General features: G+C 37.7%; 13 protein-coding genes and 6 long non-coding RNA genes across 28 annotated transcripts; 13 read left to right on the top strand and 6 right to left on the bottom strand.

Moving 5' to 3' along the window:
- Positions 1 to 1144: 1144 nt before the first annotated feature.
- Positions 1145 to 2133, top strand: LOC112568542. The gene is made up of 3 exons (XR_003100118.1): positions 1145 to 1547; positions 1718 to 1785; positions 2069 to 2133. It is a non-coding gene; the product is annotated as an uncharacterized LOC112568542 (long non-coding RNA).
- Positions 2134 to 2526: 393 nt separating this feature from the next.
- On the top strand, positions 2527 to 7088 carry LOC112567809. The gene is made up of 6 exons (XM_025244658.1): positions 2527 to 4219; positions 4510 to 4662; positions 5298 to 5561; positions 5853 to 5974; positions 6231 to 6328; positions 6951 to 7088. The coding sequence occupies exons 1-5, from the start codon at positions 2566 to 2568 to the stop codon at positions 6249 to 6251; spliced, it is 2214 nt and encodes a 737-aa protein (XP_025100443.1). The 5' UTR covers positions 2527 to 2565; the 3' UTR covers positions 6252 to 6328; positions 6951 to 7088.
- A 1837-nt stretch (positions 7089 to 8925) lies between these two features.
- LOC112567816 lies at positions 8926 to 13445 on the top strand. Its single transcript, XR_003099887.1, has 4 exons — positions 8926 to 9452; positions 9780 to 10179; positions 10581 to 10719; positions 13214 to 13445. It is a non-coding gene; the product is annotated as an uncharacterized LOC112567816 (long non-coding RNA).
- LOC112567817 lies at positions 11460 to 15347 on the bottom strand. Its single transcript, XR_003099888.1, has 2 exons — positions 14501 to 15347; positions 11460 to 13285 (listed from the first exon to the last, which is right to left on the bottom strand). It is a non-coding gene; the product is annotated as an uncharacterized LOC112567817 (long non-coding RNA).
- A 211-nt stretch (positions 15348 to 15558) lies between these two features.
- On the top strand, positions 15559 to 17932 carry LOC112567815. 2 transcript variants are annotated; one of them, XM_025244667.1, is made up of 4 exons: positions 15559 to 15890; positions 16470 to 16871; positions 17233 to 17367; positions 17654 to 17932. In XM_025244667.1, the coding sequence occupies exons 1-4, from the start codon at positions 15815 to 15817 to the stop codon at positions 17713 to 17715; spliced, it is 675 nt and encodes a 224-aa protein (XP_025100452.1). In that variant the 5' UTR covers positions 15559 to 15814; the 3' UTR covers positions 17716 to 17932. The 2 variants fall into 2 exon arrangements, with proteins under 2 accessions (XP_025100452.1, XP_025100451.1); XM_025244666.1 differs by having other exon boundaries at positions 15569 to 15890; positions 17230 to 17367.
- Positions 17933 to 18964: 1032 nt separating this feature from the next.
- LOC112567811 (zinc finger protein 99-like) lies at positions 18965 to 24105 on the bottom strand. The gene is made up of 2 exons (XM_025244660.1): positions 23907 to 24105; positions 18965 to 21858 (listed from the first exon to the last, which is right to left on the bottom strand). Exon 2 carries the CDS (start codon positions 21329 to 21331, stop codon positions 19751 to 19753), a length of 1581 nt encoding a protein of 526 aa, XP_025100445.1. The 5' UTR covers positions 21332 to 21858; positions 23907 to 24105; the 3' UTR covers positions 18965 to 19750.
- A 202-nt stretch (positions 24106 to 24307) lies between these two features.
- Positions 24308 to 28159, top strand: LOC112567814. The gene is made up of 4 exons (XM_025244665.1): positions 24308 to 25039; positions 26238 to 26627; positions 26826 to 26978; positions 27232 to 28159. The coding sequence occupies exons 1-4, from the start codon at positions 24970 to 24972 to the stop codon at positions 27321 to 27323; spliced, it is 705 nt and encodes a 234-aa protein (XP_025100450.1). The 5' UTR covers positions 24308 to 24969; the 3' UTR covers positions 27324 to 28159.
- A 959-nt stretch (positions 28160 to 29118) lies between these two features.
- LOC112567813 lies at positions 29119 to 32648 on the top strand. The gene is made up of 4 exons (XM_025244664.1): positions 29119 to 29317; positions 29713 to 30111; positions 31467 to 31616; positions 32077 to 32648. Exons 1-4 carry the CDS (start codon positions 29242 to 29244, stop codon positions 32169 to 32171), a joined length of 720 nt encoding a protein of 239 aa, XP_025100449.1. The 5' UTR covers positions 29119 to 29241; the 3' UTR covers positions 32172 to 32648.
- Positions 32649 to 33142: 494 nt separating this feature from the next.
- On the top strand, positions 33143 to 35966 carry LOC112567812. Of its 2 annotated transcripts, none has more exons than XM_025244662.1 (3): positions 33143 to 33937; positions 34142 to 34189; positions 35565 to 35966. In XM_025244662.1, exons 1-3 carry the CDS (start codon positions 33535 to 33537, stop codon positions 35936 to 35938), a joined length of 825 nt encoding a protein of 274 aa, XP_025100447.1. In that variant the 5' UTR covers positions 33143 to 33534; the 3' UTR covers positions 35939 to 35966. The 2 variants fall into 2 exon arrangements, with proteins under 2 accessions (XP_025100447.1, XP_025100448.1); XM_025244663.1 differs by lacking the exon at positions 33143 to 33937 and adding an exon at positions 33951 to 34049.
- Positions 35967 to 35994: 28 nt separating this feature from the next.
- On the bottom strand, positions 35995 to 39029 carry LOC112567810 (zinc finger protein 883-like). The gene has a single exon (XM_025244659.1). The coding sequence runs from the start codon at positions 38801 to 38803 to the stop codon at positions 37151 to 37153; it is 1653 nt and encodes a 550-aa protein (XP_025100444.1). The 5' UTR covers positions 38804 to 39029; the 3' UTR covers positions 35995 to 37150.
- Positions 39030 to 46130: 7101 nt separating this feature from the next.
- LOC112568213 lies at positions 46131 to 75571 on the top strand. Of its 3 annotated transcripts, none has more exons than XR_003100034.1 (4): positions 46131 to 46245; positions 73907 to 74302; positions 74777 to 75026; positions 75244 to 75571. XR_003100034.1 is itself a non-coding variant. In XM_025245388.1 (4 exons), the coding sequence occupies exons 1-4, from the start codon at positions 46176 to 46178 to the stop codon at positions 75315 to 75317; spliced, it is 687 nt and encodes a 228-aa protein (XP_025101173.1). In that variant the 5' UTR covers positions 46132 to 46175; the 3' UTR covers positions 75318 to 75571. The 3 variants fall into 3 exon arrangements, 2 of the variants coding, with proteins under 2 accessions (XP_025101173.1, XP_025101174.1); XM_025245388.1 differs by having other exon boundaries at positions 46132 to 46245; positions 74777 to 74923; XM_025245389.1 differs by lacking the exon at positions 46131 to 46245 and adding an exon at positions 73212 to 73614 and having other exon boundaries at positions 74777 to 74923.
- Positions 49713 to 54604, top strand: LOC112568211. Of its 3 annotated transcripts, XR_003100033.1 has the most exons (7): positions 49714 to 50461; positions 50715 to 51098; positions 51338 to 51730; positions 51973 to 52119; positions 52493 to 52515; positions 52893 to 52962; positions 53501 to 54604. XR_003100033.1 is itself a non-coding variant. In XM_025245386.1 (6 exons), exons 1-6 carry the CDS (start codon positions 50392 to 50394, stop codon positions 52899 to 52901), a joined length of 1026 nt encoding a protein of 341 aa, XP_025101171.1. In that variant the 5' UTR covers positions 49713 to 50391; the 3' UTR covers positions 52902 to 52963. The 3 variants fall into 3 exon arrangements, 1 of the variants encoding a protein (XP_025101171.1); XR_003100032.1 differs by having other exon boundaries at positions 49713 to 50461; positions 52493 to 52962; positions 53501 to 54600; XM_025245386.1 differs by lacking the exon at positions 53501 to 54604 and having other exon boundaries at positions 49713 to 50461; positions 52893 to 52963.
- LOC112568210 lies at positions 56146 to 62355 on the top strand. 2 transcript variants are annotated; one of them, XM_025245383.1, is made up of 7 exons: positions 56146 to 56618; positions 56888 to 57286; positions 58285 to 58680; positions 58944 to 59072; positions 60802 to 61188; positions 61635 to 61784; positions 61974 to 62355. In XM_025245383.1, exons 1-7 carry the CDS (start codon positions 56543 to 56545, stop codon positions 62081 to 62083), a joined length of 1647 nt encoding a protein of 548 aa, XP_025101168.1. In that variant the 5' UTR covers positions 56146 to 56542; the 3' UTR covers positions 62084 to 62355. The 2 variants fall into 2 exon arrangements, with proteins under 2 accessions (XP_025101168.1, XP_025101170.1); XM_025245385.1 differs by having other exon boundaries at positions 56150 to 56618; positions 61638 to 61784.
- Positions 69603 to 73079, top strand: LOC112568212. Its single transcript, XM_025245387.1, has 4 exons — positions 69603 to 69756; positions 70234 to 70629; positions 71071 to 71202; positions 71980 to 73079. The coding sequence occupies exons 1-4, from the start codon at positions 69681 to 69683 to the stop codon at positions 72285 to 72287; spliced, it is 912 nt and encodes a 303-aa protein (XP_025101172.1). The 5' UTR covers positions 69603 to 69680; the 3' UTR covers positions 72288 to 73079.
- A 1186-nt stretch (positions 75572 to 76757) lies between the features above and the next one.
- LOC112568431 lies at positions 76758 to 81792 on the top strand. Its single transcript, XM_025245734.1, has 4 exons — positions 76758 to 76867; positions 77605 to 77711; positions 78694 to 79089; positions 79469 to 81792. Exons 2-4 carry the CDS (start codon positions 77624 to 77626, stop codon positions 79654 to 79656), a joined length of 672 nt encoding a protein of 223 aa, XP_025101519.1. The 5' UTR covers positions 76758 to 76867; positions 77605 to 77623; the 3' UTR covers positions 79657 to 81792.
- Positions 81793 to 82057: 265 nt separating this feature from the next.
- Positions 82058 to 86928, top strand: LOC112569567. 2 transcript variants are annotated; one of them, XM_025247381.1, is made up of 5 exons: positions 82058 to 83149; positions 83827 to 84222; positions 84585 to 84707; positions 85020 to 85261; positions 85304 to 86928. In XM_025247381.1, exons 1-5 carry the CDS (start codon positions 83065 to 83067, stop codon positions 85385 to 85387), a joined length of 930 nt encoding a protein of 309 aa, XP_025103166.1. In that variant the 5' UTR covers positions 82058 to 83064; the 3' UTR covers positions 85388 to 86928. The 2 variants fall into 2 exon arrangements, with proteins under 2 accessions (XP_025103166.1, XP_025103163.1); XM_025247378.1 differs by having other exon boundaries at positions 85020 to 86928.
- A 3878-nt stretch (positions 86929 to 90806) lies between these two features.
- On the bottom strand, positions 90807 to 104483 carry LOC112567822. Of its 2 annotated transcripts, none has more exons than XR_003099897.1 (4): positions 104457 to 104483; positions 103772 to 103869; positions 91511 to 91675; positions 90807 to 90926 (listed from the first exon to the last, which is right to left on the bottom strand). It is a non-coding gene; the product is annotated as an uncharacterized LOC112567822 (long non-coding RNA). The 2 variants fall into 2 exon arrangements; XR_003099896.1 differs by lacking the exons at positions 90807 to 90926; positions 91511 to 91675 and adding exons at positions 102013 to 102162; positions 102743 to 102925.
- A 1748-nt stretch (positions 104484 to 106231) lies between these two features.
- LOC112567837 lies at positions 106232 to 108131 on the bottom strand. Its single transcript, XR_003099914.1, has 3 exons — positions 108093 to 108131; positions 106878 to 107043; positions 106232 to 106309 (listed from the first exon to the last, which is right to left on the bottom strand). It is a non-coding gene; the product is annotated as an uncharacterized LOC112567837 (long non-coding RNA).
- Positions 108132 to 116732: 8601 nt separating this feature from the next.
- LOC112567835 lies at positions 116733 to 118197 on the bottom strand. Its single transcript, XR_003099911.1, has 3 exons — positions 118150 to 118197; positions 117595 to 117763; positions 116733 to 117021 (listed from the first exon to the last, which is right to left on the bottom strand). It is a non-coding gene; the product is annotated as an uncharacterized LOC112567835 (long non-coding RNA).
- Between the last annotated feature and the right edge of the window lie 3699 nt (positions 118198 to 121896).

Genomic DNA, 121896 nt, shown 5'->3' with positions numbered 1-121896 from the left:
ATTTTAGTCATTATACCACTTATACTTTGCTGGCATGTCAAATTATTTCAAGTACTCTTTAGAAGACTTTTCCGAACATTGACGACTGTTTCAGCGATCTAAAACTTACCCCCTGCGCAAAATGTTTTTCTGGCTAGTACATGATATTGAAAGTTTGATAAGAGCTGTTTTGCAAGATACAATGTGTGAAATACTTTATTATTCTGAAGTACTTACATAAAATTCAGTGAGTTTTTGCGTACATGCACGAGCGGAAGAATTCATTTGCATTCAACCGGATATTTGGGGAAAACAAGAGGGGGCGAAGTAACATGAAGTGCAAATAAATGCGCAGTGACCCGGATGTGTTATGTGTGCTACTGGAACAAAGAGATGTGTCAAGAATCTTGTTTAAATAGCAAAAAAATTGTTAAAACAGCAAAAAAAAAGCAAACAACAAAAAAAAAAACAGAAACACACACACATACACACATCTGAGTCCTAGACACGATCATAACATTGTGTTATCTGTCTGATAGTGACATTAGTGTTAGTATGTTAGCACGCACATTAGTGTTTGTTGGTGCTTGTTTTAGTGCTTGTTTGGGAAAATGTTTGTGTATGCTTAAGTTCTTTGTTAAGTTAGTGTGGTAGTGCGTGTGTTGATTTTAGTGCATGCATTTGGACGCGTGTTGACACATGTGTAGTATGTGAGTGTTTAATGTGTATATGTGTGTTTGTAGGAGAGTGATTTTCTATGTGTGTGCTGTGTGCAACGCGCCCGGCTGGGTACAGAGATCTGTTACACGAAAAGTGTCTTCTTGAGATTATGGTCCAGCTTAGTTTGATATGCTGACTATTCTTGCAAAAAAAGCTGAAATAAAGCGAACAATTTACACACAACTAGCAATCTACCCGTCGCGCCACTGTAGTGGCAGAAGTGATGACGTCAAGTTGTCTACAGTATCGCGCCAGCGCGCCTACGTGCTTTAAAATTACAAAATGAACCGGATGTTTTCCTCACCTTAAGATGAGATATAAAGTGTTTTTCAACATTGACCCGAGCACCAGGATGTATATGTTTACAACTATAACACATGGAATACAACTGAAAGGTCTTTTTGTAAGAGAACTATATAGCAGATCCTCATGTACATTATAAAATAGCCTTTGGTTGCGAACGGCAGAAAATTCGCTTGCTGAAGCGTTGTACCCGGAGTACTGTACAGGAACTGAAGCATGTCCCATGGTACACTGCGCTTTCCATAACGCAAACAACACAGATATTATTGTGTTCTTCACCGCTGAGAAGATTTACTGATAGTCACGCATAGTGATTTCAAAACATCTCGTGGATGGTAAACAGACAGCGACCACAGTTAAAAGCTCCACAGTCTTCACACTGACTAACAGTCCGGGAGATGCTGCGACAACAACTGTGTTGCTGACAGGCGGGTTACTAACATCTGTTGTCATCTTCTCTTCTGTGATACCATTCTTCCTTTGATTTGCCACTTCGTGGATGAGAGGAATACTCAAACCTTAACATGGACTGGGAGTCACGAATGGTAAGAAACCATTGAGCGTGAGGATCCTTATGGATTTTTGTTCTCTCTCCTCTCCCCCTTTTCGTTTTTTTTTTCCTTCCTTTGTTTTTTTAGTATTAGTGGGTTTTTTTTAAATTTTGTTTCCTCAACGTAAATACTTTTAATCCTTTTTAATCTTCTAAATTTTTCAGGTTTTGATCTTGATGCTAATGCTTGCTCAAGTGTTGAGATCGGAGGTTTTAGTGCAAGTATCACACAGGTATGTAACCTTCTCAGTGGTGTGTCTGTGAATACTGAAGACAAGTATCTTTAAGGGGTATTCTGTGATTAACTCAGTTTGGTAACTTCCTTTTCTACAATCTATGTATCTTCATAGTTATAATCTTTGAAATGATTATAATAACAACATGCAATGGATAGTACCAATATTATTTTAAAAACAATAAATTAAAAACATTTCATCACTTTGAAGCTTTCTATGCTAGCTAAAATTGTTTAAGTGAATGTATTTGTGTCATCATGTGAATAATATGTTGTGTCAGGATCAGCCCTCGAACAAGAATTTCTTCGACTGTGGAGTCTGAAGAATGTGCACAATTATAGAAAATAAAATCAATTCACATTCAATGCATACAAGAGCACAAGGATGCAATGGCATACCAACACAGATATTATACTACAGTCAAGATAATGATATGGCGACTGTGCAGTGACGAACATGATTCTAGCAAGATATGAACGAAATAATAACCTAATTGCAGCACATCTATAAACAAATATTCTGGTTCAGGATTGGACAGACACTTTGAGATATAAATTGCATGAAAGGACATTTACCTAAACATTTAGTTTGCTGAACTGCAGCCCGACATTAGAATGAATATCGACATTACTTTCTACTCAGTACAGCGCAGCACAGATAATTATGTTTTTAGTCTTTATTTTCCCATGTCAGGAGTTATAGCAAATATTGACATAAGCGCTTATTCCACCCGAAATCTGATACACTGCATGTCTAATTCATTCAACAGAAGACACGATGTCAGACCAGCCTCGTCAAGAATGTTTGAGCCAACGAGCAAAACTCGCCTGTCCGGGAGTTGACTTTGCGTTGTTTGGCTACAACAGTCTGAAAGGAAACCCTCTGAGGTCAGGTCGCGATCCCGGCTTTACCTACCCCATCTTTGATGCCAGTCACGTGACCACAGACTGTCAAAACAGCGCGTCGCGGGGCATTGTTGTTTTACCGGATGTGTCTTGTGTTACATCCTTCAAGTCGGAGGTGGTTCGCACCCCGTACGAGTTGACCAGGCTGCTGGCTGTCACCTCGAGACTCGATCCTGGTGGAGATGGATGGGGAGCCCTGTTCGCCGCCAACGAAGATTTCCAGAAACTCTCTTTAGAACTAGAACAGAGCGTCCTAGTCGTCTCCACGGCTACCTGCAGTTTGTACCAAGTGACACATTTGCAACGGAGACCACCTTTCCACCCGATGTTCTTAGAGTGGATCCTCAGGCTCAATAGCACCCATGATAAGGACGTGTACCTGGAGTTCGTCAACACCTACGGCACCCACTTTGTGTCACGTGCTCGTCTGGGAGCCTCGATAACACTCGTGCACAAAATGGATAACAACGTGTACTGGAGGCAAACAGAAGGTCATGTGACAGCGGCTGCTGACTACTCAGCTGCTGCTCTACTTGGACTTTCCTCAACTCTGACCTCTGCTCAGCAGCATGCAGCAGATGAGTTTCGAAATCAAGTGGAGACAAATATAATCGCTGTTGGAGTCACTCCCCTTTCTGATGATAAAAACATCGCCTGGATCACCGCAGCAAGGGAAAGCCCTATGGCCATTAGCTATGACTTTATTTCTGTAGAGAACCTCTTCTCTGAAGCTTTAATGGATAAAGAAAGTCCTCTCCAGCGCTATGCCATTGACCACGTCAACATCAAGTCCACCCTCATGACTGTCAAAAAGGAATATTGTCAGACGAAAAACCTGATAGATGACTGTAAAGATCTCTCTCCAGGATGGACATTATTTCAGACACGGCTTCTCGGTCCCTCAAAATACACATCCGTTGTATCTGTCGACCAGTGTGCGGAGGAATGTTATCAACTTTCGGGATGCCTTGCTGTCAGTCTCTGTAAGGGTTGTTACGGCAACGGCACTGAATGGAAGGACTGTCGACTGTTTAGTGCTGGCGACATTCACAGCGCTGTAAGCGACCCTCTGTGGCAGACGGTCATCTTGGTTAACAAACTGCAAACATTGTTGAAGCTGCCAAACACTACAGGTGTTGTTGATTCCAGATCTCAGCCTGTCAACCTTACTGTGACTTCCGCTCGTGACTGCTACAAATCTTGCTTTGAAGATAACTCATGCATGGCCTTTACCTTGCATGACAATCCAGTGAGTGGTTTCACGTGCACACGCTACGCAGACTCGCTTCTGTCCTTAAAACAGGAAATGGGGATCAACTTTTATTTCTTCTCTTCACCTTTAAAAAGTATTGTCAAAAGTGGACAGCCGGTAAGTTTGGGTGATTCTACCACGACAAGCGACTGGTACAAAGTATCCTGCGTCACAGACGCCGAATGTCCAGTGGAGAACGCGATGTGCTTTGTAGACAGGTGTCTCTGTCTTCCGGGCTTTTTCTTCTCAACACGTGACCACACGTGCTCTGCAAGTAAGTGTGCAAATATGCTGTACAATGCAAAACATCAAAAGATAATGAAGCTATTTACCCCACACTCAAAGTCAAAATACTATGTTTACCATTTGCTCTCTGCAATCAAGTTGTAAGTCATTAAATTATTGTATTTAAAATGTAAGAAAATTAAATCAATAAATAAATGAAAATACAAAGAAAATAATACACATTTATTGTCAAACATATAAAGAAAATTGTGAAATTGCTTAGTTAACATCATTATTGAGTAGGTATATGTGATAAGTGATCAAAATTAATTGTCACAGATTGTGGCACAGCCGACCTCCAAGATACTTTTGTGGAATACCCTGAGAGCGGATTGAGGGGGCACAACATGGCCATAGAGGATGGACTGACTTTGGAAGCATGCACAAAGCTGTGTGCCAGTTCTGGGAGGTGTAAAACATTTGACTTCAGAGGTGGGTGTGGCAAAGTGCAAAGACATGAGATCCCTGGGACTGTTTGAAATGCTGTCTGGGTATTCGTTCTTTTGTCTTATCTTCATCTGCGCCACTGTAGTTTCCTATTTTTACCTTTGACTTTATGTTAATAACACGTTTATGACATCAGACATTCATTAAATGTATTTATAGCTTAACCTAGCGTTACATCTTATTATTAACATTAACAAGCACAGAAGGAAGTAAGATAACAGGAGGATTATTGCTATTAAAATTAATTAAAGGATCTCAATTGGCTGCATTATACACCTATGCATTATACAATTTCTTCAATTAGATTTTTTTTACAAATACTGTTTATTTGATAAGCAGTCATTAGAAAACATGCTTTGGACGAGGTTGGCTGCATGTTGTTCCATTTTCATGCACAACTGTTAATACATTTTCTTACCAATCTTGGGAGGGTTCTTTAATCTTAAGCAAAATAATACTGATCTTTCCAAAAAGAAAACGATTGAAATATATTGCCTAAACTTTCAATGCCTATTTACCTGTATTTTTATTGATAGTAAGGTGTAATATTCAAGTCTTCTTATTGCCAAATTTCAGTATGAACTAGAGCTGTAGCTGTCGTTTATTTTCGTATTTGGCAGCCAAAGGAGGGCGCTGCTTACTTCATGACATCACCTCACGTGACGCCCCGTCAGCGTGGTTTCCTCAGAGCAGTAGAGGATGGACACACTACCAGAAGACCTGTCTGGAGTCTCCTTCCTCATACCCTGGTCCCACCTGGTACGACGCCCCGTGCAACGACAACATGGACTGTCCTGATCCAAACAGTCGGTGTTCGTCGGGCAGATGCTTGTGTGGTCCCGACTTCGTTTTCTCTGAAGCTGAAATCTTGTGTCGGGCTGCAGGTAATTTATAGCACAAATTTAAATCATGACCTGTACTACTCTGGAAAGTTTGGCAATAGACGCTTTTAATTAGCAGCTATCATACTGTGCAAGATTATTCGGGTAAATATTTCTGTCTCAGAAACACCTACACTACTTCACGAGATTATCTCTAGTACCTTTATTATCGTTACTTGACCCCGGCTGTTTATTCTCTCTTCTCTCTTTACTTGAAACTGTAGCACACCGCCCGAATAAATAATCAGACTCTTTCTATTATCGTTTGTTGTCTTAAATTTGGTTTTGAAACAGAGTCATGCCGAGACTGGCAGCAAACAGGAGGCAAGTCAGGTGTCTACTCCATTCGTCTGGCAAACTACAGCGAGAGTCTGACAGTCTGGTGCGACATGGACTCTGGTGATGGAGGCTGGCTGGTATGTCTACCGGAGATGTTTCGATCAGGAATTGAACTCTGTCCTTTCCAGACACTCCGTTAATCATCATCTGACCCTGTCTTTTATCACAGAGACTGAACGCCACGATAACCAGGGAATGTCATCTCCATCCATGATCAGTCATAATGTGTGAGGTGTTCAACAGGCATCCGATGTCATTATTTTAAAGTTTCGTTAACTAATTTATCAATAGCTACCATGGTAACAAACTTGCAGTCTTGTTTATCTGTGACAGGTTTTGCAGAGACGCCAGTAACGGCTCTGTTGACTTCTACAGGCAGTGGACAGAATATGAACAAGGGTTTGGTGACGTGTCTGGCGAGTTTTGGCTGGGTAAGAACCTTTTTTTAAAAAAAAACAAAAAAACTGAGAGAGTATAAGTTTGCGTACATACCTATTAACATTTTAGAAACGATATTCAATACTGAGTACACAAATCTTTTTTTTTTTTAAAAACACATTCTGTTACTTTTCTCTTTTTAACTGATTTGTACCAAATTATTTTTTTCCAAGACAACCCACTTTCCTGAAAATAATTCCTGAAGTAAATTTAAAACTATATATATATAAGACTACAACACTAAATTTAAATGAATTTTTTTAAAGTGGCATTTTTACATGAAAGATATCGTATAATAATATTTTATCTCATAAAACAGTAAACTCCAATGTATTTTTTCGGTTTCTGTAGGATCGCTACTAAAATCTTTCAATGAGCTATATATATCATATGCATGTGTACTACATTGTCATCACGACATTCTACGTTTATAATATGAAGTTAGCATTAAATATGGGTGAATGAATATCACCAAGCAAAAAGATGGCTAAGCAATACTACTTACTAGATAAAATGTTCTCACCTATGTGCAAGATGCGACAGGTAAGTAGTAAGACTGTAAGGTAATTTTTTTTCTTTAACACATTACTAATCTGTTTCGATGTTACACCTCAGGATTATTGCCAATTTACAAACTGACCAAAGCCACACCCCATAAACTGCGGGTTGACCTCGGAGAGGTGACTGGAGAACAACACTTCGCTGAGTACTTGTCATTCAGAGTCAACAGTCCGTACCAAAACTACTCACTACAAGTGTCTGGCTACTCCGGTAATGCAGGTACGCATATGAACACAGGCACCCATGTCTGTGACTGCCAGGGTGATAGATTGGACAAGTGTGACCAAACAGTTGTTCCTTCCTTGGTGACTGGTTGCATGGCTGACAAATTGACAAATTCACGTAGAAGTCATCTTAAATGGATGTCTAATGTGTGGATGTATGTTACAGGTGACAGCATGTCTTATCATGACAACCAAAGCTTCACGACATTTGACCTGGACAATGACCCGTACAGTTCCAACTGTGCCGTGATGTTTAAGGGAGCCTGGTGGTACAGGACATGTCACCAATCTAACCTCAATGGCCTCTACAAGCCTGAACGGTGTCGTAAATCCTGACGGCATCTGTTGGACTGCCACACATAACGACTACAGGAGCTTCACATTTAGTGAGATGAAGATAAAACCTGTCTAACACCGCACTGTCTTCCATGATATCACTGCCTTGATCCTCAGGTATATATGCTAAGTTGTCATATCGACGGAGCGATCGCTACAACCATCACAAACATTAACTAACTACTACTTACTTAAAATAGATATGTGTTCGATATAATTACCGCCTTTCTCCATGAATATCTTCGTTTTATATTTAAGTTTCAACAATTTACTTCGAAATTTTATGTACATAATGGCATGCCTGACATATTAGATATATATAGACATGCTTTACATTTTTACGCATAACAAGTTTAAAGGCACCAGCTTTAGACTCAAGAAAAGTAGTAATTTTTTTTATCAAGTGTAAAATGTGTTCTGTAAAAAAAATTTGAGACTAAAAAAAAATTTCTAATGGAGTGTAAAAATGGTGAGATAATTTATCTTTCTGATTGTCGGTAATAGGAAATAAGTGTTAAACAATGTTTGAGTGTTTGAAAGACAGAAAATAACCATACAGATTATGTATGTTGTGGATTGACCTCAGTGTCGCCGGATGCACGGTCACAATCGCTCACACAGACGCACGAACACACACCCACTCGCTCATCCAGAAGCGGGACACGACTAACCTGTCGAACCTTTGATGAAAGTTGACCACGACAAAGACGAAATGAACGGTACAAATAATCACAAGTAGATTATAAAAAAAAAGAAATAGGGGTAAACACACACATACAAAATGAAACAGAGGACTATAGTCACATCCCTAATTAAGAGATGTTAGTAAGGGAGATAATTAAGAAAAACAAACAGCCGCCCACACTGCGACACAGTAATGTCAGAGTTCTTGTCCTCGAGGCCTTCAGGCCTGGTGGTCCATCCGACGTACACAGGGACCCTTTGCAGGTCCACAGTCCGAGTTGCCTCGTTGACCACACGACGTAGGACCGGACGACGAAGGCGACTAAGGAAGAAAAAGGGACGACAAAAGAAAGAACAGTTGAAACTCCGCACACACAGAAGCCCCCGTGTCCTTTATTGGCAGAAGAGAAATCAACTTTATAACATTCACTTCTTCAGTTAACGTTGATAAATCCATCAGTTTTCTTCAATGTAGTTGTCAATAGCTTTCGAGATAACTGCCCTTCTAACATTTTGTTTATTTAACCTAAATATCTTAGAAACCATGAATTTACAGGGAGGTGGGTAAAGATTAAACTTCGTAAATGTTCACTGTGAATGATTGTTAAATGTTTGACTGGGGTCAAACCTCCTGGGACCAAATGTGTGACCTTTGAGAAATGTAAAACATCCTACAATTAAAACCACAAATTAATATACTCGCTGTTTGTTTTTAAAGCTTTGTCATCAAAATCTTCCATCGTTTCAAGCAATGGGGTCATGCCAGGACCTTTGGACTTGTGTAAGTGTTTACTTGCGCTCGTTACCGATCTCTAGATGCTGTGTATGTGTGAGCCGGATGTGGGGACCATGAATCCTCACTAAACCGCGTGTTGTGACAAAGGATGACTGGCTTTGGTGGTGTTTAGAAGTCTTGTACTACACAGCATGAATGAACGGATGTGTTAGCGATAACGTGCACATTCTTCAGTCAAACTTCCGCCTGCTAAGTGGTTGAAATAAGTTCTCCACAGTTAGCTTTACTGCAAGATGTCAAGAAGATGGCAGTTGTTTATGCTCTCGCTGCACCACTGACATAGTAAAGTCAGGTATTTCAAAATATTGAACCATCAATTTATCTCACTTCTTCAGTGGATTTTTCAAAGAAAGTAGACATCAGCTATCTGCTCACACCTCTCGATGGAAATTGTTCATGACATCAGTCTCGTCGTTCCTGTGTCTAACCTTCACTAAGTCATGAACGAAGTTTACAGAATCTGCTTCTTGCTTGTGACTTTATTGGATGTTTTTTGTCAGCCTTGTGTTCCTAATTGTAAGTATAGCTAATAATTACTTCTTGAGTAATCCTTGCAGCGTTTAACTGGTCATATTTGCTGTCAAAACGTAGCTTTAACACATTAAACTTTAATTCTGTTGTTAAACCCCTAGTTAGCTCAAACCTCCTAAATTAACTTCAATATATAGTTGACTGTTTGTATGTGAATATGCACATTTATGCTTGTCTATACATGATTTTATGGATGACTTTGTAGTGCTATAGACATGCGTGCATAGTCGTGTTTGCACGTCTGTTTAATGTGTCTGTACATGTGTTTCTCTTCTGTACGCAAATTTAAGTGTTTGTCAAACTTCTTTCTAGGTGTCAAAATGGATATTGTTGATAATCCATCCAAGGACGATGTTATCAAGTTGAAGAGAACGTTGCCGTCAATTTGACATTTTATGTCGACACCAAGGCTTGTATAGACAATACACAACAGTGGGTCTTGAAACTGTTCGACATTTGAAAAGGAATGACTGTCGACAAATGCAAGATTCCTTTTATTAACGGGAGGTGTCAAACAACGGCGCAAAAAAAATGTGTTCCTGCTTTAATAGTAATATGCTCCTTGTCCAGATCCAGGAAAACTTTAATGGATCGTATTATCAAGTATACTCCTGGACAGGGATAACAAACGATGCATCGACTCATGTAAAGCTTTTGAAAAGAATCTTTGTTGTCCTCAAATTCAATACAAACGGAAACCAAAGGAAAGCACGTGAGTAAGAGATGTGACTTGCGGTTGAATGAATTAGACAATAGGTATGATCGAATTTTATTGACAGCTACTTAAGTCTTCTTCCTAACTTTAAGACATTATTTTCTGGATTAATGTCGGTGAGATTTTGAAGTTTGTAATGGCTACGAGAAGTTTGCAACCTTAAGAAATGATACAATTATTGCTTTAGCTATTGATAACAGAGGATGGATTGAAACATTTTTACTATATAATCACAGCACAGACAATGTTTATCATTTGTACAACGCTGTTGCGTAGATGTCAAAACTTCCAAATAAATACGAAAATGCTTAATATGTTATTACCTAACAGCAACTCAAATTAATTTATTTATGTATTGTGAACATTGTCAAAGATCGATTTATTTTTTATATTTGCAGCAAGAGACAACCCTTGTGTACAAAATTTATGTCCTAGTCTTCCAGTCGTCATAGCGGTCTGTGCAAGTGCTGCCATTGTTGTCCGTTATCGCAATTATCTTCATCGTTAAAACCTGTAAAACAAAAAGCAAATCACCCAGTAAGTATAATGCTCAATTGTAGGTGTATAGCTTCATGGTGGTTATAGCTTCCGATTATGATTATAATGATAAAGACCTTGAGCAGGTCGAGCATTGAGTGACCGTTACAGAAAGGTATTGGTATAGTATACGTTCGGCACTATGGTTCATATTGCGATAAGTACAAATACTGCTCATCATCGTTTGCTTCTCTTTATAATACTATTCCCTTAAGGGAAGTGAGGCAAACAGGCTTGAGAAGTGTAATACGATACTAAACTGACGATGGCATATTCTCTGGGCGGTGGTATAGCTTTTACTCCGACAGCCCGCTACCGCAGGTCAATTCAAACGTGATCGTTCGCATTCCTACCCCCTCTGTTCACCCCCGCCTGTAGCTGCGACAAGTCAAAGTACATGGTAAGTTCAGTTCATTCTTCGCTGTGACCTTCGCACGGACTTAGAGGATTATTTCGTACTGTACGTCCATCGCCAAGTGCAACACCGCCGATCTCTAAAGTAAGTCTTAATAAAGTTGAGTGAAAGATGTCATTACTTCATAACAGTGGATGGTCATGAATAATAAATGTTCGTATATAGCTATTGTAGTGCTTTTTGTGAAATGTGGGTGTTGTAAGGATTTGTGAGTGTGTGGGTGTGGGTGTGTGTTTTTGTGAATATAGTTTTAGTGTTGTTTCTTATTTAGTTGGGTTATTTACATGGACTGTAGGTGTTTGTGTGAGATGATAGTTTGAGTGGAATTAAGTTTTTATTAAGTTTTTTTATTATAAGCCAGTTGTTTTACTGCGTCTTGTAATTTCTCCTCGTTGAGATAATAAAGTTAAATTGAATTTTGTGAAATGTTTAACTTGTAACCATCCGGTCGTATAGACTTGCACATTGCACTTCCGCTCGCAACATAACTCGCTTTTGCATGACGCTGACTCTGTCTCATGCTCTGTAAAAAATTAAGATACCCTTTTCTGTAAATAATTGAATTATTTAATCATATCTCATGTCTACTAATTGTACGTATTTACCAAGATCGAGTGTAACGAGCATGCATACGATTGGCGTAAGCAAGGTGGTAACCTAGTGCATGATAAATTCAAAATAACTAGTCAAGAAGTTTCAACCGTAAGGTTAAAGCAAAAAAAAAAAAAAAAAAACCACACACTCTCTCTCGTATTTGTTTATTATTAATAATTAAATTCGAACTTGAAATCGATGAAATGAACTTCCTAGACAGCATTCAAACATTTTATTAACGTATAAAAAATTTTATCGCAAAATGTTTGCATAATGTCAGCAGCAAATGTTTGTAAACGTTTATTATAACCATCAAAGTAATGTTTTAGTAATGCTTGCTTTTAAACTTTTTTCAAACCTTTTAAAATGTTTTTAAAAGTTTTATAAGCATTTTCTGCACAACTATCGTTAAGCATTGAATAGTTGTTCTGACGTAAACATTTATAGAATATTTAACAAATGTTTTTTTTAAACCTAATTCAAATGTTTAGAAATAACACATACTCTCTGCAGTTCCACATCAACATAGCAAGAAAAATTTATTTTTCTTTTCATTAAAACATATTTTATGTTATTGGGTTTAAGCCCACAAGACATTTACATCATGCTATCACAAAACATCTTATATGTACAACAATTAGAGACCATTTATGATAAAGATGAATAAATGATACTCAAAAAATAAAAGAAAAAGTATAGGAATTAAATAAACAGTGACAAACCAAAGCAAATGAAATTGACTTTTAAATATTTTAATTTCAAATGTTTAAAGGAGGAGTGTTGTGACCCTGTGCTCAATGGGGAGTCGCAGGGAGTAATTAAACTAAAACTAAATAGACCTTTAGATTTACTAAAACAAATAGTAGAGAAAAGGTTTTCGTGCCTTTCGTCCCATTATATCCTCCCAGCCTTTTTCACAAGCAGCCCCAACCTTTGTCATCTATTATTTCTTTTTCTTTCGGTCTGTTTTATTCCCTCATTTCTTTCTCCCTCCTTCACACACACACACGGACACTCCTTTATTAATTTACTCAAATAAAAACTTAACTATATCGATGTGCTCTGCTGACATCAAAACATACTTTTACTTTAACTTCTGTTTTATCTGACAACAAATATTCTAGATGTCTATTATTGGATATGCTTAACAATGATGTGTAAATATAAAACCCTAAATTTGTAAAAAACTGAGAACATTTTTCAATACTTAATGGCGGATATGCAAAAGTTGAGCGACCACTAAAAAGCTAACTAAAAATATTTAAAATCAATGATCAATAATCAATTGTCAACTAACTAATCAATTACTCAATGTCATCAATATGTTTAGGTGTTTTATGGTTGTTGTTTTTCCAGCTTATATTTATATATGGGACAAACAGATGTAATTACAAATATTAAAAGTGATAAAACCACACAGGAAAATATCACTATTATAATGTAGGTGTATTCTGTACTTACAGTTTCTTTTGGGTTCTGTCGCAGAATGAACTGCTACCGTCAGAAGCAAGGAGAGATGTGCGCACACCTTGACCATGACGTCAATGTTTAATTTATCTGTCACACAGACAAACCGATGATCATGATAATGATAATGATAATGAGGAGGAGGGGGAGGAGGAGGAGGATGTGTACCGTAAGAGTGCAGAGAAGATTTTGACATAATCTTTGAATATATTTCCGATGCATGAGCAAATGAAAACACTTTGGTAAAAATTTGTTTTTGTTTTGTTTTTATATCATCTGTCCATATGCAAGCACGTCTGTGTGTGAAGCATGTGTGTACACAACTTTGTAAGTGCCTTCAACTTCCCCATCAGGAGGAAGTGTGTGTTTCCTAAATAGTCACTATGAGGCTTGTGAGTGACCCGGATGCTTGCAGTCTGACGTCTGTCTGTTAAGGGTTTTTGTTCTAAATGATGGGGCCAAGCTCATGCTGAGTTGTGGTTATTGTGGCCATAGCCATTGTTTTTACCACTAGGCGGCGCTGCGAAACACAGGCCAGACCTGCAGTAAACATACAGCTGATGATCATAATAAGCATAACATACTTTATTATGGTACAGAGGATATAGTGTCAATACCCCTTCGTGTGAAAGAAGGCTTTTCTGTCTTCTTGTTCATTTAAAGAAACGGCATGTTTTGAGTTGGAAATACTTGCTCCACATTATGAAGTCAATGACAAGTCATCAAAGGGGAAGCTTAGCAGTTCTACTTAATCAAGAACACAAATACGATGACTACAACTGTGTCCATCTCCATCAACAACATCGATCTACATCGCACAGCTTCGTGATTCAAGGATAACTTGTTTGCAGCATAACATTTTCCAAAAACTTACGTGTGCGTACACACATACACACGCACGCATGCACGCAAGTAAGTCAGACCAGATATATCAGAGAGACAGATTACACTTCGCTGTGTAAGTAGGTTGTCTTTTTGGGAAAAGTATTATTCTGTACAAAACAGACGTGAGAACGTGGTCTGTGGAGTAGACTTCCTTACCCTCCTTCATAAACTGCTAACAACACATACGACACCTACACAAACAGCCAGCATTACCTTTCAGATGACAAACTACACGACAACCTCAACAGACGTTAAACGATTACATTTCTCTATGGCGGCGATTTATTTGGTCTGGAGGTTCATGACATCAGAAGGAAGTAAATGTCTGACAGAGACAGACTGTTTAGCTACTGACATTGGACTGTGAAAATTGAGCTAAGGAAGAAATAATCAAAGAAATAAAAATAAATGCAGCCACACCGTTTGTTGATTTCTGAGCTAAAACCGAAAGACGAAAACATGAAAAGGACGAAGGACACCTGGGTCGAGTGGAGCGCTAGACGGGTATCGAACTGCGCGCCTGTCAGTTTGGATGCCAGCATTCTAAGCGCTCGGCCATACGCTTCAACATGTACACGGTATGTACGCGGCATGGTACTGTCAGAGTTCTTGCCCCTGAGGCCTTCAGGCCTGACGTTAGATGTAGACACTGCATACTCTGTTGACACTCTCTCCTTCACTTTCTGTGGCCTTACGCGACTCTCTCGCGCTGACCACAACCACAGTCTGGCCGATGTGTGCCGGGACCATTTGCTGGTCCACAGTCCGAGTTGCCTCGTTGACCCCACGCCACACAAAGCAGGTCCCGAGAAAGAAGGCGACTGGAAGAAGAACAAAGAGAGGACAACATGTAGAACAGTCGAGACATCGCATAAAGGGGTGGAAAGGGCGCAGAAGAATGATAAAGTTGAAGAAATGCAGCTACGAAAACATAAGGACAAGGTAGACAAAATCATACAAAGATAAGAAGGATAAGATGAAGATCAAAAATGAAAATGATAATAGAAATCCTGTGTAGAAAAAAGGAACATCTGTCATTTCGACAAACACTTCATGGCTTCAACATGAAACAAAAGACTTCCCCCTCCAAGACCCACAAAGCTATGACCCGATAGAGTCCTATTGAGTTCTCCTTTTAAAATGTAACCAACAAAAAGGGTGCACTACTCAGTTGTGATGCTGTGTGTGTACTGCCTGTGACAATGCCCTCCTACAATTCAAACCACAAATCAATGTGCTAGCTGTTTGTTTTTAAAGCTATGTCATCAAGATCTTCCATCGCTACAAGCAATGTAGTCATGCCAGGACCTTTGGACCTGCGTAAGTGTTTAATCGTGCTCGTTACCGATCTCTAGATGCTGTGCAAGCGTGAGCCGGATGTGTGGACCATGAATCCTCACTAAACCGTGACTTCTTCTATCACACAGCATGCTTGAATTGATGTGTTAGCGAAAGCGTGCCAATGTTAAATTAAACTTCCGCGTGCGAAAGTGGTTGAGATAAGTTAACTTTACTGCAAGATGTCAAGAACACGGCGGTTGTTTTATTCTCTCACTGCACGACTGACATAGTTATTAAGTCAGGTATTTCAGAATATTGAACCATCGATTAACTCACTTCTACAGCAGTTTTTTTTTTCAGGGAAAGTAGACATCAGCTATCTGCTCACACCTCTCGATGGAAATTGTTCATGACATCCGTCTCGTCGTTCCTGTGTCTAACCTTCACTAAGTCATGAAAGAAGTTTACAGAATCTGCTTCTTGCTTGTGACTTTACTGAAAGTTCTTTGCCAGCCTTGTGTCCCTAATTGTAAGTATAGCTAATAATTACTTCTTGAGTAATCCTTGCAGAGTTTAACTTGCCATACTTGCTGTCATTTAGTATGAATACAAGGAAGTCTTACAAGCATGAGAAGCCTAAGTAGCTGAGCACTTTTATTACGAACAAGGACGAGTGTTAAATATACACATTCTACTTGTTATGGCACTTCAAGATGACATTTAGCCTTTCCCTGTAGGGACTGTAGCTGGTGTAGTTTTCTTCAAAATGGACTATAGATTATACGAGTGACAAAAGAAATGGTCGTTATAACTTTACAGTTACTACTTACTCGTTACTGCAGATGGACGTTGACACAAAACGTAGCTTTAACACATTAAACTTTAATTCTGTTGTTAAACCCCTAGTTAGCTCAAGCCTGTCAAATTAACTTCAATATATAGTTGACTGTTTGTATATGAATATGCACATTTATGATTGTCTATAAATGATTTTATGGATGACTTTGTAGTGCTACAGTCAGTCTCGTGTTTGCGCGTCTGTTTAATGTGTCTGTACATGTGTTTCTCTTCTGTGCGCTAACTGAAGTGTTTGTCAAACTTCTTTTAGGTGTCAAAATGGATATTGTTGATAATCCATCCAAGGACGATGTTATCCTAGTTGAAGAAAACCTTGTCGTCAATTTGACATTTCATGTTGACACAACGGCTTGCATAGACAATACACAACAGTGGGTCTTGAAACTGTCGACATTTGAAAAGGAAATGGCTATCGATAAATGCAAGATTCCTTTTAGTAACGGGATGTGTCAAAAAAAGGCGCAAAAAGAACCGTGTTCCTGCTTTGATAGTAATAAGCGCCTTGTCCAGATCCATGAAAACTTTAATGGGTCGTATTATCAAGTATACTCCTGGACAGGGATGACACATGATGCATCGACAGATGTAAAGCTTCTGAAAAGAATCTTTGTGGTCTTCAAATCAAAGACTAACGGAAACCAAATGAAAACACGTGAGTAAGAGAGGGAGCATGATTGGTATTTTATAACATAAACAGGAAAGTGGAGTCGGTGCAGATGAAGTTGTAACTGACGGTTGAATGGATTAGATAATTACAGGTATGATAGAATTTTAATGATAGCTACTTACCTCTTGTTACTAACTTTATTTTCTGCTTCAAGATTAATGTCTTATTTGTATTTAGTGGTGAGATTTTGGTCTGTGTTTGTAATGGTCTTTATTTCGCCTTCTACGAGAACCTTGGTTCCAGCAGCCTTAAAGAATGATACCGATCAAAAAAGTGTTAATTAATTACAACATTTATTTATTATGAACATAGTCAAAGATCAGTTTATTTCTTATATTTGCAGCAAGAGACAACCCTGGTGTACAATATTTATGTCTCAGTCTTCCAGTCGTCATAGCGGTCTGTGCAAGTGCTGCCATTGTTGTCGTTATCGCAATTATCTTCATCGTCAAAAGCTGTAAAACCAAAAACAAATCAACCAGTAAGTATAATTCACAATTGTAGGAAGTGTATAGTTTGAGATACTATAACGATAACGACTATAACGATAAAGACCTTGTGTAATTACACGAGCATGTCGAGAATCGGCCGACCGTCACAGAACAAACGGTATTGGTATAGTTCAGCACTGTGCATCATATTGCGATAAGTACACATATGGTTCATCATCATTTAGTCGGACACTAAGAGGACGCAAAGACTAATAGTGTCAGAAATTTTAGTTTTACAGACTGTGCTGTGAAAGTGTCTCATTTACTTTGTTTCAGGAACCACCATCGCCATCTATGACAACAGACAAACGTACGATCATCTCAGCAGACCACAGTAAACACCTATCTTCTTGACAATGAGTAAAGAGGTCTAAAGGTCATCCTGACATGAGAACAGATTATGTTGATACGTAGAGTGTTAGAAGCAAATAGAACTAGAAAATGAATGAATAAAAATGAAGACGTTAAAGCTACACCATAGCTCAAGTCAGGAGTTTAGGTCGAAGGAAAAATGAGTTTACGAACGAACAAATAAAAAAATCAATGAAAAAAAAACGCTTGATATATGAAAGAATAAATGATGTCAGAGTAAAATTAGGATCCAACCAACCGACCACTAAATAAAATAATAAAAAGAGGAATGCATGAGTAACCGACTCTCGTAACAAACTCCAAAAAATAAAAAATAGAAATAAGACAACGCATCTGAATAAAGTGTGTAGTTGTACACATCACAAATCCAAAAAAGCAAGCAAATCACACGATCTACTGCAACACTTCTAACAGTTTATAGGACACCTGCTGTGTAAATGGAATATATTATGATCGAAATTCATTTCAACCTCGAAACGTACAGATTGAAATTATCAGATTACTATCCTGTCTCTCTGTCATAAAGAGCTACAAAAGGGGAGATTATCGCCTACGGAAATGTAATGACAGACGTTGGTATGTAAGCATAACTAGAGAAAAGTGTTCCTGTAGTCTGTGCTGTCACGGAAACTCAGTTTTTTTACTATCTACTGTACGTCGTTATAGTGTGAAAGTGGAAATGAAGCGTGGTCAAAGGGAGTTCACTCTAGCGAATAATTAAATAAATGCAGACGACACTGGCTGACAACAACAGAATAGGACGTGTAATTTAACTGGCGCGTGAGATTGCGTCGCGCGAATGAGAAGGAAATAGTGTGTACAGAGAAATTAATACAGATTAATTTCTTAGGAATTATTGGGGGAGGGGGTAGGAAATAAAGAGTTGCTGCAACCCTGGTGTGCAGGACGTTGGCGAGAGGAACTGATACCGTATGAGCTGATCAACGGCGGATCTAGACATCATCTCATAACAAGGATTTTCTCCCAGTTAATCTGCCTTCAGCGGAGACTACGCAAGTAGTCAGTCGTGGCCTTATCGGAAGATTTGTGAGGAATCTCCAAGTATCATCACCTCAGCTAAATTATAACGACCTGTTTTCTTGACATCTAGTGGATCAGTCTCCAGATTGTTTAGTCCTGCTGACATGCTGCACTAATTCGTTTCACCGAAGTGGTCGGACGGATAACATCGTGAAAGACTGATAAAGGACCGAAAAACCCACATTCCTTATTTTAGACTTCAAAGTAGAAGAAAAATAACAATGAATCAAAAGAATGAGTTATACAAGGGCTCAAAAGGAACAGACACATAACAAACAAAAGAAATTCATTACTCCAGTACAAAATCACCTTTCCCATTACTTTTTATTACTTTCAATAAAAAAGGAATTATGCTGCAAATGTTAAATCGTATTGACCATAGCTGAAAAACAATATAAACATAACATTACTTAACAAGCAAAAAAGAGTAATATAATGGATTAATTATTATAGCTAATGACATCATTGGCCATGTGTGTGAAGAAAGAGGGCAAGCTGTAAAAGGTGCTGAGCTTAAGGTGCTCTTTCAAATTATTGATCTTCTAAGTAAACCCTGACCTACACTGCATTAATGAGGTTTCTCTTCACTTTGAATTATCAAGTATCTTTATAAAAGGGCTGGCAGCCTAAAGGTCAATGTACACACTTCATGCAATGTCAATGTGTTTTTTCAAATAACAACAACAAATGCAAAATTTGTAAAAAGCATACTCACATGCCAAAGAAACATGCTTTTAGCACCTAAGAACAAGAACGAAACATGGACAGAATATGAGGGACAAGAAAACAAATAACACATGAACTAAGAAGGAATAAACAACAGTATTAATGATGAATAAAAACAAGTACCAAAAAATGCAAAGAGGAACCAAAAAACAAGAACTGAGAGTAATCATTTAGAAAAAGACAACCTTACATAGCACGGCTGTTTTTAATGGGCTGGCAGCCTAAAAATCCGATTCATCTTGCATTAGCTACATCTCTCATCACTGGCTGATGGGTCAGCATGTGATCTTTTAAATTACATGACCGCCTAAAAGCTTTCTTACATAGGTTACACTGGTGCAGTTTCTCATCACTGTGAGTCAACATGTGCTTTTTCAGGATATCTAATCTTTTGAAAGCTCTCTGACATACAGTACACTGGTGAGGTCTATCATCGCTGTGGGTTAGCACGTGTGATTTCAAGTGATCTGAAAACTTAAATGAAGCTTCACACAAACTGCACTTGTAAGGTTTCATATCACTGTGGGTCAACATGTGCCTTTTTAGATAGAACAAGGTCTTAAAAACAGTTTTACAGATATTACACTGGGGAGACTTCATATCACTATGTGACAGCATGTGCCACTGTGGGTTATTTAAACTTTTAAAATCTGAAGGACTTGGAGTACAATGGTCAGTTCTCCTATAATTGTGGATCCGCATGTGTGATTTTAACTGATTTGGGAGCCTAAATGCAGCTTCACACAAAGTGCATTGGTATGGTTTTTCATCACTGTGAGTCAACATGTGCTTTTTTAGGATATCTAATCTTTTGAAAGCTATATGGCATTCAGTGCACTGGTAAGGTCTTTTATTACTGTGGGTTAGCATGTGTGATTTTAAGTGATTCGAGACCTTAAACGAAGCTTCACACAAACTGCATTGGTAAGGTTTCACATCACTGTGGGTCAGCATGTGCCTTTTTAAATAGAATGAGGTCTTAAAAGCAGCTTTACATACCCTACACTGATGAGGATTCATATCACTATGAGCAACCATGTGCTTCTTTAGGTTAGATAAACTGTTAAAAGCTAAATGACATTGAGTACAATGGTGAGGTCTCTTATCACTGTGGGTCAGAATGTGTGATTTTAACTGATTGAGGAGCCTAAATGCCGCTTCACACAAACTACACTGGTAAGGTTTCACATCAATGTGAGTATCCATATGATCTTTTAGGCAAGCTGATGTTTTCAAAGTTACATGACATATGCTGCACTGGTAAGGTTCCATATCATCAGATTCCATATAATCGTGGATCAACATGTGCCTTTTTAAATATAATGAGCTCTTAAAACATGCTTTACAGACATTACACTGGTGAAGTTTCTCATCACTGTGGGTCAGCATGTGCCGATTTAACTGATATGAATATATAAACTTAGCTTTACACAAACTGCACTGGTGAGATCTCTCTCTACTTTTGGTTACCTTGTGCTGTTTTAAAGTATCTAGTCTTTCTAACACAACTGTAGTGCACTGCTCAGCTTGAAAATCAGAGTGAATCATCACATGTTTCCTGAGCAGAGTTGGGCAACTGAAAGAAGACAAACACACTTGGCACTGATAAAGTTTAGCATCACTGTTAATTCCTGTCCCTGAATCGAAGGCAACTTCAGTGACAGTTGGATGTGTCTGATGCTGTTGAATGTTTGTTATAACATCTATCACCTCAGGAGTTTTACACCTATGGCCACTTGCTTCTTGAAATTTCTCATCACTGTCATGCTGCCCCAATGTGTGCTGACCAGGCCAGTCTGTCTCGGTCTTCATCATGTGACTATCATCTTCTTGTTTAAACACAAGTAACTCTTCTGTCTTTGTACAAAGCACAGGATCCTGCTCAGACTTAACTGAAGAAGTAAAGTCTTACAAGTGGCACTCCAGTTTCACATCTCTTTCATGCATCCTGTCTGACTGCTCAATGTGTGCAGCATGCTCTGGTTTTATGGAATAAAGTTCTTGACCAGGAACTTGCTCAGTTTTAATACAGTCAATGACATCTTGAGAGTTTAACTCCAGTTTTACAGCATCTACATGTTTCCAATTTGATTGATTATGTGTAGCAAGCTCATGTGTGAAGTGAGTTCCACCAGAGCTGTTCCATAGATCATGAAGATCAGCTATAGAGCTAGGTTCACTCTTTATTCTGTGCAAACATGGGACCTGGATTTGATTGTTGGTGGCAGACATAGCTTACTGTTCTTGTAACATTACCTATCTTGTCTGGTGGTTAAATTAGATGACACTGCACACAAGTTTTCTGCTCCTTTGTCTCTTGTCCCTTGTGCTATAATAAAGACCTGAAATATTACAATATAACAATACATTAATTTTATCTTACTTGTTTCATCCTTCCTTTTGATTTTTTTTTAGGCAAAGTCTACAATTATATAAGTTAGAAACATCAGAACAGCACATAGTTTTTTTGTTAAACCAGTTAAATACTAGTAACCTACTTAAAGCACCACAATTGCTTTTCATGACTGTAAGGATAGTTTGCTTTACAAGTAAAAAAAAAATAGTTATATAACACCTGGTGTTAGGGCATGGAGGGGAAGCGGACGGCCGAGTGGTTAGAGCGCTGGCGTCCGAACCGAGAGCGCGCTGGTTCAATTCCCGATAAGCGCAGCAAACTTCCCCCAGTCGACCCAGCTGAAGGGAATGGGTACCTGACTCCATAGAGGTTTGGGGAAGGTAAGGCAGCGAGGGAGAGGAGATGGGCACCACCCTCATGTAAAAAGCTGGCCCCGAGAAAAGTGGGGTCTCTAACACCTCACTCCCCAAACGACCTTAAAAGGTTATGGGACGACCTTTTGTTAGGGCATGACAAATACATCTACAACATAATAAAAGATCTCACAAAGGAATCAACACCATGTTTATTAAACTAAAACCAGACAGCAGAATTTGTAATTGCAGTAACTGAAGAAGCCTGAACAACATATCAGATGAAAGTTATATTTTTTATTCATAATCAACAATACACATAACTGGCCTTAATAATACTGCATAATAATTTCTAGCATGCAAATGTAAATGGTCCACTTAATGCAACGGGCTGGTAATTTCATCCCACCGCCTGAGTCAAATCATCCCACCTATGTCTATATCCTCCCAGGTGAAACCATATTGTCCCAACACAGAAAAGTCAGGCACCAGAGAAATCGTTCACCGATGGCATGACTAGCTATTAACATTATGTGTTCTGTAACTCCACATTATTATTGTATGCAGAGTGTCAATGTTCGTGTACTTAAAGCACATCTTGCTACTGTAGTGCACCACTGTCATCAATTGTGAAACCCATCTTAAAAGAATGTTGAAAATTGTGACATATAAATCCACACCCTTACTATTATTCATATAATATTCACAGTGATGACAGCAATTTTTTGCACAGTAAGGAGTACCAGGTAGTAATATATTTCATAATGAAGTGTTATTATGTCGTATTTATTGTACATGGTCCCTGGGCAATTGATGTGACAAATGTACTCTGGCTACTTGATGTTGTCTGCTAATTTAGCCTAGATTTTATTTTGATGGCCGTTAGTTATTCTTTAGTTGGCAAATCACATTTAATGATGTATATCATTCCAGGCTCAAAAGACATTTATCACCTCGATCGGCAAGACCAGTCTTTTGAGTGTGGGATGTGTTGCCAAATATGGTTGTGCTCTTAGTTTTGCTCAACATAGTTTTTAAAAAAATTGAAAGACAATTTGCTGTCAAGTTTCAGCATGTTATTTTAACTTTAATGAGATTGCATTTAAATTTATCTTTTGATTTGTTATCAGATTTGTTTTGTTTTGTTTTTTGTTTTTGTTTTTGATTTGTTTTTGTTTTTTTTGTTGTTGTTTTTTTGTGTTTCACGATGTACAGCAGCCAGAATATTTTACACTGTTCTTGGTGTTTATTTTTGCACTCAGCATTTTGTTTTTTGGTCTGACAGAGAATTAAAGCATTAAGAAAGACAATGCTGCAGCTTTCTAGAAAATTTTGAAAGAAAGGTGACTGTAATCATTGATTGCTTTGAGGTGAGTTTATAAGACACCATAGTTTTTGCTGAGTGAATTTCTTGTCTATACTGTCGAGAAAATAGCGCGAATACCGAGAACTATTTACGTTTCGGGCAACGGCTTGTTTGTCCGCCAGCTGAGTTACGCCCCTTCAATTGTGTACTTCGTCATACGCATCGTGCCGGAGCTAGTACACGTTTCTCCTTTCTACAAGTTATGCTTAGGTTTGGACTTCAATATGAACTTCGGCAAAAGCATTTTAGTAAAACAAGGAAAGAAAACGCCTGATTGACATCAAGGCCTAAATACAATAACAATATTTTACTGACCTCATAATTGAGTCGGCAGGGACAGTCCTTTCACGATTCGCCATCTCTGATAATGCACGATGTCTCCAGGGCACACGCACGGTCTGCTGAAGGCTTGAAGGCGAGTTAAACAGTCGAGCTTTAGGTTGCAACAGCCGAGTATCCTTCAAAGAAACCTATGCTTTATGACACAAGTTGGCGAGAAGTTTCTTCTTTACGGTAGTACGTCAGAGGTCAGTCGATTCTATTAAGCAGAGGGGAGTGAGGGTAGGGTACGATCCACTGTTCACAGGGGAGTTTAATTCGCAGTTGTCGGACCAAACTGAATGGTGCTGCGTCACGTTGGTACACCATTCACAACATTGCAGCTAACACCAGAGAAATAACAAAAAGGGAGAGCAGAATGTAGTCTTTGCCTACCTAAGCTCAGATCATGGCTATCGGCCGTGAGATAACATGGATTGGAAGAGTACTACAATCGAACAACAGTATTAATCCAAGGACGGAAAGAAAACTGCCTATTCCTCTAAAATGAAAATATGACTACTTGTGACATTCTAAGCTAAAAACATTCTTGTCGTAACCCTTAACCTAATTTTTTTTTCTCAACAAAAGTCTTACTACGAGATCTGAGAGCTCACAACATGAGCATGTGCTATGATCAAAAAGATTTCAGACAAGCAATCGATTAAGGTTAACAGTGCAGTGCCCTGAGCATCGAATTCAAAGTGTCTGATTGAATTTCCATATATATATATCAGAGATTAGTTTGCTTGTTGACAAACGTTCTATGCATCAAATGTTTGCCCCTAATCCACTGGTGATCTTTGCACACAACTTTGCTAAACTTGATCAACCGTTCTACATTTGAAGGCGTTTGGAAGTATTACATTTAATATATTTAGAAAATGCTTAGCGCCAGGAAAGTGAAAACTACTTAACATGGCCTAGTGGGGTTTAGGGTGTCCTGACTCGTTAAAGCAACAGTAGGTGGAAGGAATCATTTCAACAAACCTATTTCTCCCAGCATTTGTCTGTGTGGACTCTGTTCACGGTGCACACTGTCGGCCGATCTCCTCTCAAAATGAGCAACGACTTCATCTACATGATGGTGTGTATGTCACTGTGGTTATGTGTGACATCAACTGATGGCTGTAAGTAGCACCTTCTTTTATGATAAATCGCAGGTGTCACATGGTATTCCTGTGACGTAGTGGTAGACCCCTGTGACTAGTGATACAGCCTGCCATGTCAAACTATTATATCATCATCATCGTCTTCGTCATCGTCGTCATCGTCATCGTTATCATCATCATGGTCTCTTGTAATATTGCGAACATCTGTCAGAACAAAGAACTTAATTACCGACAGTAAAGAACCATTTTAATCGGACACACAGAAATTAGCACAAAAAAAGTCCCGCGCTTTTCAATTTTTTTTATATGAATTGTTAGTGAACATTTCTCAGTATATGTTCACACCTTTCCCCATAGAACAAAGTGGGTGGAAGAGTCAAGTTCTCAAGCACTTAATGACTTCCAGCGTCCAGCTAAAACCTACAGACTGAGTTATCTGCCATTTGCTAGTGTTATCATTGGTTTACGTTTGTTTAAATGATAACTAATCCTTTTTTATTGCAAGAAACCAGTAAGATAAGTAATACATACATTAAGGTATAAAGAAAACAACTCGTGAGAATAGAAAGCTATTTCAAAGATTGTAAAAAGTGATTAGACTATTCCCCTTGCAGCCCTCATTGTACCACTAAGACTAATTCTAGTACCCATTATGATCTGTTCCGGATAAATTAATGAAAGATTTCCTGTACAGCTCTGCTTCTTGCAGATGTTGATTAGTCGTTGGAATCCTTTAAGGAACTGAGGCACTAGCACTGCTCAACATGGTCTCTAAGGTAGTCATCCCCGTCAGTAGTTTCAACAAAAGTTGTCTTTAATTTTATGAATGTAGCGGCCTGAATACTGTTAAACACAAGCAGCCCATTTCATCAAATATTGAACAAATAAGTTGTATTTAGTTTATCATGATGGCTAGAGAGTTGAACTGGTAAGTGTATGATTCCACACGTTTTTTTTTGTTTTTTTTTTTTTGGTGACAGTCACATAAAGTCTGGCATAACACAATCAAACATTTGACAGTATTTGTTTAATGAAAATGCTGTTGAATGCCTTTGAAATTTTAGTTGTCTGCTGTAAGGACTACTTTTTCTATTTTAAACTTTAATATATTAGAGTGTTTCAGTTTTGTATACATATTTGCATGAGCGTGTTTGTGTGTGTGTGTGTGAGAGAGAGAGAGAGAATAGAGTGACCTAATGTTTTCTTTTTCCTTCAGGTCTTACAATAGAAATACTCGGCAACGTTTCTATTAACGATGTTATCGAAGTAGAAGAAAATTCAGATGTCAACCTAACATTTTATGTCAACACTAACTCCTGTGAGAAGATTACACCAGCAGGTCCTTTGAAGATGTCAACAATGAGAAAACAAATGATAATTGACGAATGCAAGATTATGTTAACAAAAACAACCTGCCAAAAGTCAATGCAAGACCAACCGTGTTCCTGTCTGTATCCTGACAAAACACTTGTCCAGTTCTACAAATCATTCGAAGAGACTGATTATCAAGTCTACTTTTGGCTGTGGCCTCCGTACAAAGATGAAGTAGGAGACGTAACCTTTGTGGTCAGAAAACCAAGAATGGAGACGGAGTGTACTAAGACCTGTGAGTGGTTAGATGTTATCACACGAAAATATTTTTTTCAACAGCTTTACTTAATGAAAAGAAACACATTTTGATCACAGATAAATTTTGCATCTTTCTGTGAGTTTTATTTTCGTAGATATTACTCATTTTACAATGCGGGGGTATTTTTCATAAAAAAAGTTTCCTTTAGGTTTTACATTTATTAATGTCGTGCAGGTAACGATACAAACCAGACAGAAGCAGATGTGTGTCTACCTCTTCTTTACGTCATTGTGCCGTCTGCAGCTGCTGTCATCGTCGTAGTCGCCGTTGTTGCTTTTGGATGCCTCGTCAGACGACTATGTAAAGCCAGAAACATCACCCATGAAGGTGGCGATAACAATCTGAGAAAACAAAATCACGGTGTTTTTAGTTCTGTCGATCTAAAACAATCGTTATAAGACCGTTAGTGAGGCTTACTGAATAAATAAAAGTGTGTTCTGTGTGAACATTTGCGTCAAGGACAGTTAGACAAACGATGGCAAAAACAGTTTTAGCAAGAATTATTACACACTGCATTATGCAAATAAAGTTGAACTAATGCCTTAAATTTAAATGTTCTTTCGTGCTTTTCGGTTCTCAGAGGACTCAGATGAAGATGCTCATCCGCAGGAACTAATCCAAGAGCTGGCTGCATCACAGTCAAGACGACACAGACGACACAGAGAGCAATGAAGAATAAATACAGTTGAGATCACCGGCAACAGTTATTTTTCTCTCAAACCTGTGTGACAAGCGGGGTTTGTTTGTTTGTTTGTTTGTTTGTTTGTTTGTTTGTTTGTTTGTTTGTTTGTTTGTTTGTTTGTTTGTTTGTTTGTTTGTTTGTTTTCCTTAATCGAGTCAATGTTATGGGACATCTGACCAAGTTTGGCAAGTTTTTGTTTATTAACCTTACAGGAAATCACAGGAAACCTATGGTTTTAAGTGACTGCTTGTGACATTGGAGAGGTAAATTTTGACATGTTGACTTTAATCGAAATATTGCCAATAGTTTTGCTAATATTAAAATTTTTAGAGGAAGTTTTAAGCTTTGACACTCTTGCCTGTTGATTAAAGGCTTTCCGACGCTGCTGACATCACCTGTAGATGTCAAATTTTAGTTGTAGCCACTAGGCAGTCTTTTGTGTCCTCAATATTTTGTTGTTGTTGTTTATAAAAAAAATCTCGGTAAAGAACTGGATAATAATTTTGCAACTCTGTGTTTGAGGATAACAGATTATATTGTATTAGTTTGATTATTGTTAATTGGAAAAGGAAAGAAAAATAAAGAACAATAGTTAATAAATATATATATATTAAATTAAATTAGCTGGTGGCTGAAAGAATTCGTAAAAAAAATGAATATTTTTGTGAGAGTGACGATTGCCTTGCGTGAATAAATGATTTATTACTAAATTAATTTTATTGTAATGTGTATACTTTGTGTAATGCATGTCAATAAACAGAATAAAGAAAAGCATGTGGTACACAGCACTTTGTTGATGTTTCGCTGATATTCATGATACTAACCTGTTCTTTATGTTGATTTGTTTACTCGCTCATTCGTTCAAACCCGACGAGTTAGAGCCCGTCCGCACACACAGTCACACAAACAAAAACAACCTTAGACACACACCCCTACCTTATAGTGAAAGCTCGAGAAACAGAACTAGAATGTATGTTTGCCTAGCGAGGCTTTTTACTGAGTGATCACCGCAAGAAGGGTTAATCTTGACAATTATTCTCTCTTGTCTGTCTGTCCTCGTTAAGGTCGCTCTGACAACAGACACAAGACGACCCTGACTTTGAGAATTCAGACAGATTCGTCACTAACCCGGGAAACAGGCATTGTTTACCGCCACAACGTTCCGGCGGGGCCAGAAAAGTCCTTGTCTTCATCCTGAAGTAGTTATATTATATAAGTCCTGACACAGTATCCGGCACAAATCAACCAGGATCCAAATGAGTGGTAATGCGGACATATTTATGGCCCTCTGCTTTTTAAAATGACTCACTTTTGTGATAAAACACTTCATTGGAAAATTTCTGTGATAAATGTGTCTTTTGAAAAATAAAAACATCCCCTGATTGGTTTTGTTTGGATGCTAGGAGCTTTATTCTAAATAAGATGATCTGAAAAGTAAGTAAGCTTCCAAGTTTGTCTTCAATGAAAACTAAATTATTTTCCACCAACAACCTTGATTACAAAAAAATTTTTTTTCTTTTGCTTACAATTTCATTTAAAACCGGATGGCTTATAACTGAATTTGTTTTGGGGAAAAAAACCGAACCTACTTGTCGAAGGACTATTGTTATTTGGGGGTTTGGTCAGCGGGATCCTAAAGCTTGTAATCTGAGGAAAGAATTTACAATGTTTCCTTCCAGTCCCACCAGACTTTAACACAACGATTGAGGATATCCCGCTTTCTAATTTAAGCCTAACTCAAGTATTTTATGAGAAACTGGCCTTTAAGAACTCTCATTGTATTCTTTCCCAACCGCTAAGGTTCAATCAGTTGAAAGAGGAGAATCACTGAACGGAGGGAAGGAAATCCTGTGTTTCCCTCATCCCGCTCGCGTTGGCACATTGTACATAGTGAAACCTTTGTTCACAATGAACAGTTTGTATGCAATCTTTATTATTCTGATAGGTTTGTGGAGAGCTTTCTGTGACAAGTCTGATAAGAACTGTAAGTATGGCTGTAAAGATTTTGCTTGAATAATGCCGTGTGAAACACAGTTGATTACTAAAATAAGGGTAAAATATTTCAAAAATGTACAGTGATAAAAAATCCATACATAAATTAAGTTTAAAACTTTAAAGATGTACAACTATAAATATGTATAGACATATAACACTATAGTTTTTAAAAAAAGCTCTATTTTCATAGACACACGCTAACACAGAATTGTGGTGCGTTTAGTTTGAGGTGATTAAGTTTGAGCAGAGTTTATTATTGTTATCCCTATGTATCATTTACTTTTACACTTTTATTTACGCTTGTGACATATGTGATACTAGGTATAAGATTGAAAGCATTTATACGTGTAATTTTTTACTATATAATTTTATTTCTGGTCACAGGTGTTAAAATTGAGATTGTTGATAATCCCTCTAAAGACAATATAGTCACAGTTGAAGAAAACAGCGACTTCAACCTGACATTCTCTGTCAACACGGACAGCTGTGTTGAGAGCGCACCACAATGCATATTGAAGCTGTCAGCCTTTGAACAAGGACTTTATCTCGATAAATGCAAGATTCCCTTCAGGAACATGACCTGCCACGAAAGAACGAGTCAAGATTCGTGCTCTTGCTTAAACACCGACACACCGCGTGTCCAGTTCCGACAGTCGTTCAATGGGTCCCATTACAAAGTTTACTACTGGAGAGGGATACAATGTTCTGGTGCTACTCCCAGTGAGGTGGATCTTTTGAGAATAATCTTCGTGATTGACAAAACACCGCTGCGTCATGGACAAGGTAAACCATTTATATTCGCTCCCCCCTAACCCCCTAAGCCAGACCCCGTTTAACTGTTTAGTCCAGTCGGGGCTTTGTGAATGTAGCCTTATTAACGCTAAACTTGTTTGTGACTTTGGGCCAGGGGTGGATAAACTACGGCCCGATGATATATTTTGACCGGCCCGTCTAACAAAATGTGAAATTCACTTGTTTTCATTTTTTTTTATACACCCTAGGTTAATATGATTGACATTTAATTAATCAAGTACAACTTCGTTAGAAATCGGCAGTTCGTAACATTCTAACAAAGTACAAAGATAACAAATAACAGGCTGACATGTCTGATGTACTTAGTAGAGAGCATCGAGGGAGGCTGCCTTCAAACGAAAGGCTGATTGTAAACTGTTATTGTGGGCGAATTCAAACTTTACTTTAAACAATAAATTCCTGAAGTGAACGCTACTGTGTACTCATTTGTTGACCATTCTATTATCTATTCTAGGTTTTTCGTGGGGTTTTTTTTTTTGTTGTTGTTTGTTTGTTTGTTTGTTTTGTTTTGTCTTTTTTTGTTTGTTGTATTTTACCGGCCTGCCGCAGAGCTTAGAATTTTGAGACCCGCAAAAAGGAAACTTTGCCCACCCCTGCTTTAGTACCTTATCTTCTGCAATCTAGCTTTTGTATTATTTGTCCTTAATAACAGTGAGCTCGACGTTTTGAGATCATTATAGTTTGATTGACTATGTAATTAGTAGTTTAGTTGATGTCGTGTTGCTCCTCAAGGAGCACAGGGCCGCAACAAAACCTTTTCAGTAGACCCAGTTTCGGGTAGCCACTCTCAGTTGGGCCCACGTGGTTCCGAAGTCCTTTGCATCGCTTTCTATGGTCTTGCCGTCTTTGTCTTTCACTGGCTTGTTTGGGTTAATGTTCCTGCCTGACAGAGTTCATGTTATTTTGTATAGTCGCTTTTTGCTTACATATATAGCTGCTGTCTCAGCTTCTTCTGTCAGTTCATGGGTCAAGCGTCTCTTGTCCTCCCTGCCAGACTTCTTCACTTAGCGGCTGGCTTTTCAATATTCAGCTCTGAGATCTTCCTTCTCTTGTTGATGTTGACACTCGTTGAGCTTTTGTTTTAGTCGCTTTCTTGATTCAGTCTTTTCCCAGGTCTCTGGGGTCATTCATTCCTTGTGTTTTCTTTCCGTCTTACAACATCTGTACAGGTTGTCTTCCTAATTCTCTTGAGTGTTTACATGGTTCTTTCACTGATTTTTCTGTCAGTCCTTGCAGGGCCTCATACTTATTCTTGACTTTACATACTTAACTATTAAAGTACGCTAATTCTTTCCGTTTGTTTTTTTTTCCTTTTTTATTTGCAGAATTGGAAAGAGAGGGCACTGTCCTGGAATGTTTGCGTCCCAGTCTTTACGTCGTCATAGCAACCTGTACATTTACTGCAGTCACCGCTGTTGTTATCGCTATTATCGTAATCGTGAAAAGAGGCAAACCGAGAAGATTTCAATCCTCTAGTAAGTAGAATATCTCAATAAGTAGCAACTGTAGTATCAGACCCCGGTAGGTCGTTGATAATTTCGAACAACTGAAGTGTCGTTGTGTTGAGAGCATAAAATAAACATTCGTACACCTAAAACCATCTGCGTGCATCTAGACGCACTCAGCGACCTTTTCTGATTGCATCCTTACAAGATTCATGCATATTCCTTTTCCTACAAATTTACATAACTTTTTACATTGTTGTTTTACCGTGTTTTGAGCTTAGTGCAATACAGTGAAACTAGAAAAAGCCAAAATTTCTCTCACTCACACACGCACGCAGGCACATACACTGCCATGCTGTATTAACCAAAAAAGATCAGACAAGACAGGCAAGATAAGACAATTAGACAAACAGAAAGGGGCAGAAGTGTTTTTAACATCACACCAAATTAATGTCAATACTCAAGTTTTTAGGTTGCCTCCTTTTATTAGTTTCAGACATTGCCATTCACAGCAACCACGTCGACAGAGAGGTTGGGGGACAACCTTCAGACAGCGACGTGTATAATCACCTGAACAGACTTTAGGTGCTAATTGCCTGTTGTCTTGACAACCAGTTGATCCGACTGAAGATTCTGAAGTTCAAAAAGACATGCTGCCCCAGTCTGCGCCTTGGAAGTGCTCGGACAGAGAAAGTCGAGAATTATGCTCAGTTGAAAACGAAAAGATAAAAGAGAACAAATAAAACCAAATTCGTTGTTAGTTTTGAACTTAAAAGTAGAAGAGCGATACCAAGCAAGAAAGAATCAAAAGAATGAGTGAGTAACACAGGAACTCAAATGGGACAAACCTCAACAAATGAGAGAAATAGAATAAGAACTCGACAAACAAGGACTGTGACTCAAATAGAACAAAAACTCAGCAAACCAAAACTGATCAGTTCATACAGCGATAGAAATGGAATTAACACTCAACAAATACAGACAATAAAGAAAAACCCAACAATTAAATACAGTGACAAACACGGAACAAAACTCAACATAAGCAGTAAGAGACATTTTTTTTTTTTAAATCAACAAGCAAATACAGTGACGAAATCGAAAAAAATCAACAAAAAAGGGAGGGAAGTTAAACAAAACTCAACAAAATCACACATTGAGAGAGAGAGTTCATCGACGCTTCAAAGGTAGAGGATAGGGTGGGTGGGTGTTCATTGTGTGTCTAATTATCATCTTTCTATATGTGTCCTAGTCATAGTCCTGTCACCATCCGCTCATTGAACAACAAGATTGATATGAGATTCTTCCGTTGCTGTTGTTTTATACGGGGTTACGAAGACGCTTCATTCTGTTGATTAAATCGAAACCTGATTGGAAGTTTGCAAGGCGGAGTGACTCCCTCTCACTCCCACTCCAAATTTAACTTATATCGAGAAGCTGCTGGCAAGTAACAACCGGTGCAACCTGTGAACACCTAGTGTTATAGACTTGTTCCTTTCAAGAAAAATCGTACAAATTTGTCTCAGATCGACACAGCACAACACATTAGAGAGCAAGTACCGGTGGGTAGTACCGAAGGGGAGAGTAGTATGTAGCCTCGGTCTACAGTATTGTTAAATCATATAGTTATTCCCCTTGACGAGTATTACCATCGAGCGACAAATACAATGATAGACTGGTGAAGCTGACAGGCTACTGGAACGACACCTGACAAAAGATCTTGCTCGGTGATGACAAGGCTACTTCCGATAGTTTTATCCATTTTTCGTCGTTTTAAGTCGCCGTCTCAATCCCTGTTGCATGAGCGTCCCTAGCCCCTCACACAGCTGAGAAATAGGTCGCCTACTCGACGGTCGAGGTCAGCGATATAAATAAATTCTTCCGGAGGACGTCCAAGGATTCCCTCACCAACCATTGGTTGAATACAACCAATGAAAACTGCGCTACATCGATGGTGCTGAACCGCGAAATTTACACGTGGAGAATGGCTGAAGTTGAAAAGGAGAGATGCACCGACTGGAGCGACAAAGAAATAATGGTACTCATCGAGGAGGTGACTAGGGACTACAAGAGGCTTTTTCAGTCGCTCTCGAAATCTTGGACGGCCAAGAAAAGAAATGAGCTGTGGCTGGCGGTCTCTGAGAGAGTAAACTCTGTTGGCAGCTGCCGCAGAGAACAAGAACAAATAAGACAGAAATGGAACAATTTAAAATCTCAAACTATTTCGTTTCGAAGTCGTCAGAAATATCCCTCTACGTGCGATGGACCACTAGAAACCCCAGAGTGGTGGATAGAAAAGGTGATGAATATTTTAGAAGACCATTGTCCAGTACTGCTCTACGGCATAGGTGAAGGTTAGTCATTTTGTTTACCTGTGTACACTTCCTTTTTCACGTCTGTGCCATATGCAGAAAAAGAGATACAGAGAGAATGCAAATGACAACCCAAAGGCGCACACGGCAGCCGGTGTGATATGAAGAATTTCCATCCCAAGTGCATTTATTTAAAATAATTAGGTACATTTCTCATTCACTTAAAATATTTCCTTTTCGTTACAGGTGGTGAATCATTTACGCTGGCTCCTCCAAAAGTCATTTATGATAGTGGTGAGTAATACAATATTATTGACATATACAGGAGGTACAATGTGAGTACTTATACAGAAAACTCCAGTTCAATCTCAATAATGGAGATTGTCTGGCAGAGTATAAGCTTATTATTTTCATGCATAACATACAACAAAGAGATTAACATTTCTGAGGATGTTTTCAAGTGGGAATTTTTACAAATGTACTCTATATCCCATATATATTCCAGACAAAATATGAAATATGTATGAGAAGCAGCCAAGATTTTGTACTTAAGTGTGAAGCATTAAATAATAAGCATAAAGAGTGTTAATCTTGCACAACTCATTCTGTCCTGTAGTTCCTACTTGTATACTCAATCCAAAAGACCTTTTGCACCCTTTGTATAAAAAATACAAAACAAATAAAACCCAACCCAGAAGTGAACAGCATGTCCAACACTGTACGGTAGTAGTGTGATGAGGGAGGTTTACTTCCCACAGCTGGCTTAAAACCATAAATTGTTTAATTCAAATGCCAAACACAGACTATGACATGATTTAGGAAGCGTACACAGCAGGTTTGTCCATACATCCAGAGTCAGTTTGGACATTTAATGAGTTTTAATGTACAAGTCTGGCACATGTTACAATACCAGTGTTCGATAGTTGCAAATAGTAGTAGAAATTAATCTTCTGAATGGCACAGGTGGGCAGCATCTACTTTCTGGAGCAGTTGCTTATAAGATGTTATGAAGTTCTGAAAGGGCTATACATGGGTCCAGTCAAAAGGGCCAATATGGTTGTCACCCAGTGTAAAAATAAACAATATCATTATATAATTGTAATTTCATAGTCTTGACATGTACTACTCTAGATTGTCCAATATTTCAAACGTGCAGACTGTGAAAATATCCACATTCCACAAATGACCTCAAAGGTGAAAGATTCTGCACATAAGTATTAACAGTCAGGAGAAACCTGATAAAACAATTGTCCTGAAGACATATTTTGTTTTTGTGTAATATAAGCGTTTTAAGATGTATGAACCATACATGAAGGCAGAGGGTATATTTTCTAGATTTGTCAAATTTATTTCAGATAAAGGAGGAGTTAAAATAATTTTATGGTGATAAACATTTTTGACAGACCTAACTCCCCTAATCAACTCTGAATGCAAGAAAGACATGTCTATCGCACTCTCACCAGCAGTATGTGGTAAATATCAAAATAACTAGGGTTTTTTACTAGTTACTTAACAACACAAAGAATAACAAGCAACATAATTTATTTGTATAGAGAGAAACTGCACACAGAAAAGTAATTCAAATAATACCTTTACATAACCTAATTCGATAGTAATTACTCGGTGCTCCCAAGTAGTAGTGTTGTGAAATAATAAATTTTTTGTGCAGCATCAACACCACTGAGAGCCAGTAGCTCAAACACACCTGGTGATGTACCAACCAGCCAGAATTCTACCAGTCTACTTGGTCATCTGAACAAAAAAAGGGAAATACAATATAATGCAAAAGAATGCACTTCAAAGGCAGAAGACATGAAAATGTTGCAGCTCCTGGACAGTGAACTCGATCTAGTTAACAAAAAATCCCAACTGATGGACATGAAGATAAAACTGGCGCAGATAGAGTTAACAAATGCAAGGCTGTCACAGCTCAAGGCTTATTATGAACTAAAAACTCTAGAAAATGAATTGGCAATACCAGCTGCTGAAAGTTTCAACAAACTGATTGAGCTGGATATTGCTGCTCTGCCAAAATCAAACTGAATAATAAATATGACCAGTTTGAAATGTTGACTTGTTTGTTATAGTTTTGTTGTAAGTGTTATTAATTTGTCGACTGTTAGTTCAACCACACACTCTCTCACAGCTCTTGCCTAAGTTGTTGAGCATAAGCCATTATAAAAATTTTCTTAAATGTATGATAATCCCTGAAGGTATACATTTTGCTGCTCTTGTGTTAAAATTTCTTTACACATACCCTAGGAATAACCGTGCAACAATTCTATCATGTGTGAGTCTTCCTGCCAGTGCTGCATCCGGTTAGCTTGTTTTGACTTCACCATCAGATTGACATCTTATGTTGACTTGGATGATAATAGGTGGGTATAATTTGTGATGAAAGAAGCTAAGATGGTGGTTGGATTCTGTGACGAACATTTTGGTTGCATTAAATATATTGTGAGATGGGGCAAAACTTTTATGCCATCATTTAAGACACTTAATTGTTTACTACAAAACATTTGTCTCAGTTATCCACAATGGCCGGAAGCTTTGATTATGATTTTGGCTCATGGCAGTTTTATCTTAAATGATGTAATTACTTTTGCAGAAAACAAGACAGACAACGTTGTGTACATAATTTTTTTTATTAGCCTTACTATTTTTATGGTTAGACAACACTGCAGAAGAAGAAACAAGCCTTTTAGTGAGGATAGAATCTGTTAACTAGTATGTAATATATTAGGCGTAAGGCCACCAACATAATATTAGTTATCTTTACTATTTTTGGGTACAAATTCCACTTGACCTAAATATTACCTAATACATCAAGAAAGTAAAACAATACCTACACCTACAAAAAACTCATTCACTTGCTAAATGTGTACACCATGCCTTAACATTACTTTAGTAAGATATACTTTTTCTTACTCAATATTTCTGTTTTACCATGTTGTTAGTGTAGTCCAAAACTTAAATATCAAAGTAGTAAGACAGAAAAACATTTCATTTTTCACACACTTGCATTCCTGTTTTATCATCATAATTTGGTATCATAGTTTCCTAGTTTGACATCTTGTTAGTATCGAAATGTGACTGTGATCAGCTAGATAACATCAGTTAAATGCTTCTAATACATTTACACATGATAGTGAGAGAAACCACAGATACCACACAACAGAGACAAACAGGAACATAGCTTTATGATGATGAGGCCTTGTCTGTAGCTAAAAAAAGAAAATGTGTTATAAACGTTCATCAAGGTTGAAGTGTGAGATGATCGTTGCAGACTTCGCCATCAACATCCTGGTGAGGTTTCAATCCAGCATGAGTCCTCATGTGCCGTTTTAAGTATCCTTCTACTTTAAAAGCTTTTTTACATACAGTGCACAGGTGAGGTCGTTCATTACTGTGGGACATCATGTGTGATTTTAAACGATATGAGGCTTTAAAGGCAGCTTTACACAAACTGCACTGGTAAGGTTTCATATTATGAGTCACCATGTGCATGTGTAAGAGGTCTTCTCTTTCATAAGCTACATGACATACAGAACACTGGTAAGGTTTCATATCACCGTGGGTCAACATACGCCTTATTACACTGTATGAGGTCTTAATAGAAGGTTTGCAGAGATTAGACTGGTGAGATGTCATATCACTATGAGTAATCATGTGTCTTCGAAGGTTCGGTAATCTCTTAAAGGATGAATGACAAACAGTACATTTGTGAGGTTTCTCATCACTGTGGGTCAGCATGTGTGATTTTAACTTAGATGGGAGCTTAAATAGGGCTTCACACAAACTACACTGGTAAATTTTCAAATCACTATGAGTCAGATAGTGATGTTTTAAGCCACTTAATGTTTTGAAAGGTTCATGACATACATTACACTGGTAAGTTTTAACAACACCGTGGAGCAACATGTGCCTTTTGAAAGCTTGTAAGTGTTTTATAAAAGCTTTACAAACACTACACTGGTAAATTTTAATACTGCTATGAGTAATCATGTGTCTTTGAAGGTACTCTAATCTTTTAAAGGATGAATGACATACAGTACATTGGTGAGGTTTCTCATCACTATGGGTCAGCATGTGTTTTTTTAACAGATTTGGGAGCTTAAATGCAGCTTTACACAAGTCACACTGATAAGGTCTCGCATCACTATGTGCCACCATGTGAACTTTTAAGCTACCTGATGTTCTGAAAGGTACATGACATACACTACAGTGGTAAAGTTTCATAACACCATGGATCAACATGTGCCTGTTTAGAGCGTATAAGCTCTTAAAACGAGCTTTGCAGACATTACACGGTTTCTCATCACTGTGGGTCGGCATGTGTCGCTTTAACTGAAATGAATACATAAACTTAGCTTTACACAAACTGCAATGGTGAGATCTCTCTCTACTTTTGGTTACCGTATGGTTTTTTAAAGTATCTAATCTTTCTAACACAACCGTACATGGAGTGCACTGCTCAGCTTGAAAATCAGAGTGGATCACCACATGTTTCCTGAGCAGGGTTGGGCAGCTGAAAGAAGATAAACACACTTGGCACTGATAAAGTTTAGCATCACTGTTAATTCCTGTCCCTGAATCAATGGCAACTTCAGTAACAGCTGGATTTGTCTGATGTTGTTGACTTTCTGTTATAACATCCACCGTCTTAAGAACTTTACACCTATCACCACTTGCTTCTTGAAATTTCTCTTCACTGTCATGCTGCTCCACTGTATGGTGAGCAGGGGAGTCAGTCTCGGTCTTCATCATGTGACTATCATCTTCTTGTTTAAACACAAGTAACTCTTCTGTCTTTGTACAAAGCACAGGATCCTGCTCAGACTTCACTATATGACTATTTTTTTGTTCTTGTTTAAACGCAAGGTGCTCTTCTGTATTTGCACCAAGCATGGGATCCTGCTCAGTCTTAACTGAACAAGTTAGGTCTTGCACGTGGTATTCCAGCTTTACAGATCCCTCATGTTTGCAGTCTGACTGCTCAGTGTGTACAGCATGTTCTGGTTTTATGTGATGATGCTCACATTTTATACAACCAATGGCATCTGGAGAGTTTAACTCCAGTTTTACAGCATCCTCGTGTTTCCAGTTGAATTGATGATTATGTGTAGCAAGCTCATGTGAGATGTGAGTTTTACCACAGTCATTCTGCACACAGCTATTGTGTGACCAGTGTGACTTATATGTGTTACAACAAAATGTGCTTTCTGTCTTTTGCATCACATTTTCATTTAGGTTTTCCTGTATATCAGCCACAGAACTGGGTTCATTCTTCAAGCTGTGTATACATGGAATCTGGACTTCACTTTTTATGGCAGACATAGCTTCTTGTTCTTGTAACCTTGATTTGTCTTGTTTAGTGGGTAAATTAGTCGGACTGACACTGCCACACGGTCTCCGGATTCCTAGTCCCTTGTGCTCCAATAAAAGTCTGAAATATTACAATGTAACAATACACTAATAAAAGTAAGTAGAAAAACAACAAAATACTCACAACCTACTAAAAGCACTATGATTACTTTTCACGACTAAGGAAATACTGCTTTACAAGAAAAAGGTAGTAATATAACACTTGCTTTTAGAGCATGACATTGTCAAAAAAGAAATTTTAAAGGAATCAATTTCACATTTATTTAACTAAAAGATGAAAGCCGAATTCGTAACTACAGTAACTGAATAAGCATGAACAACAAATTTGGTAAAAGTTATACTTTTTATTCACAACTAGCTACATACACCACTGGTCCCAAATAAGATTTATATGCATAATAATTTTTAGCATACAAATGGGATGAGTATGTGTAGAGCATGTTGCGTATCTGCCCGGGATCTATGGCGAAAAAAAATATTAAAAATAAACGGCTTTTACTGGGACCCGTGTCTGTTTTACCTCAGAATGCAGTTCAGTACCTTTATCCCCACTTGTATCCCTGATATACCATACGGTTTCACGTGTCTTGTACATATATACATATTAGCTAAATTTCCCAGGTATATAATTGGTATTTTTTCATTTAATTCAAACAGGAAAGCTGAATTTGTAACCGCAGTAATCAAATAAGCACAAGCAACATATTTGCTGAAAATGATATCTTTCATCCATAATCAACTACATACATAACTGACCCCAATTAGCAGTTCATACTGATTACTTCCGTGCAAATGTAAAAGGCCCATCTGATGTACTGGGCTGGTCACAATTGAGTAATATTGTCCCAGCAATTTCCATATCATCTCAGGTAAAACCCTATTGTCCTAACACTGAGGAGCCTAACTGTCCCATGCCTCAAACAGAATCGTTTATCGATGACATAATTAGCTCTTAACACCCTGTGCTAATGTTCTTTGCATGCGTTTCGACAAGCATCCATTTTTGTTAAGTTAAATGGTGGCCAAACCAATTTGCATTAAGCTGTTTGAAATATGCAGGTCTACTTTGTATCTATTTTGTTCTAACAATGTTTGACCTTTTTGGTAATATTGGATAATAATAATCATTATCATCTACATAGTGCCTTTCCAACAAATTTTTTCTCGGACCACTTTAATCATATATAGACTTACTGGTGCCAGAAATAGCAGAGAAAGTAAAAGTGGAAAGTTTGTAGGCTATATGGTCCGCGAATGGCAGTCAGCGAATGATAGGTAAAATAGGTTCGTATCTAGATGGTTTACAGATGAGCAAAGTTATTCGGGATCGTTTGAAGTCTGTCAAGAAGATACTTGGGAATTCAAGCTAAAAAGAGAATTACAATTGTCAAACCTTGATAGCACAAAAACACAGATTAGGGTTTTAGTTGCATCGGTGGTGAGATAATGACGAATGGTACTGATCCTACAAAATTCAAGGTAGGCATTTCTGCAAATGCTGATCAAGAAAGACACCCAAGCTGCGCAAGGAGGTGGAGAAAGGAATAGTTGAGATCTATGTGTACAGAGACTACAGGAGAAAAGGATGACTTAGAAATTTCTTTGGAAAAGTAAGTAGCAGTTCACACTTAAAGTCATTCAGTTGCAGTCTGTTTTGGAGCATCCAGACATCATCTATACATTCCTGTGTCCATGTCAGTAGTCCAGAGAGTTGAGTAAATAGAGCTGACTGATAAAGTTGTGCATCAACAGCATAACTCACATGTGACATGGCATGGTGTGACATACATCAGACAGAGCATAGGTATATAACACAAAAAGTATTGGACCCAAAACAGATCCCTGCGGGACACCATACTCAGGACAGAAGCATCTGAGTAAACACTGTTTACGCACACAGTCTGGGTTCGGTCTGTGAGATAGGATCGAAACAAGGACAAAGCAACATTATGAACACCAAAAGTCTGTGCAGAAGTACAGAATGATCCACAGTGTTAAATGCAGCTGACCAGTCTAACAGCGCCAGAAATAACCCTTTGTACAGCACTGAGGAGTAGATCATTCACAACTTTTAGAAGTGCAGATTCAGTACCATAGCCCTTTTTATAAGCCAACTGGAATGGATTAAGCTGACCCGAACTCCGGAGGAAAGTGCCCAGATGTAAGAGAAGCATTTATGATATAAGTTATATGCGGTAACAGGACATCTAGACAATTAACAAGCAGAGAGGATGGAATAGGTTCAACCTCACACTTTTGGGGCTTCTCTTCAGACAAATTTTCTCAACAAACTATTAATAACTAGCTCAAAACCACATAATTTAGAACCATTGTAAACTGTATCTGACACAACACAGATAAAGATGCAACAATAGCAGTCAAGCTTCTGGGCTATCAATACATTCTCATTGGTGAAGAACTAAAACTTCTGTGGGAGATCTTGCGCAAGGAAATACTAATAGGAGTGGAGTACTAATGGTTTTGCCAAGCAGACTGTTGCTAGCATGAAATAAAGCATTGTGGGTCCACTGTGCCTTTGACAGTTCAGGCGGGAGACAGGTAGCTGGCATTGGGTAACCACACTTGGGTCCTTCGCAAGTTAAACAGCCAGCTGTGCCTGTGCGTCCATGCGTGTTAACATTTTTTTGTTGTAGTTACCTCGACAAGTGTTTACACGACTCAAATAATAACAAGGTTTGGACTTATAGTTTCCTCAAAGGACTTTGTCACAATAAACAAAGAAAACGTCCGATTGAGATCGAGGCATACAACAATGTAATGTTTTACTGACCTGAGAATCGACTGGGCAGGGACAGTTATTTCAGGATTTTCCATTTCCGAGAATGCAAAGTTGGAAAATTATCCATTTGAGATAAGAAAGCTTGGTTAGCATCACTCGAAGAGACTTCAATACAGGGTAACACCACGGAAGTATGTAACCTCGTGGGTAACACGCAGCATCATACACCGGTCGATGCTATTTTGTCAGAGGGGAGAGCGGGTATGGTCTATTTTTGAAACGGGAGCGCGGTTTGGTGTGGGTTAGAGTTGTGTGCTGTTAATGAATTGCCTTTAATTAACTGCGTGATATCAATTTTTTTTTTTTGCATTGGATAATAGGAAGGTTTTGTTGGATTAGTTTAAGCAGACGACAAAGGCCATGCAGACGACAGCGGGCGAGTGCAATAAGTAGGGGAGAGAAGCCATGTCATGTCATAAGACAGTTTTGAATACACGAGTAGCGGGAAACGTGTTTTCTTTATTTTGTGTCGCGATCTCAGAATCTATACGGCGGGCCGGTAAAATGCCAAAAGCCCACCATGGTGGTTAGCATGACAGACAATATTATCAGGGATTTAAGAATAGTATTTCAGGGATAGTACTTTGTGAACAAATGTTTTCTGAGACCGTGTGAATGTAGACTTGAGTCCGAGTAGCGAATGTGATGAGGAGGAGAGTTCCACTGCTCAGCAGCACAAAGGGAGGACGTCCGTTGTCCGTGTGTGACTGTCTTTGTGGGAGGGAGGATAGAATGTGGGAGTCTGATGAGGATCGAAGGTGAAGGTCTCCTCGGTATTGTAAAAATCCTGACCAGACTTTGTGTAAATCAGACGTTATGAGAAAAGTTCAAATTGAACCTGGTGAGATGAGTCTGCTTGTGTCAACTTTTGGTATAAAAACGGTGGTTGATGTATTTTTGAATGTAGTGAATAAATAGTGGAATTTTTGTTTTGAGAGACCGGTTTCTAGTTTTTTTTTCTGTATGAGGTAAATAGTTGAAAGTAAGTTATTGGTTGGGGGGAAATGCTTTCGTAAGTGAAATCTCTCGATTCGAGCAATGGAATGTTTAGTTAAGCTTTAAAATACCACTAACTCAACCACTTATTATGTCTCATTAAGTCGTGGTTGTAGGACCATGGACGTGTATCCACTGTTGAATCTACCCGACTTCATTCCTTTCAATCTCTCTCTCATTTTACGGACAATTATCACGTGTCCTTCACTGATGCCTTTGCAGCGTTGAAGTAGAAAACTAGTTTTCTGCATCTCCTTTGTCAAATCCTTATAATCTGATCCGACTGGTCATTAACTGGGACAGATTTATCACTACCCTTTCCACCTAGCACCTCGGCAAGTACTTTCGATTGTTTTCTTCTTTCTTATACATGAACTGAGAGACTAGCAGGGTAGTCAACTTACAAGCAGAGGAAGATGTCTTCTAATGTCCTTCTTCGAAAATTTTATTTTTCACAAACATTATTCATCTTAAAAAAAATTAGGCAATCTTTTTACCCAATCCCCCCTTCCGTAACAGCGCCTAGTTCGCCCGATGGTAGAACCGGCCCTACCTACAAGATAACAAAAAGTTTAGCACCGCTCTAAGACACTTCGATACAGGGTAACACCACGGAGGTATGTAACTTCGTGGGTAACACTGGGTCATAGACAGCTCGATGTTATTTTGTCAGACGGGAGAGCGAGTATGGTCTAGTTTTGAGACGGGAGCGCAGTGGGTCGTGGCTTGGTTTTGTGTGTGTCATTGAACTGCCTTGAATAAACCGCGTGATAGCAATATTTTAGGATTTTGTTTTTTTGTTTTTTTTTTATCGGATAATAGGGTGGTTTCGGTTGGATTAGTTTAAGCAGACGACAAAGGCCATTGTCATGGACCATCCACAGACACGCGCATTCTTTCCACAAACCAAAATATCCTGATCGCTTGAGGGTGGGCGTACCTTCTTAGAGGCACGAATAATTATTCAATTCAAATACAATGTCAAATGAAACAAAGGCAAAGTATCAACACTCATAGATTCACTCCTTCATTCGCCACACAAGATGTATTACCAATATATTATCATTCATCCAACGTACTATTAAAGTTAACAATAAAATTGATTCCCATAAATATTGTCACTGATGAAGTATAATAAATAAAAAAAAATGTTCGTTCTTGATGAAACATTAACCTTTTTATATTAAAGTCTTTGAGACCCTCCCAAGTCTTCTATTCTAATTAGTCCACTGATCTTCTTTCCACGAAGTCTATTTATTATTGAAAATAAATTGTTTTTACGGTACCAACAGTTTACAAGCAGGACGTCTTCGGTCTTGCGCATGCGGCCGCCTCCTAGGTGTTTGGCAGGATGATGTTAGATTAGCTGAAGGCCGGGAGGAAACCTTTCCTCCACCGGCGCTTACTCTCAGACTGTTAAGAACTGTCCCTTCCAGGCGACAGATGGAGGTCGGTGCACCAGTCTTGCACCAAGTTTTCCGTTCTGGGACCGTTGTTTTCTCGCTCACACCAGTGTGTGGTTTCTTGGCCCCACCAAGAAACTGTACTGCGGGATGCCCAAGCCACAGAGCTCCCCCACCGTGCGGACACGGACTACAGTGTATCACGACCTGTGAAGTACATCCACCTGTAGTTTAACCACGGTATTACTTCCCGTAATATTTATTCCGCTGTCGCAGCAGTAGCGAGAAAGTCCCGAGAAAATCCACCAGCTTCCACTTCGGTTCCGCCGTTAGCTCTCTGCTTTCCGTTTTTTCTCTAACGTTATTTTCCTCTATCTTTTACGTCACCTTATTTTGACATCACAGTTTACGTCATTTGCTCAAGGGCAAACAACTTCCAGCCCACTACCCTAGATCAGATCAACCACGGTTGTCGATCTTCCCTCCTAACCCCCTCTACTTAGTACTTGTCCGTTACAGCCATGCAGACGACGGCGGGCGAGTGGGCGAGTAGGCGACAGAGACCATGTCATGGTCATGATGGTCATGGCAACAATGTTTTGAACAGCTCTCCTTAAACATGGGTGGGCAAAGTCTTTTTTTTTTTTTTTGCGTCCCGGTCTCAAAGTATAGGGCGGGTCGGTAAACTACTAAAAACTTACTCGAGATGAATACCCACAAAACTGGTGAAAATGGAATGAACAACAAATGAGTACACAATTGCGTTTACTAAACCAATTGATTGTTTGAAATGAAGCTGTTTGAAATGGCTCACAATAAAGAATCTTTGAAGACAGCCGCCGATGACAGGGTTTACCCTGGTCACACTACCCTGTGTCGAAATACTCCTCTACGACTAATCCGAAATGGGAATGGAAGAAACTCAGGAATGAAGCCAATAATGGGACGGTCTGGATATCTGACGGAGAGATTAACTGCATCACATGACTGTGTATAACAATACAATATAAAAGTCATTATCATAGCCACTTCCTGCCCACGAAATTCTTTCACGAAAAAACGCGATGTATTTTCTTGTCAAGCTTGGATCATTCACCCCGGTGAACTATGCACGTGGGTCACTCTTGATGTAGTCTTTACTTTTCACATCAACAAAACACTGCTGTCTGAGGTCTCTGGGTTACAGCAAGTTGTCGGATTATGTAGCGGAATAAGTCCATTCCTGGACATCAGAAAGCTGTGTAGCCCTACCTTTGTGGCTGGAATATTTTAGTAGTCACCTGAGGAACTGTATCTGGTGAAACGCAGTGCACGTGAGCACTTGAGGGAATATGACTGTGTCCTTAGGACCAGCTATCAGATAAAACAGTTGTTTTCTTATGAACATATTCTGTGACAATTTATTTTGTAACAGAACTGGTATTGGACGGGATATTGAGTGTGAGAGTCTTTATTTTTATGTGATTTGAAGTGGATGATGGGATTCATATTCTATTTATTTATGTTATTATATTTTGACAATTCCCATAGAGGCAGATTTGTTCATTATTTTGTGGAGTAAACGAGCAAGTTTATGTCTGTCACATGCATGAGTGAGTGTCATGACACACACACACAATGCAGTAAAAGCCGGAAACGGGAAGCAATATATACTTCTCTCCTTGCAGCTCAAATTGTTCTGTGCACTTGTTTGAAGATGGTCAAATTCTACATATACGTGATGTTGTTTGTGAGTCTGTGGAAGTCTGCAGCCTCATCTAAATCATGTACGTACATTAACAATTTTAGAAAGATTTTTTTAAAGTTAGCCTTTTCGATTAAAAACACAGATAATTAGAAAGAAACGTTTATCCGACATTTAAAATATAATCTTTCTCAAAACAAATATATGATGATATATACAGAGATGCACGAAAATAGTGTCTCTCTCCCTCTTTCTCTCGCAGACACTCATACTCGACAGTGGATGCAAATGAAATAAAATCTTGAACAAAAACTTGAAGCTAAGAAATAAATATATCCTAAATTAGTCAACACACAAAATTGTTAGCGTATGCTGCTCAAACCAATGGAAATCCCATGTTTATATTTCTGCATTGTTATTAATCGTGTTTGTGCTAACAGTGAGCAATGTCTCCAAATCTTTTTGGTGAATTTGTTGAAACGTCAACGTGAATTTGGTGAATTTGTCTTGTGCGTGCTCAGGCAAGCAAAAACGATATTTGAAGCCACAAAATACGAGCAACTGTAAGATACCAGTATTACAAGGCAGAATTGAACAGTAGAAAACATGCAGTGCACGTGACAGTCCATCGTCCTTTCAACTCACTATTTGAGAGCCCTGGAATTAATTATTTATTGCCGGTTTCTATGTCCTTTTTTAATAATAACTTAAAGACGACGACTAAGTATTGTTCTCCAAGGAAGAGTAATTGAATGGCTGCAGGAAACCGTAGGTTTTCAAAAAACTGCCCACCGATCGGCAGCTGCTAACTCTGTCATTCCAACTCTACGAGACCGTTACAATGCAACGGGAAGTGTTGCAGAGCAAAGATACCCGGACGTCCACTACCAGAAAGCAGGACAGACTCATTGTTCTGTCGGGTCTAACACAGAGCAGCCACTGCTAGTACATGTAATAGCTTTTGTGGCATTAATTGAAGATACTGAACAAAAATTCCTATGTTTAAATTGGCTATGTAAGAAAATAAATAATCTTAAAACACAATTTTAAATCTCCTCATCATATATTAAACGACAAACAATATGCTAAATATTTAAACTAATTAGACGTCGATATTATTAATAATGTACTGCAGTAATATGACTTTACAGAATAGTAATAAATGTTTTTCGAGCATGAAAATGATTTGCATTATTTGAATGTAGCAGTAAAGTACACATACGTTTCTAAAACTGTTGCAGGTGTCAAAATAGAGGTCGTTGAAGATTTTGCCAAAAACGGGTTTGTTGTAGTCGAACAGAATGATAATGTCAGTCTTACATTTGATGTCAACATTAGCGCTTGTCAGAACAACACACATCTGCTGGCATTGTCATCACGTGAAGGAGTGTTACCAGACTATGTATGCAGGATTATATTCACAAACGGGACATGTCATCAACTAACGGTAAAACAACCATGTTCCTGTGTGAACAGTACCAAGCATCATGTTCACTTTCACCAGTCGATCACTGGGGTGGATTATAAAATCTACAGTTGGACTGCAAAGTCGGACACTTCCTTTAGAGAAAAGCTAATGGAACTTATCTTTGTCATTCGAACACCAGCAATGTTGACCACGAAGATTTTGAGTGAGTGGGTATGTGCGAGCGCGCGTGCGGGACGACGACGACGACGACGACGACGACGAGCTCTTAGACAAGAATTTACGTCTTTGACAGATATTATTAGATTTCGGCATTAAATCTCAGTCAAAATATTCTTCAATTCAAAAAGCACACAGGAAGATTTATCAAACAATATATTTATTTTGTATTCTCAAAAGTGTGATTTTTCGTTTTTAACTGACCCAGCCTGCAAGGGCTTTGGGCATTTGAGCGGCCCCAATAGGGAAGTGAGACTTTTGGGAGGGAAGCGTGTAATGCGATCCTAAACTGACGCGTCCATCGCGCTTTTTTTCTTCAGCCGCGCTCGATTTGGTAGCCACGTGATCGTGTCGCATCCCTCCACCCGCTGTTTCCCTCCCCCCTCTGTTCCCCATCCCCGCGTGTACCTGCGACAAGTCAAGATACGGAGTCAGAGGTAGGTCACACCGGCCGGTTCTGCTTTGACCTGCGCGCGGACATTTTTGAACTGTACGTCCATCTTCAAGTGAAACACCGCCGATTTCTGAAGTAAGTCTTAATAAAGTTAAGTGAAAGATGCCATTAAAACAACTATACTTTATAACAGTGGATAGTCATGAATAATTTATGATCATATATAAGTATTGTAGTGCTTTTTGTGAAATGTTTCACGTGTTGTACCCTGCAGGTCTCACACATACATCGCTAGCAACTCGCTTTTACATGACGCTGTCTTCTATATGTGCTGTAGATAATTTAAATGGTTTAACCATATATAAATATCCTTCTTGTTTTAATAATCAAATTGTTTAATCGTATCTCTTGCCTACTAATTGCACGTATTTGCTAATTACAGAAACGAAATGTTGAGCGCGAATACGATTGGCGGAAGCAAGATGACAGTGCATGATGGGTTATGACATGAACTCATTGAGTCATGCTTGAAATTCGTCGTCTGCTTTCTCAATAACAGTGATGCGGCGATTACCAAACGTGTGTCTCCGTCTTGGTGCATTCTAGGGGAAAGCAACGAGACAATCACATTGCTTTCTGAACAACTAAAATTTTGGAAAATTAATGCAAAGCAAAAGAAAGAATTTTATTTTTGTTCTTATACACTTTGAAATTAAAACAAAATGTATGAAATCCAAAGCTATGCAATGAACTTTGTCAAAGTCTGTCATTTTTCTAACAATCACATATCTGATCACATATATTTTCTATTCTCTTAAAATGCTGCATGCCATTTTTTCATTTTATTTTACATGATTTACAAAAAGAACTAATTATAACCATCTTTAATTGCAGATCACACTGACTGTAGGTCTGGCTCAGTGAATTTTACCAGTAAGTTTATTTTGTCTCCCTCTATGATTTCATGACGATCACTATACAAGCACAGGTTTTGTGTTTTTAATGGTCTACATGCACATCCTTATTATATCCATCTAAACATTTTCTGTTAATTAAAAAAATTGTCAATAGACTTACATCCATAGTTTTGTTTTGTCATTACTTTAAAGACTAAAAGTAATATTTTGATTTCAAATACATTTTTGAACAGAGTTCTCAGCAAAGTTGATGAGCAGAGCAAAGCACTACAGAATGTAGTTCACAAACTGAATCAGGTCACCCTGCTTCTTCAAAATATGGGGAAAGAGGAGCTGATGAAGAAAGGAATTAGAACAAAAGTGGTATGTCATTAACATAAGAGCTTTTGATGTCCTCTATAGCTACCGAAACAGACAAAACGGAAGAAGAGTTCCAGTCCAGACCCGTGTGCTTGGCTCATTCGACGGTCTGATTCTCATCATCGTTCTGGGCGCGTGTGTAGTCGTTGTTGTCACCATCAGTGTCATCTGCATCGTCAAACTCCGAAGAAAGACTCGAGGCAAGTCAGCGAGTCAGCGACTGAGTCATGCAGTCACCTTCATGAGACTGTATTTCTGTGTTTGTCTCCATAGCAATGCGATTCGCAGTCTGATATATTTAGAAGAAATTAGCCTAAAATATTCATGAGGTCTAGATACATTATTTCGTTAATAGGGATAGAATGGTGCTGGTAATCCGTTGATGAGCATAACATGAGGACGTAAGTGAGTGAATTTAGTTGGGATTGGATGGGTGAGCGTGTGTGTGAGTGTGAGAGAATCTGTGTAGTTCGTGGAGCGGGATACCTCGGACGTTCACATAAAGGAGACTGTGTATGAGACTGTAGTTCACTAACTAAAATGCTGGCGATATTACCAGTCTGACTTCTTGTCATGCAATGATTGTTCAATTAAAGGTCTGTGACATGCTACTCCTTAGTTTCTTGTAAAATCTTACTCATGTCCAAGAGCATTTTAATCTCGTTCCTCTTTCAAACTTTATTCGAAAGTCACAGGACATGCCGGAAGCCGGATCGGGCAGCTTACACTAAATTAAGGATGATCCTCATTGGACATGTGTATGAAATCTTAGCAAGAGGAAACGAAACATTGTCTACCCGTTAAGATGATTACTTCTCACAAGGAAACAAGTTTATCTTATTATTTCTTGGCCTCTACAGGAATTGAAGCTTCAGTCTGCAATTTGTCATTCTCGAGAAGGCAATTCTAACAATGAATAATGTGTACATGTACATCATAATGTTTGTTGTTCTGTGGGAGGCCGTAACATCGACAGAAAATTGTAAGCAAATGTTTATGTCTTTGATAAATATTTGCCAAAAGTAAGCAATAATTATAATTCGTTTTCAGTTATTTTGACTAGGAAGAGAACGCTGAAGCTCGTTATATCTGTATATGTGAAAGAACAGTTTAGATAAGTACACATTGTTGTACAGTTTCATTTTCCGTGTGTGTGTGTGTGTTCATATTTGTGAATTTTTCACTGCTTGTGGATGTTTAAAAAGAAATTTATCTATTCAGCCCATTTTTTTCAGGTGCTAGTGTAGAAATTCATGGCAATTTCTCAAACAAGAGAATTCTGCTAGTTGAAGAGGATGTTGATGTGAACGTGACATTTTATGTGAACACTGAGACATGTCCTGACACCAATGGATCTTGGCTTTTAAAGATGATGTCAGATGAAGAGGGAAAGCATGCTGTAGAATGCAGGATTGTCATCGTAAACAGAACATGTCAAGACAGACAACTTCTTCAAGCATGCTATTGCTTACACCCTCGGAAACTTTTTGTGCAGTTTGAAAGATCGTTTAATCAGGTTGATTATAAAATCTTCTACTGGACTAGCTCACAGTACACGGAGAAGTTGGGGGAAGTCGTCTTCTTGATCCGCAAGTCAGTAACGATGAATGATTGCAATGGTGAGTGAAGGACTAAAGAAATAGAAAGGTGGCTGGGTGGATGGCAAGTTCAATGATTGTTTAAATAGAGGAATGTTAGGTCTGATTTGTTGACTAGCACCAGCAAAGTAGCAAAATTTAAGAAAGCAGCACAGAAGTAATTGTGCCTTATAAAAAAAAGTTTTTTCTGAGAAGCACCGAAACTTAAATTTTTTCGAATGTAGCAGTCAAGTACACATACGTTTCTTAAACTGTTGCAGGTGTTAAGCTGGAGGTCGTTGAAGATTTTGCCAAAAACGGGATTGTTGTAGTCGAACAGAATGATAATGTCAGTCTTACATTTGATGTCAACACTGACGCTTGTCAGAACATACAGAAGCTGACATTGTCAACACGTGAAAGAGATTCACTAGTCGATGTATGCAAGATTATTTTCACAAACGGGACATGCCAACAATTCACGGTAGAACAACCATGTTCCTGTGTGAACAGTACCAAGCATCGTGTTCACTTTCACCAGTCGATCACTGGGGTGGATTATAAAATCTACAACTGGACTGCAACGTCGGATACTTCCTTTCGACAAAAGCTAATGGAAATTATCTTTGTCATTCGAACACCCGCAATGTTGACCAACTGTACGCAGATTTTGAGTGAGTGGGTATGTGCGTGCGTGCGTGCGTGCGTGATGATGATGACGATGATGATGATGATGATCTCTTAGACAAAATGTCTTTGACATATATTATTAGCTTTAAATCTCAGTCAAAATATTCTTCAATTCAAAGAGCACACAGGAAGATTTATCAAACAATATATTTATTTTGTATTCTCAAAAGTGTGATTTTTCGTTTTTAACTGAGCTTATGATGTACCTCTATGTATAACAAAACAGACAAAACGGAAGAAGAGTTCCAGTCCAGGCCCGTGTGCTCGTGCTCATGTGACGGTCTGACTCTCATCATCGTTCTGGGCTCGTGTGTAGTCGTTGTTGTCACCATCAGTGTCATCTGCATCGTCAAACTCCGAAGAAAGACTCGAGGCAAGTTTTCTATGTACAGTCAACGAGTATGAACTTTCATGAGACTGTATTTCTGTGTTTGTCTCCATAGCAATGCGATTTGCAGTCTGATTTAATTAGAAGAAATTAGCCTAAAATATTCATGAAGTCTAGATACATTATTTCGTTAATAGGGATAGAATTGTGCTGGTAATCCGTTGATGAGCGTAAAATGAGGACATAAGTGAGGGAATTTAGTTGGGATTGGATGAGTGAGCGCGCGCGCGCGTGTGTGTGTGTGAGAGAGAATCCGTGTAGTTCGTGGAGCGGGATACCTCAGACGTTTGCATAAAGGAGAGAACTGTTTTTACTAAGAATGACTAATTTTTTTGCTGTTTTTCCTCCAATTATGAAGATCTTTATGAAGCTCTTCGAAAAGTAAGTACACATTGATGTCTTTTTATTTGTTTCCAAAATTTATCTCTAGTGCCAAGAGACATTTCAATGTAGTAAAAATGTGTCCGGTGATATCGTTTTCAGTAAATACAAAGGCGTAACCTTTCTGCTTTTGAGTACTGCCAACATGTCACAACATGTATTTGATGTTTGAAGCAACAAGATAAGACTTGACACAAGCTCAGCAATAGTTTTCATTGAGACAGATGCTTATCAGATGCAGGTTTAATTAAGACGTGTCTCCTCTTAGGTTTAACCCAGGGAGTTTCTTGGTCAGCCCTTTCATGGCACCTTACTCGGTGTAGTGCTGGCCACCAGTTTCAATGATTACTTCGGCAAATGTCTTTTCCATTTACCAGGTAACCTAGCGCTGCCCTTTGATGCGGAGATGTGCTATAAATCTCATCGTAACCACCCAATGGCTTGAAGGTATGGCATTAAATGCCCATCATTATTATCAAATTCATAGTCACTCCGATTTATTCAGTCGATATGAAAGTCGAAAACACATCTCACGGTCACAAGATTACTTTAAAAAAGCAAATTTCAATTGAAGAGAGCCAATATGAATGTTTCTTAAATAGTGACGGAAAACTTCTAAACCGTGAAGAATGTGCAAAAAAAAAAAACAAACAAAAAAAAAACGGGTGAGTTTGCTTTGACTTAACCACCAGATTGAAATCTAATGTCGACTTGGATGGTTAAAGATTGTTAGCTGTTAGCAAAGAGGCTAAGATGGTGCTTAGGTGCTTTGGCGAGGTTTGGATGCGTTAATCAAGACAAAATACATTAATTATAATCAAGCATTGTGAGGACGGGGGAAACTGTGAGGGGCCATCATTTATGGGAATTAACTATTTACTGCAAAGCAATTGTCTCAGTTGTCCACAACGGCCGGAGGCATTGACCATGATTTCTGCTCAGGACAGTTTTATCTCAATTGTTGTACATGTATTTGCTCTTGCAGGAAACAAGACTAACGACACGGTCACAGCGTCTTGTACATCATCTTTTGTTATTATCCTATTTTCATCATTTAACAAGTCTGCAAGAGCGGAAACCAGTCTTCTATTGAGCATAGAGAGTTGACTAAAATGTAATGAATGGGTTAGGTATAAGTCACCAACATATTAAATTAAATGTATCATACAGCTGTATATGTAGAATCAATCCAGCACTATTAAAGTATGAAGTGTTACATTGGTTATTTTGTTTAATTAACGTTTGTTTTTATTCAAAGGCCATTACCTCACACTGATTGTCTGACTGTTATTTCTTAGTATTTGCGGGTGCAAATTCCACTTCACCTAAATATTACCTATTACATCAAGAACGTAAAACACACTTCCTACACCGACAGCAAACTCATACACACCTACTAAATCTGTATGCCATGCCATCGTCTTACTTTTGTAAGGTACATCATTCTTATTCTTCATCAATATTAGTGACTCATATCATTAGTGTAGTCAGAAATTTAAATATGAAAGTAGTAAATAGTGAAAAACACACACATTATTATGCCATACTAACACTCCTTTGTTTTGTCATCATGTTGTATCATTCATTTTCTATTTTAAAAGCTAGTTAGTATCGAAATTGTATTGCTTTTGATAAGACAGATATACCCATTAGATGCTTCTAACACAGTGGTTCTTAACCTTGTTTGAGGTAGCGAACCCACACGTTTCATATGCACATTCACTGAACCCTTCTTTAGTTTCATCACGAATCCGGGTGTGTCTTGACCTCCGTGGCGGAGGCTACGCCAAACCCTTGAAACCGACTCACCGAACCCCAAGGGTTCGATCAAACCCCGGTTAAGAACCACTGTTTTAACACATTCATACCTGATAGTGAGATAAACCGCAGAGACCATGCAACACAGACGCACAAACTTTATAATGCAGTAGCCTTTTCTGTGGTAAATAAAATAAAATGTGGTTGAAACGTTACTCCAAGATGAATTGTGAGTTGTTTGTTCTAGACTCCGCCATCAACATCCTGGATGCGCTTACCGATAATTTTTAATATTTCTGTGTATATCTGAGTGTGAGATCTGCTTTGCTTGTGATGAAATAATAATAATAATAATAATAATAATAATAATAATAATAATAATAATAATAATAATAATAATAATAATCATCATCATCATCATCATCATCATCATCATAATAATAATCATAATAATAATAGGGAATTTATAAAGCGAAATTTCTCAGCCAAAGGCGAACATTGCGCTGAACAAGATCACAAAATACTAACAAAGATGTAGAACAAGACTCCGGCAGCAAAGGGAGATAACTGCAGATTTAACGGTAACGTTTCCGGAGAATAAGGTTAGTGGCATCAGGAAAATACTTGGACGATATTGAGTAATCTTGAGAATATGAAGAAATGTTATCATATGAAATACAAGATGGTGATCATCAGTTTACTCACTGCAGCTCCAGGTCGCTACCGAAGCGAGTGAAGATGGCGGAGTGGACTCCAGCCAATAGATCCAAACAGTTCGCACTTCAAATAACATTATATACATTATATACAGTCCTGTTGCAAACAAGAAAAGGAAGAAAAACGCAGCAGAAACACATGTAAACACGAAGGTCCAACACTTTTATCCAAATCCAAGCACGACAACAAAACATAAACAATATCAAGAAGAGCCGATCTCCGCAGCCTGTTAGGCGAAGGGACAGAACTCTCTACTTATCTATAATAATAATATTATTAATATTTTTATTATTATTATAGCAATTACCCCGCCATCAAAGGCAGGCTCAAAGTGTTTTACAAAGAAATAAAAACACGAACACAACAATAATACATGCTGATTTCGAAAACAATGAGTTTCAGTGATCTTTTAGTGTTTGACATAGATGGTTTGCAACTATATTTGATACGATGGAACAGAGACTACGATTTTACTGTTTTCAGTAATACTTTGCATAGACTTCCTGATTAAAGAGGAAAAACAAACCTCCAATGTCCATCTCACATGAAGAACAGGTTATGTTTCGCTGATGGTTGGATGGCTGGTAAACAAAACAGTGTATACACGAGTTTCTGTTCAACTCTGGATTTTTTAGATGGAACACTGCAAGGGCAGCAATCTAAAATATTACACAGGTGTCCTAACTGGCTGACACCACATTAACCTATGTGCAGTGAATGATCCATGGCCATACAACTGGCAAAATATCCTACTGTACTTGTACAAGGCAGAGGCAGGGGCAAGAGATTTGATTCCTCTTAAGCAGGAGTGGGCAATTAATTTTCCCAAGGGGCCGCATGAGAAATTGGGATGGTTTTAGAGGGCCGGACTAGTATAGTTAACTCAGTTTTACCCAATACTGTATATATAGTATATATTTATAGTGGCGGGCGGGCCAGCGGGCGGGCCGGTCAGAGACAGGAGGCGGGCCGGATCCGGCCCGCGGGCAGGCCTTTGCCCAGGTCTGCTCTTAAGCCTTGTCACTTCCTTGAGTGGTTTTAAGTGAGTAAAATAATCCAGTTGATTAACTCCATAACTAAAAGGAACTTGAATGCTGAACTCATATAATTAAAGAGAAATGCAAGTAACCTACTGTATGTGTGTGTGTGTGTAATTTCTTCTAATACCATCAGATGTTAACACAGTGCCGCAGACGGAGACTAAAGTAAACTTTCAGGTCGGACTTGCAATTACGACGTCGTAGGACTGTTTATCATGGCTGCATTCGTGAACCAGCTCAGTGCAGATCTTCAGACATGATTTTAATTTCTTTTGTAGCGTAAAGATTTCAACAGAAACCATTGAGAATGTCATACTTTCTCATTTAAGCATTACTAAGGATGTTGGCCAAACTGCCCTTTAGTTAAAACACAGTGCTCCAATTGTCCTAATTTATATCCGCTGTGATTCATTAAGTGAAAAGGAAAGAATCGCTCGAAGTAAGGAAGGACATCATCTGTCTGACTGCGCCCGTGACTGAATGTACGGTGTACATGGTGAAGACTGTTCACGATGAACACGTTGTACACCAGCTTTATTTTCCTAATAAGTCTGTGGAAAGGTTTCTGTGCCAAATCTGATAACAACTGTAAGTATGAGTATAAAAATTATAAATAATACTTTTCTCACCGCTAGTATTCTTTTCAGATGCTTATCAGTTTTAATGAATTTAAAATTAATGAATTTCTTATTGGCTTTCTCGAAAAGGTATACATGTATATTGAAAACAACTAGAAGCTTTATATTTCGCAGACACTTTGAGTACTGAGATAAAAAAAAATACTATGATATTAGATATAGGAGCAAGCACATTCATACTTGTAATTTATATCTAAATAATTAAAATTCTTCTCGCAGGTATTAAAATTGAGCTTGTTGACAATCCCTCTAAATACAACATAATCACAGTGGAGGAAAACAGTGATGTAAGCCTGACATTCTCTATCAACACTCAAGCTTGCCCTCAGAGCGCACCACAATGCATACTGAAGCTGTCAGCCATTGAACAAGGACTTTATCTCGATAAATGCAAGATTCCCTTTGTGAACATGACCTGCCAAGAAAGAACGAGTCAAGATTCGTGCTCTTGCTTAAACACCGACATACCACGTGTCCAGTTCCGACAGTCGTTCAATGGGTCTCATTACAAAGTTTACCTTTGGAGAGGGATTCGGTGTTCTGATGCTACTCTCAATGAGGTGGAGCTTTTGAGAATAGTCTTCGTGATTGTCAAAACACCGCTGCGCCCTAAACAAGGTAAACCATTTATATTCCCTGCCCCAAAGCCCAAAGCCAGGCCCCGTTTAACTGTTTAGTCAGTCGAGACTTTGTGAATGTAGCTTTATTAACACTAAAAACTTGTTTACATCTTTAGAACCTTCCTTTTCACTTCGTAACTTTGCTGTATTTTTGCTTAGTAACAGCGAGCATAACCTTATATTGAGCTAATTACTGTTTGATTTCCTACTAAACTAAAATAAGCTGACCGTTTTTGAGAAATGGAAAGGGAGGACACTGACGGGAACAGTTCTTGTCCCAGTCTTTACGTCGTCATAGTAACCTGTATATGTGCTGCAGTTACCGTTGTTATTATCGCCACCATCTTAATCGTGAGAGAAGGAATTGTGAGAAGATTTCAGTCCTCTAGTAAGTTTACCATCAGTCAGCAGCAAATATAGTATCAGATCCCTGCAGGTCGTTGAGGACAGTTGAAGTTTCGAGATTAGAGGGTAAAATGGACATTTATACACTCAACAAAATCTACATGCCTGTATTTTTATGTGTGTGTGTGTGTGTGTGTGTGTGTGTGTGTGTGTGTGTGTGTGTGTGTGTGTGTGTGTGTGTGTGTGTGTGTGTGTGCTTTGTTTGTGTATTTGTCAGAGAATCGAATTGAGAATTGAATTGAATTATTCATTTGAGGGTCGACGACCCTTTCAAAGCAGGGCGTGATATACATTTCGTCATAGGCAGTAGCACATACGTACACAGGCAGAAGATGTACATTACATGAAGTACATGAATACGTTCGTATCGTTTCAACCACTCATTACGTAGCACTTGGTTGGGTTGAGATAAGTGAGCGTGCGCGTGCGTGTGTGCATGTGTGGGTGGGCGTTTGCGTTCGCGGAGCGGGATACACCGGGCGTTGACATAAAGCAGACGACATTTTGATTCTTAGTTGCCGTATGTGTGATTTTCTCATGTACAAAGGTCTACATTTTTTTTCAAGTTTTTCACTGAAATTCTGTTTCCAGATGTCAGCAGTAACATTCCCAAGTATTTGTCCAGGTACAAGATCATCACCGCTAACGAGAAAAGTGTTGTGCGCCTTACATTTAACATCAGCGAGGATACTTGTCAAAACATCAGTAAGATGTGTGTCATCAAACTCATCACATATGACACAGGCCTAGTGACAGACATTTGCACAGCTCTTATCGATAATGGAACGTGTACAGATGTAGATATGAACAAATCTTGTGCCTGCGAAAATTCTGCAACCGGAAGTGTCATCAGCTACAGCGGATCTGTTACCTTCTCAGAGTCTGATTATAAAATATACTTTTGGAATGCAATTATTGGGAACTCTTCTGAAACAATGAAGCAAGAAGAAATAATGTTCGTGATTCGTGAGTCTGAGTCGAAACAAGGTGAGTGAGTGGATGGGCGGATGGGTGGTGTGGAAGGATAGCAGTTACCCATAGAAATGAGAGTTTGAAGAGAGAAAACAAGTCTTAAGCAAAGAATACCAGCTTTCGGCATCAACTCTCAGTCTCCCAGAGCCAATAGGCAATGTAAAGAAATGAAGAAATAAGAAAATATCACAATTATAACTCTAGACTTATTTTATATTCTTAAAAAGTGAGCTTGCTCTAACTATACCTTAGATGTATTTTTGACATTAACAAACCAGACAAAACAGAAGAAAAGCTGGATTCCAAATGCTCGTGTCACGATCTGCTGCTCATCATCGTTCTGAGTTGCTGTGTTTTCGTTGGTACTACCATCAATGTCATCTGTCTCGTCAGACGCCGTAGTCGAGGCAAGTCCTGTCAATGGTGTCATTGGTTTAGATGGTGTTCATGCTTCTCTTCGAGGCTGTTTTTCTTGTGTATGTACTTGTGAGCGTCTACACGTGTTGTTGAATTTGTGCATTTATCCTATTCCTGCGAGTATGTGTGTATTTGAATGGTCTCCTAAGAGATGCAAAGGAATCCAAGAACTTCCAAGCATCTACTAACTAACAAAAATGAGTTTTATATTAATTGACTGAAAGGATATGCGCATCTTACATCCCTCGTCAATAATTGGGTACATTCCGTGAACCGGCTAGTAGGTGTGTGGTAGGTAGGATTTCTAGTAAACCATTTTTGTTTGTTTGTGTGTTTGTTCGTGTGTTTGTTTGTTAGTTTGTTTGTTTGGGGTTTTCTCTTAACCAAAACTTTTCAGCCTAAGTGATCGACAGCATAAATACTCATCATTATGTTAATAAAATGTTTTGGATGGTCGTCATTTTTGCCACAACATTTCGTTCCGACTTTTGTATTTTATATCCACTCCTATTCATTCAGTCGCATTGGAGACCTTTCTGTGAAAAGTCTGCTCCAAACTGTAAGTATAATTGTTGTTTCTAAAAGAAACCGTAAAAGCACTAACAGTTCTTTCCAGAGGCCATCACGTTGAGAACAATGAATTAATTTTGTTTATTTGAGTTTCTTTCAGATTTTAAACAAGGACTCCTCTTCACATCCTGAGTCGCCAATCTATATAAAGACACTCAACAGTGAAGTAGAAGACTATGAAATAAACAAACATATAGTATAACTAATAAATAAAAATTTTCTTGGAATTAGTGTTCTCTGTGCTTTGCTCTATGGTAATTTAGTTTTAGAGCGACTATGAGTATATTTGTAAGAAAGATATGACACTTGGACACTTAATTGTCAAACGCCTACATGAGGTTTCAGTCACACGAGCATTCTCTTAAACAAGGAAAATAAAAGAGATAATATTTCTAATATGAAATCCCTTTTATCCTCTTAAAATAAGGAAACACTTGAAGTACTTCTACATCTGCTAGTGAAGTAGATTCATATTGGTACTTTCATGTCTCACCTCTCTCCAGGCTGCACTTTTCTAAATCTTTGTTGGTTTAGTGTCGTTGGCATGTCTTTGAGAATGAAGAGCTTTTGTATTTATCTTGCAATGTTTGCTGCACTTTGTAAGTCTGGGAAGTCAAATACAAATTGTGAGTAAAGTTTTAATTTTAAGGAAAATATATTACATGTGTATTTAATAACAATGTCAAGCGACATTTCTTTAACCAGATTTTAGTATAATTGGTTTTGTGCTGGTGATTGTTCCTCTGAAAACAAAAATGTAGTCACAAAAATATGAATAAATGTAGCTGTAGTTGTATCTATTATTTTTAATGTTCCTCTGGGCGAAAATTAGGATACCTGAAACTCATTGTCAGAAAAAAATCATTTGAAGTAAAGGATTCTTAGGATGAGAAATTCGAACACTCTCATTTTCAAAATTGTGATTTTGAATGAATGCCATTTGAATATCATTGCAAAGCATTTGCTATAGTGGTGTTTCTAGATACAAAAGATCTTAAATTTTTAAGGCTGCAGAAATTCTGTACTGTGTATATTTTTTTGTTCTTATAACAATCTGCTAATGAATTTTCAGTACATCTTGTATTAAATTTATATGTGTAAGAGAAAAAGAATCTGTGTGCACGCACCCATCGAATTCTTCTCTTGCAGGTGTTCAGGTAGAGATTGTGGGCGAATTTTCAAGAAACAAAGTCATTACAGTGGAAGAGAACACTCCCATCAATGTGACATTTTATATCAACAATCAAGCTTGTCAAAACAGACAATTACACATCTTAAAGATGTCATACGACAGAGAACACTCGTCCACTGAAGAATGCATCATTGAGCTCAGACGAGGGATGTGCAGTAAGAAAAAAAGTGAACAACCATGTTCTTGCCTAAACACTGACAAAGCTATCGTCCAGTTCTATAAAGCCTTTAATGAGTCGGAGTATAAAGTCTACTACTGGACAGAGAGGGCGAACACAGTCAAGCTGAAAGAAATTATCTTTCTCATCCGAAAACCAAACATACAAAAGAACTGCACAGCTAATCGTGAGTACCTGGATGGGTCTGACTGTGGGTGTGTAGGTATTTGGGTGGGTGAACAATTTAGTTGGATAAAGTTTATCTGAGACAAAACATTTTTGAAAATTTTTTTTTTTTTTTGGAAGTAAGGTTACAGACATAACTGTGTGTATGCAGAAATGTGAGTAATTTATAAACATCTGATGAAATGAATTTTGTATTAAAGGAAAAGTGTTTAACATAAATTTTCCCTTTATAACATAAACGTCTGTTTTAGATAAAGAAAATTTCAAAACCATTTTATTTTTATATTATGCAAAACTAAAGTTAATTGAAACAACGAATTTAAAAAACAAAAATATTGTGATATTAAGATCTTTTTGACATACTCTAAAAGCTATGCTTCATGATTCTACTGTCATGTAAAAAAAAGTTTGTTTGTCTTCAAAGGTAGTATGTTTATTCGTCTCAAGCAGGCAATGATACAAAACACACGGAGCAGTACAAGGGTGTATGTCTCAGTCTCATACACATCGTCATCGCAGGTCCGTCTGCCGCTGTTGTTGCTGCTGTTATTGCTGTTGGTATCGGTTGTCTCGTCAGAGAAAGATGCAAAACCACAGGTAAGTCACTTACAGTGGAGCTTACCTTAAAATGCTACGAAAATAAACAATTTCTAATTAGACAACTAAACATAATGAAGAATACCATGTCACTAGTAATAATTATTAATGACTATTAATAAATCCTGTTTGTACATGAAATCCCAGATATGTTTAATATGAAACCTTTTCTCTAATCTCTGTTTTTAGAAGTCAGAGCATCATCTCAAGATGTCCCAGCCACAGAAGTAGTAGAAGTGTCACAGCCAAGGGGAGAGAGCAAGAGACGAGAGAAGCGTGTAAAGACGAATCATGTCTAAAGGATACAACGCTGTCTACCTGTCCAACTCACTGACATTTTACTTATTATGTTGAAATTCTTTCACTCACAATCTGTACATCCGTTGGTGATCGTCAAAAAATATCATACAGTAGAATAAACTTTACAGCAAAAAAGAAAAAAAAATCGTACAACCAAGACAGAAATTTGTAGTTAATGGTTTCTTACTCTAACTGCAGGAAGAAGTTTTTTGTGGCTATGCATGTTGGCATGTTGTAAAGTGTTTATAAATATATTAAATGTAAAGCAAGATAACCTGAGTAACTTTGGAAAGAATATTTGAAAGGAATGAATGCATGAATCTGTGTCTCACTAAGCCCTGAACACGTGTTGATTAAATTAAGCTGTGATCAACAAACTCTTATAAACAGGAAATAAAGCAGGGCTCATAATTAAAGGATGCTTCGAGGGCAATTTTATCATGAAAGTGATGAGAGTATCCTCCCCTGAAGCAATGTATAAAATGGAACAGACAAAAAATAAATAAATAAATAAAACTTGAAACATGAACATGTCTTTAAGAACATTGAAACTGGAAAATAATTCTTTGTCGTGATTGTCATCCCTGTTGATCTTTGCAGACGCATAAAAGGAAGTATAGTACTCCTTTATTTATCGATTCTCTTACATCTTTCGTTCATTCACTTAACTCAATCACTCACACACGGAAACACACACACACACATTTTTACATTCTTTCTCTCAATCTCTACAGTTTTTTCTTTAAAATAACGAGACAACTAAACTGAACTCAGATGCCATACAGTGTATTTACATAAGCAGCTCCTAGGTTTGGACTTGTATCCGGATATCCTGCTTTTACTATTGTTTGGTTATCTTGTCCTGACGAGTTTGTCGCGTGCTAGACTGTGCTGGATCTTAAATAGCTAAGAGACAAAACAATCAAGCTTTAGATTAATCCAGGAAATACTTTTTTTTTAAATTAGCAGATAAATTTCCTGGACACAGACTCAGAAATGTCAGGAAAACAGTTTATGAGAAGGCATGATTACTTTCTCCCAAAGTTAAAGGAAAATTAATCTTTGTCCCCAACACAGCAGACAGATCACGTCATCACCAGTTTCCTTGGTTAGTAAACGGAGGTCAAAGGGCGAGTGAAGAAAAGCTATTAATAATGGATTGAACTGTTAAAGGTGGAATGAAATTCTCGACTGTAGTTCACTGACTAAAATTCTGGAGATATTACCAGTCTAGCATCTTGTCATGCCATGATTGTTCAATTAAAGGTCTGTGGCATGCTACTCCTTAGTTTCTTGTAAAATCTTACTCATGTTCAAGAGCATTTTAATCTCGTTCCTCTTTCAAACCTTATTCAAAAGTCACAGGACATGCGGGAAGCCGGATCGGGCAGATTACACTAAACAAAGGATGATCCTCATTGGACATGTGTATGAAATCTTAGCAAGAGGAAACGAAACATTGTCTACCCGTTAAGATGATTACTTCTCACAAGGAAACAAGTTTATCTTATTATTTCTTGGCCTCCACTGGTATTGAAGCTTCAGTCTACAGTTTGTCATTCTCGAGAAGGCGATTCTCACAATGAATAATGTGTACGTGTACATCATAATGTTTGTTGTTCTGTGGGAGGCCGTAACATCGACAGAAAATTGTAAGCAAATGTTTGTCTTCGATAAATATTTACAAAAAGTAAGCACTAATTATAATTCGGTTTTCAATTATTTTGATTAGGAAGAGAACGCGGGATTAGTGTTAAAGTCATGATAATACGAATTTATTACAAATCTGAAGCTCGTTATATCTGTATATGTGAAAGAAAGACTTTAGCACAGTTCAGATAAGTACACATTGTTGTACAGTTTCATTTTCCGTGTGTGTGTGTGTGTGTGTGTGTGTGTGTGTGTGCTGTCATATTTGTGATTTTTTCACATGGTTGTTTATGTCAATATGTGCGCGACTGCGTGTGGATGTTTAAAAAAACATTTATATATTCAGTCCATTTTTTTCAGGTGCTACTGTAGAAATTCATGGCAATTTCTCGAACAAGAGAATTCTGCTCGTTGAAGAGGATGTTGATGTGAACGTGACATTTTATGTGAACACTGAGACATGTCCTTACATCAACGGCTCTTGGCTTTTAAAGATGATGTCAGATGAAGAGGGAAAGCACGCTGAAGAATGCAGGATTGTTATCATAAACAAAACATGTCAAGACAGAGAACTTGCTCAAGCGTGCTATTGCTTACACCCTAGGCATCTTTTTGTGCAGTTTGAAAGATCGTTTAATCAGGTTGATTATAAAATCTTCTACTGGACTAGCTCACTGTACACGGACAAGTTGGGGGAAGTCGTCTTTTTGATCCACAAGTCAGTAACGATGAATGATTGCAATGGTGAGTGAGGGACTAAAGAAATAGAAAGAAGGCTGGGTGGATGACAAGTTCAATGTTTGTGTAAATAGCGGGATAGTATAAACGAGGAGAGGAATGTTAGGTCTGATTTGTTGACTAACACTAGCAAAGTAGCAAACATTTAAAAAAGCAGCACAGAAGTAACTGTGCCTTATAAAAAAAAGTTTTTCCTAACAAGCACCGAAACTTAATTTTTTTTATTAATACTTATCATATGAAAAATATAATTAATATATGTATTATTTAGAATTATATTAAAAATTAAATTATTTGACGTACATTGATTATATTTTACAAAACACAGCTTTTTGTCACAATTTTACATGTGTTGTGCAGGTAATGAAACAAACCAGATGGACAAAGGGGAGATAATTTGTCTCGATCTCCCAGTCATCGTCGGGATCTCTGGGGGTGTCGTCGTCATCATCATCATTGCTGCTGTTGCTCTTGTCTGCCTCATCAGAGAACGATGGAAACTTAGAAGCAAGTCATAATTATTAAAGTAAAGAATATTTACTCGATGCTTAAAATATAGCATTGTTCAAAACAGACAAACACACACACTAACATTAAGAAAAGGCAGAGTAAGTAATGCCATTTTTATTGTGAATTTTGAGACAAGAAGCACAAGTAACTGATTTAAGAGAAATTCTTTGGCTGTCTGTGCTAAACACTAATTTTTTCTCAGCAAGATCGTTCAAGAGCAGTCACCCTGTATTCAGTTTAAGGTTGCTAGTGCTGTCCTCTCTCTTTCTCTCTCTTTGTTTGGTGACAAGATGAATGAAAAGAGATAAATGACAAGAAGAATGTTACAACTTGAAATCTTTTCTCTCTTCTCCGTTCCCAGATGTGACTGTCATGCACCAAGATGTTCATACTACAGAAGGGTTTGAAGCTTCCGATGTGTCCCACTTGAAGCGATGGAAGAAGCCATGAAAACCTATTATACTTCACTGGTGTCTTCCTTTTTAAAATCCTGTTCAACGGATATTGGCACCAACATCAAAGCCTCACCCAGCACAGCTACTGCAGAAAACCCCCTACAGGAGATAACATTATCTACATGTTTATCAACACACTGATAACGAGATTGATGACACTACAAGTCTCTATTCTGTCATGTATTCAACATCGTGTGCATTATTCTGGAGTTAAATAATTGCCACAGGGAGAAACTCAGACTTACAAAATAAGTGTAAAATAATTTATGATTATGTGATGTATACGCTGTGATGTTGACTCTAGAATAAAAGACGAAAATGATTTTAAAAACTTTTTCTTTTATATTTTTGTTTATTATCGATTACTGTAATGTTTACAGAAAATAAAGCGGACACCACTGAATAACATTCAAATGAAAAAAACCTCATTGAATTAATATTCCATCAAAGAGTAGTATGAGATTTGTAGAATAGTTCGTAACATTCTTACCAGTGGGGCGGGGAATTACACAGAGACAGTGTTTATACACAACTTAAACCTTTTCTGTATTATGAGTTTATTTTTTTATTGTAGAAACAGCTGTTGGAACTGATTCTCCCTGAGTTGAGGAAATTTCCCCTTTTTAATCTGTTGACCATTTTATTTCCCTGGAACAAAAACTATAAGACTTTCTCTTTCTGTCTTAACAACATCACACACACACACACACAGAGTTTGTGACTAGTGCTTCATTCATGTGCCACCGCTTCCCCCACTGAGGGTCTTAATGTAAAAAAAAACCCCACAAAAAACAAAAACAAAACAAAAAAAAAACAAATTCCCGAAAAAATGTTAACAAATAATAAAAGGGTAATAGATACAATTTTGTAACTTTGTCAAAGCATGTAACTTTATTCGATTCAAAACCATCGCTCTCCTTGGCTGCCTAAAATTATCTACCTCTGCAGCTTGCTTCAAGTCACGATAGCCCTCCTGTAAATAATATTTTATATGGATTTTTATATGCGAGAAAAACTATTATAAGAATAAAAAGACTAAAGATGGCCGACACAAAATGCTCTTTTGGTCTTTTCTCTAACACCTCAAACAAGTACTTTAATCTTGTATATTTCTAACTCCTTTAAATGTTTGTTTAATACCATTGAATACATTGTAGCAGCTGCAGGAAGTCTACTCATTATGTTAATGGCAGTTGATCTGACATTTTTCTCAGTTACAATAATTAAAGGAAGGATTGTAGAGCACTAAAAATTATCCTTGGTTTAGGTTGTTAAATCTGCCTTACAATAAAATTTCTATTATAAAGACTAAGATGAGTGTTTCCTGTACAATATCCTCTGTGAATTCAACGTCCTTGTGAGAGCAGGCGATTCTCAAAAATCAGTTGCTAATGATATTAGTTCTTACTGCTATTATTTCCTTGTTAAATATTTCACTTGGCATTACTAACTAAGCATTTGATTAAAAATGGTCAAAGCTTACAAATACTTTTCGACTTGTATGGTTTTGTGCTTAGCTTACCAAGAATTCTCACTTTCGAATTGTAAGTATGTTTTATCGGATTTAAGAAAAAAAAACACTTTTACTTCCAGGAACATGGCTCACGGTTCCTTCTCACCCCTCCACAGAGATACTTTAATGTCTGACTTCTGAATATACTAATACATTCATAGATTTTTCTGAAGTACAAAATGTCTGGTGACACAAAACTGTATTTTAATGCACTTCATTAAATGTAATCGTAATTTTTATCGTGACCATTTATTTATTTATTTATTCCGCATCATGCATGTTTTCTTTCACAGATATCAATAGACAGGAAAGCGAGTGCACTAGATATAATTTACAGGAAAAATTCTTTTAACTGTTAAATTATTGAGGTCTTTATTCGTATAGGTCTTATATTTAGTTTGATATTTGATTTTAAAATAAATCTTTGAGAACCATGTGCAGTTCTTGATACGCGTGTTGTTTTGGATGCGTGTTTGTATCTGTGTGTGTATGTGTGTCTATTGGAATATTTTTGTTTTTGTGTGCTCTGAACATGTTTATTTAGATTAATGTGTGTATTTTAGTGAGTGATTACATAAAAGGTATACTTATGACAAAAGATTGTTTCCAGATGTCAGCAGCAACCTTCCCAGGGATTTTTCCAGGTACAAGATCATCAGAGTTGACGAGAACGGCGAGGTGCTTCTTACATTTTGTATCAACACAGATGTTTGTCAGAAAGGCCAGCAACCATGTCTCATCAAACTCACAACATACGACAGAGACCTGGTTATTGTTAAATGCAAGATTTTCATCGAAAATGGAACGTGCTCATCGACATTCGCCTCGAAATCGTGTGTCTGTGTACACACTGGCGACGAAACTGTCATCTACTTCAACGAATCTGTCAACTTCTTTGTATCAGACTATAAGATCTTCTTTTGGATTTCAACGATCTGGAACCTTCCAGAAACAGAGAATCCAGTAGAAGTGGTGTTTGTCATTCGCGAGTCACAGACAAAACAAGGTGGGTGGTGGTGGCTGTCAGTGGGTGGCTGGATGGCTGGATAGGTGGATCACTTAAGTTTAAAATTAATCTGAATTTCTGTGAACACAGACAGGTGATTGAGCTGAACACTTCAGAGTTGTTCATGATGCCGTATTCACAACCAAAACAATCTTTTCTTTTCTGCAGCAGCTGAGACAGACCACACTGAAGCAAACTGTTTATGTCTGGGTCTACACGCAGTCATATCGTCGTATGTTTTTGCTGTCGTCGTTGTCTTCGCTTCTTGTTTCATCGTCAGACAAAAGCACAAAACCAGAAGTCAGTCCTTCGTTAAATATGGTTTTAAAATGTTATGTTGCAGCTAGACTAGCATCCCAACTGTCACTCATTCTCTCTCTCTGTGTTTGGTGTTGGCTGCTGGCAATCTTGTGAATGGTGTACCAACGTAATACTGAGTCCAATCACGTGTTCTTTGTGTAGTTCGGTGACTATGTTCGTATAAGTCTCAAATCTTTTCACAGTTTGGGGTTGTTTACTTTAGCATGACGGCTGCCTAAGGAGAAGAGCCAGACATTTTTAATGCTAACCTTAAAAGGAAGAAGTATCCTTTATTTTATCCTGTTCTCTTTCTATTACACATGAATACACACACGTAAACGCACACACAAATGATTTCCGTTGCAACGATCGTAACATTAATTGCCTGCTACTTTCATTTTCTACACACAGAAACAGAAGAATTTGCCTTTTTGTCGGATCAGCTAACTTGTAAATAACTCTTGTTGTTCGAAAGATTTGGGATCAGTTCTTTTCAATACTGGAGTCTCACAGGAAGAAAATAGCAACAGGATATAGACAGGATGCTCAGTCTGTACAACTTCTGTAGGATGCTACTATAGAGGCATCGGTGTTATGATTTCCTACATAAGTAAGATATCAAGTGATTTGTCACACAAGTTGAAAGAACTGAATAATGATTAATGTTAAGTACTGCTTGAATGAATGGAAAATTGTTCAGAGACTTGAGAAGTGAGGAAGGGAAATATATTCAAGTCTACTCCTTACAAGTACAGTAGTTTCACTTGCAAACTAATCTCGATTTTGTCGATCACCACCCGCCATCCTCTACAAGAAAGTAATTAAATTTTAAAATAAGACAAAAATAAAATGAACAATGAAGGAAGTGTTCGCCTCACATCCATGTAAATGACGAGATAAATCGCAAGAAAACAAATCTGTTATTCATTGTTTACCTCGTGTCGTGTGGTTCACAAACATAATTCACTTCACGACTCTGGATGCAGCTCAAGTGACAATCAACATCTTTATTATTCGAGGCAGATTATCTTCAAGGCAAGTACGACTTTAAACTAAGTTTAGAAGCTCTTGATAAACAACAAATTTTCTGTTATTTAATGTGTCTGTGTGAACTTAGTTGTTATATGAAATGGAGTTATCTGAAGGTACAAACAATTCCACATATAAAATCAGCGACTGTTCAAAACAGGATACAACTGATCTTATCCTTGCCATCTATCAAAACTAAACCTTTGGCCTTATCTAGAACAGACTTCCGATAGTAAAACCTTATTATGAGATTTGTCAATTATCTCTGAAGTTAAGAGCAAAGACCTTCCTTTACGAAACTGAATTTATTGATAGTCTTTGTCTTTCCCTTTGTTGATTCGACAAAGTTGCAGTCCACACCACTAGACCCACTCGCATGAAGACAACTTTCTCGAATGGCCACAACAACTGCCTACCTGTTGGTGTTTGTGACATGGTGTTCACTGTATTGTGGGGTCTCATTCGCAAGCTGTATGTGTTCTTAATTTACATTTTAATTAATGTGTTCACTAAAGCAAAAATGTACCTTTTAACTTTATCATACAAGAAAGAGTTATATGTTTTTAATTTATAACTACAGGAGCAATGTCCGTGATGATTTAATTCCATTTCTTAAAATGACATCAGAGGATATGTGAAATAGCAACTACATGAATAAAGTTTCTTTATTCAAATGTTGTGTATTCATGTAAAAGAAATAAGATATATTTTCTTTGCTTTGTGTATTGAAATTTTTGGCATTACTCCTCAGTTTGTATAAGCAACTTTGTTCTTCAAGTCCTTCTTGTGCCTTCCTCACCTCAGGTAGCAAGGGGGGGATGAATGGGTAGACGTGCGTACAAGTCGATGGAAGGAAGAAGATGCTTACGAGAGAGAGAGAAAGTAGCTTGGTATGGATGCGTTCTGAGTATTCTACTTTAACTTTCTAACAAAATATTTTGTGTGCAGATGTCAGCAGTAACATTCCCAGGGACTTGTCCAGGTACAAGATCATCAACGCTAAAGAAAAAAGTGTCGTGCACCTTACATTTAACATCAGCGATGATACTTGTCAAAACACCACTAAGATGTGTGTCATCAAACTCACCACATATGACACAGGCCTGGTGACAGACATTTGCACAACTGTCATCGATAATGGCACGTGTACAGAGACAGATATGAACAAGTCTTGTGCCTGCGAAAATTCTGCAACCGGCAGTGTCATCAACTACAGCGGATCTGTTACCTTCTCAGAGTCTGATTATAAAATATACTTTTGGAATTCAATTATCGGGAACTCTTCTGAAACAATGAAGCCAGAGGAAATAATGTTCCTGATTCGTGAGTCTGAGACAAAACAAGGTGAGTGAGTGAGTGAGAGAGAGTGAGAGTGAGTGAGTGAGTGAGTGAGTGAGTGAGTGAGTGAGTGAGTGAGTGAGTGAGTGAGTGAGTGAGTGAGTGAGTGAGTGAGTGAGTGAGTGAGTGAGTGAGTGAGTGAGTGAAGATTAAGTTGATAGATGAGAGGTTAGTGAGGAGAACAATCTAGCAAGTACCAAGGCGCATGAAGGAAACATCAACATTTAAAGGAAAGTAAACATGTTGTTCGTGATAATGCGAGCAGACAATTGAGCAGGAAATTAATTAGAAAAGAAGAAAAGCATGCTCATAAATAAAGACAAATATGAGTTTAAAGGTTAGTTAATTTAATTATTTACAAGAAGTATTAGAAAACAGAATCAGCAATAAGTGGAATGTATATTCTTCAGAAGTAGCTGTTGATGAGCTAGTATTGTTCCTTTGTAGAAAACGAAACGAGGAAAGAGGAAGGAGGTTGCTCCTGCTTAGGTCAACTGCTCATCATCGTACCATGCGCTTGTCTTCTCATCGATGTTACTATCGGGGTTATCTGTCTCATCCAACGCAGGAAGAATAAAGGCAAGTCGTCTATATGTAATGTAGTTGTTTGACCTCTCATAGATAAGGGGCTGCTGGGACTTTACAAACCTGTCTTCTTTTTTATGCGTGTATGTGTGTTGTGTGTATATATATATATGTGTGTGTGTGATTACAAAACTCTTAACTCGAACAGACCATTGGAGGCTACGAGGACTTCAGACAACTTAATGCAGTTTCACTTTCCGTTCAGTATGGATTTCTTTGTCATCAAACTAAGATAGACATTTGCAGCTGTGTCGAAATAAAAGAAGAAAACAATGTTAAAATCCCAATGGCTGCAAGGAAATTAAGCAAAGGGCTACAATTCAAACACTGTTTGAATACCGCCTCCTTCTTAGAACCCCATCATATTACATGATTACAGAGACCCCAAACTATGTATTTCTAGTCTGTCACGACTGATTTCAATACTAACCAATGAAAATATATGTCTGAACTGCACTTACACATTAATTATTGTTTGATCTACTAACATGGTAAGTTGACAAAAAACATTTTACGAATATTCAGTTATGAGTGTTTATTGTGTAGGTATTTGTGTGTATAGTTCGTATTTGGTTTTGTGTTGTTTGGATGATTTTTTCTGAATGTATTTGTGTCGGATTTTATGTTTTAGTATACTATATTTTATATAGTTTATAGTATATTTTACTTGTTCGTGAGTAAAACTCGCATAGAGTGAATGAGAGACTGAAGATGAACACCTGCACACGACAGAAGGTGTCCAGTGATGTTTTCGTTATACATCCCTTACAGCCACTGCTGCAGACCGCGACTCTCGCCCAGAAGAGCTCGTTGAGTCAAACAAGCATCACGACCATGATCTTCAGAAAGAAGATTGGGGTGTCATGCCTGTCGAACCTCAGGGTCATGTTCCCAAGGAAAGGCAGTCGCTGAATGTCCAGTGCAACCGTCTTGACCAAGACCCGCACCCGAAAGACTTGGTCATGACACACGTCTTTGAACAGAACCCAAAAGAGTTGCAGGATGTGGCAGAGAAGCAAGAAGGCCATGATGAAGGCCCAACTACTGATGACACCTACAGTCATCTACAAAGAGCTTAAGATGGGATAATCTTGTCATCATCAATGTCATCAATAGACTGCTCAAAGGTCTCAATAGACTGAAGATTCGAGGACTATGCCAAATTTGTGTCTATAGGGCTACTAATAGCTGTTTTAACAATCTACATACAACCATTATTTTACTACATTTTGTGTCGAAACTGGGCCACGGAAATTGAAGTGGCTTCAAGCTGTGGCTGCTGTTGTAATTCTTAGCTCCTCTTATTTGTTTAGCTTGCCAGTTAACTCGTTCTTTTGGGTTCATATCAATTTTCATCTGGACTTTACGTGTTGAGAAAATAAATACTGAGAAGAATGTTTGTCAAAAATATGACCTTATGTGGAAATCTCACGAACATGAAATCACACTGAATTCTTTTTTCAATAGATTGTGATAGTCAGACACGTAAGAAGCTTTTTAATTAATAAGTGCAAAATTGCTTAGTTGTCTTAATATTGTTTCAGTTTATTACTTTTTGTAGTAGTTATATGTATAGCATTTGATTGCAATGCAGAAAAAAATTGAGCTACAATGAATGTGGGAATTTTATTTATAGCACGACATGCCCAGGTGTCGTCTTCGAAAGATGTCAGCTGATATTACCATTTTCTCGAAACACGACCGAGTTACCCAAAGGACAATACAAAAGTTGAGTTAGGACTAGGAAATTACTTAAAACATAATTCATAATTGATAAAAATAAAAAGTGTTTAAACAGGATGTTGTTTTTCTCTATGTTACATTCAAAATAATTCCTAAATGCGGAAATTAAAACATTTCCCTGATCGAAATAGCTTTTTCTTGGTGTTTACTTTGTCTCGAATGCCTCAAGAATAATAATACATTTACATTTACTACTTCATGAACGGGTTACTTTATTCTATACTTTCTGCTCAGATTATGTAAATGATTTTGCAGTGACCATCCCTTCATAAGCTGTTTTGTTTGCTGTCTTGCATTTATTTCTTTTATTTTTGCAGTAGGGTTTGCAGCAACATGATGTAACTGTTTCTAAGGGTTAGCAGGATGTGTTTGTTAGCAAAGAAATGGTCGTACGAAACGAAGATTTCATAAGAAATATTATTTAAAATATTGATAAAATCTTAACACCAGGAAAATGAAAAGTATTTAAAAGGGATTTGTCTTTTAAGTGAGAAGTCACCCAGTCTCCTTGCAAGCGGGAAACAGAAAGAAATACACTAGTCTCAGCTTTGTCCCTGGCTACAATCAGTATTCACATGAGGACAGCTCTCACAATGAGCAACATTTACTTGTACTGGATATTGTTTGTGGGTTTGTGGAAGTCTGCAACTTCATCTGAAAAGTGTACGTACATTTAAATCTTGATGTTTTTTCCACAGACAAATAAACTGACAGTATAGCTGTTTAGTGAAAATCCTGATGTTTTACATTTCAAATTCAGCTGTTTGTAAACAATTAATAGCAAGCTACGGTTAAAAGATAAACAGAATGCCACATCTACAACTTAAAGGACATTAAGATCATCTATTTTACTTATAGTTCAATATAACCCTTTTTATCAAGTATTTTGTATTGAACATTCTAGTTATTTGCACTATTCTACAAGCTACGCGTAAGTTCATGAAAACTGTTGCAGGTGTCAAAATAGAGGTCGTTGAAGATTTTGCCAAAGACGGGATTGTTGTAGTCGAACAGAATGATAATGTCAGCCTTACATTTGATGTCAACATTGACGCTTGTCAGAACAACACACAGAAGCTGGCATTGTCATCACGTGAGGGAGAGTTACCAGTCGCTGTATGCAAGATTATTTTCACAAACGGGACATGTCATCAACACATGGCAGGACAACCATGTTCCTGTGTGAACAGTACCAAGCATCGTGTTCACTTCCACCAGTCTATCACTGGGGTGGATTATAAAATCTACGATTGGACTGCAGCATCGAACACTTCCGTTAGAGAAAACCTAATGGAACTTATCTTTGTGATTCGAACACACGCGACTGGAAACAACTGCTCGCAGATTTTCAGTGAGTGCTTGGATAGTTTGTTGGCTCTATTACTATCATAAAAGACTTGAGTGAATGAGTCGGTAAATGGTGTGGCCTGGAATCGTATGTCGTGTAAATGTGTCTGTAAAGGAAGATGACAACATGTGTTACCGCTGTTTTAGAAAAAAAAAAAACGTTTCTGAGGCAAACATACGGAGAAGAAAGACAACTACTCACTATGTTATGGCAAGAAAGACAACTCTGTATTGACACTAATGCCCTTCTTCAGGGTGAATTGCCGGCATCACTTGACAACTCTATTCATCCCCCCCCCTAAAAAAAATAAATTGCTTCAATACCCTTATTAAATTTAATCCAATTTTTTTAGATGAACTCTTCCTTTCCTTATTAACTTTAAGTATGTTTCTTTTCTTCCTCCTAGGCTTAAAGATCAGTTTAATGTGCTTTGTTTAAAGTTTTTATTTGAACTCAACGTCTATTGCTGTTCTACAGATGAAAGCCAGATGGAAAATGAGGACAAAGGTGACTGCTACAGACACGTGGTCATCGCAGTGACATCGTCTGTTTTTGTTGTTGTTACTCTTGCTGTTGTTGCTGTGCCTCTTGGGTTCCTTCTTAGACGAAAATGGCGAGAAAGAGGCAAGAAATCCAATGGAGTGAGACAGTAGTCAGTGGAATATAAACGATGAACCATAATACTTATTAACAGACATAGATGAGGACAGAATGACAGATAGATGATGTTAGTAATAAGCAGAATTTTATTATTTAAGGGGCATGAATACAAACACTCATGCACACATGTGCAATCATATTTTCACACACACACACACACACACAAATTTAATGATGTGGAAAGAGAAATATCAGATAGTTGATTGATTGATTGATTGATTGATTGATTGATTGATATGTATGACCCTAGTATAACATAATGCCTAATATGTTTCGTTTCTCAGAGGCCAGAACATCAGAAAAAGTCATTCACCCATCAGAGGTGATATACGCGTCGAAGCCGTCCCTCTTCAAATGAATGACACGGCGATGAAAACAGTCGACATTACACTACATTACTACGTCACTTCCTGTTTGAAAACACCAGGATGTCAGCCGAAACCAGTAACAACGAGGCCCATCCACACAAATATACGGGGTCACAGAAAATAATTTCCTCTTCCTTTGCTTCAAGTACATTCCTTAAGATGAAAGATTCTAGTTTTCTCGACATTTTTTTTTTAATTCAAAAGATTGTTCTTTTGAAATGTAACCTAAAAATAAAATATATATTCAATTATAGTCCGCCTAGTCGTCTTCTTCTTCAGATTTTTGAATTTCTCCAACCTTACTGTTTGTTACATGATTCCTTTTTGTGTGTCTTCTATGATTGTATTTTATTATTTGTCTCCATATTTGTTTCTCTTTCATTTCTTCGCATGCTGTCCATGTCTCGTTCTCGTTGCAAGGTCAGAGGGTATGCTCTTTCGTGATGGCGATTATGCGATATATAAATCACACGCTAATTACACTAAATATTTCTGATTATTATTAGTCATGATTCACACACACACACATCACAAGTAGGTACCAGCTCGGTTAACCTGTGCATTGTATCCATATAGTGACTAGTAATAATTGCTTATGAAAGTAAAACATAGTCGCAGTCCAGGAAATTCAAACAATTGTTCAGCAGGGTCAATGACTACTTATAATGAAAAAGAGAATTGTGATGAGGAAGATGATACCAAGCCACCATTGAATCTGAGAATAGCGCGTGACTCGTCCACCAGCTGGAAATAAGAACTATTCATTTACAAAGAGGAAAAAAGAGAAACCGTTTTATTTCTGAACATACCAGGAATATACATGCATGTACTTTTTCTTGGTTTTAACTATATTATGTCTATTAGAGAACTTTCATGTTTCAACCTCGTCACGTGACACACTGTAGTAAGCAATTAAGAATAAGCACCATGTTAGGCTTTGTTATATTTTACTCGTCGAGTATCAGATGTCGACTTGTAATTTGTCCCTGAGACTCTTCTGATGTTGACTTTGTTGTAATCTTTGATGGAAGACAACAGTTTGGGGCAACAAAAAGGTGGGGAGATGGTGTGGAGAGGTGGAGATATGCGCGGGGTTTTGTCTAAGAGAAAACGAGATGACATGCTTACTTAGTTCACCTAAACTAGTTTAATAGTGGAACTACACAAATGGTTAAAACCGTTGTAAACACACAGGATGAGCGTGTGAAAGTGAGATCAGCTTACTGCTGAAGAAGGAAATGACCTGAGGCACTTAGAGATTGTAAAGGGAAAAAGGAAACACATTTGTCGCCAGTATCGGACACCTGGTCCTCAGTTAATCTTGGATATCGTCTGTCCTTTGTCGACTGAGGACGTTAAGTTTTCTGATTAAAATACTTTCCTGTCACGATCAAACTTAAACATTTAAACATAAATCAATCCAATAATGGCAGGCATTTATGAAGATCAGAAAAATCGTTTAAAACTGACCTCATTCTCGTTGTTGTCATCTTCACCATCATCTACAACAACACCTCCACAACCATGTGCGAGAATTGAGGTCAGGTACAATGCTTTCGTTTGTTCTCTTGCAACAGAAACTTTTCTTAAAATCATTCAGCATGAGACTAACTGAGAGAAGAGAGTATGGTAGCTTCCAGGTTATCCACAGAGATTCACAGTCGTTTATGTCGGTTTTCATTTACTTTTGCAAATGACCGATGATCCAAACATTGTTCTTCTCTACTAGTGTGTTTGTCACTTTGTCTTCCGTAATTAAGCAGAGAACAACCAATGAAAAATACTTTTACATCTCTTACTAACATGTAAAAGTAATGCATATTTAATTGTACTTCGTAAAGGTTGAGAAAGACAGAAAAAATGAGAAAAATATAATGGATCGTTAAAGTGATTGATACACGAAAAAATGATTCATTAGTTGATTCACATGAGTAAGCAGCCTGTAGCCAAACATGTTAAAAACCATAAAGATATGTTTGAATTTGTTTTAGATAGCAATTACTGTCAAAAATATAAACAATATTTGGCTAAGTCATATTCACGAGGCAGTGGGCTATGTAAAACTATTTTAATATTTTAAGTGGTCTCAGTTGCCGTTGAACAAATTTTCCCATCCTTGAAATTATCAAAGGCGATTTGAATCTCCTAAGAAATATCCATCCTAGCTTAATTACTGAAGCCAAAGGACAAACACTTCTGAAAAGGAAATTAGTTTCTGTCCTTATTTTTGTCACTGCCTTCAAATAGTCTGCTATAAATTTTATTTTGCATTGTTAGTTCTGTAAGTGCCTGCAGAATGTCATCACTGACAAATATAATGGCTCGATACTTTCTGTGTCTTTCGGCTTCCATCTTAATCTACGATCGGTTCTATCTTTCAATCTGTAAGTATTGTTTGTTATTTTCTTTTTATTTTTAGTAATCACAATAAACATCCGATACAAATATAATATAATTAAAACATACAATGTCAATGCGACTCATATTGAATTCATCGCTTCTCATTCTCACTGCGATCATACAAAACTTTATTAAAATTTCGGAAAAAAAACCCCATTAACTTAATATTCTCATAGTAACCGAAAAATTATGCAAAGAAAAATAATTCTGTTCAAGCATCAGTAGTTCTAAGTGCATGCAGGCGTTCAGTAGAAAGTATGTAAATCATCTTTCAAGCAATCAAAAATATTTACTGTATGAACACGCCACTATAGTACAGAAACAATAACTCAGACATCAGAAGCAATTAGATATTAGAATTAGATATAAACTGTAGAAATTTCTTGCATCCGAGAAGAGATGCAAAACTGAGGTGCGAATATTTTTGTGTGTTCAACTGTGTGCATAATTTTATATTGAAATAAATTTTTTCTAAAAGTTGACCATTTTGAAAAGTTTGAGACACTGTGAGTCAATCCTAGTGTAAGAGATTGCTGAAAACATACACACAACCTTTATATTACATGGAAACATTCTTTAGCTAACACTTTAGATAGAAGCTTTGAATTTAGTCATTTAATTGTGTACTTGATGTATTTTTTGTGTTTTTTTTTCTAGTATGCTTACTGCTGTGTATAGAGATGTAGGGAATAGTGTGTAACCACGCATGTTGACGATTGAATGTATCATTCTGACGAAACAATTGCAGTAACATTTTGCTCAGCTATCCTATGTTGATGATAAAGAGGGACATAGGTCTTGCGCTCGTAACAACCACTGAACTTTTTTTCTTTTTTTTATTATTTTACATTCGAACACTAGCTGGACTTTTACATCTATTTGTATGCGTGCGTACATGCGTGCGTGTGTGATTTTCCATACTTCTTTGTACAAGAAAAACCATTTAATGCGACAAAACTTTTACAGACGCCATCAGTGACATGCCCAGAGATTTATCCAAGTATCAAGTTATAAAAGCTGAAGATAAGGATGAACCTAGAGTCACATTTCACATCAAAGCTGACGTTTGCAATAACACTATGCAGCTCTGTCGCATCAAACTCACAACACATGAGGCAGGATATGCCGTGGATAAATGCAAGTTTTGTGTCCAAAACAAATCCTGTATCAGCAGCAATAGATATGATTCGTGTTCCTGTATACAGTCTGAGAAGGGAGACATCATCTACTACAACGACACAGTTCACTTCACTGCATCAAACATTCAAATCTTCTTCTGGTTAGCAACGACTGTGAGCTCGCTTGAAACAGAGAAACCAGTGGAAACAGTCTTTGTGATTCGTGAATCAGAAACGAAACAAGGTGAGTAAGGGGGTAAGTGAACAAGGGATAAATGAAGATGAATGTGGGAGTAGTTTACTCTGTGGAGAGCCGGGTGAATATGTTGATGTCTGGACTGGTGGGTAAAGTAATCGTAAAACTTTGCAAATTGAAAGAGGCTGTATTTAATCAGCCATGGTCTATCATCTGTTCTTTCTTAGTGACATCACATCTGAAGCCTTATTATGGTGTCTTGCCACAAACAAAGTAGTATTCTAAAGATCTTTGTGCCTTAAGGTATGGTTATGGGATTTAACTTTTTAATTCGTATGACCAATGTGCGAGTATTATCTCAATGTTATAGAGTTGTACCGATTTGTGAAATTCACAGTTCAAAATTCTCCATTTTTTCTTTATTCAGTGGTTGAGTTAACGGCCCCGGATGTAAGGTGTTCCTGTCCAGGACTAATCGCAGTCACAACGGTCAGTGTTTTATCTGTCATCGTTGTTGTTATCGCTACGACTTTCACCATTAGAAGAAGCAATAAAACCAAAGGTCAATCTTCCAGTAAGTATAATATCAGTTCCTCGTCACACTGTAGCAGATAGTGAATCAGTTTACCATCCTTTACAACAACGGGTCATAGCAGTAATAGTAATATCCACTGTAGCAATAGTTAGGTTCATGTTTTGTACAAACCTCTTCTACAAAACATCTATGTATCTTTCTTTATATGTGTTCACAATGTAAGCGCAACAACGCGGGACGTTTCATCGGAAACAAACGCACAATTCTTATACCTACAACAGTCTACATTTACAGAGACACACTTCAGTCAGTCTAACAGAAGGTTGGAGGGAAATACGTTTGCAGGTTAGGTCAGGGCTAAGACTAGGGGCTTACAATCATTTACAACAAACATTTTTACATTTGTATTACTTAATTTATTTTTACTTCGTAATTTCTTCTCTTTTTGATGACATCTTCCTCCACTACCTATGTCAACCCTGATGTACCTCCTTTTTAAGTTTATGAATAAATTATTAACATAACCATTTCAGAACTGATTAACCAGATGGACAGTACCCTAGGGGCTATTTGATGAAGATACATAAGAGTCGTGGTTATTTTATTTGGTTCTTTACTGAACAGCGGTAAACAAACTGACGATTTCAAAAGGCAGCAATAGTGTGAAGAGGGACCAGCTGATGACAGATAGCTACAGAATAACCGTCAAACAGAGATCCAAGATGGATGACTGAGTGAACTAATATAAACATCAGATAGATACAGGACCAGTTTGCCTTACACATCTGAACTTCATATCTTGCCCAAATATGTCTGTTTGTGTGTGTCTGCGCGTTCATTCTTTTTTTTAGTTTTTACATTTTGCCATTTACTGTGACAAACATGAAGTGGCGACTTCTTCAGGTACGAAGTAAGTATGCAAATCTTTATTTATTATCAATGCCATTCTATTCTACTATAGTTTAAATAATTTGAATATTGTGAGATAATAGAATACGAGTAACACTGCGCTTGTTATTTTGGCGACAATAGAGATATCGGACCTTTCTCATATATCATGCTTTTGGTTGTTTGCATTATAATTTCTTGACCTTTGCGTTTGAATGGCGAGGAAACTCGTCCATATTTCCCGCAGACACTTGAGACCATCCTAAACACAGAAATAGAGGCATGGGCTTTACCATCTATTTTAATAATAATAGGAATTCTCTCTCTCTCTTTCTCTCTCAAGATGTTCAACATCATCAGTTAAAATACACCAACATGGTTCAAAGATTTACATGTACATAAGTAATAACAAAAAGGCTTTTATTGGCATTTTTTGTTCATTTACACATGGTAATGCATTCCTCAAACCTTATAAGTTGTATGTGTCCTGTGCTATATATATAAACTCCGACACATATATCCATGCATGTGTTCATGTAAAAATAGACACATGATTGCCAGTGCAGTAAACATGCCCCATTGTACTTAAAGGTTGCACTAATTAAGGGTAAGTAGCTCCAGTCTCTTCCTTTAATCCTCTTACTAATATAGTTAAGGATCACTTTCCTTCCCAGAATAATTTAGAAATCAAATCAACAAGCTTTCCATTGCTTTAGGAATAAAAGGATAATAGAAACATATCAACAAACCACTTGACATTTTCTAGATCAGACAAGCGGACGAACGAACAGATATATCAAGAAGAATATTCAATGAAGGCTTAAAGTCGTACTGAACAAGACTTTGCCGAACTGAGCTGCACCCGGTCACATGTCTCATGAAACTGCAAAAAACATTGAGTGAATGTACAGGTATCTACTTGTGTATCAGTATAATTAATAAAGAAGAAAGAAGTTATGGGCCTTTAATGCGTGAAAAAATCAATCACGGCCCACTAGTGTAAAAAGAACCGTTGAAATACCTAAAAAAATGTAAATTACTTAAATAAAACATATGTTCAACATATTTAACATTGTTAATTTGTGGTTAAGGTGATTGTCATATTTCCTTAAATAATAATAAAAAGTTATAAACAAAATATACGATAATGCACAATGCAAATACTTCACACGAGCATCCACATTGTGTAATGTCAGTGACTCACATACTTTTCAAAGTAAGCATCTCTAAGTGGTCGACAGATGCAAGATCCTTTATGACAGGGATGCACAACCGACGGCCCGCGGGCCATATCCGGCCCGCGACGCAGTGCCATCCGGCCCGCGAAACTTCTGCCCACAGTGCAGGAAATCGGCATGTTAGTAATAAAAGAAGACCTAAAGAAACGAAAAAAAAGGAAGAAGAAGTATTTACCCCACGTAGGGGCGTCTCTCAATCTTTTTTTCGATTCAGTGCTCCGACTTGGTGTTTCTACGATGAGGCCGGACATTCAGAAGTTGGTTTCGGGTAAACAGCTTCAAATATCCCACTAATTACTACATAATTAATGGTAAGTACAACTTGTTTCTAATAAAAAATGGTAACTGCTCTATTATTTTTTTTCCTTTTTGTATTTTTTGCGGTGAAGTGGCCCGCGACACGGCTGTCCGAAATGGATATGGCCCGCAGGCCGAAAAAGGTTGGGCATCACTGCTTTATGATAACAAACCTCTTAGTGTCGTACAGAAACAAAACAACAACACGATGTAAACAATCAAAGTTACTCTGACAGCCGCCGCCCCTTCTGAACAGGCCTCTCTGAATAAACCTGAAAATGAAAGTAATTAACACTCTTCCTAGACTATCAACTAGGGCAAGAGAATACGACTTTGTTATTGCAAATAATTATTTATAAAATATCTAAAGATTTATGTCGCTTTTCGCATAGAATTGTACATAAATCTCGAAAAAGGAAAAGTTGAAAGGACATTATTACTGAAAGTTATGTCTGGTAATATCCTCTGTACATACAGTCACTGGACCTGTCACATAGCTTTAGTTAAAATTGTTAATTTGTTGTCAGATAAGGTCTAGAAAAAGCGTTGTCAAGTGTTGTCTTAGTACAACTTTATAATTATAATTGTATTATTCTAAAATTTGTACTCTCCTAATTAAAACAAAGCAATTAAGACAGATCAATTTCACCAACAAAATGTCTGGCATGTACTTTTGGTTGGTTGGTTGTTTAGATGGGAAAGTGCTTCCACCCGAGGGCGATTTCGCACTGTGTGGGAGAGGGAAAGGAGGTAGGGTAGATATGGAAAACTGTAGAGATTTTCATAAACAAGGAAATATTCTTGTAGATAAGTGTTCTGATTGGATGCTTCAACTGCGTTCTACTGCCATGTGACAAAACTTGAACTCTGGCAAAATCTAGAACATGGTTAATGTCTGCCGTTCCTTTGAAGCAGTTCACTCGGTTTTAATATTGAAGTGAAAACCCGAAAAACACTTCCTTGTCACAAACATGATTTATCTCCTTGTTTTTCTGACCCTTTGGAGTCGACTTGCTGCACACTACACTTGACACCACTGCTTTCATCTGTGGAAATAGAAGGACCATGACAACAATGGCCAAGACGTCTGAATATTTTTTGATGTTTGTGACTTTGGGGTCCTTACTTCACAACACTTCGCTGATGACAGGTAGGTATTAATATATTACAATAAATGACACATTTATTAGCTGATTTTAATAGTTACATTTCAACCTGTATGTACTTTATGCTTTTTGCTCGTCGAATAAATGACCTTTTGGTGTAGTAGTCACCATGAGCAACCTATGAAATTATCACTTTCTTTATGCATAAGATCACTATATTGGAAACAAATAAGTTCAAGAATTTTGTCTAAATTATTTTTGAGGCATGTAATGATAAATATGACAAACCGGTAAACCTAGTTGTTCGACACAATATCCGTAAGGAATAATAATAATAAAAAAAAACAGAAATACAAGCGTATTCACCAAAAGACTAATCTTTTCACTTCTGTATTAACTGTTCAAAAGCAATTGACTGGACTACGATAATTCAACATCGAAGAGGATCTTGTCCAGATAATTAAAGAGATGTACAAGAGATGTCTAGCTGGATAACCAAAGGCGATTTTTTTCAGACTAAATGGCATTGGTTTACTACAGTCAGTCTGTACACGTTAGTCTTGCTTTTAGACACGGTGATAGTCTTCTAGTTCACTCACTTTATAAATGTGGATGCTTGTGGGCGACGATGATCAGCTAATTGGTTAAGTGACTAAGCGTGTCTGTGTGTGTGTTTGTTTGTAAGAGGAAGACTCTAAATTCGATACAACTTTTTTTACAGATGCCATCAGTGACATTCCAAGAGATTTATCCAGGTATCAAGTTATAAAAGCTGAAGATAAGGATAAACCTAGAGTCACATTTCACATCAAAGCGGACGTCTGCAATAACACAACGCAGTTCTGTCGAATCAAACTCACAACATATGAGGCAGGACTGGCCGTGGATCAATGCAAATTTTGTGTCCAAAACCAATCGTGTATCAGCAGCAATACATCAAAGTCATGTTCCTGTGTACAGTCTGAGAAGGGAGACATCATCTACTACAACGACACAGTCAACTTCGCTGCATCAAACATTCAAATCTTCTTTTGGTTTGCAACAACTGTGAGCTCGCTTGAAACAGAGAAACCAGTGGAAACAGTCTTCATGATTCGTGAGTCAGGGGCGAAACAAGGTGAGTGAGGGGGTAAGTGAGTGAAGAAGAAGAATGTTGAGATTTTATATTATTATTATTCTATGAATAGCCTTTGTACATATAGATATGTGGGCTGGTGGGGTAAGGCGATGCTGAAAAGGTTAATGACATGTGATAGGAGCAGTCTGTCAAGCAGGCAACAGCTTGAACCCAGGAAAGTAAAATGTGTGCAACAGCATCTGAGAAGAAGCAATCAAGCGAGAGATCAACTCACCAAGTCGATCACACGAATAAGCAAGGAAGCAAGTGAACTAGAAAGCAATATACTCACGAAGTTTATAAGCATGGATGATGATGATGATGATTGTAAATTGTCATGAACTACTGATATATTCTTGCAGCTGATGGAGATGCTCAATGCTCTTGTTTCGGTCTGCTGCTCATCATCGTTCCCTGTGCGTGTGTTATCATTGACGTTTCCATTGGTGTTATCTGCATCGTCAGACGCAGAAGAAAAACTCAAGGCAAGTTGACTTTATTTATCTTTATTTGGTTTTAGCTATCCTTATCAGAAGACTGCATGTCCATTCCCGAGTGCACGAAGGTGTATGTCTGGCAAGTGTGCTCCTTCCCTGTTTTTGAAGGTGTATGTGTGCGCGGATGTGTGATTTTGTGCGTGTGACTGTATTGGTATTTGTTGCATATGTGTGCATGTATTTGAATCATGTTAAGGTGTCGTGTAAATGAATGAATGCGTGAATGAATGTGAATCTGCCGAGATAATAACCCTTGACTTCAAGATAAGAAATGATTTTTTTATTACACATCTCTCACAGAAGCCCGTGTCCCAGTCGGTGATCCCTTCCCAAAAGAGTCACTGGATATGACAAGCAAGCACCTCGACCATAAACCTCACTTGGCTCAATTGCCGAGAATGAGGGGAAGCCATCTCCATCATGAACCCCACCCAAGACGGTCGTTGAATGTGTCAGGCAAGGGACTTGATCAAGATTCCCACCGAAAGAGTGCGCCAAGCAAGCTTCTCTACCATGAACCCCACAAGAAAGAATCTTCAAATTCGACAGGCAAGAGTCTTGACCTGGACCCACGCGCGGAAAGGTCGCCAAACAAGCAGGTCACGGATCACAGCGATATCAGAGATTCGACAACAGACGATTCCTACGATCATCTACAAAGAGCTTAACATGCGAAGACATCATCATCATCGGCTTCATCAACAGTCTGACATCAACAGACGTCTTGGTAGACAGAGAGTCGCAGGCAGATGACTACACAGGGGACAATGAATGTATCCAGACTGTGTAGACCAACCCACTGGGTAAACTGAGTTAAACCAATGACTGAATTAATAAGACTTTAACATTTCTTTGTAATGACACGTGTCCAGGAGCCTTCTGAATTCATCCACTATGGCTTATTTCAGTTGGCATTATCGTTTTCTCTGAACAGGAACCTAATGCTAGATGCTTCCATTGCTAGGGGCAAAGAGATAAAGGCTTAGATAAGAGCAGAAACATAGGAAGACAGTTCACACTAAACTGTGACATTTGAAAGACTCACCAATCCATGTTGTCCTTTTTTCGAGCCATGCTACCTAATTCTCTAATGCGGAGAAAAGCCAACACTTCCCCAAGTGACACAGAATTCCCTTAGGCCGGCCTCTTGTTGTCCTGACTAACATAAACAACATTCCTGTAGTAGTTCCTCAGCAATAAAAATTTATACCGATTATCTATTTTTCGTATTTTAAAACTCCCCTGGTTCTCATATATTTTAGGCTGTTTTTAAGTCACTTGTTGTCGTGGTGATCAACATGGTGTCGAGGTGTCAAGGGAGATAATTATTTTATTTTCGAGCATTTTGATTTGTGAATATTGTAAATATTGTTTTTGTGTACATAATGATGACAACCATTTGCTAACCATTTGTAATGATCTTTTTTTTCAGACGCCACACAGATAAAGTCTTTATTTTGTAACTAACACTACGAAGTAAAGTAAATAAGAAATCACAAAAGCTAACTCTCAGAAAATCAATTTCTCCTCATGACATTGTAAATTAACAGATTTTCATAAAATATAGCAGAGGCTTCTAATGGAAAATGAGAGAATATTTTATTTCATTTAATTTGTGGTGATATCTATAACAAACGCTCATTTCACACGTTTAAGGTAATTATTAGGAGGTCAGAGAGAAATTCTACCTGAAGAAAATTGTAAAACGGATTGTTCTATAAATGTGTTTGTCTCTAGCAGTCCAATGAAACTCAATGTGTCATTAACTTTTACTTTCTGCCGTTTGTTTAATCAAAAATTATTACACGATATGTGAGCATAATATTGTCGAGAAATTTTAATGTTATTTGTTGAATTCAACATCTTTTATTGCACAAAAGGAATGAGATTGGGCCACGCGATACTTTCCTGTAACTGCGCCAGATGTTTGAAGAATATTGTCATAAGCTTGAGTCAGACAACGCAAATCAGTTAGAGAGAATCCCTCTATCTCTTTCTCTCACTGTCTTTCTCTCACTCCTTATAGTTGATGGTGTACAACGAGTTTCTTCACATATGCCTATTGCACTTCATTGTTGCAATCATAAATAACTTTTTACAACAGGCGAACCTCTTGTCACAACAGGGTGGCATAGACAGAAGGCAGCGTTTCTTTTGTACTTTGAGCAAGATGTAGATTAAGCTGTTTGTAAAAACAAATAAAATAAAAACCGCGCTGATGTTGAGAACATTTCGTGAATGATTGTCTGTGAAATATCGACAAACATGTTTACATTACGTACATCTACATTCATTTACTCCTAGAGTAGTCCATTAATATTGCATATACACATAAATCATAGAGTTAATCAGTCTGTTATCCGCTTTTAAAACACTCACACACTTGACTCACACTTATTTTACTTGCGTGGGACATTGGTGAATAAAAAAAGAAAAGCAAAGATAGAAACTATCTTTCAGTTTACTGATCAATGTTCAGTAGAACAATAATTATAGATTGAGAAGTTTTTTTTTAGGACAATCCACTCGGCATTTAACCTTTGTCGTGACAGCTTGTATCCCTCAAACCGTTTGAAGTCCTCATCAATTCAAACTACCTACAACAAAAGCAAACAAACAAATAAGACAATGATGTAACATAATGTCGAGATGTTCTTGACATTAACTATCCACACGATGAGTCCGAGTATTGAACTTTTTAAACACAATTTACACAACACTTTGTTGATAACATTGCTGAAACTTGTTACTCTACTTCATGATTACAGGACAGGGAAACGTTTTCTCCTTGTCAACTATTTTTGATTAATTAATCAGAAGTGTTAGGTAATGAATGATTCTTGATTTCTTTAGCGTGTGAGAGAGAGAGAGCTCGAATATATTTTTAACGGGTACCTAAAAGATGCTTATTACAACATATAATTTAATATCAATAACTTTTAAAAAGGACAAACGTCTACATTGATGTATAGCTACACGTACAGGTATCTTCATTTAGTACCACAATTGTTTGTAATACTACATATACACATTTGTACACACATCGTATACTTATGCATCGTGAATTTTTACAGTCCGTTCTCTTTCTTTAAAATATATCACATCGGGTTCATATGAACCACTGATATCGGTTGATGAAAACAGACAAAACAAAAGTAAAGGTGGATTAACTTTCAGCTTACTGATTGATAATCTCCTGTTACCTTACAAACATTCTCTGACACGATCAGGTGGTCTCGGGCGGAGGCAGTCGCTGTCCACGCACTTTGACTTCGATTCGTCCCAAGGAAGCTTCACGCATCTCGCAGTTCCGCAACATGCTGACAGTACACCACAATCACCACCTACCGGACTGCACTAGAACAAAAACAAACAAATAAACATGACAGGCTAACTTAATAAGTAGTCACAATATATCGTCATATTATGTAGTGTTTGGTCACTTGTTGTAAATAAATGAAAATATTTTCACTCAGCTGTAGACCAGTCTAACTGCTAAGAGATGTTACAAGTCACACAGTTGGTAGTAAAAAAATTCGCGAACTGGTCAAGTAGCAATATCATTTATAATAAGTGTTCTGGTTTTAACCGTTTCAGTCTTAGTATTTAAAAGTCATCACATTGGATATGTTTCTTCAAAGCAGCTGAACTGACCAAACATTGAAAAGAAATTATCATTTATCACTATTTTCACAAAATGTTTCAAACATAAGAGTTTGCTATGTACCCCGTCAACAACTGCTGCTTGCAGCCACACCAAAGCCATGATGATTATTACAGTTGTTCTTAGTTTCATTGCCATCACAACAGATAATGTCTTCTTTTGGAGAAGGACTGGAAATTTTAATCTAAGAGAAGACAAAGAAGATTAAACAAAAACGAGATTGAAGTTTTGGAGGTAAAATTTGGAATCAAGTTTTTGTTTTATGTTTATCGCGGCTGCTGTGAGTGATTTAACGGCAAAACATTTATCTGACTGATTAATATAATATATACACTGTCTGTATGCCAACCAAACTAAAGTCTGTCTATAATGGGGTAGACATTTCACAGGACGATGAAGTCAAATGATACAACATCTGAATTTAATTAAACACTTGAAGATGCCAACAAATAACAGTTGCCATATGGTAGACATGTCACAAGCAGATCCTAACAACAGGCAAAGAAGAGCCTTTCTATCAAAACTATTGTTGAATCTTACTTTCATAATTCAATATATTGGTGTCGAAGCAATTTAAAAACGACAGTTCTCGTTCAGTTAGAAAAATAAATGTACTTGCAGAAGTGTAATAAAATTATATATCTGTGCATAATCAACAGCTTTGATTCGTTATCTCATGCAACGACAGACAACAACAAAGAAAAGCATACAGATAATTGATGACACGACGAGTTAAGATGAACAATTTACTGATCAGATTCACGAAGGTATTACACACTACCTTGATGTCTCCGTAAGTGTTGACGTGTCGTTATTAAAACAGACATTTCTAGTGCTCGTTATATTCATGAAAACTGAGAGAGTGAGCAAGAGAGAAAAGGAATCCCATTCTATTTTATTAATTTGCTTTCGTACACAGGAATTTTAATATTTTGAACAAACATAGGAAGCAGTTTAAGAGAAAACAATTAGACAAATCCATAAATACATATATCATGAAATTTTACACTTAAATAGATCGAAAATTTCTCAACAGAATTAAACTCATTACGGAAACATATTCTCTTACAATTTACTGTTAAACGATATTTCAGTCTCTAACAATGCAGCCGTTTAAAAAGTTTTTTTGGATAGAACTTTGATTTTGTAAAATGTCCTTTAAGCTGATTACCCTCTGTGATGGTATTAATATATTTAAATTAACGCAAATAGAAGATTATTTCACATTTCATTTGAAACGCATGTGATTTGTCATCCGCAGCTTGTTTTCTTGTAAATACGAAATAGTTTTTTGAATCTGTTTGCTTTTCGTTTTTTGAACCCTCCTTTCGTCTTTGTAAATTGAACTCCACATCTTTTTTGTTGTGTAGATGATGTACAGAGCGATAATAGATCGTCTTTATGGACATGCAAAGATGATGTCTAGATGTCAGTCCGTCCCAGACATCGGGGCACGGGAAGTTGGCAGCTACCGAGATCCTGGTGGAATGTGTATTTTAGTGTGCTTGGAAAGTGTGTCAGTGAACCTGTACGCTCGTCGTAGATTAAGTGGGAGCGTTCGTGGTGCAGAAATTATGTCTGACTTTCTTCGTGTGTCTTAGTGACACTGGTGGACAGTAACAGTAAGTCTCTATTTCGCAAATAAAATTACGAAGTGAAGAAAATAAGAAATTATAAAAGCTTAATTTGAAATTGATAAGTAGTCTTCATTTAAGAAAATCAATTTCTCCTGATGGCATTGTAAAATAGCAGATGGTAATAATATATAGCAGATGCTGCTGATGGAATATGACTTTATGAATATTTATTTCATTAAATGTGTGGTGACATCTATCACAAACGTCCATTTCACAAGTTTAAGGTAATTATCGGGAGGTCAAAGAGAAATTCCATCTGAAATTTTTTTTAAAAAAACGGATTGTTCTATAAATGTGTTTGTCTCTAGCAGTCGTATGAAACTCAATGTGTCATTAACTTTTACTTTCTGCCGTTTGTTTAATCAAAAATTATTACACGATACGTGAGCTTAATATTGTCGAGAAATTTTAATGTTATTTATTGAATTCAACATCTTTTATTGCATAAAAGGAATGAGATTGCGCCACGCAATACTTTCTCTATAATTATGCCAGATGTTTGAAGAAAATAGTCATAAGCTTGAGTCAGTCTAGTTGATGGTGTAGAACGTGATTATATGTAAAACACCGACAAACATTTTTACATTACGTACATCTACCTTCATTTACTCCTACAGTAGTCCATTAGTATTACATATTCACATAAATCATACAGTTCATCAGTCTGTTGTCCGCTTTTAAAACACCCACACACTTGACACACACTTATTTTACTTGCTATGGACATTGGTTGATACAATAAGCAAATCAAAGATAGAAAGATTAACTTTCACTTTACTGATCAATTGTCAGTAGAACAATAATTATAGGTTGAGAATTTTTTAGGACAATCCACTTGACATTTAACTGTTCTCGAGACAGTTTGTATCCCAGAAACACGTTGATGTCTTCGTCAGTTCGAGCCCTCTGCAACAAAAACAAACAAGCAAGTACGAAAATGATGTAACATAATGTCGAGTTATTCTTGATAATAACTATCCACACGACGAGTCCGAGCAGTGAACTTTTTAAACACAATTTACACAACATATTGTTGAAACTTAGCTGAAACTTGTTACTCTACTTCATGATTACAGGACAGTGAAAAATGTACTCTTTGTAAATTGTCTTCATTAATTAATCAGTAGGGTTGGGCAATGAATGATTCTGTTTCTTTAGCGTGTGTGTGTGAGAGAGAGAGAGCTCGCATACGTTTTCAATGGGTTTCTAAAAAGGACCTATTACAACATATTATTTAGTATCAATAACTTTTAAAAAGACAAACGTCTACATTGATGTATAGCTACACGTACAGGTATCTTTATTTAGTCCCACAATCGTTTGTAATACTACATATACACATTTTATTTACGTCGTATACTTATGCATCGTGAATTTCTAAGTTTGTTCTCTTTCTTTAAAATATATCAAATCGGTTTCATACGATCCAGCGATAATGGCTGATGAAAAAAGACAAAACAAATGTAAAGGAGAATTAACTTTCAGCTTACTCAAGTCAATAACCGTATAGGCTGTAAACAATTTTGGACACCTCCAGGCCCTGTCGAGCAGATTGTCGATTTGTCCTTGCATTTAATACCCACAATAGGAATATAAACGCACACCGAATTACTGCAACACGGTAGAACGTCACAATACAGGTCGTTCGCAGTGCACTGGAACAGAAAAAAAACACAAATAACAACATAACTGAACAAGTACAGTCACAATACATCGTCATTTTATGTACTGTTTGGTCAAGTGCTATAAGTAAATGAAATTATTCTCACTCCGCTGTAGACCAGTCTAACTGCTAAGAGATGTTAGTGCACGTGCTGGTGGGTGAAGACAATAAACGCAAATATTTCAGACAGTGTCACAGTAAATAAAAGCTTATCTAACATCCTGGTGATCACCACAGGCCAACCTTAAGGTCGTGTACTCTCTTCTGTCCTGTGCTGTGTCTTTACAGATGACTGTGTCCTCTATCACGAATGTCTTCATATAATGAAGTATACCGTCGATATTACAAATCTCATGAAGAACAACGATGAGTCTTCGTATCACCAAGAGGTGGATCACCTGTTGGCATGGTGACGTGACAGCTGTCGACATCTCAACATCTCTAAGGAAAAGTGGTGGTGGACTAGGCCAGGGTAAAACCTCTCAAAGAGGAGACAACAGGGCAGTTTCTGAAGTGTTGCAGTCAGGTATAGACACATCAAAGGCAGAACATTGCTGAGACATGTTCGTCTTGCAGCGTCACTTGCCAAACAAATTACCTTTTCTTTTCCCATAGCAATCTAATTTAGTATTAAAGCATAAAAGCTTTGTTAAAAAAAAACCCTAACAAAATTAAGGCGGGATTTTATTAAACAGAAATGTACAAATGTGATGGAAATTAAACTAAAGATTAAAACACAGAATGAAACTTTCCAGTGTTTGTGTGTGTTTATTTCTGGGTTTGTGCATGTGTCTGTGTGTGTATGTCTGGTGACAAGTCTCAAACTGGTGAAGAAGCAATATCAATTATAATAAGTGTTCTGCTTTTGACCGTTTCATGCTTATTATTTTTAAGTCATCACATTGTATATGTTTCTTCAAAGCAGCTGAACTCACCAAACATTGAAGAAAAATTATCATTTATCACTATTTTCACAAAATGTTTCAAACATAAGTTTGCTACGTACCCCGTCAACAACTGATGCTTGCAGCCACACCAAAGCCATGATGATTATTACAGTTGTTCTTAGTTTCATGGCCATCACAACAGATAAAGTGTTCTTTTGGAGTAGGACTGGAAATTTTAATCTAAAAGAAGACAAACAAAATGAAATAAAACGAGATTGACGTTTTGGAGATATAGCTTGGAATGATGTTTTTTGTTTTATTTTTGTCGCAGCTGCTGTGGGTGATTTAAGGACAAAACATTTTATCTGACTGTTTAATATAATATATACAATGACTTTGCCAACAAAACTAAACCCCACTTGCAATGGGGTACACATTTCACAGGACGATGAAATCAAATGATACAACATCCGCATTTGAGAAAACGCTTGAATATGCAAACAATTACAAGTTGCCACATGACAGAGATTTCACTAGGAACTGAAACCATGTAAAGGATTGCCTTTCTATTACAAACTATTGTTGAATGTTTCTCTAATAATCCAAAATAACTGATGATATAAAGCTATTTAAAAACCACAGTTTCTATCCAGTTACGAAAATTAATGTATTTGCAGAAGAATAAAAAATTATATATCTTTGCAAAATCGCAAGCTTTGATGTGTTATGTCATACAACGACAGACAACAACAAACAAAAGCATACAGATAATTGATGACACGACGAGTTAAGATAAACAATTCACTGATTAGATTCACTATTGTATTACACACTACCTTGATGTCTCCGTAAGTGTTGACGTGTCGTTATTAAAACAGACATTTCCAGTGCTCGTTATATACCCGAAAACTGAGAGAGTGAGCAAGAGAGAGAAGGATACTCATTTCATTTTATTAATTTGCTTTCGTACACAGAGATTTAAATATTTTGATTAAAACTAGGAAGCAATTTAAGATAACACAGCGATGCAAATCCATAAACATCATAACATTTTTTGTTTAAAACAATCGAAAATTTCTTGACAGAGTTAAACTCATTATGGAAAGATATATCCTCTTACAATTTTCTATCAAACGAAATGGCAGTCTCTAACAAAGTACAGTGGAACCTCGGTTAGCGAACGCCTCGGATAGCGAATATTTCGGTTAACGAACAAAAATTTCGTAAAAAATTTGTCTCGGATAGCGAACAAAATTTCGGATAACGAACAGCCACGTGAACCACACGTGACCGACCAGCATGTCATCATTCGCGCCCGAGATACAGTTACGATCAGTCGTTCCTTGTCTATGCGCATACTTCTTATTTAGTGATGGTTGTGCTTTATTTTAATAAGATAATCCTCAATAATGGCTCCAAAGAAGATTAAGAGCAATTAACAGTAGTGAGGTAATGACAAGGAAGCGGCCAACAAATGAATTGAAAAAGGAAATGATTTCAAAGTATGAAGGTGGCATGCGTCTGTCGGATATGTGATGTCGTATTACCCAAGAGTTTTACAAAAAGGTAGAAGCAGCAGACACTGGACAAGATTTTCCCTTTAACCTCAAAGCTACAGAAAAAGGAAGTTACCCCCGATTTTACAATGTCACGTGCTCATGGAGGGGGAATCCAAGCAGTAATTCCTCCCATTCCTCCCCACACCTGCTTCCAACCACGCCGTCAAAACGGCAAGTTTTCTGGTGTTTAAATGTTTTCGTTAATGTTTTTATGTTTATTTAACTCCATTTATATTGCACTATAACTGTTCTCATTAAACAAATACCTATATAGTAATATAGCCTGTAACTTTCAAATATTAGCGATTCAACAGGGGCTGGGAACCAATTAAATCTATTTCCTTTATTTCTTATGGGAAAAATTGTTTCGGATAACGAACATTTCGGATAACGAACAACTTTCCAGAACGGATTAAGTTCGTTAACCGAGGTTCCACTGTAATCTGTTTCTTTACATTTCTTCCGATAGAGCATTTTTTCGAAAATGGCTTGAAGGCTGTAACAGGTGTTTATATCATTAAATAAAGGCAAGTAAAAGATTATTGATCATTTCATTTGAAACGCATGTGATTTGTCGTCCGCAGCTTGTTTTGTTGTAAAGACGAAATAGTTTTTCAAGCTGTTTGCATCTTGTTTCTTGAACCCTCATTTTGTCTTTGTTAAGTGACCTCCACATCCTGTTTTATTGTGTAGATGATGTACAGAGCGATAATATTCCGTCTTTATGGACATGCGCAGATGATGTCAAGATGGTCAAGCTGTTCCTAACGTCCTGGCACAGGAAGCTGGCAACCAACAAGAAGTTTACCTGTCTGTACCGTCATGAGAGAGTGAGCAAGAGAGAGAAGGATACTCATTTTATTTTATTAATTTGCTTTCGTACAGAGATTTTAATATTTTAAACAAACCTTGGATTGCAGTTTAAGAAAACACAGCGAGGCCAATCCATAAATATCATGAAATTTTATACTTAAATTCAAAATATCTCTACAGAATTAAACTCATTATGGAAACATATATCCTCTTTCAATTTTAAGTTAAACGAGATGGCAGTCCCAAACAAAGCATTTCGTTTTAAAACTTCTTCCGATAGAATGTTTTTTTATTTAGTGAAAATGTCATTTGGGCTTGTTAGCAAATGAAAGAATATTTAACATTTCATTTCAAACGCATGTAAATTGTCAACAACTTGTTTTCTTGTAAAGACAAAACAGTTTTTTCAATCTGTTTGCGTCTCGTTTTTCTAACCCTCATTTATTCTTGTAAAAAGACTTTCCCATTCTGTTTTATTGAGTAGATGATGTACAGAGCGATAATAGACGGTTTTTGTGGACATGCGCAGATAATGTCAAGATGGTCAGTCCGTCCCTAACATCGGGACACGCGCAGCTGGCAACCGACGAGAAGTTTACCTGTCTGTACCGTCATGTACCTGTTCGTGTCCTGTCCCCACTTGGTATGTGACCTTAAATTAATTAATTTCACTATTTTAAATCACTTACTACAAATATATTTGTGTCTGACAAAAATTTTTGTGAGTTGATGCGCGAGTGTGATTGTGTGTGTTTTTGTATGTTTTATGGTAAAGTTTAAAAGACATTCGTGCCGTGGAGGACACCGGTGGGTCCTCAAGCGGCTTATAACTCTTGTTGGGTGTGGTGGATGCATTGTTGTATTTTTTAAAGACATGTACAACTCGTAAATAAGCGAATAAACAAGGGAGAAAACACGGGAACCTTTAGCACTTGTTCCTCCAACGATTGCTTCCCTTTAAAGGCTGAATAATTCAACCAATCATGTGTTTCCTCGTGTTTTCTGCCACTGTATAGTTTGTTTACACGTGAGCGCCATATTGAAATTTGTTGGGGTCGCTCTATTTGACGTGGATTTGTACTCAAACAACAGAAAATGAGAAGAAAACAGTGAGTAATATTAAATTCTAATGTATATTCTAATAAAATATGATCTTGTTTTTTACTTAATGCTTGTATATATCATGTAAACAAATTGTCTTTACTTTCTGACGTGTGACATTCCGATCGGGTTGTGAAATCTAAACATTTACTATCTTTTATGTGAGCTTACTACAAGAAATCAGAGCCTATAATTCTTGAAATTAACACCACGCAAATGTGTTTAAAATGCTCTTTTAAACGGCGTATCACATATGTTTGTCTTTTTTGTAGTTTAACAGATATAAATTTTTTAACACGGGTGAAAATTAGGCACTCGGTTCTCCATAGTGATTTTTTTTCGCGCCGCTCTGTACCTTCTTAGCGTTCCGATAATAATATTATTAAATGCATCAATCTGATTTTTTTTTTTTTGGACAAGAACAATGTTTAATCATTTCAAGTTTATATACAGTTATCAAAGTGTGATTCCTGGAGGTGTAACTTGTGCTAGCATGATATATTCTGTGCTTCCCTGTGTGAAAATATTTTGAAAATTCAATTACACCTACCTTATTTGCTTTGGATTACCAAAAATAGTGACTATTCATGCAGGATTCACGTAGGAATATTTTTGTTTTACTAAGTTCAATCTCTTGTTATCATTTTAAAAAAAATTTTTTATCTCTTATAGTTATTTTTTAATGATTTTTTGAAAGCGGTGGATTTCAATGCGTACAGGGTAATGTGACCTAAATGAGGCCTTATAGAGCCAGAGGAGAAAAATGATTTCACTTCAGTCGTGATTGAGGAGTGAAAAGACTAGGTATTTCACTGGTCATGAAGTTTGATAGTTACAACGATTGGTTTCGTGCACTTGGGTTAGTTCTTACATGTGTACGTCAGCGAGTGTGTGTGTGTGTGTGAGAGAGAGAAAGACTCCAGACACTTTTAAAACACCCACACACATGACTCACACCTATTTTACTTTGCAAGGACATTGGTTGATACAATACACAAAGCAAAGATAGAATGAGTAAATTTCAGTTTACTGATCAATCATATGTAGAACAATATTTATAGTTTCAGAATTTTTGGGACAGTCCACTAGGCATTTAAGCGTTGTCGTGACAGCTTGTATCCCTGAAACACTTTGAAGTCTTCGTCAATTCTAGACCACTGCGGCAACAACAATAAAAACAAACAAAAAATAAAACAAAATCAAATGATGTAACATAATGTCAAGTTGTTCTTGACAATAACTATACGCACAACCAGTGCAAGCATTAAACTTTTTCAACAAAATTTTCACAACCCTTTGTTGATAACTTAGCTTAAACTTGTTGCTCTGATACAATGACTGCAAGACTAGGAAATGTTTTCTCCTTGTCAACTAATTTTGATTAATTAATCAGAAGTTTTAGACAAAGAATGATTCTTGATTTCTATAGGATATAAGAGAGAGAGAGCTCGTATATGTTTTTAATGGCTTCTCACAATTGTCTATTACAACATATTATTTAGTATCAATAACTTTTAAAAAGACAAACGTCTACATTGATGTATAGCTACACGTACAGGTATCTTCATTAAGTACCACAATCGTTTGTCATATTACGTATACACATTTTATTTACATCGTTTACTTATGCATCGTGAATTTCTAAGTTTGTTTAAAGTATATCACTTCGGGTTTATACGATCCAGCGATAATGGTTGATGAAAATAGACAAAACAAATGTAAAGAAGAATTAACTTTCAGCTTACCAAATTTTTATACCAGTACAGTCTTTAGACATTTGTGGGGACCTCCAACCCCTATCGAGCAGAGTGCCCCTTTGTCCATACATCTCATACCCTTATTAGGAACGTAAACGCATACCGAATTACTACAACAACCTGGTGGACCGATACACTTGTGGTGGTTCTTAAAGCACTGTAACAAAAAAAACCAACATAAATAGCAACATAATTTTAGAAGTATTGTAACAATGTATTGTAATTTTGTGTAGTGTTTGGTCAAGTGCTATAAGTAAATGAAATTATTCTCACTCCGCTGTAGACCAGTCTAACTGCTAAGAGATGTCAGTGCACGTGCTGGTGGGTGAAGACAACAGACGCAAATACTTCAGACAGTGTCACAGTAAATAAAAGCTTATCTAACATCCTGGTGATCACCACAGGCCAATCTTAAGGTCGTGTACTCTCTTCTGTCCTGTGCTGTCTCTTCAGAGATGACAGTGTCCTGTATCACGAATCTATTCATATAATGAAGTATACTCTCGTTACTATGGTAAGAAATCTCATGAAGAACAACGATGAGTCTGCGTATCACCAAGAGGTGGATCACCTGTTGGCATGGTGACGTGACAGCTGTCGACATCTCAACATCTCTAAGGAAAGGTTATGGTGGTGGACTAGGCCAGGGTAAAACCTCTCAAAGAGGAGACAACAGGGCAGTTTCTGAAGTTTTGCAGTCAGGTATAGACACATCAAAGGCAGAACATTGCTGAGACATGTTGCTCTTTCAACGTCATTTGCCAAACAAATTATCTTTTCTTTTCCCATAGAAATCAAATTTAGTATTAATGCATAAAAGCTTTGTTTAAAAAAACAACATGAAGGCGGGTATTTTTTTAAAAAGTAATGTACAAATGTGATGGAAATTACACTAAAGATTATAAGACAGAATAAAACTTTCCAGTGTTTGCGTTTGTCTGTGTGTGTTTATGTGTGGTGACAAGTCACACAGTTGGTAGTAAAAACAAGTCGCAAAGTGGTCAAGAAGCAATATCATTTATAATAAGTGTTCTGGTTTTCACCGTTTCATGCTTAGTATTTAAAAGTCATCACATTGTGTATGATTCTACAAAGCAGCTGAACTCACCGAATACTGAAAAGAAATTATCATTTATCACTATTTTTATAAAATGTTTTAAACATAAGAGTTTGCTACGTACCCCGTCAACAACTGATGCTTGCAGCCACACCAAAGCCATGATGATTATTACAGTTGTTCTTAGTTTCATGGCCATCGCAATAGATAATGTGTTCTTTTGGAGAAGGACTGGAAATTTTAAACTGAGAGAAGATAAACAATATGAAACAAAACGAGATTGAAGTTTTGGAGACATAGTTTGAATGATGTTTTGTTTTTATTTTTGTTGCAGCTACTGTAAATGATTTAGAGGCAAAACATTTATCTGACTGTTTAATGTAATATATACACTGTCTTTGTACACCAACAAAACTAAACCCTGTTTGCAAGGGGGACATGTGACCGGACGATGAAGTCAAATGATACAACATCTGAATTTGAGTAAAAACTTGAAGATGCAAACAAACACAAGTTGCCATATGGTAGACATTTAACTAGCAGATCAAAACAACAGGTCAAGGAGTGCCTTGCTATAACAAGCTATTGTTGAATTTTACTAATGAAAATTAATATACTAATGTTAAAACTACTGATCAGATTGACGAAAGTATTGCACACTACCTTGATGTCTCCGTAAGTGTTGACGTGTCGTTATTAAAACAGACATTTCTAGTGCTACTTATATACATGAAAACAGAGAGAGTGAGCAAGAGAGAAGATTCTCATTTTATTTTATTAATTCGCTTTCGTACTCAGACATTTTAATATTTTGAACAAACGTAGGAAGCAATTTAAGACAAAACAGCGAGGCCAATACATAAATATCGTAAACGTTAATATTTCAATAGATCGAAAATTTCTCATCAGAATTAAACTCATTATGGAAACTTATATCCTCTTACAATTTTCTGTTAAACGATATTTCAGTTTTAACAAAGCAGTCAGTTTATTTTAATTTCTTTGGACAAAACTTTTATTTTTAAAAATGTCATTAAAGCTTATTAACCTCTGTGACAGGTGTTGGTATAATTAAATTAAGGCAAATAGAAGACTATTTAATATTTCATTTGAAACGCGAGTGATTTGTCATAAAACAGCTTATTTTCTTGTAAAGACGAAATAGTTTTTTAATCTGTTTGCGCTTCGATTTTTAACCTTCATCAGCATTACTATTATGATTCAATTAATACAAATATATTTGTAGATGAAAAAGAGGTGTTTGTGTGTGTGTGTGAGAGAGAGAGTTTACGCGCGTGTGTGTGTGTGCAATGGAAAAGTCTAAGCTAAACATTCAGCCTGCGGAAAAAAAATCATTTCACTTCAGTCCTCACCAAGGTGCAACTAGACTAAGTTCTTCGCAATTCTACTCTAGGAAATAAATAACTGCCGCATCATCATTAAGCGTAGCTATCCTACTGTTCATGAAGTTCTCATACATTTTAGACTGCTTTTAAATCACATGTTCTCGTGGTGACCACATGGTGTCGAGTGTCATGGGAGATAATGATTTTAATTTTGATAATATTGATTTATGAATATTGTAAATATTGTTTCTGTACACATAATGATGACAGCCATTGGCTTACCAGGTGGTTATTAATAGGTAGGCAGGGATTATCGCCCTTAACCCGTGCATTAGAAAGGAAAGGAGTTGGTTGCTGCGTCGTGGTCTGACGTCATTATCTGACATCATATTCTGACGCAATTTTGGATTTTATTTTACGTTTGGAGACAAAAGAAAAGGACGGTAGCAGACGACATAGAGGCCATTTGTATTCTGGACCGAGTTCCAGAGCGGCGCTCCGTTTTTTGGTTCAAGACTGGTTGAGTTAGAAATGTACTGTCGGATGTTATTGATGAGTGTCAGTGGATGATGAATATCCTGACTAATTGAGTTAGTTTTGAGAAAACAAAAAGAAACTTTACGGCAGAGACGACAGCGGGCTATTTTAGTAAAGACGAGAAACCCACGGACAGACCGTTGTGTCTTGTGTTGTTCGAATGCGCGTGAACACCGCGTGTCAGGCGGTGACGTCAGTGTGTCAAGTGGTCGTGACAGTTTGTAATGATCCTTTTTTCAGATACCACACAGAAAAAGTCTTTCTTTCGTAAATAACACTACGAAGTAAAGTAAATAAGAAATCACAAAAGCTTAATTCAAAAATAAAAGTAGTCTTCATTTCAGAAAATCAATTATTCCTTATGACATTGTAAAATAACAGATGGTAATAATATATAGCAAAGGCTTCTGGTGGAGGATGAGGGAATGTTTTATTTTATTAAATCTGTGGTGACATCTATGACAAACGTCCATTTCACACGTTTAAGGAAATTATCAGGAGGTCAGAGAGAAATTCTACCTACAGCAAATTTTAGAACGGATTGCTCTATAAATGTGTTTGTCTCTAGCAGTCCAGTGAAACTCAATGTGTCATTAACTTTTACTTTATGCCATTTGTTTAATCAAAAATTATCAGACGATATGTGAGCTTAATATTGTCGAGAAATTTTAATGTTATTTATTGAATTTAACATCTTTTATTGCACAAAAAGGAATGAGATTTGGCCACGCGATGCTTCGTCTATAATTGTGATAGATGTTTAAAGAAAATTGTCATAAGCTTGAGTCAGTCAACTCAAATAAGTTAGAGAGAATCCCCCTATCTCTCTCTCTCTCTTTCCAGTTGATGGTGTAGGACGAGTGTCTTCACAAATGCCTATTATATTTATTGTTTCAAAAATAAATAACTTTTAAAACAGGCGAACCTCGATCTTGTCACAACAAGGTAGCATGGAGGCAAGGCAGCGATTCTTTTGTTACTTTGAGCAAGATGCACTTGTAGCTGTTTGTAAAAGCTAATAAAAGAAAAATGGCGCTAATGTTGGAAACATTTCTTAAATGTTGAGCGCACCACGTGATTGTCTGTTAAACATCGACAAACATTTTTACATTACGTACATCTACCTTCATTTACTCCTACAGTAGTCCATAAATATTACATATACACATAAATCATACAGTTCATCAGTCTGTTCTACGCTCTCAAAACAACGACACACAGGACACACAGTTATTTTTTACATTGGTTGATACAATAAGCAAAGCACAGATTGAAAGATTAACTTTCAGTTTACTGATCAATCGTCAGTAGAACAATAATTACAGGTTGAGATATTTTTGGGACAATCCACTTGACATTCAACTGTTGTCGTGACAGCTTGTATCCCTGAAACACTTTGAAGTCCTCATCTATTCTTGCCGCCTGCAACAAAAGCAATCAAATAAGAAAATGATGTAACATAATGTGGAGATGTTCTTGACAATAACTGTCCACGCGATGAGTCCGGGTATTGAACTTTTTAAACACTATTTACACAACACTTTGTTGATAACTTTGCTGAAACTTGTTACTCTACTTCATGATTACAGGAAAAGGAAATGTTTTCTCCTTGTCAACTATTTTTGATTAAGTAATCAGAAGTGTTAGGTAATGAACGATTTTTGATTTGTTGAGGGCATGAACGAGAGAGAGAGAAGGTATTTTTGTAACGGGTGTCTAAAAATAGCATTTTACAACATATTATTTAGTATCAATAACTTATTAAAAAACAAACGTCTACATTGATGTATAGCTACAGTTATACGTATCTTCATTTAGTACCACAATCGTTTGTAATACAACATATACACCTTTGTACATGCATTGTATACTTCTGCATTGTGAATGTTTACAGTCCGTTCTCTTTCTTGAAAATATATCACATCGGGTTTATACGATCCAGTGATATTTGTTGATGCAAATAGACAAAACAAATGTAAAGGTGAATTAACTTTCAGCTTACTGTTTAACTATCTCCCATCAAAAAGGGAAAAGTCCGGTAACATTTCTTGACACCTACAGCCCCTTTCCAGCAGCTGTCCCCTTTGTCCTTGCATTTGAAACCCTCACCAGGAATATCCGCGCATGCCGAATTTGAGCAACACACATTAAAGTAGGTTTCACACGAATGATGGTTTTGAGTGCACTAGAAGAAAAACAAACATACAACAATGACAACATAACTGAACAAGTACAGTCACAATACATTGTCACTTTATGTAGTGTTTAATTAATTGCTATCAGAAAATGAAATTACTATCACTCCACTGTAGACCAGTGTAACTGCTAAGAGATGTTAGTGCACGTGCTGGTGGGTGAAGACAACAGACGCAAATACTTCAGACAGTGTCACAGTAAATAAAAGCTTATCTAACATCCTTGTGATCACCACAGGCCGACCCTTCAGGTTGTGTACTCTCTTCTGTCCTGTGCTGTCTGTACCCATGACAGTGTCCTCTATCATAAATTCATAAAATGAAGCATAGCATCGATATTATGGTATAGAAATCTAATGAAGAACAACAATGAGGTTGCGTATCACCAAAAGGTGAATCACCTGTTGGCATGGTGACGTGCCAACTGTCGACATATAAGCATCTTTCACGAAGAAATCAAAGGTAGGTTTAAAGCATAAAAGCTAGGTTTAAAAAAAACAAAACTAAGCCAGTCTTTTATAAAAAGAAATGAAAAAATGAAATGAAAATTAAACTAAACATTAAAGCACAGAATGAATCTTTGTCAGTGATGGTGTGTGAGTGTGTGAATGAGTGAATGTGTTTGTATGTGTGGTTGCAAGTCACACAGGTTGTAGAAAAAGCAAGTCGCAAACTGATCAAAGGTCTATATTATGTATAGTAAGTAATATGCTTCGAAACGTTTCGTGTTAGTTATTTTGAAGCATTCACATTGTGTATGATTCTTCAAAGCAGCTGAACTTATCATTTATCACTATTTTCACAAAATGTTTCAAACATAAGAGTTTGCTACGTACCCCGTCAACAACTGCTGCTTGCAGCCACACCAAAGCCATGATGATTATTACAGTTGTTCTTAGTTTCATGGCCATCATGAAGGACTGGAAATCGTAATCTAAGACAAGACAAAGAAGATTAAACAAAACGATATTGAATTTTTGGAGACACAGTTTGAATGTTTTTATTTTTGTCGCAGCTACTGTAAATGATTTAGAGGCAAAACATTTATCTGACTGTTTAATGTAATATATACACTGTCTTTGCATACTAACAAAACTAAACCCTGTCTTCAAGGGGGACATGTGACCGGACAATGAAGTCAAAGTATCTAACATCTGAATTTGAGTAAAAACTTGAAGATGCAAACAAACACAAGTTGCCATATGGTAGACATTTCACTAGCAGATCAAAACAACAGGTCAAGGAGTGCCTTGTTATAACAAGCTATTGTTGAATTTTACTCAGGAAAATTAATATACTAATGTTAAAACTATTAAATCATCACAGTTATCATCCAGTCACAAAAGTAAATGTATTTGCAGAAATCACATGAAATTATATTTCTGTGCATAATCTAAAGCTTTGATTGGTTATCTCCAACAACGACAGAGAGCATCAAAGAAAAGCATACAGATAATTGATGACACGACGAGTTAAGATGAACAAATTATTCATAATATTCACTATTGTATTACACACTACCTTGATGTCTCCGTAAGTGTTGACGTGTCGTTATTAAAACAGACATTTCCAGTGCTCGTTATATACCTGAAAACAGAGAGAGTGAGAAAGAGAGATAAGGATTCTCATTTCATTTTATTAATTTGCTTTCATACACAGATATTTGAATATTTTGAACAAACCTTGAATGCAATTTAAGATAACACAGCGAGGCCAATCCATAAATATCAGGAAATTGTATACTTAAATAAATTGAAAAGTTCTCGACAACGGTAAACTCATTATGGAAACATATATCCTCTTACAATTTTCTGTTAAACAAAATGGCATTCTCTAACAAAGCAGTCTGTTTTTATTTCATTTCTTTGTACAACTTTTTTGTGCAAATGTCTTTAAAGCTTATTACCCTCTGTATCAGGTATTGATAAAAATAACTTAAGGAAACTAGAAGATTATTGAAAGTTTTATTGGAAACGCGTGTGATTTGTCATCAACAGCTTGTTTTCTTGTAAAGACCAAATAGTCTTTCAATCTGTTTGCGTCTCGTTTTTTGAACCCTCATTTCGTCTTTGTAAAGTGACCTCCACATTCTGTTTTATTGTGTAGATGATGTACAGAGCGATAATAGTCCGTCTTTATGGACATGCGCATATGATGTCATGATTAACCGTTTGCCCCAGACATCGGGGAACGAGAAGATGGCAACCGGTGAGAAGTTTACCTGTCTGTACCGTCATGTACCCGTGTGTGTCCTGTCCCCTCTTCGTATGTGATTATAAATTAATTAATTTTACTATTTTAATTCACTTAATACAAATATATTTCTATATGACAAAAATGTTTGTGAGTTGACGCACGAGTGTGTGTGTGCATGTTTTATGGAAAAGTTTAGCATTCAGCCACCGGAGAAAAGTCATTTCACTTCAATCATGAACGCGTTACGACCAGACTTAGTTCTTCTTTATTCTACTCTAGGAAATAAAGTACCTGTACCTCATCATCTTTAGGCGTAGGTATCTTACTGGTCATGAAGTTCGACATTTACAACGGTTGGTTTTCTTCACGTGGGTTAGTTCTTACATGTGTACGTCAGTGAATGTGTGTGAGAGAGAGAAAGAGAGAGAATTCGTCTGAGAGACCAGAAATAATTGTTTCTCTGTAATTATGTGTGACCTACACTTTGAACTTTAATGTTGTTAAGAGTCTGCAGCGCCTACAAACATTATTAGCTGGTGATGTCTGTCGCTAAAATTAAATATTTATAATTACTATGCCAATATAAAGGAATTGAGTGTAATTAAATGAAAACTGACTTCACACTTAGCATCAAATTCGATTAAAAGAAAGATTAGTCTGTTATAATTTTACAGTAAACGAAAAGGTTATAAAAAATGACTCCGGAACAACGGGCATATGTCACACGTTGGTTATTTCCTTTCATATTAGGTTTTAAATATTAGACTTGTGAAAGTTTTTAAAGATGTGTTTATAAGCGTTGTTTTTATCTATCCGAAAGATTCAATGCTTATTTTTTTTAAATATTATTTCTTTTCATACAGTTTTTGAGACAGTTTACATCAACCTTCTTATGAGAGACCAGAGTTATCTGCTTTTTTCATTTAGAATATTTGAAAGTTAGGATCAGACACTTTTAAAACACCCACACACATTACACACACCTATTTAACTTGCATGGGACATTGGTGGATACAATAGGCAAAGATAGAATGATTAACATTCAGTTTACTGATCAATCATAAGTAGAACAATATTTATAGTTTCAGAATTTTGGGGACAATACACTCGGCATTTAACCGTTGTCGTGACAGCTTGTATCCCTGAAACACTTAGAAGTCCTCGCCAATTCTAGCGAACTGCAACAACAACAATAAAATGATGTAATATAATGTCGAGATATTCTTGACAATAACTAGACGCACGACTAGTGCAAGCATTAAACTTTTTCAACAAAATTTACACAACACATTGTTGATAACTTAGCTGAAACTTGTTACTCTGATACAATGACTACAAGACTAGGAAATAGTTTACCCATGTCAACTAATTTTGATTAATTAATCAGAAGTTTTAGAGAAAGAATTATTCTTGTTTTCTTTAGAATATAAGAGAGTGCTCGTATATGTTTTTAATGGGTTTCTAAAAAAGACCTATTACAACATATTATTTAGTATCAATAACTTTTAAAAAGACAAACGCCTACTTTGATGTATAGCTACACGTACAGGTATCTTTATTTAGTACCACAATCGATTGTAATACTACATATAAACATTTGCATTTACATCGTATACTTATGCATCGTGAATTTCTAAGTTTGTTCTCTTTCTTTAAAGTATATCACATCGGGTTCATACGATCCAGCGATAATGGTTGATGAAAATAGACAAAACAAAAGTAAAGGAGAATTAACTTTCATCTTACACAAGTCAATATACATTCCAGGCTTTAGACATGTCTGTACACCTCCAGGTCCTGTCGAGCAGATTGTCCCTTTGTCCCTGCATGTAGGACCCTTCTCAGGAACGTACACGCAAACCGAATTACTGCAACACGGTGGACCGATACAGAACTGGTGGTTCGGAGTGCACTGGAGTAAAAAAAAACAAAAAAACAAAAAACAACATAATTTTACAAGTATAGTGGCAATATATTGTAATTTTATGTTGTGTTTGGTCAAGTGCTATAAGTAAATGAAAGTATTTTCACTCCGCTGTAGACCAGTCTAACTGCTAAGAGATGCACGTGCTGGTGGGTGAAGACAACAGACGCAAATACTTCAGACAGTGTCACAGTAAATAAAAGCTTATCTAACATCCTTGTGATCACCACAGGCACACTTTAAGGTCGTGTACTCTCTTCTGTCCTGTGCTGTGTCTTCACAGATGACTGTGTCCTGTATCACGAATCTATTCATATATTTAAGTAAACCGTTGATATTACAAATCTTACGAAGAACGACGATGAGTCTGCGTATCACCAAGAGGTGGATCACCTGTTGGAATGGTCACGTGACAGCTGTCGACATCTCAACATCTCTAAGGAAAGGTAATGGTGGTGGACTAGGACAGGGTAAAACCTCTCAAAGAGGAGACAACAGGGCAGTTTCTGAAGTTTTGCAGTCAGGTATAGACACATCAAAGGCAGAACATTGCTGAGACATGTTGCTCTTTCAAAGTCACTTGCGAAACAAATTCACTTTTCTTTTCCCATAGAAATCAAATGTAGTATTAATTCATAAAAGATTTGTAAAAAAAAAATAATAACTACAACATGAGGGCGGGTTTTTTTAAAACAGAAATGTACAAATGTGATAAAAATTAAACTAAAGATTAAAACACAAAATTGAAACTTTCCAGTGTTTGTGTGTGTTTGTTTGAGCGTTTGTGCGTATGTCTGTGTGTATTTATGTGTGGTGACAAGTCACACAGTTGGTAGTAAAAACAAGTCGCAAACTGGTCAACAAGCAATGTCATTTATAATAAGTGTTCTGCTTTTCACCGTTTCATGCTTAGTATTTAAAAGTCATCACATTGTGTATGATTCTACAAAGCAGCTGAACTCACCAAATATTGAAAAGAAATTATCATTTATCACTATTTTCACAAAATGTTTCAAACATAAGAGTTTGCTACGTACCCCGTCAACAACTGCTGCTTGCAGCCACACCAAAGCCATGATGTTTATTACAGTTGTTCTTAGTTTCATGGCCATCACAACAGATAATGTCTTCTTTTTGAGAAGGACTGGATATTTTAAACTAAAAGAAGATAAACAAGATGAAATAAAACGAGATTGAAGTTTTGGAGAAACAGCTTGAATGATGTTTTTGTTTTATTTTTGTCGCGGCTGCTGTGAGTGATTTAAAGACAAAACATTTTATCTGAGTTTAATATAATATGTACTTTCTTTGTATGCAAACAAAACTAGACACATGATACAACATCTGCATTTGAGTAAACATTTGAAGATGCAAACAAATACCAATTGCCACGTGGCAGACATTTCACTAGGAACTGAAACAATGTAAAGGATTGCCTTTCTATTACAAACTATTGTTGAATGTTTCTCTAATAATCCAAAATAACTGATGTTAAACCACAGTTCTTATCCAGTTACGAAAATTAATGTATTTGCAGAAGAATAAAAAATTATATGGGTTTGCAAAATCACAAGCTTTGATGTGTTATGTCATACAACGACAGACAACAACAAACAAAAGGATACAGATAATTGATGACATGACGAGTTAAGATAAACAATTCACTTATCAGATAGACGAAAGTATTACACACTACCTTGATGTCTCCGTAGGTGTTCACGTGTCGTTATTAAAGCAGACATTTCTAGTGCTCGTTATATACATGAAAACTGAGAGAGTGAGCAAGAGAAAGACGGATATTTATTTCATTTTATTATTTTCTTTCATACATAGAGATTTAAATATTTTGATTAAACCTAGGAAGCAATTTAAGATAACACAGCGAGGAAAATCCATAAACATCATAACATTTTTTTTAAAAACAATCGAACATTTCTTGACAGTGTTAAACTCATTATGGAAAGATATATCCTCTTACAATTTTCTATCAAACGAAATGGCAGTCTCTAACAAAGTAATCTGTTTGTTTACATTTCTTCCGATAGAGCATTTTTTTCGAAAATGTCTTGAAGGTTGTAACAGGTGTTTATATCATTAAATAAAGGCAAGTAAAAGATTATTGATCATTTCATTTGAAACGCATGTGATTTGTCTTCCGCAGCTTGTTTTGTTGTAAAGACGAAATAGTTTTTCAAGCTGTTTGCATCTTGGTTTTTGAACCCTCATTTCGTCTTTGTTAAGTGACCTCCACATTCTGTTTTATTGTGTAGATGATGTACAGAGCGATAATACAACGTCTTTATGGACATACGCAGATGATGTCAAGATGGTCAAGCTGTTCCTAACGTCGGGGCACGGGAAGATGGCAACCAACAAGAAGTTTACCTGTCTGTACCGTCATGAGAGAGTGAGCAAGAGAGAGAAGGATACTCATTTTATTTTATTAATTTGCTTTCGTACAGAGATTTTAATATTTTAAGCAAACCTTGGATGCAGTTTAAGAAAACACAGCGAGGCCAATCCATAAATATCATGAAATTTTATACTTATATTAAAAATATCTCTACAGAATTAAACTCATTATGGAAACATATATCCTCTTTCAATTTTAAGTTAAATGAGATGGCAGTCCCAAACAAAGCATTTCGTTTTAAAACTTCTTCCGATAGAATGTTTTTTTATTTAGTGAAAATGTCCTTTGGGCTTGTTAGCCTCTGTGAAAGGTGTAATTAAAATTAAAGTAAGGCAAATGAAAGAATATTTAACATTTCATTTCAAACGCATGTAAATTGTCAACAACTTGTTTTCTTGTAAAGACAAAACAGTTTTTTCAATCTGTTTGCACCTCGTTTTTTTAACCCTCATTTATTCTTGTAAAAAGACTTTCCCATTCTGTTTTATTGAGTAGATGATGTTCAGAGCGATAATAGACCGTTTTTGTGGACATGCGCAGATAATGTCAAGATGGTCAGTCCGTCCCTAACATCGGGACACGCGCAGCTGGCAACCGACGAGAAGTTTACCTGTCTGTACCGTCATGTACCCGTTAGTGTCCTGTCCCCTCTTCGTATGTGACCTTAAATTAATTAATTTCACTATTTTAAATCACTTACTACAAATATATTTGTGTATGACAAAAATTTTTGTGAGTTGATGCGCGAGTGTGTGTGTGTTTGTTTTTGTATGTTTTATGGTAAAGTTTAAAAGACATTCGTGCCGTGGAGGACACCGGTGGGTCCTCAAGCGGCTTATAACTCTTGCGGGTGTGGTTGATGCATTGTTGTATTTTTTAAAGACATGTACAACTCGTAAATAAGCGAATAAACAAGGGAGAAAACACGGGAACCTTTAGGACTTGTGCCTCCAACGATTGCTTCCCTTTAAAGGCTGAATAATTCAACCAATCATGTGTTTCCTCGTGTTTTCTGCCACTGTATAGTTTGTTTACACGTGAGCGCCATATTGAAATTTTTTGGGATCGCTCGATTTGACGTGGATTTGTACTCAAACAACAGAAAATGAGAAGAAAACAGTGAGTAATATTAAATTCTAATGTATATTCTAATAAAATATGATCTTGTTTTTTACTTTATGCTTGTATATATCATGTAGACCAACAAGAGATGACCTTAGACGACTTCAATCGAGTCTTACAGGAATCAGGAGAGAAAATACTGGGCTTCCAACGGAAAAAGAAAGAACAGTGGATCAGAGAAGAGACATGGAAGAAGATAGAAGAGAGAAAGTCAGCCAAACAAAGAATCAACAGCACCAGATCAGAACGCCTGAAAGAACAACTCAGACAAAGATATGCAAAACTAAACAAAGAGGTAAAGAGGATGGCAAGAACCGACAAAAGAGACCACATAGAGAAACTGGCAGATGAAGCAGAAAATGCAGCAAGTAAAAATGACCTGAAGACACTGTACAAGATAAACAAACAGCTAAACAACGGGTTTAAGAACAGTGATGTGCCAGTGAAAGACGTGAACGGTAATGTCATCGAGGGAGAGGCAGGAAAACTACAGCGCTGGAAGGAACATTTTGAGTCGGTTCTGAACAGACCAGATCCCCCTCAGCTTGCAGACATCCAGCCAGCAGCTATAGACCTTGACATCTGCACAGACCCACCAAGCCTGGAAGAAGTGACAGCAGCAGTCAAGACAATGAAGAGCGGCAAAGCACCAGGGGCAGATGGAATAACAGCAGAGATGTTGAAAGCAGATATAAATGTGACAGCTCCCAAGCTGACTGAAATCTTCAAGCAAGTTTGGGAATCAGGGCAGCTCCCTGTTGCTTGGAAGACAGTTCTCATCTTCAAGTTACCCAAGAAAGGAGATCTTGGAGACTGCAATAATTGGAGGGGCATAACACTTCTTTCCCTCACCAGCAAGGTCTTCAGCAAGATTGTTTTGTCAAGACTGACGGCAACTCTTGAGAAAGACCTCCGACCACAGTAAGCAGGATTTCGTCCTGGGCGATCCTGCTCCGAACACATCTTCATTCTGCGACAGATTCTGGAGCAGAGCAACGAATGGAACACACCGCTGTACATCAATTTCATCGACCTGGAGAAGGCTTTTGACAGCATCCACCGCGAGTCCTTATGGAAGATCCTGAGGCATTACGGAGTCCCTGCAAAACTCGTTCAGGTCATTGCAATGCTGTACAGCGATTTTAAATCCCAGGTTGTCTGTGACACGGAGCTCACAGACCCCTTCAACGTCAGTACCGGGGTGAAGCAGGGCTGCATTCTGTCGCCGTTCCTCTTCATCCTGGCCATGGACTGGATCATGAAGACTTCCACCGACAGTGAGAGGAGAGGGATCAGATGGACCATGACTATGACAGCAACAACAACGCTGGAAGACTTGGACTTTGCTGATGACATTGCCCTGCTGTCACACCGCCACCAAGACATGCATGAAAAAACAAAGGCCTTCTCAGAAACAGCTGGAAACCTTGGCTTGAAGGTCAGCACAAAGAAAACGAAAAGTATGAGAGTGAACGCCAGAGTCCAAGACGGCATCAAACTAAATGGAGAAGAGATTGAGGAAGTTGACAGTTTCACCTATCTTGGGTCCAAAATGTCAAACACCGGGGATGCGGAGGTGGAGATTCGAGCCCGACTGGCGAAAGCCAGCCAGGCCTTCGCCTCACTCAGGAGCACATGGAAGGCAAAAAACATCAGCCAGAAGATCAAACTGAGAATCTTCAAGTCAAATGTGATCAACACCCTCCTTTATGGATCAGAATCCTGGAAGATGACCAAAACCATCAGTAACAAGCTTGACGTCTTCCAAAACAGATGCCTCAGGCGCATACTTAACATCTTTTGGCCAAATACCATCAGCAACGAAGAACTCCACCGAAGAACTGAAACCGAGTCCATCACCACGCAGGTTCAACGAAGGCGTTGGCGATGGATTGGACATGTGCTCCGCCAGCAGACAGCAGACCTTTCCAGAGTCGCCCTACGATGGACTCCAGACGGCCGAAGAAAACGAGGCCGCCCAAAGGAAACTTGGAGAAGAACAGTGGAAAGGGAGATGAAAGGAGAGGGCTGGACATGGGGTCACCTAGAGCGGGTTTCAGCCGATCGACATCGGTGGCGGACTCTGGTTGAGGCCTTATGTGCAACCTGATGCACGAAGAGGAATAGATAGATAGATAGATATCATGTAAAAAATGTCTCTTTAATTTCTGATGTGTGACATTCCGATCGAGTCGTGAAATCTAAACATTTACTATCTTTTATGTGAGCTTACTACAAGAAATCAGAGCCTATAATTCTTGAAATTAACACCACGCAAATGTTTTTAAAATGCTCTCTTAAACGGCGTATCACATATGTTTGTCTTTTTTGTAGTTTAACAGATATAAATTTTTTAACACGGGTGAAAATTAGGCACTCGGTTCTCCATAGTGATTTTGTTTCGCGTCGCTCTGTACCTTCTTAGCGTAGCGATAATAATATTATTAAATGCATCAATCTGACCTTTTTTTGGACAAGAACAATGTTTAATCATTTCAAGTTTATATACAGTTATCAAAGTGTGATTCCTGGAGGTGTAACTTGTGCTAGCATGATATATTCTGTGCATCCCTGTGTGAAAATATTTTGAAAATTCAATTACACCTAACTTATTTGCTTTGGATTACCAAAAATAGTGACTATTCATGCAGGATTTACGTAGGAATATTTTTGTTTTACTAAGTTCAATCTCTTGTTATCATTTTTAAAAAAAAATTCTATCTCTTATCCCCTGTGGGACCCCGGGGTATGCTTGCCTAGCAAGCATTGTAAGAATAGGGTCCCTGCCATCCAGCCAGGCATGTCGTAAGAGGCGACTAAGGTGGACACCTCACCTAGAGGTAAATTAGGTTGTGGTAGGGCTAACAACCCCACCATGTAAAAAAAAAGTATGTTACAGAAACTAAAACCAGAGAACTCGTCACAGATGGCGGAGGTAATGAAGCACACCAGGTGACTGGACTAATGACGGACGACAGCCAAACCCGAAAGGGAGCTGGCGCCCCGACAGTGGATTTACTGAAGCCGAGGCAAAAGTTGAGGGTGGGGTGCTGGAACGTCCAGACCTTGTACCAGACTGGCAGGATGCTCCAACTAGTCAAGGAGTTTGACAACTACAACTTGGACATCCTGGGAGTCAGTGAGGTCAGATGGACCGGCACGGGAAAGAGGAGACTAGCGTCAGGACATACCATCTTGTTCTCAGGAAGATCAGACGCTCAGCACTCTGAAGGAGTAGCTCTACTCCTCAACAAGAAAACGGAAAAGGCACTGCTGGAATGGAAGCCTTATGGACCTAGGCTTTTGAGAGCAAGATTCCATTCAAAGTACACCAAGCTGACAGTGCTAGCCTGCTATGCACCAACAAATGACTCTGAGGCAGAAGACAAGGATGCTTTTTACGATCAGCTCCAAGCAGCCTCAGAGAGCGTTCCAGCCCATGACATGTTGCTCATCATCGGCGATCTCAATGCCAAGGTGGGAAGTGACAACACCTGCAGGGAGCATGTCATGGGCAAACATGGAATCGGAACCATCAATGACAACGGAGAGAGACTGGCAGACTTTTGTGAAGAAAACAACCTACTGATTGGTGGCACACTCTTCCCACAAAAAGACATCCACAAGGCAACATGGACATCACCAGATGGGAGCACAAAGAACCAGATAGACCATGTCATCATCAACCGAAAATGGAGGAGCTCACTTCAAGATGTTAGAGCCTACAGAGGAGCAGACGTTGCCAGTGACCACACTCTTGTGATAGCCACAGTTTCCCTGAAGCTACGTCGATCACGAGGAAAACAGGCACGTCAGCAGAGAGTGGACTCTGGCAAACTGAAAAATCCAGTCATCGAAAGGGCCTTTGCTATGGAAGTAAAGAACAGGTTCCAAGCACTAGGAGACCAACAAGAGATGACCTTAGACGACTTCAATCGAGTCTTACAGGAATCAGGAGAGAAAATACTGGGCTTCCAACGGAAAAAGAAAGAACAGTGGATCAGAGAAGAGACATGGAAGAAGATAGAAGAGAGAAAGTCAGCCAAACAAAGAATCAACAGCACCAGATCAGAACGCCTGAAAGAACAACTCAGACAAAGATATGCAAAACTAAACAAAGAGGTAAAGAGGATGGCAAGAACCGACAAAAGAGACCACATAGAGAAACTGGCAGATGAAGCAGAAAATGCAGCAAGTAAAAATGACCTGAAGACACTGTACAAGATAAACAAACAGCTAAACAACGGGTTTAAGAACAGTGATGTGCCAGTGAAAGACGTGAACGGTAATGTCATCGAGGGAGAGGCAGGAAAACTACAGCGCTGGAAGGAACATTTTGAGTCGGTTCTGAACAGACCAGATCCCCCTCAGCTTGCAGACATCCAGCCAGCAGCTATAGACCTTGACATCTGCACAAACCCACCAAGCCTGGAAGAAGTGACAGCAGCAGTCAAGACAATAAAGAGCGGCAAAGCACCAGGGGCAGATGGAATAACAGCAGAGATGTTGAAAGCAGATATAAATGTGACAGCTCCCAAGCTGACTGAAATCTTCAAGCAAGTTTGGGAATCAGGGCAGCTCCCTGTTGCTTGGAAGACAGGGCTCATCTTCAAGTTACCCAAGAAAGGAGATCTTGGAGACTGCAATAATTGGAGGGGCATAACACTTCTTTCCCTCACCAGCAAGGTCTTGAGCAAGATTGTTTTGTCAAGACTGACGGCAACTCTTGAGAAAGACCTCCGACCACAGCAAGCAGGATTTCGTCCTGGGCGATCCTGCTCCGAACACATCTTCATTCTGCGACAGATTCTGGAGCAGAGCAACGAATGGAACACACCGCTGTACATCAATTTCATCGACCTGGAGAAGGCTTTTGACAGCATCCACCGCGAGTCCTTATGGAAGATCCTGAGGCATTACGGAGTCCCTGCAAAACTTGTTCAGGTCATTGCAATGCTGTACAGCGATTTCAAATCCCAGGTTGTCTGTGACACGTAGCTCACAGACCCCTTTAACGTCAGTACCGGGGTGAAGCAGGGCTGCATTCTATCGCCGTTCCTCTTCATCCTGGCCATGGACTGGATCATGAAGACTTCCACCGACAGTGAGAGGAGAGGGATCAGATGGACCATGACTATGACAGCAACAACAACGCTGGAAGACTTGGACTTTGCTGATGACATTGCCCTGCTGTCACACCGCCACCAAGACATGCATGAAAAAACAAAGGCCTTCTCAGAAGCAGCTGGAAACCTTGGCTTGAAGGTCAGCACAAAGAAATCGAAAAGTATGAGAGTGAACGCCAGAGTCCAAGACGGCATCAAACTAAATGGAGAAGAGATTGAGGAAGTTGACAGTTTCACCTATCTTGGGTCCAAAATGTCAAACACCGGGGATGCGGAGGTGGAGATTCGAACCCGAAATGGAAGGCAAAAAACATCAGCCAGAAGATCAAACTGAGAATCTTCAAGTCAAATGTGATCAGCACCCTCCTTTACGGATCAGAATCCTGGAAGATGACCAAAACCATCAGTAACAAGCTTGACGTCTTCCAAAACAGATGCCTCAGGCGCATACTTAACATCTTTTGGCCAAATATCATCAGCAACGAAGAACTCCACCGAAGAACTGAAACCGAGTCCATCACCACGCAGGTTCAACGAAGGCGTTGGCGATGGATTGGACATGTGCTCCGCCAGCAGACAGCAGACCTTTCCAGAGTGGCCCTACGATGGACTCCAGACGGCCGAAGATAACGAGGCCACCCAAAGGAAACTTGGAGAAGAACAGTGGAAAGGGAGATGAAAGGAAAGGTCTGGACATGGGGTCACCTAGAGCGGGTTTCAGCCGATCGACATCGGTGGCGGACTCTGGTTGAGGCCTTATGTGCAGCCTGATGCACGAAGAGGAATAGATAGATAGATCTATCTCTTATAGTTATTTTTTAATGATTTTTTGAAAGCGGTGGATTTCCATCCGTACAGGGTAATGTGACCTAGTAGAAGCCTTCCGGCACTATAGAGCCAGAGGAGAAAAATGATTTCACTTCAGTCATGACTGAGGTGTGAAAAGACTAGGTATTTCACTGGTCATGAAGTTTTATAGTTACAACGGTTGCTTTCGTGCACTTGAGTTAGTTCTTACATGTGTACGTCAGTTAGTGAGTGTGAGAGAGAGAGAGAGAAAAAGACTCCAGACACTTTTAAAACACCCACACACATGACTCACACCTATTTTACTTTGCAAGGACATTGGTTGATACAATACACAAAGCAAAGATAGAATGAGTAAATTTCAGTTTACTGATCAATCATATGTAGAACAATATTTATAGTTTCAGAATTTTTTGGGACAATCCACTCGACATTTAAGCGTTGTCGTGACAGCTTGTATCCCTGAAACACTTTGAAGTCCTCGTCAATTCTAGCCCCCTGCAACAACAACAATAAAAACAAACAAAAAATAAAACAAAATCAAATGATGTAACATAATGTCAAGTTGTTCTTGAAAATAACTATACGCACAACCAGTGCAAGCATTGAACTTTTTCAACAAAATTTTCACAACCCTTTGTTGATAACTTAGCTTAAACTTGTTGTTCTGATACAATGACTACAAGACTAGGAAATGTTTTCTCCTTGTCAACTAATTTTGATTAATTAATCAGAAGTTTTAGACAAAGAATAATTCTTGATTTCTTTAGGATATAAGAGAGTTTTTAATGGCTTTCTCACAATTGTCTATTACAACATATTATTTAGTATCAATAACTTTTAAAAAGACAAACGTCTACATTGATGTATAGCTACACGTACAGGTATCTTCATTTAGTACCACAATCGTTTGTAATACTAGATATACACATTTTATTTACATCGTATACTTATGCATCGTGAATTTCTAAGTTTGTTTAAAGTATATCACATCGGGTTTATACGATCCAGCGATAATGGATGATGAAAATAGACAAAACAAATGTAAAGAAGAATTAACTTTCAGCTTACCAATTTTATAAACCGATATAGGCTATGGACATTTCTGGTAACCTCCAGGCCCTGTCCAGCAGATGTCCCCTTTGTCCCTGCATCTATTACCCACATTAGGAACGTACACGCATAGCGAATTACTGCAACACCCTCCTGAAATAATACACTTTTGGTCGTTCTGAGTGCACTGGAACAAAAAAAACCCATAAATAAAAACATAATTTTACAAGTATAGTGACAATGTATTGTAATTTTGTGTAGTGTTTGGTCAAGTGCTATAAGTAAATGAAAATATTATCACTCCGCTGTAGACCAGTCTAACTGCTAAGAGATGTTAGTGCACATGCTGATGGGTGAAGACAACAGACGCAAATACTTCAGACAGTGTCACAGTAAATAAAAGCTTATCTAACATCCTTGTGATCACCACAGGCACACCTTAAGGTCGTGTACTCTCTTCTGTCCTGTGCTGTCTCTTCACAGATGACTGTGTCCTGTATTACGAATCTATTCATATAATGAAGTATACACTATTTTCACAAAATGTTTCAAACATAAGAGTTTGCTACGTACCCCGTCAACAACTGCTGCTTGCAGCCACACCAAAGCCATGATGATTATTACAGTTGTTCTTAGTTTCATGGCCATCACAACAGATAATGTCTTCTTTTGGAGAAGGACTTGAAATTTTAATCTAAGGAAGACAAAGAAGATGAAACAGAATGAGATTGAATTTGTGGAGAAATAGTTTGGAATGGTGTTTATGTTTTATTTTTGTCGCAGCTGCTGTCAGTGATTTACAGGCAAAACATTTATCTGACTGATTAATGTAACATATACACCAGCGGTTCTCAACCTTTTACATGTGGCGACCCCCCTGACGAACACCGGTACGTCCGCGACCCCCTTAGCCAGCTACGTCGGTGGAAGAGCGGGGGGGGGGGGGGAGCCTTAGCTAACCTCGAACGCCACGTCGAGGAAATCAACAACGGAAGAACAAAGTTCGTATCTGCAAGAAGTATGTTAATGAAATTTTACTAAAGCAAATTCTGTGGTGCTAATAAATATTATTTTATTAGACACTCACTTTGATTAATGAGAAGGTTGAGCCTGCTTGCTGTTGCACAGAGAAGCGAACCTGTGTGCGATGTTCGTACCCACTGCTATTCGCAGCTCAGCCTCTGCGTCCACACGATTTCTGTATTGAGACTTCAGTGCTGCCAATGCTGAAAATCCTTGCTCACACATATATGAAGTTGAAAATGGCAGCAGAACTTTCATTGCTTTCTCAGAAAGGAGAGGATATTCACCATTGACGCTAATCCAGAATGTTGGCACTGGTGTTGTTTGGAAGACCATTTTCAGGGATTGGTCACTCGAAAGGTCGATGAGCTGCTCTTCTTCTTGCGTGGACAACCCGCTTGTGCTAGGATCAGCCAGAAATGGATTACGAATCCAATCGTATTTAGTCACATCAATTTCAGCGAAGTAATGCTGAAACCTTTCTTGCAGTCCGTTTAGATGGGCAATAATTACATTCTTCACCTGATCAAGATTCAAGTTGTCAGCCTTGCACTTACACAAGCACGGAAACATATCAAAAATATTTTCTTGGAGTATCTTCTGTGTCCACAACGAAATGTTTCAGACGAAAGCATTCATCTTGTCAGTTGTTTGTAATATGGTGGTGTCCTTCCCTTGTCTGGTCATGGCCTTCTGTCAGGGACCTATAGAGTACTAGGACTGAGCACGTGCGAATGAAAGGATTTTAATGATGGACGTTTCCTGAATGCGTGCCTTTTAGATGTTTTAAAAAAAAAGAGAGGTGTGACTGGAGAGGGAGAGTCAGCGATGAGAGATTGGGGAAGAGAGAGGGCAAAAGGTGAGAGGAGGGAGATTGGAGGCTTAATTGTTGAGAGGGGGATTGTGTTTTGAGTTTTGGAAGTGAGAAGTCACTGCATTGCCGAGACAGTGTACTTGAATAGGGAGAAGAGATTTGGAGTTTGATCGCCCTCACCACTCGGTTACACAATGTAAACTAATTTCACTAATACCAGTATAAGAAACTTTTTAAAAAAATGACCACCTTCGCGACCCCCTTGTAGGCACGTCGCGACCCCCCAGGGGGTCGCGCCCCACAGGTTGAGAACCGCTGATATACACTGTCTTTGTATACCAACAAAACTAAACCCTGTCTGCAATTGGTAGACATTTCACCGGACGATGAAGTCAAATGATACACCATCTGAATTTGAGTAAAAACTTGAAGATGCAAACAGTTACAAGTTGGCATATGGTAGACATTTCACTAGCAGATCAAAACAACAAGTCAAGAAATGACGTTTTATTAAAACTATAGTTGAATGTTACTCTAATAATTCAATAGAGCTGATATTAAAGCTATTAAAAACGACTTTTCTTATCCGGTTACAAAATAAGTATATTTTCAGAAGTATAATAAGATTATATGTGTGTGCAAAATCTAAAGCTTTGATTCGTTAGCTCATACAATGACAGAGAACAAGATAGCAAAGCTTACAGATAATTGATGACATAACGACTTAAGATGAACAATTCACTGATTAGATTGACGAGAGTATTACACACTACCTTGATATCTCCGTAAGTGTTGAGTTCTCGTTATTAACACAGACAATTCTAGGGCTTATATATACCTGACAGTGAACAAGAAAAAAATTATCATTTTATTTTATTAATTTGCTTTTATACACTGAGATTTTATTATTTTGAACAAATCTTGGATGCAATTTAAGATAAAAGAGCGAGACCAGTCATTAATATCATGAAACACTATACCTAAATAAATTGAAAAATTATCGGTAGAATAAAACTAATTATTGAAACATATATCCTTTTACAATTTTCTTTTAAACGTCTTGTTTTATAACCCTCATTTAGTCTTTGTAAAGTGACCTCCACATCTGTCTGTACCGTCTTGTACCCGTTAGTGTCTTACGACCCCCCGATGTGTCCCCTTAAATTTACCTGACTGTTATGATTCAGTTTATACAAATGTATTTGTATGTGAAAACGATGTGTGTTTGTGTGCGTGCGCGAGTGTGTGAGTTTGCGTTTGTGTGTACATGTGTGTGCGTGCGCGAGTGTGTGTGTGAGTGCACGCGTGTGCTATGGAAAAGTAGGAGTTAAACATTCAGCAAGCGGAGAAAATTCCTTTCACTTCAGTCATGACCAAGGTGCAACCATACTTAGTTCTTCCCAATTCTACTCTAGTAAATAATCATTAAGCGTAGGTATCTTACTGGTCATGAAGTTCTCATAAATTTTAGGCTGATTTTCAGTGGCTTGTTGGCGTGGCAACATGGTGTCGAAGTTTCAGGGGAGATAATGATTTTATTTTCGAGCATTTTGATTTCTGAATATTGTAATTATTGTTTCTGTGCACATAATGACGACAACCATTTGCTAACCAATTGTAGTGATCCTTTTTTCAGATGCCACACAAGTCTAAGTCTATTTCGTAAATAACACTACGAAGTAAAGTAAATCAGAAATTATAAAAGCTTACTTGTAAAATGCAAATTGGACTTCTTTTGAGAAAATTAATTCTCCTCATGACATATATATCACGTCCTTTAATTTCCTATCAGTATTATTTTTGTAGCTAATAAATTAGTTTTGTTTGTTCCGTGAATTTTGTCTTTGTCATTTCTGTGTATGGTCTGCGCTCAGTTGAAGTTCGACTGGCTTCGTCGCAACCACGCGACAAATGGTGGAGATGCGGGGTACAAACCCTACCCTAAAATCCTCGAACCCTTGAGCGTGGACTTGTCCTGTCTTGTAGCGTCCGTGTACTTAGCTGGAGTGTGCTGCGCAGTCTGTGCGCAACGTGTGAGGTTGTACGGCTGTCATTCCCATCGGGGCCGGGCGGGCTGGTGGTGTGGAACCTTCGCACGCTCATCCAGGCTTCTTGTGTTTTTATCAGATCGGTCGATACAAAAATGAAAACCTCTGACTGTCATGGCCACGGTCCAGCACCGTCTGTTACTTGATGACGACTACCCATGACGTCAAAGAAGGAAACAAGTAAAATGACGCATCAAGGAAGCTGTGCGCGCGCGCGCAAGACGTAAGACAAAGAGGGGACAAAAGCGTGAAGAAAACACCGGCATAACGGGCAATAATCTAAATAATCTAATGACATATATAGCAATTGCTTCTGGTGGAATATGAGTGAATGTTTTACTTTGTGGTGACATCTATCACAAACGTCCATTTCACACGTTTAAGGTAATTATCAGGACGTCAAAGAGAAATTCTACCTAAAGCAAATTTTAAAAC

This window comes from Pomacea canaliculata, linkage group LG7, assembly GCF_003073045.1.
Source record: "Pomacea canaliculata isolate SZHN2017 linkage group LG7, ASM307304v1, whole genome shotgun sequence".
Classification (NCBI taxonomy): Eukaryota; Metazoa; Mollusca; class Gastropoda; order Architaenioglossa; family Ampullariidae; genus Pomacea; species Pomacea canaliculata.
The sequence above is the reverse complement of the archived record's forward strand: the minus strand, read 5'-3'. Positions and strand labels throughout refer to the sequence as shown.

Bases quoted from the DNA above. Each gene is read 5' to 3' on its own strand.
- LOC112567809 (XM_025244658.1), top strand. From the start codon at position 2,566: ATGTCAGACCAGCCTCGTCAAGAATGTTTGAGCCAACGAGCAAAACTC. The intron at 4,220-4,509 runs GTAAGTGTGCAA...TAATTGTCACAG, and splicing joins TGACCACACGTGCTCTGCAA to ATTGTGGCACAGCCGACCTC. The intron at 4,663-5,297 runs GTGGGTGTGGCA...CGTATTTGGCAG, and splicing joins TAAAACATTTGACTTCAGAG to CCAAAGGAGGGCGCTGCTTA.
- LOC112567811 (XM_025244660.1), bottom strand. From the start codon at position 21,331: ATGATGAAGACCGAGACAGACTGGCCTGGTCAGCACACATTGGGGCAG.
- LOC112568431 (XM_025245734.1), top strand. From the start codon at position 77,624: ATGTCATCACTGACAAATATAATGGCTCGATACTTTCTGTGTCTTTCG. The intron at 77,712-78,693 runs GTAAGTATTGTT...AAACTTTTACAG, and splicing joins TCGGTTCTATCTTTCAATCT to ACGCCATCAGTGACATGCCC. The intron at 79,090-79,468 runs GTGAGTAAGGGG...TTCTTTATTCAG, and splicing joins TGAATCAGAAACGAAACAAG to TGGTTGAGTTAACGGCCCCG.
- LOC112567815 (XM_025244666.1), top strand. From the start codon at position 15,815: ATGAAAGAAGTTTACAGAATCTGCTTCTTGCTTGTGACTTTACTGAAA. The intron at 15,891-16,469 runs GTAAGTATAGCT...AACTTCTTTTAG, and splicing joins CCAGCCTTGTGTCCCTAATT to GTGTCAAAATGGATATTGTT. The intron at 17,368-17,653 runs GTAAGTATAATT...ACTTTGTTTCAG, and splicing joins AACCAAAAACAAATCAACCA to GAACCACCATCGCCATCTAT.
- LOC112568211 (XM_025245386.1), top strand. From the start codon at position 50,392: ATGAATAATGTGTACATGTACATCATAATGTTTGTTGTTCTGTGGGAG. The intron at 50,462-50,714 runs GTAAGCAAATGT...CATTTTTTTCAG, and splicing joins CGTAACATCGACAGAAAATT to GTGCTAGTGTAGAAATTCAT. The intron at 51,731-51,972 runs GTGAGTGGGTAT...ATAACAAAACAG, and splicing joins CAACTGTACGCAGATTTTGA to ACAAAACGGAAGAAGAGTTC.
- LOC112568210 (XM_025245383.1), top strand. From the start codon at position 56,543: ATGAACACGTTGTACACCAGCTTTATTTTCCTAATAAGTCTGTGGAAA. The intron at 56,619-56,887 runs GTAAGTATGAGT...TTCTTCTCGCAG, and splicing joins TGCCAAATCTGATAACAACT to GTATTAAAATTGAGCTTGTT. The intron at 61,785-61,973 runs GTAAGTCACTTA...CTCTGTTTTTAG, and splicing joins AGAAAGATGCAAAACCACAG to AAGTCAGAGCATCATCTCAA.
- LOC112568213 (XM_025245389.1), top strand. From the start codon at position 73,527: ATGAGGACAGCTCTCACAATGAGCAACATTTACTTGTACTGGATATTG. The intron at 73,615-73,906 runs GTACGTACATTT...AAACTGTTGCAG, and splicing joins TGCAACTTCATCTGAAAAGT to GTGTCAAAATAGAGGTCGTT. The intron at 74,924-75,243 runs GCAAGAAATCCA...TTCGTTTCTCAG, and splicing joins ACGAAAATGGCGAGAAAGAG to AGGCCAGAACATCAGAAAAA.
- LOC112567813 (XM_025244664.1), top strand. From the start codon at position 29,242: ATGAACAGTTTGTATGCAATCTTTATTATTCTGATAGGTTTGTGGAGA. The intron at 30,112-31,466 runs GTAAACCATTTA...TTTTATTTGCAG, and splicing joins ACCGCTGCGTCATGGACAAG to AATTGGAAAGAGAGGGCACT. The intron at 31,617-32,076 runs GTAAGTAGAATA...TCCTTTTATTAG, and splicing joins GAGAAGATTTCAATCCTCTA to TTTCAGACATTGCCATTCAC.
- LOC112569567 (XM_025247378.1), top strand. From the start codon at position 83,065: ATGACAACAATGGCCAAGACGTCTGAATATTTTTTGATGTTTGTGACT. The intron at 83,150-83,826 runs GTAGGTATTAAT...CTTTTTTTACAG, and splicing joins CAACACTTCGCTGATGACAG to ATGCCATCAGTGACATTCCA. The intron at 84,708-85,019 runs GCAAGTTGACTT...CATCTCTCACAG, and splicing joins ACGCAGAAGAAAAACTCAAG to AAGCCCGTGTCCCAGTCGGT.
- LOC112568212 (XM_025245387.1), top strand. From the start codon at position 69,681: ATGGCCACAACAACTGCCTACCTGTTGGTGTTTGTGACATGGTGTTCA. The intron at 70,630-71,070 runs GTGAGTGAGTGA...GTTCCTTTGTAG, and splicing joins TGAGTCTGAGACAAAACAAG to AAAACGAAACGAGGAAAGAG. The intron at 71,203-71,979 runs GCAAGTCGTCTA...CATCCCTTACAG, and splicing joins CCAACGCAGGAAGAATAAAG to CCACTGCTGCAGACCGCGAC.
- LOC112567812 (XM_025244662.1), top strand. From the start codon at position 33,535: ATGGTGCTGAACCGCGAAATTTACACGTGGAGAATGGCTGAAGTTGAA. The intron at 33,938-34,141 runs GTTAGTCATTTT...TTTTCGTTACAG, and splicing joins GCTCTACGGCATAGGTGAAG to GTGGTGAATCATTTACGCTG. The intron at 34,190-35,564 runs GTGAGTAATACA...TTTTTTGTGCAG, and splicing joins AAAAGTCATTTATGATAGTG to CATCAACACCACTGAGAGCC.
- LOC112567814 (XM_025244665.1), top strand. From the start codon at position 24,970: ATGAGCAACGACTTCATCTACATGATGGTGTGTATGTCACTGTGGTTA. The intron at 25,040-26,237 runs GTAAGTAGCACC...TTTTTCCTTCAG, and splicing joins TGTGACATCAACTGATGGCT to GTCTTACAATAGAAATACTC. The intron at 26,628-26,825 runs GTGAGTGGTTAG...AATGTCGTGCAG, and splicing joins GACGGAGTGTACTAAGACCT to GTAACGATACAAACCAGACA.
- LOC112567810 (XM_025244659.1), bottom strand. From the start codon at position 38,803: ATGCTTGGTGCAAATACAGAAGAGCACCTTGCGTTTAAACAAGAACAA.